Source organism: Scyliorhinus torazame, chromosome 20 (genome assembly GCF_047496885.1).
Source record: "Scyliorhinus torazame isolate Kashiwa2021f chromosome 20, sScyTor2.1, whole genome shotgun sequence".
In the NCBI taxonomy this organism is placed as follows: Eukaryota; Metazoa; Chordata; class Chondrichthyes; order Carcharhiniformes; family Scyliorhinidae; genus Scyliorhinus; species Scyliorhinus torazame.
In genome coordinates, this window is record NC_092726.1 from 72504276 (window position 1) to 72648454 (window position 144179).

The window sequence follows — 144179 nt, forward strand, 5'->3', positions numbered from 1 at the left end:
ACAACCCTATGAACCTGGGTGGCAACTTTCAGGGATCTATGTACATGGACACCTAGATCCCTCTGCTCATCCACACTTCCAAGAACTTTACCATTAGCCACATATTCCGCATTCCTGTTATTCCTTCCAAAGTGAATCACCTCACACTTCTCTACATTAAACTCCATTTGCCACCTCTCAGCCCAGCTCTGCAGCTTATCTATGTCCCTGTGTAACCTGCTACACCCATCCGCACTGTCGCCAACACCACCGACTTTTGTGTCGTCTGCAAATTTAAACACCCACCCTTCTGCGCCCTCCTCTAGGTCGTTGATAAAAATGACAAACAGATCTAAAAATCACTGAATCCACTTGCATAAATTATGGTTCAATGTTTTCAAATTGCTCAAGAGCCAAATTTATTCTGTGGCGATATTTTCCTTTTCAGACAGCACACAATTCGAGGAGGTGGGAGGTTGATCAGAGCCAGAGGTAACCCACACTGTCCACCAAAAAAGGGTTGATGAGGGAACGAGTCCACCGTGTGCCCCTAATAAACAGGTGGAGGGGGAGGAAATATGGGACACACATCACTGGCTGTGACCCGTAAAAATGGCGGAGCGGGGAATGCGGAACAGAGTTTGCCGAGAGTGACTGCAGTTAAACAGGGCTTGGGCGCGGGAATGAGGGTCAGAGATCACCGACCGTGTCCGCCGCTGATACTCAGGAGGTGGAAGAGGATGAGTGACAGAGTGCATCGACAGGGTTCCCAAGAAACAAGGGGTGAGGATGGTAAGGAGCAGCGATCAGCGACAGTGTCCCTGAAAAAATTGGGGTGGGGTGCAGATGCGCTGAGGAGGGGGTGGGGGGTGGGCGGAGAGCTAGCCGACATAAACGGTTCCCTGATAATCGGTGTGGGGAGGGTTGGGGAAATGATAAGCTGGGTTAACCAACAGTGTCCCCTGATAAGACCATACGACCATAAGACATAGGAGCGGGAGTCCGACCATTCGGCCCATCGAGTCCACTGCACCATTCAATCATGGCTGATTTCAACTCCATTTACACTCTCTCTCTCCATAGCCCTTAATTCCTCGAAAAATCAAGAATTTATCAACTTCTGTCTTAAAGACACTCAACGTCCCGGCCTCCACCGCCCTCTGTGGCAATGAATTCCACAGACCCACCACTCTCTGTTCTCTTCTCCTCATCTCTGTTCTGAAGTGACTCCCTTTTATTCTAAGGCTGTGACCCCGGCTCCTAGTCTCCCCTGCTAATGGAATCAACTTCCCTACGTCCACTCATTATCTTGTAAGTTTCTATTAGATCTCCCCTCAACCTCCTAAACTCTAATGAATATAATCCCTGGATCCTCAGACGTTCATCGTATGTTGGGCCTACCATTCCTGGGATCATCCGTGTGAATCTCCGCTGGACCCGCTCCAGTGCCAGTATGTCCTTCCTGAGGTCTGGGGCCCAAAAGTGCTCACAGTATTCTAAGTGGGGCCTAACTAATGCTTTATAAAGCTTCAGAAGTACATCCCTGCTTTTATATCCCATGCCTCTTGAGATAAATGAAAACATTGCATTTGCTTTCTTAATTACGGACTCAACCTGCAAGTTTACCTTTAAAGAATCCTGGACTAGGACTCCCAAGTCCCTTTGCACTTCAGCATTATGAATTTTGTCACCGTTTAGAAAATAGTCCATGCCTCTATTCTTTTTTCCAAAGTGCAAGACCTCGCACTTGCCCACGTTGAATTTCATCAGCCATTTCTTGGACCACTCTCCTAAACTGTCTAAATCTTTCTGCAGCCTCCCCACCTCCTCCGTACTACCTGCCCCTCCACCTATCTTTGTATCATCGGCAAACTTACCCAGAATGCCCCCAGTCCCGTCATCAAGATCGTTAATATATAAAGAGAACAGCTGTGGCCCCAACACTGAACCCTGCGGGACACCACTCGTCACCGGTTGCCATTCCGAAAAAGAACCTTTTATCCCAACTTTCTGCCTTCTGCCTGACAGCCAATCGTCAATCCATGTTAGTACCTTGCCTCGAATACCATGGGAGTGTGGTAAATGAGGGTCAGGGTTGAGCGAAAGTTTTCCCAAATAAACAGTGATGTGGGGGTGGGGTGGGGGCGTGGAATGTGCAATTGGGTTCACCATCTCTGATAAACCTATGTCGAAATATACATATAAACTAGAAGTCGGAATAGGCCGTCCGGCAGTATGAGCATGCGTGGCCGCTCTTCATGATCAGAGAATAGAATTAGAAGTTACAGCACAGAAGGACGCCATTCGGCCCATCGAGTCTTCACCGGCCCTTGGAATTAGCACCATACTTAAGGCCACATCCATAACCTAGTAACCCCACCTAACCGTTTTTGACACTAACGGCAATTTATCATGGCCAACCCACCTAACCTGCACATCTTTGGACTGTGGGATGAAACCGGAGCACCCGGAGGAAACACATGCAGACGCGTGGAGAACGTGCAGACTCCGCGTGGACATTGACCTGAGCCGGGAATCGAACCTTGGAGCCTGGAGCTGTGAAGCAACTGCGCTATACACTGTGCTACCGTGGCTGATCATGAAGTTCAATCCCCTGATCCCACCTCCCCCGAATGTCCCTTGGTCCCCTTAGTACCAAGAGGTTCATCGAAGACGTTCTCGAAAATGCACAACATTTTGGCTCCGACTACTTTCTGTGGTGGTGACATTAATAGACTCACTACTCCCTGGGTTAAGAGATTTCTCGTCACTTCAGTGCTAACAAATTTATTTGTGTGTGTTTGTGTGTGTGCGCATGTAATTGTGTTTGTGTCAGAATGTGTATATGTATGTGAATTTGTGCGTGTGTGCCAGTGTGTCTGTCTGTCAGTGTATGTGTCAGTGTGTATGCGCGCGTCAGTGTCTCTGCCTGTTTGTGTGTTCACGTATGTGTGTGCTTGTGTGTGTATACATGTGTGTGCGCATCCACGCGCATGTCAGTTTGACTATTTAGTAATGAATGGAGATAAAGAGATATAATGTTCGCCAACGTGCACGCACATCGGCAGCAGTAAACAGTAATGCAGACATATTATAATGCCTGAAGATCAAGGGCCCAATAGCCAAAGATGGATTTTTGGCAAATGTGTGTCTCCCATTTTAAAAAGAAGAGAACAGATGTCTTCCTAAATAGAAAAAATCTGGATACAGTGGAGGGTCAAAGAAACTTGTCGGTCTCGGAGGTGGAGGGAGGGAGGTAATGTATATTTATGTGCAGTGTAGATTTACCTGAATGTTACCAGTTCGGAAATTGGTAAATTCTGGTGAAAAAACACAAGCAAGTGCTGCTTTCCCTGGAGTTCCGAAGAGTCAAGAGGAGATTTGAGGGAAGCTTTCAGGCGAACAATGGAAACTGGTTCGGGTATGATTGAGCCCTCCCAATGTTCTCCAGTCTCACCATCCTCCAATATCACTTTTCATTAAATCCTGAGAATCCACACTTTTAATTGTTTCACCATCAGTGGTTCTACCGTCAACTGCATGGACTCTATTTCTGGAATTCCTTCCCTGAACCTTTCTGTGTTAATACCTCACTTTTCTCCATTAAGGCCTTCCTGACTGTCTGTCTGGACTTTGCACGTTCTCGCTGCGTCTGGATTTCCTCCGGGTGACCCAGTTTCCTCCCACAGTTCAAAGGTTAGGTAGATTTGCCATGCTAAATAAAATTTCCCCATCGTATCCAAATCCGTGCACGTTAGGTGGTTTGACCATACCAAAAATTATTGCGCCTCCATGTCCAAAGGTTTAGAGGTTAGGTGGGTTTGTGGGGAGAGTGCAGCGGAGTGGACTGAGGTATGATGTTCTCTCACAGGGTCAGTGTAGTACAATGGGCCAAAACACAATCTTCTGCATTGGAGGCATTCTATATTTCTTTGTTTGAAAAATATCCAGAAACTAACGACGTTTGACGAAACCTTTGGTGAATTTGCCCCAAGTTTCCCCAGTTGTTTGGATCTAAGTCAACACCATACACCAAAGTTCTCTAATGACCTCTGACACTTTTACAGTCTCGACATCCACCATTCCTTCTTAACTGTATTCAGTATCTTCACCTTTGAAGCTTTCAATTGCAGAAATCTTTGATTTTGTCAAAGCTTTGACAAAGGGACACCTGGACTCGAACGTCCGCTGTTTTCTCTCCCTACAGATGCTGCCAGACCTGCTGAGATTTTCCAACATTTTCTCTTTGGCTTGGGCAATGAGCTTAGTTTGCGAATTTATTCAGGGTTATGTGGCGCGAGTGGGACAGTCTGATTTGTCCGATGAGATTATTTGGAAATTTGTACAGGGTGATTTGGAGATGACCGTGCAATGGGATTCACTTTGGATTGGCGCAGGGCTATCGGGAGGGACCTGGGCATTGAGGTTAGTTTTGGGGACTGATGCAGGGCTATGGGGAGAGGGACATGCAGTGGGAGTGGTTCAGGGATTGATATCGGATGTTGGGGAGAGAGCTGTACAGTGGGGTAAGTTTGGGGAGTGACACTGGCATACGGGATACTTCAGGGCAGTGCGATTACTTTAGCGATTGGTATAGGGCTCTGGGGAGAGAGCGGGATAATGGGATCAGTTTGGGTACAGATGCAGCTAAATGGCTAGAGCGTCGGGTAGTGAGATAAATTTCTTGATTGATATATGACAACGTGGAGAGAGCGGGATAGTGTGAATTGCTTGGTGATATTATTTTGGAGATTCTCGCAGTATTATGCAGTGGGGGTGGTGTAGTGGAATTCATTGTGGAAAGGAAATGGTCTATGGGGCGGCAGCGGGATATTGAGATTTATTTCCGGATTGATACAGAGCTATGGTTCGAGTGTGAGGCAGGTGGATTAGCTTGGGAATGATACAGTTTTTGGGGGAGAGAGCGAGAGCGAGAGATTAGTTTGGCTATTAATACATGACCATGGGTAGAGAGCGGGCCAGTATTATTAATGTGTAATTGATACATGGTCATGGGGAGTGAGCGAGGCAGTGGGATTATTCTGGGCATCAATAGATGGTCATGGGGAGATAGCGGGGCAATGGAAATGGTTTGAAACTTATACATGGTTATGGGAGTGAGTGAGGCAGTGGGATTATTTTGGGGATTAATAGATGGTCATGGGGAGAGAGGGGGGCAGTGGAATTGGTTTGAAACTCACACATGGTTCTGGGGAGAGAGTGAGACAGTGGGATTATTTTGGGAATTAATAGATGGTCATGGGGAGAGAGCGGGGCAGTGGAATTGGTTTGAAACATATACATGGTTATGGGGAGAGAGTGAGGCAGTGGTATTTGTTTTGAATTAATACAGGGCGATGGGGAGAGAGTGAGGCAGTGGGATTGATATTGGGATTTATACATGGCTATGGGGGAGAGTGAGGCAATGGGATTAGTTTTGGGATTGATACAGGGTGATGGGAGGAGTGCAGCAGTGGGATTAGCTGTGGGATACATGGTTATGGGGAGAGAGTGAGGCAGTGGCATTAGCTTTGGGATTGATACAGGGTGATGGGAGGAGAGTGCAGCAGTGGGATTAGCTTTGGGATACATGGCCATGGGGAGAGAGTGAGGCAGTGAGATTTATTTGACTTTGATACATGGTTATGGGGATAGAGCAGGGCAGTGGGAATGTTTTGGGGATTGATATATGGTTATGCGGAGAGACTGGGGAAGATTTATACACGACTGTGGCGAGAGAGTGACCAGTAGGATTCGTTTAGGGAGTGATACAGGGCAACGGGCAGCAGGCCGTACGACGAAACAGTCGTTTGCACTGCTGCCTCACAGAGTGAGGGACCCGAGTTTGATTCTGACCTCGGGTGACTTTCTGAGTGGTGTTTGCACATTCTCCCATTATCTGCGTGGGTTGTTTCCGGTTGCTCCCCTTTCTTCGCTCAGTGCAAAGACGTGCAGTTTAGGTGGCTTGGCCCATAGTGGGTGTGCCGAATTGGCTTTAGGTAGGGTGGTCCTTTGCAAGGTCTACGTAGAATCGATGAGCTGAACGGGCTCCTTCTGCACTGGAGGGATTATATGAAATTTGTGAATTCTATGGGGGCAGTGGAATTAGTTTAGGAATCCATTCAGGGCAATGGGCAGCAAGACGGTCAGTGGGATTAGCCTGTGGATTGATAGAGGGCCAAGGGCAACAAGAGGATCAGAGGGATTAATTTGGGGATTCATACAGTGCCACGGGCACAAGAGGGACCGTGAAATTAGTTTTGCGATCTTTCAAGGGCTATGAGGAGAGAGAACAAAAAGGCCAAACCCAATAGCTTCTGGCAAGAACCGCCGTGCGTGCACCAACTCACGCCATCGTCCCCACACAAAGTCCCCTCGATTAGATTCCGATCTGTAACTCACTCCCGGTTATCTGCGATTCGGTATCTCAAACACCCAGAACCCCTCGATTAGATTACAGTGTGTAATTTACTCATGGGAAGTTATTTCTCTATTATATAATCCACCCTGGACCGCTTAATTGGATTTTAGTCTGCACATCTAGCCCGTCTGTTTGTTATGCTACATGTAAACCATCCCGAAATCTTTAATTCGATTCAATGCTGTAATTCATTCCCGGTATCTGCTGTTCTGTATATAAACTGCTCCGACCCCCTCGATTAGGTTCCAGTCTGTAACTTAGTACTGGGTATCTGTTATTCTATCTATAAATCACCCAGAACCAGTCGATGATCAGTCGATGATTAGTCACCTGTTAACACAGTTCATCCCAATAATCAGAGTGAACTTGAATTTATTTTTGGTCGAATAATCAATTATCTCATTTATTAATTGTGTGATTGAATTAAATCAGTGAATAGCTCATTATGTTGAAGTCCAACAAACATTACACGACCAATTATTATTTTCGCAACATTGATTGAAAATCCCAAATTAGTTTTCAGTCCATTAAACACAGCAAATAACTAAACGCATTTCATTGCACTTTTTACTGATTGCCAAAGAATTGGTCATTCCAATAATCACAAGCGGTTTCCAATTACTGTTCAGACCATAATCAAATGAAGATTGATAATCAGTGGAACAGAATCTGTAATTCCTGACCACACAACAATAATAGCATCAATTAAAAATGCATTTGTTCAGCTCACAATCCCAATCAATGGGATTCTCCCTCGGCAGCATCCTCCAATTCCGCCGGCAACGCGCCCATGTCGGCGGGTTTCTCGCTGGCGTGGGGTGGCCACAATGGGAAACATCATTGACCGGCTGCATGAACCAACATTCCTGTTGCGGCGGGGGCATGCAGCGCTGGTAACGGGACTCGCGGGACGGTGAACCGTGTACATGACATTGAAGCGAAATTCATTTTCCAAAAGAATTATCATGGCAAGATACTGATTACTTTCAATCCACTGATCACTAACGCTATGTATAAGTATTTTAACTTGTCACAATAATATGTATTGAGAAATAATTTCCATGTCTACAATACCAGCAATTATATCTCAGGTTTTTATTCCATTAATCATTGTTGTGCCATGACCGAATAGTGTGACAATTCTCTCTGCCTGTTTTACCAAAGAAAACTAAGCACTCCAGTGATGGAATCTAGGATGATATATATTACACCGTCATGATTTGCACAAAATTGATATAAAGCATAAAATTAGTTTTCAGTCCATTGAACACGGCAAATAACAAAGAACATTTAATTGCAGCTTTCAGTGCGATTATTAAAGGATTGTTTCTTCCAATACTCTTAGGTGTATTCTAAATATTGTTCAGACAATAATCACAATATCATTTTATTTCAAATAAAGTCTGTAAATCCTGACTTCACAATAATAATACAATAAATTGAACATGTGGGAGTAGGCAGTGCAGTGAATTTACCAGACTGATTCCAGGGATGGCGGGACTGTCATACGATGAGAAATTGACTAGGTTGGGATTGTTCTCCCTGGAGTTCAAAAGAATGAGGGGGATCGCATAGAGACTGATACAATTCTATCAGGACTAGACAGAGTAGATGCAGGGAAGATGTTACCAATGATGGGTGTGTCCAGAACCAGGGGTCGGTCTCAGGATTCAGGGTAAACCATTTCGGACAGAGATAAGGAGGCATTTCTTCACACAAACAGCGGTGAACCTGTGGAATTCATTACCACATGAAGTAGTTGATGCTAAAACTTTGAATATATTCAAGAGGCGGCTGGATGTAGCACTTGGGGAGAATGGGATCAAAGGCGATGGGGAGAAAGCAGGATTAGGCTATGGAGTTGGATTATCAGCCTTGATCGTGATGAATGGCGGAGCAGGCTCGAAGGGCCAAAAGATCTCCTCCTGCTCGTATCTTCTATGTATCTATGTGCATTTTGGCTCACAATTAACTAAACTGTGATTGTTGTTCAATCGAATCATCTTGACAAGAACCTGATTATTTTCAATCCAGTGATTACTGAATATATCTAGAAATGTTTGTACTTTTCGGAATAATATGCATTTAGAAATGTCTATGAATACCAGCAATTATCTTTCACGTTTTAAATCCATTCATTACTAGAATTATCGCTGCTATTTGGCGGAATACCTTGTGATCTCACTGCTTGTTTCTACTGAAGATGCCTCAGCTGTTTGAGTGATCGAAGCCGGGAAGCAATGGCCTGAAAAACAATTATATATTCTGTTACATATTTATTTAAATTATTGAGGCTATCTGACTGCCAGAACTGGATAACCACAAACTCCCGCTGGTGTTGTTCGGAATACTGGTCCTATTGGTTCCCTTCTGTATCCTCTCGGGTTTGTCCTCGGCAAAATACTGACAGTTTCACAATACGAAAATGATCAGTCACTACTGTTTTCATTAATTATTTATCAATTAAAGTATGTTTCCATGGTTTAATGGGCTGCCCAATGCTAGGGGTCCAATATGATGATTAAGATTGGAGCTGGCAGATTGTACGAGGATCAAACACTGCCCTGGCCTTGGTATTTTATTTCTCAGTATTACACAGCAGATTCATAGCTCTCCGTGACACAGACACTCTCCCAATCCTTGAGGATTCCTGATTTAAGAGCGGCTCGGTAGCACAGATATTAGCACTGTTGCTTCACAGCGTCAGGGTCCCAGGTTCGATTCCTGTCTTGCGTCACTGTCTATAACGGAGTCTGCATGTTCTCCACGTGTCTGTTTGGGCTTCCTCCTGGTGCACAAGTTTCCACCCACAAGTCCAGAAAGACACCCTTTTAGGTGAATTGGACATCTGAATTCTCCCTCAGAGTACTCGAACAGGCGCCGGAGTGGGCGACTAAGGGGCTTTTCACATTCATTGCAGTGTCAATGTAAACCTACACGTGACTTTAATAAAGATTATTATTACTTTTATTAATACAGATTATTATTATATTAATAGTTGAACACATGATGCCTTGTATTCAGCTGCCGAGCCCAGAAGGTGTGGGATTATCTCCTCCAGTCTCTCAGTCCCATTACCTCGTCTTCATTGTTCAAGACAAACACTTGAAACATATATTTTTGGTTACGATTTATGACTACTGGATGAGCAATACCTGATATAAATAGTTAGGTCAATGAATAAAGGACGAAGAAAAGTGCAACATAGATACAGGCCCTTCGGCCCTCTAGCCTGTGCTGGACATGCTGCCCACCTAACTTAAATCTTCCATACTTCCAGCGTCCGTTTCCCTGTATAGCCATGCTACTCTTATTTCTCAACGCGCCTTTGAAACGTCACTATCGTACGTGTTTCCACCGCCTCCTCCTGAAGTGCCTTCCAGGCACCAACTAACCTCTAGGTAAAAAAGCGTCCACGCACATCTCCTCTAAACTTTGCCCCCCACACTTAAATCTCTGGCGCTTCTTAATTTACTCTTTCAGGCTGGGAAAATGCCTCTGACTATCCATTCTGTCCCTGCCGCTCATAATTTTGTAGGTTTCTATCAGGTCGCCCCTCAACCTCCGAAGTATCAGTGATAACAAACCGAGTTCATCTTTTGTCTTTAAAAAAAATAATTTAGAGTACACAATTCATTTTATCCAATTAAGGGGCCATTTTGCGCACCTAATCTACCTACCCTGCACATCTTTGGGTTCTGAGGGCGAAACCCACGCAAACACAGACAGTGACCCAGTGCGGGATCGAACCTGGGACCTCGGCGCCGTGAGGCAGCAGTGCTAACCATTGTCATCCAACTGACGCTAATAGCTAACCTTCTCCATGCCAGACAATATCATTGGAAACTCTTCCATACCCTCTCTAAAGCCTCCACATCCCTCTGGTGGTGTGGAGACCAGAATTGAACCCACATTCTGAGTGTGGCCTAATCAAGGTGCTATACAACTGCAGCAGCTAATAAATTAACTAGGTAGGGAAGCAGCTGAACCTGAGGGCAGGGATTAATGTTTAGCATTTCATTTAACAGTAAAAATCAAGCGCCAGGGCCATATCGTAAATTATAACTGAATCTGATAACAATGTAAGCATTTATTTTGAATTAATTAACTAGTGCATAAATGTCACTCAGAGGGGTGCAGTGCTCGAACTGTGAGATGTGGCAGATTTGTGACTATTATAGCATTCCGGTCCACCACGCCTTTAGAAAGTGTAAGCAACGGCAGTTCCTCACAAACCGCGTGGTTCAGTTGAAGCAGCAGTCAGATGCACTAAGGAGCATGCAGGTGGCGGAACACGTCATAGATAGGAGTTACAGAGACGTGGTCACATCCAAGGAGCAGAGGAATTTGTGGAATGTCTAAGAGGTGTCTTTTTGGTGCAGCTTGTGATAGAACCTACTCGGGGACAGGCAATTCTGGATTCAGTGATTTGTAATGAGGCAGACTTGGTCAAGGAAGTCAAGGTGAATGAACCCTTAGAAAGCAGTGACAAAAATATGATAGAAAACATTCTTCAATTTGAGAGGGAGAAGATGGAATCAGACCTAACGGTATTACAATTAAATAAGGGTAAATACAAAGGCATGGGGGAGGGGATGGCCAGAGTTGCTTGGAAATGGAGCCTAACAAGGAAGACAGTGGACCGCAAATCGCAGGAGTTTTCGGGGGTTATTCGGGAGGCACAACAGAATTTCATCCCAAGGAGATGGAGACATGCTAAGTGAAGGACAAGGCATCCATGGCTGACGAGGGAAGTCAAGGACAGCAGTCAAGCCAAATAAAAAGAAGAAAAGGTGGCGAGGATTAGTGGGAAGCCAGAGGATTGGGAAAAGTTTAATAGCGAGCAGTGGACAACAGAAAAAGCAATAAGGCGGGAGAAGATGAAATATAAGGGCAACTAGCTATGAATAAAATAATGTCGGAATATATATTTTTCAATACATAAAAGGTAAGAGAGAGGCAAGAACATAGACGGGAGCACTGGAAAATGTGGTTGGAGAAGTAATAATAGGAAAGAAAGACATGGCAGAGGAGGTGAATATTTAATTTGAACCAGTCTTCACAGTGGAAGACACCAGTGGGATGCGAGTGCTCCAGGAAAATCAGGGAACAGAGGGGACTGCAGTGACCATCACTAAGGAGACGTTTCTGGGGACACTGAAAGGATGGACTACATGATTTCCTGAACAAATCCACATTATAAAATAGTCAAAGCCTGCATTCCTCCTTCCAAAGAGTGGGCAATGAAGTGGCATATGGAATACAATGTGGAAAAGCATATGTGGAAATCATAAAATAGATAGCTGAGGAGATTATGGAGGCAGTGGTGGTAATCTTTCAGGAATCACTGAAGTCAGAAAGGGTCCCAGAGGACTGGAAAGTCCCTAATGTAGCACTGCTGTTTAAGAAGGCAGGGAGGCAGAAGACGCAAAATTATGGGCTGGTTAGACTGACTTCGCGCATGAAATGAAAATCTCTTATTGTCACGAGTAGGCTTCAATGAAATTACTGTGAAAAGCCCCTAGTCGCCACATTCCGGCGCCTGTTCGGGGAGGCTGGTACGGTAATTGAACCATGCTGCTGGCCTACCTTGGTCTGCTTTCAAAGCCAGCGATTTAGCCCAGTGTGCTAAACCAGCCCCTTCATTAGTAACATTTTAGAGTCAATCATTGAATATGAGATCGCGGAGTACTTGGAAGTGCATGGTAAAATAGGACTGAGTCAGCACCGCTTCGTCAAGGGGAGATCATGTCTGACAAATGTGTTAGATTTCTTTGAGGAGCGAGCAAGGAAGTTAGACAAAGGGGAATTTATTTAGTTTTACAGAAGGCCTTGACAAGGTGCCTCATAGGAGACTGGAGAGCCCATGGTGTTAAGTGTAAGATCCTTGCATGAACAGAGGATTGGCCGACTGGCAGAAGACAGATAGTGCGGATAAAGGAGTCTTTTTCAATCTGGCAGCCGGTGACTACTGGTGTGCCTCAGGAGTCTGTGCTTAGATCCCACATTTTCACACAAACATTAATAACCTGGAAGAAGGAACATGAGGCACTGTTGCTACGTTTGTAGACGATACAAAGTTCAATAGTGGAACGATAGTATTGAGGAAGCTGGGACTGCAGAATGATTTGGCAAGCTCGGAGAGTGGGCAATGAAGTGGCAGATGGAATACAATGAGGAAAAGCATGAGGGTATGCACTTTGGAAGGAGGAATGCAGGCGTTGACTATTTTATAAATGTGGAAATGTTTAGGAAATCATATGCACAAAGGGACTTGGGAGTCCGTGTGTAAGATTCTCTTAAGGTGAACGTGAAAGTTCAATCGGCAGTGGTGAAGGCAAATGCAATGTTTGCATTCATGTCGAGAGGGCTACAGCACAAGGGTAGGGATGTACTTATGAGGTACTTATGCCCAACTCTCTCCATATAGCCCTGTGTCAATCCTCAAACTAATCCCACTGCCCCGCTCTCTCCCCATAGCCCTGTATCAATCCCAAACTAATCCCACTGCCCCACCCTCTCCTCATAGCCATGTATCAATCCACAAACAAATCCCACTGCCCAACTCTCCCCAATAGACCTGTATCAATCTACAAACTAATCCAACTGCTCGACCCACTCCCCCGAGCACTGTATCAATCCACAAACTAATCCCACTGCCCCGATCTCTCCACATAGTCGTGTGTCAATCTACAATCTAAACCCACTGCTCGACTCCCTCTCCATAGCGATGTATCACTCCACAAACTAGTCCCACTGCATGACTCGCTGCCCATTGACCTGTATCAATCCCCAAACTAAAGCCACTGCTCGACTCCCTCCCCATGGCCGTGTATCAATCCCCAAACTAATCCCACTGCCCTGCTCTCTCCCCATAGCCCTGTATCAATCCCAAACCAATTCCACTGTCCCACTCTCTCCCCATAACCCTGTATCAATCCCCAAACTAATCCCACTGCCCCGCTCCCTCTTCATTGACCTGTATCAATCCCCAAACTAATCGCACTGCTCGACTCCCTTCCCATAGCCCGGTATTAATCCACAAACTAATCCCACTGCCGCGCGCTCCCCCATAGCCCTGTATCAATCCCCAAACTAATCCCACTGCCCCGCTCCCTCTTCATTGACCTGTATCAATCCCCAAACTAATCGCACTGCTCGACTCCCTTCCCATAGCCCGGTATTAATCCACAAACTAATCCCACTGCCGCGCGCTCCCCCATAGTCCTGTATCAATCCCCAAACTAATCCCACTGCCCCGCTCCCTCTTCATTGACCTGTATCAATCCCCAAACTAATCGCACTGCTCGACTCCCTTCCCATAGCCCGGTATCAATCCACAAACTAATCCCACTGTCGTGCGCTCCCCCATAGCCCTGTATCAATCCCTAAACTAAATCCACTGCTCGGCTCACTCCCAAAAGCCATGCGTCAAGCCGCAAATTAAACCCACTGCTCGACTCCCTCCCCATCGTCCTGTATCAGTCCACAGACTAATCACGCTGCCCTACTCTCCCCCTCCATTGTCCTGTATGAATCTCCAGACTTTTCCCACTGCCCCACTCTCCCCCATAGCCCTGTGTCAAGCCCCAAACTAATCCCACTGCCTCACTCTCTCCCCATAGCCCTGTCTCTTTCCCCAAACTAATCCCCCTGCCCCACCCTCCCTGTAGCCCAGTGTCAATCCCCAAACTAATCCCACTCCCCCAGCCTCTCCCTGTTGCCCTGGACCATTCCACAAACTGATCCCACTTCTTCAGCCTCTCCCTATTGTCCTGAATCGTTCCATAAATAGATCCCACTGCCCCAGACTCTCCCTATTGAACTGGATCATTCCAGAAACAGGTCCCACTGCCCCAGCCTCTCCCCAATGTCCTGGATCATTCCACAAACAGGTCCCACTGCCCCAGACTCTCCCTATTGTACTGGACCATTCCACAAATAGATCCCACTGCCCCAGACTCTCCCTATTGTCCTGAATCGTTCCACAAACTGATCCCACTGCCCCAGCCTCTCTCTATTGAACTGGATCATTCCAGAAACAGGTCCCACTGCCCCAGCCTCTCCCTAATGTCCTGGATCATTCCACAAACAGGTCCCACTGCCCCAGACTCTCCCTATTGTACTGGATCATTCCACAAATAGATCCCACTGCCCCAGACTCTCCCTATTGTCCTGAATCGTTCCACAAACTGATCCCACTGCCCCAGCCTCTCTATATTGTCCTGGATCATTCCACAAACAGGTCCCACTGCCCCAGACTCTCCGTATTGAACTGGATCATTCCAGAAACAGGTCCCACTGCCCCAGCCTCTCCCTAATGTCCTGGATAATTCCACAAACAGATCCCACTGCCCCAGCGTCTCCCTAATGTCCTGGATCATTCCACAAACAGGTCCCACTCCCCAGACTCTCCCTATTGTACTGGATCATTCCACAAACAGGTCCCACTGCCCCAGACTCTCCCTATTGTACTGGTTAATTCCACAAACAGATCCCACTGCCCAGACTCTCCGTATTGTACTGGATCATTCAACAAACAGATCCCACCGCCCTAGCCTTTCCCTAATGTCCTGGTTAATTCCGCAAACAGATCCCACTGCCCCAGCCTCTCTCTATGGTCCTGGATCAGTCAACAAACAGATGTCACTGCCCGAGCCTCTCTCTATTGTACTGGATCATTCCACAAACATATCCGACTGCCCCAGACTCTCCCGATTGCCCTGGATAATTTCACAAACAGATCCCACTGCCCAGACTCTCTCTATGGTCCTGGATCATTCCACAAACATATCCCACTGCCCCAGCCTCTCCCTAATGTCCTGGATCATTCCACAAACAGATATCACTGCCCCAACCTATCCCTAATGTCGTGGAAAATTGCACGAACAGATCCCACTGCCCCAGCCTCTCCCTAATGCCCTGGATAATGCTACAAACAGATCCCACTGCCCCAGACTCTCCCTGTTGTTCTGGATCATTCCAGGAACAGATCCTACTTCCTATGGCTTCTCACTATGGCTCTGGATCATTCCACAAATAGATTGGACCTCAAAGGTAGTGATCTCAGGATAACTCCCGGTGCCACGTTACTGTCAGAGGAGAAATGACAGGATATATAGGGTGAATACGTGGCTGAAGAGATGGTGTCAGGAGGATGGTTTCAGATTCCTGGCGAATTGGGACCGGTTATGGTGGAGGTGGGACCTGCACAAACTGGACCGGTTAAACCTGGGCAGGTCTGGAATTGATGTCTGGTGAGTGTGTGTGTGTGTGGGGGGGGGGGGTACTTCCGAGACCGGTTGGGGACGGTTTAAACTAATATGCCAAGGGGGTGGGAACCCATGCAAGGAGACAGAGCGCACGAAGGCGCAAGGGCAAAAGCAAAAGGTAGAAAAATGAATAAGAAAAGTGATAGGTGGAGAAACAGAGGCCAAAATTCAAACAGGGCAGTGGAGAAAAATATTGGGAGCAAGAAAATCATTGTGAAAAAGACCAACTTTGAAGCTCTGTGCCTTAATGCACGGAGCATTTGGAATAAAGTGGATGAAGAATCGTGCAGAACTATATCAATGCGCATGATATAATTGGGACTACGGAGATATGGCTGTAGGGTGGACACGGGTGGGAACTGAATGTCCCGGAGTTCTCAGTATTTAGGGAGAACAGGTATAAAAGAAAAGGACCTGGCGTGGCACTGCTGGTTTAAGAGGAAATTAACACAATAGTGAGAAAGGATATAGCTCTGACAATGTGGAATCTGTATGAGCTGAGAAATACCAAGGGGCAAAAAACATTAGGGGGTGTCATATATAGTTGATTCGGAGACTAGTGTGCGGAATCAGAATAAAGGGAACTACGAGGATATGAGCCGTGAGTCGGCCTTGATGGATTGCGGAGAGTTACGTTAAAGGATGACAGTGGATAGACAATGGCAAACATTCAAGGAACGCATGGAGGAACTACAGCAACTGTTCATTCCTGTCTGGCACAAAAGGAAAGGGGGTAAGAGGGCCAATCCATGGGTTACAAAGGAAATTATAAATAGCATACGAGACAAGGAAGAAGCATACAGATCGGCCAAGAAAAATAATAGGGTTGAGGATTGGGAGCAGTTTAGAATTCAGCAAAGAAGGACGAAGGGATTGATTAAGAAGGGAAAGTACAATACAAAAGGAAGCTAGAAGGGACCATAAAGACTGGCGCTTAAGGTTTCGACAGATATGTGAAGAGAAAGAGATTGGTAAAATAAAATGTGGGCCCACTACAGACAGAAAAAGGGGAATGCATGATAAGGGACAAAGACATGGCTCAGCAATTGAATACATAATTTGGTTCTATATTCACAAATGAGGACACCAATCAGATCCCAGAAATGTTGGAGAATGAAAGGTTCAGTTAGAGGAAGAACTGAGGGAGATAAACATTAGTAGATAAATGGTGCTGGAAAACTGATGGAATTGAATGCGGATAAATCCCCAGGGCCTGAGAATCTGCATCCCGGAGTGCTTAAAGAGGTGGCTCTGGAAACAGTGGATCATTGGTGGTCATCTTCCGGGATTCTATAAACTCTGGAACTGTCCTGCAGATTGGAGGGTAGCTCACGTCTCTCCCACATTCAAAAAGGGAGGTAGAGAGAAAGCAGGGAAGTATAGACCAGTCAGCCTAACATCGGTAGTGGAGAAAATGCTTGAATCCATTATCAAGGACTTAATAGCGGAATATTTAGAAGACAGTGTCAAGATCAGTGAGACTCAGCATGGAGTTATGAAGGGAAAGTCATGCTTGATAAATCTGTTATAATTTTTGAAGAGGTCACCAGTACAGTTGACAAGGGCGAGCCAGTCGATGTGATATATTTGGACTTTCATAAGGCGGTTGACAATGTCCCACATGAGAGATTATTGTGCAAAATTCAAACGCATGGGATTGGAGGAAATGTATTGAGGTAGATAGAAAACTGATTGGCAGAGATGAGCAAAGACTAGGGGTTGATAGATCCTTTTCAAGTTGGCAGGCAGTAATCACAGGGATCGCTGCTGGGACCCCAGCAAGTCACAATATATATTAATGATTTGGATGAGGGAACAAAATGTAACACCTCAAGGTTTGCAGAGGATACCAAATTAGGTGGGAGGGTGAATTGTGACGAGGATGCAGGGATCCTACAGCAAGATCTGGAGGTTGGGCGAGTGGACAAACTAATGGCAGATGCAGTATAATTTGGATAAATGAGAGGTTATTCATTTTGGAAGTAAAAACAGAAAGGCACATTACTAGCTGAATGGTTGGGAGAGGGGAGTGTGCAGTGGGGCCTGGGTGTTCCTGCGCACCATTCGCTGAAGGCAAGTATGCTTGTGCAGCAGGCGTTAAAGAAGGCTAATGGTGGGCAGCACGGTGGCGCAGTGGTAGCACTGCAGTCTCATGGCGCCGAGGTCCCAGGTTCGATCTGGGTCACTGTACGTGTGGAGTTTGCACATTCTCCCCGTGTTTGCGGGGATGTCGCCCCCACAACCCAAAGATGTGCAGGTTAGGTGGATTGAACACACCAAATTGCCCCTTACCTGGAAAAATGAATTGGGTACTCCAAATTTAAAAAAAAGAAGGCTAATGGTATGTTGGCCTTCATTGCGAGAGGTTTCGAATATAGAAGCAGGGATGTGTTGCTGCAATTGTACAGGGCCTTGGTGAGGCCACACTTGGAGTATTGTATACAGTTTTGGTCTCCTTCTCTGAGGAATGATGTTTTTGCTCTTGAGGGAGTGCAGCGAAGGTTTACCAGATTAATTCCAAGGATTGCGGGATTGTCATGTGAGGAGAGTTTGACTAGGTTGGGATTGTTCTCGCTGGATTTCAGAAGAATGAGGGTGGATCTCATAGAGACTGATAAAACCTAACAGGACTAGACAGGGTAGATGCAGCGAAGATGTTACCAATGGTGGGTGTCTCCAGAACCAGGGGTCACAGCCTGAGGATTCAGGGTAAACCATTTCGGACAGACATAAGGATACATTTCTTCACACAAAGAGTGGTGAGCCTGTGGAATTCATTACCACAGGCAGCAATTGATGCTAAAACTTTGAATATATTCAAGTCGCGGCTGAATATAGCACTTGGAGAGAATGGGATCAAAGGCGATGGGGAGAAAGGAGGATTAGGCTGTTGAGTTGGATGATCAGCCTGATCGTGATAAATGGCGCAGCAGGCTCGAAGGGACAAATGTTCTCTTCCTGCTCCTATCTTCTATGTATTCTATATGTATATAAACACCCCGTCTGTACCTGCACCCTGCTTCCCCAAACAACATTCACTCACTCCTATATACGTCCACCTCCAACTGCTTAAATCCTTCTGTTCCGTCTATTCCCAACTCCATAGTCCACTGTCGTCCAGACGCTCCCCAGCACAATCTATCCAATCAGTCCTAGCATGGTCCTGTACAAATCCCCTCAACGCCTTGGCCTTCTGTTGTCACACCCCTTCCCCCCTACATACCTTCACACTGCACATCATCGTCGTCGGTTACCCTCCAGACCTATCCACACCCTCTGTCTCATATCTTCAAGTAATCTATTAGCCCCTCCAAATAATCAGCCATCCTGTCCACAAAATACTTGACCAAAGCTTTGCACTCCACCGCTCCTAATGTCACTCCCTGTCCACACCCACACTTGCACATTCTCCACACAACAATGCCTTAATCAGGTACCTTACGGCTACCAAACCTTTGAAACTCGAATATACGCAATTATAGCCAGGCCGTTTCATTGCCTTCATTATCCACTTTTCCACCTCTTCTGCCAACTCAATAACCACCTCCACACCTCCACTATCATTCCTCCACTCATCATGCAACATCCATCTCATTTTCGTCCCTTCACCGGACCATTTTCAAGCTCCGCAAGGAACCCGCAGCTTGGCCTACTCCCAATGACGTATCTCTACAGCAATTACTATTCGATATTGACCACCGCCGTTCCACTTCAACATATTGTTGCCCTCCCCCAGAAGCTATTACAATGAGGGTCTACAGCGTTAACCACGTGGGAGTTCAGCCTCCCCCATCTCACCTCCATCACGTGTTCATCCTGCAGCACAATGCAACTGATGATTCTCTTCTCTGCGGCAATGTTTCAATTCCATCGCTACTACCCGTCCGGCTTCTGGCATCTCGAACCATATTCTAAATCAGCCCACATAGACTGCAGCATGTCAGTTTGAACTGCTCCTCTGAACTGCCTCATTCGCTGTTTCTTTCTGTTATTAGAATAATACCTTGACTTCAAATATAATAACCATTATTGCAGATCGACCAAAAAAATGTTTGAAGTGTAAGCATGTTCTCAGGACAATCAATACAGGGGGCGGGATTCTCCGATCCCACGGCCGAGTGTCCACGCCATCGTAAACGCCATCGCATTTTACGTGAAGGGGTCGGTCCCACGTCTAATTCTGGCCCCGCTCCAGCTGCAGCACCCGGCGCGAACTGGGCACCGCATGATCCGCGCAGGCGCAGTTGCGCCGGCACCAACGAGGTCATGCACAGTGGCGCCCATGCGCAGTGGCCTCCTTCAACGCACCGGCCGCGAAGCATCATGGCACAGGGCTAGAGGAGCCGGAGCGCAGGAAAGGAGGCCCCCAGCCACAGAGGCCGGACCGCCGATCGGTGGGTTCTGATCGCGGGCCAGGCAACATCGGAGGTCCCCCCTGGTCCCCCCTGGGGTCGGAACCCCCTCCCCCGTGATGTGCCATCAATGAACACAAGACGAGTAGTGAACGTAACTGAAGCTATAATAGACTAAACAGAACACCTCCTGGCCTCTGATCCCGAACTGGGTCAGAGGCGGAGACCAGCCACCTTTATACCGAACCCGAGGGGAGGCGGAGCCATCGGGCAGTCGTTTACCACATTATATGTGATACAGTAGCCGTTTACCACAATACACATATTACACACTACAGTGGTTTACCACATTTACCCCCTGTTAAAAAGAAGAGTCCAGCGGGGGTGAAGTGGACTTAAAGACTAAGTCTGTCGGGGGCATTGACCTTACGCCGTGATCGCCTCAGTCCCGGCTATCGTGTGGGCACCGATGTCGAGACGTAGGCGTCCGGGAGCGTGTTGTCCTCTTCCTCACCCAGTAGTTGAGTCGATTGGAGAAGGGGGGAGGCGATGTATGGGCGGGGGTGGTGGTGATGGTCGCCGGTGGGCCTGCGGGTGCCAGATCTGGAAATAGCTGGGTGGAGGTGGAGGGAGTCGGTGTAGGGTCGGGGCTGGTGGTGATGGTCGCTGGGGAACCTGCAGGTGCCAAATCCCGGGGGGGCGGGGGGGGGGGGGGGAACTGTGTCCTGTCGCCCGTTATGATGTGTCACGTGGGCATATGGTGGGTTGGCCTGGAGTAGCAGGACCTTCTCGATGAGGTGATCTGATTCATGGCTCCTCGCATGCTTCCCGAGATGGACGGGCCCTGGGGCTGTCAGCCAGGACTGGAGCGCGACCCTGGAGGTGGAATTCGTGGGGAAGGCAAACATATGTTTGTGAGGGATCTCGTTGGTGGCAGTGCACAGGAGCGACCGGATGGAGTGGAGCGCATCGGGGAGGACCTCCTGCCAGCGGGAGACGAGGAGACTTCTAGACCGTAGGGCCAGGAGGACGGCCTCTCAGATCGCCACGTTCTCCCTCTCCACCTGTCTGTTGACCCGGGGTTGTAGCTGGTCGCCCTGCTAGAGGCGATGCCCTGGCTAAGCAGGAACTGACACAACTCGTCGCTCATGAAGGAGGAACCGGATCGCTATCGATGGATGTGGCGAACCGAAAATAGATGAAAAGACTGTGCAGGGCTTTGATGACGGTGGCAGCGGTCATGTCAGGGCACGTTATGGCGAAAGGGGAACCTGAGTACTCATCAATGACGTTGAGGAAGTACATGTTACGGTCAGTGGAGGGGCCCTTTGAAGTCGATGCTGAGGCGCTCAAAATGGCGAGAGGCCTTTACCAGGTGCGCTCTGCCTGACCGATAGAAGTGTAGTTTGCAGTCTGCGCAGACCTGGCAGCCCCTGGTCACGGTCCTGATCTCCTCGGTGGTGTAAGACAGGTTGCGAGCCTTGATAAAGTGAAAAAAACTGATGACCCCCCGTGTGACGGAGGTCACTGTGGAAGGTCCGAAGTCGGTCGACTTGTGCGCTGGCACATGTACCGTGGGATAGGGCATCTGGGGGCGCATTGAGCTTCACAGATCGAATCAAGATATCATAGTTGAAGGTGGAGAGCTCGATCCTCCACCGCAGAATCTTGTCGTTCTTGATTTTGCCCTGCTGTGTATTGTTAAACCTGAAGGCAACCGACCGTTGGTCAGTGAGGAAAGTGAATCGCCTTCCGGCCAGGTAATGTTTCCAATGTCGCAGAGCTTCTACAATGGCTTGGGCTTCCTTTTTGATGGAGGAGTGTCGAATTTCGGAGGCATGGAGGGTACGGGAGAAGAAAGCCACGGGCCTGCCCGCCTGGTTGAGGGTAGCGGCCAAATCAAAGTCAGACGCATCGCTCTCCACCTGGAACGGAATGGACTCATCCACAGCGTGCATCGCAGCTTTGGCAATATCTGCCTTGATGCGGTTGTAGACCAGGCGGGCCTCAGCCGTCAGGGGAATAATGGTGCATTTAATAAGTGGATTGGCCTTGTCCGCATAATTGGGGACCCACTGATCACAGTAAGAGAAGAACCGCAGGCATGCCTTCAGGGTCTTGTGGCAGTGGGGGAGGGGTAGTTCCAAGAGGGGGCGCATGCGGTCGGGGTCGGGCCCTAGGAATCCGGTTTCCACAACTTAGCCAAGGATGGCTAGGCGGTTTGTGCAGAAAATGCATTTTTCCTTATTATAGGTGCGGTTCAGGAGTTTAGCGGTGGATGATCTGAGGTCTCCAAGGGGTATGTACTACACGATGGAGTTATTAAGGGTCTCGGCAGACAGCAGCGACTGACGAGGAACCCCAATATGATAAATGATAAAAGTTTAAGAATTTTTGTAGCTTGATGCCACGGCGGGAAAATTATTACCAATGCAGCAAACAATATTGCATTGAAGAGCTGTAATCGTTATTAAAGAAGTAATGTAATGTAAATTGGTAGGGACTGTTATGTATGATATTGGGGATATGTGTGCCGTTCAAGGAACCTGAGCAGTGAATGTTTTAATAGAGGGGGATAGTGGTAGTTTAGTGTGTTTTCTTGATTTAACTACATAGAACATCACGAATAATATTGATGTTGTTAACGCGCCATATTTAGTATGTAGTGACGATTGGTTCCAAAGCCGAGAAGGGATGTGTCGATATTGTACTTTATTTTTAGTATTGGAATTGTGAAAACAGTTACAAATATGTAAAGTTGTAACACACGGTCTATTTGTGTGGTTAGGTAATGAGTAATGTGTTAAGATAAGACTTAATTTTTTTTTTAACTGTGTATTTAACAATAGGGAGATTTTTTTGGAAAAAATGACAGTTCGATGTGGTTTTGCGAATACTGTTGGCATATTGTATTGCAAATGTTGTAAGGGAAATTATAATAGACAAAAGGGATTTGAAGGAAGTTCGTCAGAAAGATATTCTCTCATGTACACCAGGGGTTGGCAGACATACATGGTTCAGGACAATGTTAGACATTAATGTGGGAGAAGTCAGGGGTAGAAGCAGGATTGGTTGAACCTGAAAATTAATGAAGCAAGGGTTGATACATGATATCATAATTTACCATTCCGATGAGAAACGGAAAGCAATTTTGATGACAGAAAAATGAGACACTTAACAGCCAGTGATGGACAAAATACTTTTTGGTTCCTGATGGACTGAGTTGTGTGCTTTTTCTAAGGGACATGAGGAGACTTCTACGGTGCTGCTACCCCAAGGAAATAAAATGCTTTGGAGGTAGTGGAACCCGGGTCTTGCTATTGTGTTACCTTCCTGAGCAACTGCGGCTATGGTTCACGGTAATTGGACTTGAGGAAAGAACGAAAAAAGACACTGGTCTGTGATATGGATACATTTACGAGGTGATTTCGGTGCACAATTTAAAATCACAAAACATACATACAAATGAGAAAGATCGGGGATAAATGTTAGTCAGTACAATTAGATGGGGGGCTAATTGATCAAATGATATAGTTATGTTTCAAATGTCAACACAGGGTGTTATTGAAAATATGGAAAGATGTGTCTTTGAAACATGGAAGTCTGGCAATATCTGGTCTGAGAGAAACATGAGAGGATACAGGGAAAGATCCCACAAAGGGTTAACAGCAGCTGCCAGGAGGATTGTAAAATGCAGATAGCCTTGGTCAAGCAGGCTGAGCAAACAAGACGAACAGGATTTTGAATGAAGCCAAAAACAATGGCTCACACCTTCATTGAAAGTAACTAACTTAGTAAGGATCTGGAAAGGAAAGGATGAGGTTCTAGGTGTGAAAATGTGCTAATACCAGGTAAATTAAAGAAAACTGGAGACTTATCAGTCTACGAGAAACTTAATATAAAGCCAAAATCAAAGTCAAAATTGAGCTGACACAATTGGAAAATAAAACTATAAACATTACAGGAATTAAAAGTAACACCTCTTGAAATCAAAGCATTTTGAACATCACAAAGGAAACAATGTAATCAGATCTATGAGATGAAGTCATGTCAAAACGAATACTTAGTTGGATTAAAAGGTTCAGATCAAAGGTCCTTTTTACAATCAAAGAAAATAAGAGTTACTTTACAATAACATCAAAAAACTTAATTGTTAGAAAGCAAATATAAACCTTTAGACAGGGCAGGAACTATCAGATTCAGATCCAGATCCAGATCCAGAAGCAGAACTCAGAGATAGAGAGAAGGAACAAGCAGCTCGTCACAGACAGCTCGGCCATGGGAAATGGACAGGGCAGAGCAGCCCAGCTAAAATAGCTGATACATCTAAAGAAGACCAGACTTTAAAGAAGATTGATTGTCAAGTTGGGCCTGAAGGTCCCTTCAACCAACCAGAAGGATCCAGAGGCAAGGTCTTTGTACTTTTCTGTAAAGACAGTGAGTGCATCTTTTAAAAAGAGAAAAAATATATTATAATAAAATAACTTAAAAGTTTTAACCTGAAATAGTGGTTATTCCAAAATCAGCTTTACTTACTTACCCAGGATCGATGGTACTAAGTGGTAAGTACATTAAATCTTCGGTGAAGGTATGGGTTATACCGGGGGATAACTTGAAAATATAGTTTGACCTGAATAGCACCCACTGAAGCTTGCATCGGAGTCGGGGAGTGTGAATCCCTGATCACCATTTAGAATGTCGGGCCTTTTTGGTACAGGGGGACTTCTAAGAATAGTGGTGAGTTTTCAATAGCAAATGTCACTGTCGGCCCTGATCCCATAACCTCTACCGGCAGCGAGTTCCAGGCACACACTATCTTCAGTGTAAACCACTTACCTCGTGCATCTCCTCTAATTGTTGTCCCTCGAACCTTTAACCTATGTCACACAGTAATTGACCCCTCTACCCTGGGAAAATGTCTCTGGCTATTCACTCTGTCTATGCCCCTCAAAATTTTGTAGACCTCTATCAGGTCGTCCCTCAACCTTCTTCATTCCAGTGAGAACAAACCAAGTTTATTCAATCGCTCCTCATAGCTAATGCCCTCCATACCAGGCAACATCCTGGTAAATCTCTTCTGGATCCTCGCTAAAGCCTCCACATCCTTCTGGTAGTGTGGCGACCAGAACTAAACGCTATACTGCAAATGTGTCCTAACTAAGTTTCTATACAGCTGCAACATGACTTGCCAATTTTGATACTCAATATATCGGCCAATGAAGGCAAGCATGCCACATGCCTTCTTGACTACAATCTCCGCCTGTGTTGTTCCTTTCAGTGACGTGTGGACCTGTCCACCTAGATCTCTCTGACTGTCAATGCTCTTGAGGGTTCTACCATTCACTGTATATTGCCAACCTCCATTAGACATTCCAAAATGCATTACCTCACATGTGTCTGGATTAAACGCCATCTGCCACCTTGCAGCCCAAGTCTCCAAACGATCTAAATCCTGCTGTATCCTCTGACAGTCCTCATCGCTATCTGCAATTACATCAACCTTTGTGTCATCCGCAAACCTACTGATCAGACCAGTTACATTTTCCTCCAAATCATTTATATATTCTCCGACCAGCAAAGGTCCCAGCACTGCGGAACACCACTAGTCACAGCCCTCCAATCAGAAACGCATCCTTCCATTGCTACTCTCTGCCTTCTACCACCTAGCCAGTTCTGTATCCACCTTGCCAGCTCACCTCTGATCCCCTGTCACTTCACCTTTTGTACAAGTGTGGCATGAGGGACCTTGTCAAAGGCAATTCTAAGGTCCATATAGACAACAACCACTGCCCTACCTTCATCAATCATCTTTGTGACCTCCTCGAAAATCTCTGCCAAGTTAGTGAGACACGACCTCCCTTCACAAAACCGTGCTGCCTTTCGCTAATATTAACACTTGCTTCCAAATGGGAGTAGATCCTGCTTGGAAGAAATCTCTCCAGTAACTTTCCTACCTCTGACGTAAGGCTCAACGGCCTGTAGTTCCCTGGATTATCCGTGATACCCTTCTTAAACAAAGGAACAACATTGGCTATTTTCCAGTCCTCCGGGACATCACCTGATGACAGTGAGGATCAATAGAATTCTGTCAAAGCCTCCGCAATTTCCTCTCTAGCCTCCTTCAGTATTCTGGCCTAGACCCCATCAGGTCCTGGGGACTTATCTACATTAATATTTTTCAAGCCGCCCAACACCTCGTCTTTTTGGATCTCAATGTGACCCAGGCTATCTACATACCCTTGTCCAGACTCAACATCCACCAATTCCTTCTATTTGATGATAACTGATGTAAAGTGATCATTTAGTACCTCGCCCATTTCCTCTGGCTCCACACATAGATTCTCTCCCCTCTCCTTCAGTGGGACAACCCTTTCCCTGGCTACTCTTTTGCTTTTTATGAACGTGCAAAAAGCCTTGGGATTTTCCTTAATCCTATTTACCAATGACTTTTCGTGACCCCTTTTAGTTCTCCTGACTCCTTGCTTAAGTTCCTTCCTACTTTCCTTATATTCCACGCAGGCTTCGTCTGTTCCCAGCCTTTTAGCTCTGACAAATGCCTCCTTTTTCTTTTTGACGAGGCCTACAATATCTGTCGTTAGCCAAGGGTCTCGAAATTTGCCGTATTTATCCTTCTTCCTCACATGCCGGTTCTGAATTCCTTTCAACTGACATTTGAAAGCCACCCACATGCCAGATGTTGATTTACCCTCAAACATCCGCCCACAATGTATGTTCTTCATTTCACACTGGGCTAAATCGCTGGCTTTGAAAGCAGACCAAGGTAGGCCAGCAGCACGGTTAAATTCCCGTAAAAGCCTCGCCGAAGAGGCGCCGGAATGTGGCGACTAAGGGGCTTTTCACAGTAACTTCATTTGAAGCCTACTTGTGACAATAAGTGGTTTTCATTTTCAATATTGTTATAATTAGCCTTCCCCCAATTTAGAACATTCACTCTAGGACCACTCTTATCCTTGTTCACCAACACTTTAAAACATAATGAATTGTGATCACTGTTCCCGAAATGCTCCCCTACTGAAACCTTTGCCACCTGGCCGGGTTCATTCCCTAATATCATGTCCAGTGCAGCCCCTTCCGTAGTTGCACTATCTAAATATTGTTTTATGAAGCCCTCCTGGATGCCCGTTAAAAACTCTGTTCCCTCCAAGCCCCTGGCACTAAGTGAGTCCCATTCAATATTGGGTAAGTTAAAGTCTTCCATCACCACAACCCTGTTGCTTCAACTACTTTCCAAAATATGTCTACCTATCTGCTCCTCTATCTGCCGCTCACTGTTGGGAGGCCTGTAGTAAACCCCCAACTAATGACTGCACCCTTCTTATTCCTGATTTCTACCCATATAGCCTCGCTGCCCTCTGAGGTGTCCTCCCGCAGTACAGCTGTCCTACCCTCCCTAACCAGTAGCGCAACTCCTCCGCCACTTTTACATCACCCTCCATCCCGTCTGAAACATCTAAAGCCTGGAATGTTAGCTGACAATCCCGTCCTTCCCTCAACCAGGTTTCTTTAATGACAACAACATCATCGTCCCAAGTACAAATCCAATCTTTATGTTCATCTGCCTACCTGTTGTACTTCTTGCATTACATCAGATGCACTTCAGGCCACCAGACCCGCTGTTCTCAGCAACATATCCCCGCCTGCTCTTCCTCAGAGCCATACTGGCCCTATTCCCTAATTCTCACTCCATGTTTGCACCTTCTGACCTATTGCTCTTGTACCCACTCACCCCTGCCGTACTAGTTTAAACCCTCCCGTGTGACACTAGCAAACCTCACGGCCAGGATATTTATTCATCTCCAGTTTAGATGCAACCCGTCCTTCTTATACGGGTCATGCCTGCCCCGGAAGAGCTCCCAGTCGCACAGGTAACTGAAACACCAGGTCCCTGACTATAGAGTCCACTATGACTATTGGTCTTCTGCGCTTTGACCCTCCCAGCTGAACATCAGAGCCAGCCGTGGTGCCACTGCTCTGGCTGCTGCTGTTTTCCACTGATAGGCTATTCCCCCGACAGTATCCAAAGGGGTATACATGTTCGAGAGGGTGGCAACCACAGGGTATTCCTGCACTGACTTCCTGCCCCTTCTGGTGGTCACCCATCTCTCTACCTGCGCATTGGGTGTTACCACATTTATATGACTGCAATCTATGACGCTTTCTGCCACCTGCATGCTCCGAAGTGCATCCAACTGCTGCTCGAACCGAACCATGCGGTCTGTGAGGAGCCTCAGTTGGGTGCACCTTCTGCAGATGAAGGCATCCGGGACGCTGGAAACCTCCCGGACCTGCCACATCTCACAGTCAGAGCATTGCACATTTCTAACTGACATTGCCTTAATTAATTCGTCAATTAATTTTAAAAATAAATGTAAAACGCTTTAGATGGAGGGGGGGGGGGGTCTTATTGACACTTACAGAATACTGCGAGGTCTGGATAGTGTGGACGTAATGTTTCCACATGTAGTAAATACTAGAAGCAGACGACACAATCTTAGACTAAAGGGACGATCCTTTAAAACAGAGACGGGGAGGAATTTCTTCAGCCAAAGGGTGGTCGACCTGTGGAACTCTTTGCCGTAGAAGGCTGTGGAGGCCACATCTTACTCGCCATGACAACGCTGGTACAAGGAATCCCAAAAATGTTTTATCCGCCGCTCACTACCAGAGGTGCTGGGACATTGTGTACCGTGGTAGGCAAAGCCCGCCCACGTAGAGCTCCTCCTCTGCGGCGGTATCAGCATATCTCAGCCGCAATTGCAAATTTATTTCCCATCCACTCGCGCGATACTGTGTGTTGACTCTCCAATGAACAGCAGTCCAGATGTGAGCTACAAGAACACAGTTATCCATTCGGGCTACAAGTGAGTCTTCACATATATATACATTTATTTGTGGGGGGTGGGAGGGGGTGGGGGGGGAGGGGGGGGTTCCTTCGTGGTACTGATCTCCGAACCCGAAAACACATCCCAATTCAACACGGATTTCTCAAGGAAACTGGTCTGGTGACAAACACCACCACCGCAGGAAATACAGCAAAGTAAAAACAAAATCAGCTATCAATATATATAGCAAATGCTACCTTGATTAACTCCGCTGAGTGCAGTACATATATCTGTTCTACCTGGGTGTCCCAATCTCAGAATGATCGCAGCAAACCCGGCCAACGGAGGCCGCGCCAACTGAAGACCACAACAACAGCCTCTGATAGCCCTGATGTTCAGAAAGGCCATCCTGCTTTGTGACAGACTGTGCTACGAAGAATTTCACACTCCTTCATTTGTATTGCAATATATTGAATCATTTGTCGTGTGGCTCTTTTTTGTACATATTCCCCCTCGTTTGTGTTGGGTTGTTTTGAATATCGTAAATTGGTGCAACATAATTATTGAATGATAACTTTACTGTTGCATGTAATATATTAATGACATTTGTTGCACTATTGTGGGTTAGGCAGAAGATTGTTTACCCAAGATGCGGATACTTGCTCGCTCGGTTTGGTTAGGTTTTTGTGTTCCGGTTCGCTGACGATCGCTGGATCAAGAGGAGGCACTGTGGTGACTTAACACGTGCTAGCATTGAGCCCGATTATAATTGGACATCCTAAATTAAAGAATTGGACACTGTAAATTAACTGCAGTCAATGTCAGTAAATGTCCTGTTGGGAATTCACTTTGTCAAGTTCGAATATACAGAACTCAGACAGACTACTTGGACATGTCTAGATCTGCCCTATCAACGGGCTTCAAAAGATCACCGCAGTCTCTTCATATTCAGAAGCGCACTGTCACTGAACGGATCAAGCCAGACTCTTGGGCTCCCAGAGTTTCTCCTACTACCTGATATGGCAACAGGTTATGTGCAAGAAAACACCACAGAGAAGTATACCTGGGGGCAGGGCACAGTGTCGTCTTAAGCAAACATCAAGAAACCTACTGGATGTTGGGAACCACATTGGGCGGGCGGGAGAGTTGTTCCGGGAAAAGGCGGGGAGGGAGGAGGCTGAAAATAGATGTGGAAGGTACAGCAGCAGCAAAAAGTAGACTGGCGAGATGAACTTGACCATACGAAGACTGACCAGAGAAGGAAGGAAGAAAGATATTGCTAGCGAGAACCACTTCCGTGATGACAGACCAGGGAGACTCAGGACTGAGTCCCACAAACCAACCAGACCATCTTTTCGGGTAATCTCACTGGATCTTGAATAATTCTTGCACGTATACTTGGGTTAATTTACGGGTTAACATTGTTTAATAAATATTGTTGTTCTTGTATTTGTGTTTATCCTTTGTTCTCCTCGATATCAGAAGACACCGAGGTAAAATGTGGATTAAAATACTGGTTGAAGTATCTGAGATTTACAGACACAGCAATGGCCCCAAGTTAAAATGAGTTCATGAGCAGGGACAAATGTTCTTCCTCTCGCAATGCCTCTCTCTTTTCTCACTCGCTCCACATGTGTCACCTGCTGATCTCGCCATCTCTCTCTCTCTCTCTCTCGGAATCTGTAAATAAAATCCAGAAACATCAGTCAGCTATTTTATGTGACCAAAGCACTGCGACATTAATGATAGCGTTGGCTCTTCACTAAGGTAATGTTTGTACGTTAAATATGACACAGATATGGAGACAGAAACGACAATGGCATGATAGGGAATCTTGCAGTTTCAAGGACGATTTGATTAAAGTTTACATGAGAACAATGGACCCTGTGAGGATAGTTGACGATGGATATGTGTTGCCGGTTGCAGAGTCTCAGTCAGGGATCTATTCCCTTTCTCATATTTTCTTTCTCTGCCTGTTCATCCGCTCACTGGGGCGTAATATTGTTGCAGGGTAAAAGGAAGCCCTTCGTCCCATGGCGCTTGTTCCAGCTCTCCGTATCAGCAATTCGAGTCCTGCCACTCCCCTGTCTTCCTCCATACTTCCGTTTCAGATAATGACTCCATTCACTCTTGAACATACATCCATCGCTCTGTTCAGGCCGTGCATTTCACACCTTGACAGGTCGCTGTGCGATAACGTTTTCTCTCATATTGCTTTAACTTATTTTTTGCAACCTTTTTAATACCGATGTCCTCTGGTTCTCCATCCTATTACGGGTGGTAACCAGTTTCTCCCTATCTCTGTCTGTGTGAGAGAGAGTGTATGTATGCGTCTGTGCCAATATCTGTTTGAATGGTGGAGCAGGCTCGAAGGGCCAAATGGCCCAGACCTTCGCCTCTGCTCCATTAGACATTTTCTTTTGAAAAATATTTTATTGATGTATTTATATATTTCCACATCAAACACAAACAGAACTCAACAAGCCAACAGAGCTGCAAATAACCAAGTTAACTAAATATGTGAAGTCTACTTGAGACAAAAAACGATTATTATTTTTATACCCCTCCCCCCCCCCGCCCCCCGCATTGCTGACATCTGAACTGATCTCAAAGAAGTCGATGAAAGGCTACCATCTCCGCCTAAACTCCTCAACAGGCCCTCTCAAGTTTAACTTAATCTATTCCTACCTGAGAGACTCTGTCAGGTCCCTCACCCACGCCCCCGGGTCAGGAGGCCCCTGTACCCTCCATTCCAATAAGTTCCGTCTCCCAGCAACCAGGGAGGCAAAGGCCAAGACATCGCCCACTCTCGCCTCCTGGACACCCGGGTCTTCTAACACTTCAAAGGTCGCAACTTCTGGATTCGGAACCACCTTCACCTTCAGGATTTCCGACCTAACGGCGGCAAATCCCCTGCTAGAATCCCCGAAGCTTCGGACAAGCCCAAAACATATAGGCAAGATTTGCGGGCCCATCCGCACAATGTCCACCCCTATCTTCCATCCCTTCAAAAAACTTGCTCATCCTGGCCACCGTCATGTGCGCCCTAATAAGGTAATGTTTGTACGTTAAATATGACACAGATAGGGAGACAGAAACGACAATGGCATGATAGGAAATAATCATAATCTGAATAAGGCTCAGGCTGGCGCACACCGAGGATGCATTCACCCCCCCCCCCCCCCAACTCCAAGCCCCATCCACCCGCTTCCCCAACTCTTCCACTTACGCTTCATTACCCCCACTGGGGCGCCCTCCCAATCCATCAACTCCTGATATATTTCCGGCACGTTACCTTCACTAGTCCTATTTGTGACACCATCTTGCCCTGAAGCCCCAGGGGCGACAGATGGGGAAAGGACGGTGCTTGCTTCTGAACAAAATCCCTCGCCTGTAAATACTGGAACCAATTCCCGGCGGCCAACTCAAATTCCTCCACCAACCCTTCCAAGCTCGATAAGTTGCCTTGAAAGAAAGGATTCCCACACCGCTCAATCCCCGTCCGTTACCACCTCGACCTCCCCCCCGGTCAAGTCCGCCCCCGAACCCTCCGGAGCAAGCCTCTAGGTCCCTCAGATCGGTGGCTAAATCGAGGCCCCCTACAGCATCAGGTGTCCGCACACAGCAGGCTCGCAACCACGACCAGGCCTGCGGAGTACCTGGCCGGCGAGAACAGTAAAGGCGCCATTAACAGTGCCCCCAACTCGAGCCCATAAATGAGGCTGCCTCAATCCACTTCCAAACCGACTCTTCCCCCACTACCGAACCATGGCTGTATTCGCCGCCCAATGATAATAAATTACTATGGAAGAGTTAACTCACCACCGCCCCCCTCCGGCCGACCCTACTCCCGCAGCACCGTCTTCACCGCGGGGCTTTACCCGCCCAAACAAACACCGAAATCAGTGCATTCACCCGCCTGAATAAAGCCTTAGTAATGAAGATTGGGAGGTCCTGAAACACAAATAAAAACCTCGCGATAACCGTCATCTGTACCTACAGCAGCGGTCCCGCGAGCGACAGCGGGAGCACATTCCGTCTTACAAAATCCCCCATCATTTGCTCCACCAGCAGAGCCAGATTGAGCTTGTGCAGCTGCTCCCAACCCGCGCCACCTCAATACTCAGATAACGAAAGCTCGCCCCCACCAATCTAAATGGCAACTCCCCCAGCCACTTCTCCTGCCCACTCGCTGGAATTCCAAAATCCTCGCTCTTCCCCATATTCAATATATATCCCGAGCACCGGCCGAATTCCTCCCATATACCTACAATCCCCCAATACCTGCCAAAGTCTTTGATATGTAGAGCAGTAAATCGCCCGCCTCCAACGAGATCTAATGCCCCCCCCCCGCCCCCCTGCACTAACCCCTGCCAGTCCATTGACGCTCTGAGCGCCATTTCCGATTGCTCTGCAGCCAAGGCAAATAGCCGAGGGTAGAGTGGGCATCACTGCCTCGTTCCCCGGATTAGCCTGAAATATGCCAAACTCTCCTGGTATCTTCGGACACTGCCTGCTGCCCCCCGGTACAACAGCCAGACCCAGTCCATAAACCACTGCCCAAACCCAAAGCGCCCCAACTCCTCCCACAAATTATCCCACTCCACCCGATTGAAGACCTTCACTGAATCCATGTCGACCACCAATTTCACACTTCTTCCATCTGCGGTCATCATTATATCATTCAGCAGGCGCCTGATGTAGGCCGGCAAATGCCTTTCCTTAATAAACCCCGTCTGGTCCTCCCGATTCACCACTGGCACACAGTCCTCAATCCATGAGGCAAAAATCTTGGCCAGCAACTTATCATCCACATTTAATAGCGAAATTGGCCTGTCGGACCCATACTGCTCCAGATCCTTATCCTTCTTTAAAATTACGGAGATCGAGGACTGTGATAACGTCGGGGGATCAGCCCCTGCTCACTCGCCTCATTAAACGCCCTGACCAGCATGGGTCCCAAATCATCCGTTTTATAAAATTCCACCGAGAACCCATCCGGGCCCTAGGCCTTTCCTGCCCACATCGGCCCCATACCCTCAAGCACCACCACCACCACCTCCACCAGCCCAATGAGGGCTCACAATCCCTCCACCATGTCCTCCTCCACGCTAGAGAACTCCATTACCTCTAAAAAAAACGCCTCACTCCCTCCACCCCGACCGAGGGTTCCAACTCATACAGTCGCTTAAAAAATCCTCAAATACCCCATGCATCCCCACCGAGTCCAGGATCATGGCCCCTCCTCCGCAGATTCTTCACTTATCCGATCTCCTTAGCTGCTTCCGGCTTCTAAAATTGTTGGGCCAACATCCTACTTGTCTTTCCTCCGTATTGACAGACCGCCCCTCAGCTCTCTTCAATTGCCCAACTGCCTTTCCCATGGGTATCAGTCCAAACTCCATCTGGAGTTGCTATTGCTCTATCAGCAATCCCGCCCCGGGGCTTCCGAAAATCCCCTATCCACCCGCATGATCTCATCCACCAACCTCACTATCTCTGCCCGCCCCATCTGATCTATGTGCGCCCGTACAGAGATAAACTCCACCCCCCCCCCGCCCCCCTCCAATACTGCCTTCAGTGTCTCCCATAGTGTGGCAGCCAAAATCTCACTCGTGTCGTTCAGCTCCACGTATCGCTGGAAACCCGCTCACAAAACTCCTCATCTGCCAACAGCCCCACATTAAACTCCAGTGCGGCGCCCCCCCCCCCCCACCGATTCACCGACAAATCCATCCAATGGGCGCATGATCTCCCGAGTACTCCGCAGCAACCAACCTCGCCAACAACGTCTTGTCCAACAGAAAATAGTCGATCCGTGAGTACACCCTATTCACGTGGGAGAGAAACAGGAATTCCTTTGCCCTCGGTCGACCTATCCTACTCGGACCCCCCCCCCCCCCCCAATACACCCTGCCAGATGCTCCATAAATCCACTCAGTTCCCACAGCAACGCCGACACCCTCCCCGACTTCGAGATCGACCTACCCATTTTCGGTAAGAGAACTGTGTAAAAATCCCCCCTCCCGATTTTCAACCGGTGCGAGTCCACTGCCCCAGCCTCTCCCTATTGTCCTCGATAATTCCACAAACAGATCCCACTGCCCCAGCCTCTTCCTATTGTCCTCGATAATTCCACAAACAGATCCCACTGCCCCAGCCTCTCCCTATTGTCCTCGATAATTCCACAAACAGATCCCACTGCCCCAGCCTCTCCCTATTGTCCTCGATAATTCCACAAACAGATCCCACTGCCCCAGCCTCTTCCTATTGTCCTCGATAATTCCACAAACAGATCCCACTGCCCCAGCCTCTCCCTATTGTCCTCGATTATTCCACAAACAGATCCCACTGCCCCAGCCTCTCCCTATTGTCCCGGATAATCCGACAAACAGATCCCACTGCCCCAGCCTCTCCCTATTGTCCTGGATCATTCCACAAACAGATCCCACTGCCGCCGCCTCTCTCTATTGTCCTGGATCATTCCACAAACTGATCCCACTGCCCCAGCCTCTCTCTATTGTCCTGGATCATTCCACAAACAGATCCCACTGCCCAGCCTCTCCCTATTGTCCTGGATAATTCCACAAACAGATACCACTGCCCCAGCCTCTCTCTATTGTCCCGGATCATTCCACAATCAGATCCCCCTGCCCCAGCCTGTCCCTATTGTTCTGGATCATTCCACAAACAGATCCCACTGCATCAACCTCTCCCTATTGTCCTGGATTATTCCACAACCAGATCCCACTGCCCCAGGCTCTCGCTAATGTCCTGGATCATTCCACAAACAGATCTTACTGCCCCAGCCTCTCTCTATTGTCCTGGATCATTCCACAAACATATCCCACTGCCCCAGCCTCTCCTTATTGTCCTGGATCATTCCACAAACAGATCTCACTGCCCCCGACTCTCCCTATTGTCCTGGATCATTCCACACATAGGTCCCACTGCCCCAGCCTCTCCCTATTGTCCTGGATCATTCCACAAACAGATCCAACTGCCCCAGCCTCTCACTATTGTCCTGGATCATTCCACAAAAAGGTCCCACTGCCCCAGCCTCTCCCTATTGCCCTGGATCATTCCACAAACAGATCCCACTGCCCCAGCCTCCCTCTATTGTCCTGGATCATTCCACAAACAGATCCCACTGCCCCAGCCTCTGTCTATTGTCCTGGATCATTCCACAAACAGATCCCACTGCCCCAGCCTCTCCCTAATATCCTGGATCATTCCAAAAACGGATCCCACTGTCTCAGTCTCTCCCTATTGTCCTGGATCATTCCACAAACAGATCCCACTGCCCCAGCCTCTCCCTATTGTCCTGGATCATTCCACAAACAGATCCCACTGCCCCTGCCTCTCCCTATTGTCCTGGATCATTCCACAAACAGATCCCACTGCCCCAGCCTCTCTCTATTGTCCTGGATAATTCCACAAACAGATCCCACAGCCCCAGCCTCTCCCTAATATCCTGGATCATTCCAAAAACGGATCCCACTGTCCCAGCTTCTCCCTATTGTCCTGGATCATTCCACAAACAGATCCCACTGCCCCAGCCTCTCTCTATTGTCCTGGATCATTCAACAAACAGATCCCACTGCCCCAGCCTCTCCCTAATGTCCAGGATCATTCCACAAACAGATCCCACTGCCCCAGCCTCTCCCTGTTGTCCTGGATCATTCCACTAACAGGTCCCACTGCCCCAGCCTCTCCCTATTGTCCTGGATAATTCCACAAAAAGATCCCACTGCCCCAGCCTCTCCCTATTGTCCTGGATCATTCATCAAACAGATCCCACTGCCCCAGCCTCTCTATATGGTCCTGGATCATTCCACAAACAGATCCCACTGCCCCAGCCTCTCCCTATTGTTCTGGATCATTCCACAAACAGATCCCACTGCCCCAGACTCTCCCTATTGTCCTGGATCATTCCACAAACAGATCCCACTGCCCCAGCCTCTCTCTATTGTCCTGGATAATTCCACAAACAGATCCCACTGCCCCAGCCTCTCTCTATTGTCCTGGATCATTCCACAAACATATCCCACTGCCCCAGCCTTTCCCTATTGTCCTGGATCATTCCACAAACAGATCCCACTGCCCCATTCTCTCCCTATTGTCCTGGATCATTCCACAAACAGATCCCACTGCCCCAGCCTCTCCCTATTGTCCTGGATCATTCCACAAACAGATCCCACTGCCCCAGCCTCTCTCTATTGACCTGGATAATTCCACAAACAGATCCCACTGCCCCAGCCTCTCCCTATGGTCCTGGATCATTCCACAAACAGATCCCACTGCCCCAGCCTCTCTCTATTGTCCTGGATCATTCCACAAACAGATCCCACTGCCGGAGACTCTCCCTATTGTCCTGGCTCATTCCACAAACAGATCCCACTGACCCAGCCTCTCCCTATTGTTCTGGATCATTCCACAAACAGATCCCACTGCCCCAGCCTCTCCCTATTGTCCTCGATAATTCCACAAACAGATCCCACTGCCCCAGCCTCTCCCTATTGTCCTGGATCATTCCACAAACAGATCCCACTGCCCCAGCCTCTCCCTATTGTCCTGGATCATTCCACAAACAGATCCCACTGCCCCAGACTCTCTCTATTGTCCTGGATAATTCCACAAACAGATCCCACTGCCCCAGCCTCTCCCTATGGTCCTGGCTCATTCCACAAACAGATCCCACTGCCCCAGCCTCTCCCTACTGTTCTGGATCATTCCAGAAAAAGTTCCCACTGCCCCAGCCTCTCCCTAATGTCCCGGATCATTCCACAATCAGATCCCACTGCCCCAGCCTCTCACTATTGTTCTGGATCATTCCACAAACAGATCCCACTGCATCAGCCTCTCCCTATTGTCCTGGATTATTCCACAAACAGATACCACTGCCCCAGACTCTCGCTAATGTCCTGGATCATTCCACAAACAGATCTTACTGCCCCAGCCTCTCTCTATTGTCCTGGATCATTCCAAAAACATATCCCACTGCCTCAGCCTCTCCTTATTGTCCTGGATCATTCCACAAACAGATCTCACTGCCCCAGACTCTCCCTATTGTCCTAGATCATTCCACAAATAGGTCCCACTGCCCCAGCCTCTCCCTATTGTCCTGGATCATTCCACAAACAGATCCCACTGCCCCAGCCTCTCCCTATTGTCCTGGATCATTCCACAAACAGATCTCACTGCCCCAGCCTCTCACTATTGTCCTGGATCATTCCACAAATAGGTCCCACTGCCCCAGCCTCTCCCTATTGTCCTGGATCATTCCACAAACAGATCCCACTGCCCTAGCCTCTCCCTATTGCCCTGGATCATTCCACAAACAGATCCCACTGCCTCAGCCTCTCTCTATTGTCCTGGATCATTCCACAAACAGATCCCACTGCCCCAGCCTCCCTCTATTGTTCTGGATCATTCCACAAACAGATCCAACTGCCCCAGACTCTCCCTATTGTCCTGGATCATTCCACAAACAGATCCCACTGCCCCAGCGTCTCTCTATTGTCCTGGATAATTCCACAAACAGATCCCACTGCCCCAGCCTCTCTCTATTGTCCTGGATCATTCCACAAACATATCCCACTGCCCCAGCCTCTCCCTATTGTGCTGGATCATTCCACAAACAGATCCCACTGCCCCAGCCTCTCCCTATTGTCCTGGATCATTCCACAAACTGATCCCACTGCCCCAGCCTCTCCCTATTGTCCTGGATCATTCCACAAACAGATCCCACTGCCCCAGCCTCTCCCTAATGTCCTGGATCATTCCACAAACAGATCCCACTGCCCGAGCCTCTCCCTGTTGTCCTGGATCATTCCACTAACAGGTCCCACTGCCCCAGCCTCTCCCTATTGTCCTGGATAATTCCACAAAAAGATCCCACTGCCCCAGCCTCTCCCTATTGTCCTGGATCATTCATCAAACAGATCCCACTGCCCCAGCCTCTCTATATGGTCCTGGATCATTACACAAACAGATCCCACTGCCCCAGCCTCTCCCTATTGTTCTGGATCATTCCACAAACAGATCCCACTGCCCCAGACTCTCCCTATTGTCCTGGATCATTCCGCAAACAGATCCCACTGCCCCAGCCTCTCTCTATTGTCCTGGATAATTCCACAAACAGATCCCACTGCCCCAGCCTCTCTCTATTGTCCTGGATCATTCCACAAACATATCCCACTGCCCCAGCCTTTCCCTATTGTCCTGGATCATTCCACAAACAGATCCCACTGCCCCAGCCTCTCCCTATTGTCCTGGATCATTCCACAAACAGATCCCACTGCCCCAGCCTCTCTCTATTGTCCTGGATCATTCCACAAACAGATCCCACTGCCCTAGCCTCTCTCTATTGACCTGGATAATTCCACAAACAGATCCCACTGCCCCAGCCTCTCCCTATGGTCCTGGATCATTCCACAAACAGATCCCACTGCCCCAGCCTCTCTCTATTGTCCTGGATCATTCCACAAACAGATCCCACTGCCGGAGACTCTCCGTATTGTCCTGGCTCATTCCACAAACAGATCCCACTGACCCAGCCTCTCCCTATTGTTCTGGATCATTCCACAAACAGATCCCACTGCCCCAGCCTCTCCCTATTGTCCCCGATAATTCCACAAACAGATCCCACTGCCCCAGCCTCTCCCTATTGCCTGGATCATTCCACAAACAGATCCCACTGCCCCAGCCTCTCCCTATTGTCCTGGATCATTCCACAAACAGATCCCACTGCATCAGCCTCTCCCTATTGTCCTGGATTATTCCACAAACAGATCCCACTGCCCCAGACTCTCGCTAATGTCCTGGATCATTCCACAAACAGATCTTACTGCCCCAGCCACTCTCTATTGTCCTGGATCATTCCAAAAACATATCCCACTGCCTCAGCCTCTCCTTATTGTCCTGGATCATTCCACAAACAGATCTCACTGCCCCAGACTCTCCCTATTGTCCTAGATCATTCCACAAATAGGTCCCACTGCCCCAGCCTCTCCCTATTGTCCTGGATCATTCCACAAACAGATCCCACTGCCCCAGCCTCTCCCTATTGTCCTGGATCATTCCACAAACAGATCTCACTGCCCCAGCCTCTCACTATTGTCCTGGATCATTCCACAAATAGGTCCCACTGCCCCAGCCTCTCCCTATTGTCCTGGATCATTCCACAAACAGATCCCACTGCCCTAGCCTCTCCCTATTGCCCTGGATCATTCCACAAACAGATCCCACTGCCTCAGCCTCCCTCTATTGTCCTGGATCATTCCACAAACAGATCCCACTGCCCCAGCCTCTGTCTATTGTCCTGGATCATTCCACAAACAGATCCCACTGCCCCAGCCTCTCCCTAATATCCTGGATCATTCCAAAAACGGATCCCACTGTCCCAGTCTCTCCCTATTGTCCTGGATCATGCCACAAACAGATCCCACTGCCCCAGCCTCTCCCTAATATCCTGGATCATTCCAAAAACGGATCCCACTGCCCCAGCCTCTCCCTATTGTCCTGGATCATTCCACAAACAGATCCCACTGCCCCAGCCTCTCACTATTGCCCTGGATCATTCCACAAACAGATCCCACTGCCCCTGCCTCTCCATATTGTCCTGGATCTTTCCACAAACAGATCCCACTGTCCCAGCTTCTCCCTATTGTCCTGGATTATTCCACAAACAGATCCCACTGCCCCAGCTTCTCCCTATTGTCCTGGATTATTCCACAAACAGATCCCACTGCCCCAGCCTCTCTCTATTGTCCTGGATCATTCCACAAACAGATCCCACTGCCCAGCCGCTCCCTAATGTCCTGGATCATTCCACAAACAGATCCCACTGCCCCAGCCTCTCCCTGTTGTCCTGGATCATTCCACTAACAGGTCCCACTGCCCCAGCCTCTCCCTATTGTCCTGGATAATTCCACAAAAAGATCCCTCTGCCCCTTCCTCTCCCTATTGTCATGGATCATTCCTCAAACAGATCCCACTGCCCCAGCCTCTCTATATGGTCCTGGATCATTCCACAAACAGATCCCACTGCCCCAGCCTCTCCCTATTGTTCTGGATCATTCCACAAACAGATCCCACTGCCCCAGCCTCTCTCTATTGTTCTGGATCATTCCACAAACAGATCCCACTGCCCCAGACTCTCCCTATTGTCCTGGATCATTCCACAAACAGATCCCACTGCCCCAGCCTCTCTCTATTGTCCTGGATAATTCCACAAACAGATCCCACTGCCCCAGCCTCTCTCTATTGTCATGGATCATTCCACAAACATATCCCACTGCCCCAGCCTCTCCCTATTGTCCTGGATCATTCCACAAACAGATCCCACTGCCCCAGCCTCTCCCTATTGTCCTGGATCATTCCACAAACTGATCCCACTGCCCCAGCCTCTCCCTATTGTCCTGGATCATTCCACAAACAGATCCCACTGCCCCAGCCTCTCCCTAATGTCCTGGATCATTCCACAAACAGATCCCACTGCCCCAGCCTCTCCCTGTTGTCCTGGATCATTCCACTAACAGGTCCCACTGCCCCAGCCTCTCCCTATTGTCCTGGATAATTCCACAAAAAGATCCCACTGCCCCAGCCTCTCCCTATTGTCCTGGATCATTCATCAAACAGATCCCACTGCCCCAGCCTCTCTATATGGTCCTGGATCATTACACAAACAGATCCCACTGCCCCAGCCTCTCCCTATTGTTCTGGATCATTCCACAAACAGATCCCACTGCCCCAGACTCTCCCTATTGTCCTGGATCATTCCGCAAACAGATCCCACTGCCCCAGCCTCTCTCTATTGTCCTGGATAATTCCACAAACAGATCCCACTGCCCCAGCCTCTCTCTATTGTCCTGGATCATTCCACAAACATATCCCACTGCCCCAGCCTTTCCCTATTGTCCTGGATCATTCCACAAACAGATCCCACTGCCCCAGCCTCTCCCTATTGTCCTGGATCATTCCACAAACAGATCCCACTGCCCCAGCCTCTCTCTATTGTCCTGGATCATTCCACAAACAGATCCCACTGCCCTAGCCTCTCTCTATTGACCTGGATAATTCCACAAACAGATCCCACTGCCCCAGCCTCTCCCTATGGTCCTGGATCATTCCACAAACAGATCCCACTGCCCCAGCCTCTCTCTATTGTCCTGGATCATTCCACAAACAGATCCCACTGCCGGAGACTCTCCGTATTGTCCTGGCTCATTCCACAAACAGATCCCACTGACCCAGCCTCTCCCTATTGTTCTGGATCATTCCACAAACAGATCCCACTGCCCCAGCCTCTCCCTATTGTCCCCGATAATTCCACAAACAGATCCCACTGCCCCAGCCTCTCCCTATTGCCTGGATCATTCCACAAACAGATCCCACTGCCCCAGCCTCTCCCTATTGTCCTGGATCATTCCACAAACAGATCCCACTGCCCCAGCCTATCTCGATTGTCCTGGATAATTCCACAAACAGATCCCACTGCCCCAGCCTCTCCCTACTGTTCTGGATCATTCCAGAAAAAGTTCACACTGCCCCAGCCTCTCTCTATTGTCCTGGATCATTCCACAAATAGGTCCCACTGCCCCAGCCTCTCCCTATTGTCCTGGATCATTCCACAAACAGATCTCACTGCCCCAGCCTCTCACTATTGTCCTGGATCATTCCACAAATAGGTCCCACTGCCCCAGCCTCTCCCTATTGTCCTGGATCATTCCACAAACAGATCCCACTGCCCTAGCCTCTCCCTATTGCCCTGGATCATTCCACAAACAGATCCCACTGCCTCAGCCTCCCTCTATTGTCCTGGATCATTCCACAAACAGATCCCACTGCCCCAGCCTCTGTCTATTGTCCTGGATCATTCCACAAACAGATCCCACTGCCCCAGCCTCTCCCTAATATCCTGGATCATTCCAAAAACGGATCCCACTGTCCCAGTCTCTCCCTATTGTCCTGGATCATGCCACAAACAGATCCCACTGCCCCAGCCTCTCCCTAATATCCTGGATCATTCCAAAAACGGATCCCACTGCCCCAGCCTCTCCCTATTGTCCTGGATCATTCCACAAACAGATCCCACTGCCCCAGCCTCTCACTATTGTCCTGGATCATTCCACAAACAGATCCCACTGCCCCTGCCTCTCCCTATTGTCCTGGATCTTTCCACAAACAGATCCCACTGTCCCAGCTTCTCCCTATTGTCCTGGATTATTCCACAAACAGATCCCACTGCCCCAGCTTCTCCCTATTGTCCTGGATTATTCCACAAACAGATCCCACTGCCCCAGCCTCTCTCTATTGTCCTGGATCATTCCACAAACAGATCCCACTGCCCAGCCGCTCCCTAATGTCCTGGATCATTCCACAAACAGATCCCACTGCCCCAGCCTCTCCTTGTTGTCCTGGATCATTCCACTAACAGGTCCCACTGCCCCAGCCTCTCCCTATTGTCCTGGATAATTCCACAAAAAGATCCCACTGCCCCTTCCTCTCCCTATTTTCCTGGATCATTCCTCAAACAGATCCCACTGCCCCAGCCTCTCTATATGGTCCTGGATAATTCCACAAACAGATCGCACTGCCCCAGCCTCTCCCTATTGTTCTGGATCATTCCACAAACAGATCCCACTGCCCCAGCCTCTCTCTATTGTTCTGGATCATTCCACAAACAGATCCCACTGCCCCAGACTCTCCCTATTGTCCTGGATCATTCCACAAACAGATCCCACTGCCCCAGCCTCTCTCTATTGTCCTGGATAATTCCACAAACAGATCCCACTGCCCCAGCCTCTCTCTATTGTCCTGGATCATTCCACAAACATATCCCACTGCCCCAGCCTCTCCCTATTGTCCTGGATCATTCCACAAACAGATCCCACTGCCCCAGCCTCTCCCTATTGTCCTGGATCATTCCACAAACTGATCCCACTGCCCCAGCCTCTCCCTATTGTCCTGGATCATTCCACAAACAGATCCCACTGCCCCAGCCTCTCCCTAATGTCCTGGATCATTCCACAAACAGATCCCACTGCCCCAACCTCTCCCTGTTGTCCTGGATCATTCCACTAACAGGTCCCACTGCCCCAGCCTCTCCCTATTGTCCTGGATAATTCCACAAAAAGATCCCAATGCCCCAGCCTCTCCCTATTGTCCTGGATCATTCATCAAACAGATCCCACTGCCCCAGCCTCTCTATATGGTCCTGGATCATTACACAAACAGATCCCACTGCCCCAGCCTCTCCCTATTGTTCTGGATCATTCCACAAACAGATCCCACTGCCCCAGACTCTCCCTATTGTCCTGGATCATTCCGCAAACAGATCCCACTGCCCCAGCCTCTCTCTATTGTCCTGGATAATTCCACAAACAGATCCCACTGCCCCAGCCTCTCTCTATTGTCCTGGATCATTCCACAAACATATCCCACTGCCCCAGCCTCTCTCTATTGTCCTGGATCATTCCAAAAACACATCCCACTGCCCCAGCCTCTCCTTATTGTCCTGGATCATTCCACAAACAGATCTCACTGCACCAGACTCTCCCTATTGTCCTGGATCATTCCACAAAAAGGTCCCACTGCCCTAGCCTCTCCCGATTGCCCTGGATCATTCCACAAACAGATCCCACTGCCTCAGCCTCCCTCTATTGTCCTGGATCATTCTACAAACAGATCCCACTGCCCCAGCCTCTGTCTATTTTCCTGGATCATTCCACAAACAGATCCCACTGCCCCAGCCTCTCCCTAATATCCTGGATCATTCCAAAAACGGATCCCACTGTCCCAGTCTCTCCCTATTGTCCTGGATCATTCCACAAACAGATCCCACTGCCCCAGCCTCTCCCTATTGTCCCCGATAATTCCACAAACAGATCCCACTGCCCCAGCCTCTCCCTATTGCCTGGATCATTCCACAAACAGATCCCACTGCCCCAGCCTCTCCCTATTGTCCTGGATCATTCCACAAACAGATCCCACTGCCCCAGCCTATCTCGATTGTCCTGGATAATTCCACAAACAGATCCCACTGCCCCAGCCTCTCCCTATGGTCCTGGCTCATTCCACAAACAGATCCCACTGCCCCAGCCTCTCCCTACTGTTCTGGATCATTCCAGAAAAAGTTCACACTGCCCCAGCCTCTCTCTATTGTCCTGGATCATTCCACAAACAGATCCCACTGCCGCAGACTCTCCCTATTGTCCTGGATCATTCCATAAACAGATCCCACTGACCCAGCCTCTCCCTAATGTCCCGGATCATTCCACAATCAGATCCCACTGCCCCAGCCTCTCCCTATTGTTCTGGATCATTCCACAAACAGATCCCACTGCATCAGCCTCTCCCTATTGTCCTGGATTATTCCACAAACAGATCCCACTGCCCCAGACTCTCGCTAATGTCCTGGATCATTCCACAAACAGATCTTACTGCCCCAGCCTCTCTCTATTGTCCTGGATCATTCCAAATACACATCCCACTGCCCCAGCCTCTCCTTATTGTCCTGGATCATTCCACAAACAGATCTCACTGCACCAGACTCTCCCTATTGTCCTGGATCATTCCACAAAAAGGTCCCACTGCCCTAGCCTCTCCCTATTGCCCTGGATCATTCCACAAACAGATCCCACTGCCTCAGCCTCCCTCTATTGTCCTGGATCATTCTACAAACAGATCCCACTGCCCCAGCCTCTGTCTATTTTCCTGGATCATTCCACAAACAGATCCCACTGCCCCAGCCTCTCCCTAATATCCTGGATCATTCCAAAAACGGATCCCACTGTCCCAGTCTCTCCCTATTGTCCTGGATCATCCCACAAACAGATCCCACTGCCCCAGCCTCTCCCTATTGTCCTGGATCATTCCACAAACAGATCCCACTGCCCCTGCCTCTCCCTATTGTCCTGGATCTTTCCACAAACAGATCTCACTGCCCCAGACTCTCCCTATTGTCCTGGATCATCCCACAAACAGACCCCACTGCCCCAGCCTCTCCCTATTGTCCTGGATCTTTCCACAAACAGATCCCACTGCCCAAGACTCTCCCTAATCTCCTGGATCATTCCAAAAACGGATCCCACTGTCCCAGCTTCTGCCTATTGTCCTGGATCATTCCACAAACAGATCCCACTGCCCCAGCCTCTCTCTATTGTCCTGGATAATTCCACAAACAGATCCCACTGCCCCAGCCTCTCCCTATGGTCCTGGCTCATTCCACAAACAGATCCCACTGCCGCAGACTCTCCCTATTGTCCTGGATCATTCCACAACAGATCCCACTGCCCCAGCCTCTCCCTATTGTCCTCGATAATTCCATAAACAGATCCCACTGCCCCAGCCTCTCCCTATTGTCCTGGATCATTCCACAAACAGATCCCACTGCCCCAGCCTCTCTCTATTGTCCTGGATAATTCCACAAACAGATCCCACTGCCCCAGCCTCTCCCTATGATCCTGGATCATTCCACAAACAGATCCCACTGCCCCAGCCTCTCCCTATTGTTCTGGATCATTCCAGAAACAGTTCCCACTGCTCCAGCCTCTCTCTATTGTCCTGGATCATTCCACAAACAGATCCCACTGACCCAGCCTCTCCCTAATGTCCTGGATCATTCCACAACAGATCCCACTGCCCCAGCCTCTCCCTATTGTCCTCGATAATTCCACAAACAGATCCCACTGCCCCAGCCTCTCCCTATTGTCTTGGATCATTCCACAAACAGATCCCACTGCCCCAGCCTCTCTCTATTGTCCTGGATAATTCCACAAACAGATCCCACTGCCCCAGCCTCTCCCTATGGTCCTGGATCATTCCACAAACAGATCCCACTGCCCCAGCCTGTCCCTATTGTTCTGGGTCATTCCAGAAACAGTTCCCACTGCCCCAGCCTCTCTCTATTGTCCTGGATCATTCCACAAACAGATCCCACTGCCGGAGACTCTCCCTATTGTCCTGGATCATTCCACAAACAGATCCCTCTGACCCAGCCTCTCCCTATTGTTCTGGATCATTCCACAAACAGATCCCACTGCCCCAGCCTCTCCCGATTGTCCTCGATAATTCCACAAACAGATCCCACTGCCCCAGCCTCTCCCTATTGTCCTGGATCATTCCACAAACAGATCCCACTGCCCCAGCCTCTCCCTATTGTCCTGGATCATTCCACAAACAGATCCCACTGCCCCAGCCTCTCCCTATGGTCCTGGCTCATTCCACAAACAGATCCCACTGCCCCAGCCTCTCCCTACTGTTCTGGATCATTCCAGAAAAAGTTCACACTGCCCCAGCCTCTCTCTATTGTCCTGGATCATTCCACAAATAGGTCCCACTGCCCCAGCCTCTCCCTATTGTCCTGGATCATTCCACAAACAGATCTCACTGCCCCAGCCTCTCACTATTGTCCTGGATCATTCCACAAATAGGTCCCACTGCCCCAGCCTCTCCCTATTGTCCTGGATCATTCCACAAACAGATCCCACTGCCCTAGCCTCTCCCTATTGCCCTGGATCATTCCACAAACAGATCCCACTGCCTCAGCCTCCCTCTATTGTCCTGGATCATTCCACAAACAGATCCCACTGCCCCAGCCTCTGTCTATTGTCCTGGATCATTCCACAAACAGATCCCACTGCCCCAGCCTCTCCCTAATATCCTGGATCATTCCAAAAACGGATCCCACTGTCCCAGTCTCTCCCTATTGTCCTGGATCATGCCACAAACAGATCCCACTGCCCCAGCCTCTCCCTAATATCCTGGATCATTCCAAAAACGGATCCCACTGCCCCAGCCTCTCCCTATTGTCCTGGATCATTCCACAAACAGATCCCACTGCCCCAGCCTCTCACTATTGTCCTGGATCATTCCACAAACAGATCCCACTGCCCCTGCCTCTCCCTATTGTCCTGGATCTTTCCACAAACAGATCCCACTGTCCCAGCTTCTCCCTATTGTCCTGGATTATTCCACAAACAGATCCCACTGCCCCAGCTTCTCCCTATTGTCCTGGATTATTCCACAAACAGATCCCACTGCCCCAGCCTCTCTCTATTGTCCTGGATCATTCCACAAACAGATCCCACTGCCCAGCCGCTCCCTAATGTCCTGGATCATTCCACAAACAGATCCCACTGCCCCAGCCTCTCCTTGTTGTCCTGGATCATTCCACTAACAGGTCCCACTGCCCCAGCCTCTCCCTATTGTCCTGGATAATTCCACAAAAAGATCCCACTGCCCCTTCCTCTCCCTATTTTCCTGGATCATTCCTCAAACAGATCCCACTGCCCCAGCCTCTCTATATGGTCCTGGATAATTCCACAAACAGATCGCACTGCCCCAGCCTCTCCCTATTGTTCTGGATCATTCCACAAACAGATCCCACTGCCCCAGCCTCTCTCTATTGTTCTGGATCATTCCACAAACAGATCCCACTGCCCCAGACTCTCCCTATTGTCCTGGATCATTCCACAAACAGATCCCACTGCCCCAGCCTCTCTCTATTGTCCTGGATAATTCCACAAACAGATCCCACTGCCCCAGCCTCTCTCTATTGTCCTGGATCATTCCACAAACATATCCCACTGCCCCAGCCTCTCCCTATTGTCCTGGATCATTCCACAAACAGATCCCACTGCCCCAGCCTCTCCCTATTGTCCTGGATCATTCCACAAACTGATCCCACTGCCCCAGCCTCTCCCTATTGTCCTGGATCATTCCACAAACAGATCCCACTGCCCCAGCCTCTCCCTAATGTCCTGGATCATTCCACAAACAGATCCCACTGCCCCAACCTCTCCCTGTTGTCCTGGATCATTCCACTAACAGGTCCCACTGCCCCAGCCTCTCCCTATTGTCCTGGATAATTCCACAAAAAGATCCCAATGCCCCAGCCTCTCCCTATTGTCCTGGATCATTCATCAAACAGATCCCACTGCCCCAGCCTCTCTATATGGTCCTGGATCATTACACAAACAGATCCCACTGCCCCAGCCTCTCCCTATTGTTCTGGATCATTCCACAAACAGATCCCACTGCCCCAGACTCTCCCTATTGTCCTGGATCATTCCGCAAACAGATCCCACTGCCCCAGCCTCTCTCTATTGTCCTGGATAATTCCACAAACAGATCCCACTGCCCCAGCCTCTCTCTGTTGTCCTGGATCATTCCACAAACATATCCCACTGCCCCAGCCTCTCTCTATTGTCCTGGATCATTCCAAAAACACATCCCACTGCCCCAGCCTCTCCTTATTGTCCTGGATCATTCCACAAACAGATCTCACTGCACCAGACTCTCCCTATTGTCCTGGATCATTCCACAAAAAGGTCCCACTGCCCTAGCCTCTCCCTATTGCCCTGGATCATTCCACAAACAGATCCCACTGCCTCAGCCTCCCTCTATTGTCCTGGATCATTCTACAAACAGATCCCACTGCCCCAGCCTCTGTCTATTTTCCTGGATCATTCCACAAACAGATCCCACTGCCCCAGCCTCTCCCTAATATCCTGGATCATTCCAAAAACGGATCCCACTGTCCCAGTCTCTCCCTATTGTCCTGGATCATTCCACAAACAGATCCCACTGCCCCAGCCTCTCCCTATTGTCCCCGATAATTCCACAAACAGATCCCACTGCCCCAGCCTCTCCCTATTGCCTGGATCATTCCACAAACAGATCCCACTGCCCCAGCCTCTCCCTATTGTCCTGGATCATTCCACAAACAGATCCCACTGCCCCAGCCTATCTCGATTGTCCTGGATAATTCCACAAACAGATCCCACTGCCCCAGCCTCTCCCTATGGTCCTGGCTCATTCCACAAACAGATCCCACTGCCCCAGCCTCTCCCTACTGTTCTGGATCATTCCAGAAAAAGTTCACACTGCCCCAGCCTCTCTCTATTGTCCTGGATCATTCCACAAACAGATCCCACTGCCGCAGACTCTCCCTATTGTCCTGGATCATTCCATAAACAGATCCCACTGACCCAGCCTCTCCCTAATGTCCCGGATCATTCCACAATCAGATCCCACTGCCCCAGCCTCTCCCTATTGTTCTGGATCATTCCACAAACAGATCCCACTGCATCAGCCTCTCCCTATTGTCCTGGATTATTCCACAAACAGATCCCACTGCCCCAGACTCTCGCTAATGTCCTGGATCATTCCACAAACAGATCTTACTGCCCCAGCCTCTCTCTATTGTCCTGGATCATTCCAAAAACACATCCCACTGCCCCAGCCTCTCGTTATTGTCCTGGATCATTCCACAAACAGATCTCACTGCACCAGACTCTCCCTATTGTCCTGGATCATTCCACAAAAAGGTCCCACTGCCCTAGCCTCTCCCTATTGCCCTGGATCATTCCACAAACAGATCCCACTGCCTCAGCCTCCCTCTATTGTCCTGGATCATTCTACAAACAGATCCCACTGCCCCAGCCTCTGTCTATTTTCCTGGATCATTCCACAAACAGATCCCACTGCCCCAGCCTCTCCCTAATATCCTGGATCATTCCAAAAACGGATCCCACTGTCCCAGTCTCTCCCTATTGTCCTGGATCATCCCACAAACAGATCCCACTGCCCCAGCCTCTCCCTATTGTCCTGGATCATTCCACAAACAGATCCCACTGCCCCTGCCTCTCCCTATTGTCCTGGATCTTTCCACAAACAGATCTCACTGCCCCAGACTCTCCCTATTGTCCTGGATCATCCCACAAACAGACCCCACTGCCCCAGCCTCTCCCTATTGTCCTGGATCTTTCCACAAACAGATCCCACTGCCCAAGACTCTCCCTAATCTCCTGGATCATTCCAAAAACGGATCCCACTGTCCCAGCTTCTGCCTATTGTCCTGGATCATTCCACAAACAGATCCCACTGCCCCAGCCTCTCTCTATTGTCCTGGATAATTCCACAAACAGATCCCACTGCCCCAGCCTCTCCCTATGGTCCTGGCTCATTCCACAAACAGATCCCACTGCCGCAGACTCTCCCTATTGTCCTGGATCATTCCACAACAGATCCCACTGCCCCAGCCTCTCCCTATTGTCCTCGATAATTCCATAAACAGATCCCACTGCCCCAGCCTCTCCCTATTGTCCTGGATCATTCCACAAACAGATCCCACTGCCCCAGCCTCTCTCTATTGTCCTGGATAATTCCACAAACAGATCCCACTGCCCCAGCCTCTCCCTATGATCCTGGATCATTCCACAAACAGATCCCACTGCCCCAGCCTCTCCCTATTGTTCTGGATCATTCCAGAAACAGTTCCCACTGCTCCAGCCTCTCTCTATTGTCCTGGATCATTCCACAAACAGATCCCACTGACCCAGCCTCTCCCTAATGTCCTGGATCATTCCACAACAGATCCCACTGCCCCAGCCTCTCCCTATTGTCCTCGATAATTCCACAAACAGATCCCACTGCCCCAGCCTCTCCCTATTGTCTTGGATCATTCCACAAACAGATCCCACTGCCCCAGCCTCTCTCTATTGTCCTGGATAATTCCACAAACAGATCCCACTGCCCCAGCCTCTCCCTATGGTCCTGGATCATTCCACAAACAGATCCCACTGCCCCAGCCTGTCCCTATTGTTCTGGGTCATTCCAGAAACAGTTCCCACTGCCCCAGCCTCTCTCTATTGTCCTGGATCATTCCACAAACCGATCCCACTGCCGGAGACTCTCCCTATTGTCCTGGATCATTCCACAAACAGATCCCTCTGACCCAGCCTCTCCCTATTGTTCTGGATCATTCCACAAACAGATCCCACTGCCCCAGCCTCTCCCGATTGTCCTCGATAATTCCACAAACAGATCCCACTGCCCCAGCCTCTCCCTATTGTCCTGGATCATTCCACAAACAGATCCCACTGCCCCAGCCTCTCCCTATTGTCCTGGATCATTCCACAAACAGATCCCACTGCCCCAGCCTCTCTCTATTGTCCTGGATAATTCCACAAACAGATCCCACTGCCCCAGCCTCTCCCTATGGTCCTGGCTCATTCCACAAACAGATCCCACTGCCCCAGCCTCTCCCTACTGTTCTGGATCATTCCAGAAAAAGTTCCCACTGCCCCAGCCTCTCTCTATACTCCTGGATCATTCCACAAACAGATCCCACTGCCGCAGACTCTCCCTATTGTCCTGGATCATTCCATAAACAGATCCCACTGACCCAGCCTCTCCCTAATGTCCTGGATCATTCCACAACAGATCCCACTGCCCCAGCCTCTCCCTATTCTCCTCGATAATTCCACAAACAGATCCCACTGCCCCAGCCTCTCCCTATTGTCCTGGATCATTCCACAAACAGGTCCCACTGCCCCAGACTCTCCCTATTGTCCTCGATCATTCCACAAACAGATCCTACTGCCCCAGCATCTCCCTATTGTCCTGGAACATTCCACAAACAGATCCCACTGCCCCAGCCTCTCCCTGTTGTTCTGGATCATTCCAGAAACAGTTCCCACTGCCCCAGCCTCTCCCTATTGTACTGGATCACTCCACAAACAGATCCCACTGCCCCAGACTCTCCCTATTGTCCTGGATAATTCCACAAACAGATCTCACTGCCCCGGATTCTCCCTATTGTCCTGGATAATTCCACAAACAGATCCCACTGCCCCGGATTCTCCCTATTTTTCTGCATCATTCCACAAACAGATCCTACTGCCCCAGCCTCTCCCTATTGTCCTGGATCATTCCACAAACAGATCTCATTGCCCCAGCCTCTCCCTATTGTCCTGGATCATTCCACAAACAGATCCCACTGCCCCAGCCTCTCCCTATTTTCCTGGATCATTCCACAAACAGATCCCACTGCCCCAGCCTCTCACTGTTTCCCTGTATCATTCCACAAACAGACCCCACTGCCCCAGCCTCTCCCTAATGTCCTGGATTATTCAACAAACAGATCCCACTGCCCCAGCCTCTCACTATTGTCCGGGATCATTCCACAAACAGATCCCACTGCCCCAGCCTCTCCCTATTGTCCTGGATCATTCCTCAAACAGATCCCACTGCCCCAGCCTCTCTCTATGGTCCTGGATCATTCCTCAAACAGATCCCACTGCCCCAGCCTCTCCCTATTGTCCTGGATCATTCCACAAACAGATCCCACTGCGCCAGCCTCTCCCTATTGTCCTGGATCATTCCACAAACAGATCCCACTGCCCCAGCCTCTCCCTATTGTCCTGGATCATTCCACACACAGATTCCACTGCCCCAGCCTCTCCCTATGGTGCTGGATCTTTCCACAAACATATCCCACTGCCCCAGCCTCTCCCTATTGTTCTGGATCATTCCAGAAACAGTTCCCACTGCCCCAGCCTCTCCCTATTGTTATGGATCATTCCACAAACAGATCCCACTGCCCCAGCCTCCCCCTATTGTCCTCGATAATTCCACAAACAGATCCCACTGCCCCGGCCTCTCCCTATTGTCCTGGATCATTCCACAAACAGTTCCCACTGCCCCAGCCTCTCTCTATTGTCCTGCATAATTCCACAAACAGATCCCACTGCCCCAGCCTCTCCCGATGGTCCTGGCTCATTCCACAAACAGATCCCACTGCCCCAGCCTCTCCCTATTGTTCTGGATCATCCCAGAAACAGTTCCCACTGCCCCAGCCTCTCTCTATTGTCCTGGATCATTCCACAAACAGATCCCACTGCCCCAGCCTCTCCCTATTGTTCTGGATCATTCCAGAAACAGTTCCCACTGCCCCAGACTCTCCCTATTGTACTGGATCACTCCACAAACAGATCCCACTGCCCCAGACTCTCCCTATTGTCCTGGATAATTCTACAAACAGATCTCACTGCCCCGGATTCTCCCTATTGTCCTGGATAATTCCACAAACAGATCCCACTGCCCCGGATTCTCCCTATTGTTCTGGATCATTCCACAAACAGATCCCACTGCCCCAGCCTCTCTCTATTGTCCTGGATCATTCCACAAACAGATCCCACTGCCCCAGCCTCTCCCTACTGTTCTGGATCATTCCAGAAAAAGTTCCCACTGCCCCAGCCTCTCTCTATACTCCTGGATCATTCCACAAACAGATCCCACTGCCGCAGACTCTCCCTATTGTCCTGGATCATTCCATAAACAGATCCCACTGACCCACCCTCTCCCTAATGTCCTGGATCATTCCACAACAGATCCCACTGCCCCAGCCTCTCCCTATTGTCCTCGATAATTCCACAAACAGATCCCACTGCCCCAGCCTCTCCCTATTGTCCTGGATCATTCCACAAACAGATCCCACTGCCCCAGACTCTCCCTATTGTCCTCGATCATTCCACAAACAGATCCTACTGCCCCAGCATCTCCCTATTGTCCTGGATCATTCCACAAACAGATCCCACTGCCCCAGCCTCTCCCTATTGTTCTGGATCATTCCAGAAACAGTTCCCACTGCCCCAGCCTCTCCCTATTGTACTGGATCACTCCACAAACAGATCCCACTGCCCCAGACTCTCCCTATTGTCCTGCATAATTCCACAAACAGATCTCACTGCCCCGGATTCTCCCTATTGTCCTGGATAATTCCACAAACAGATCCCACTGCCCCGGATTCTCCCTATTTTTCTGCATCATTCCACAAACAGATCCCACTGCCCCAGCCTCTCCCTATTGTCCTGGATCATTCCACAAACAGATCTCATTGCCCCAGCCTCTCCCTATTGTCCTGGATCATTCCACAAACAGATCCCACTGCCCCAGCCTCTCCCTATTTTCCTGGATCATTCCACAAACAGATCCCACTGCCCCAGCCTCTCACTGTTTCCCTGTATCATTCCACAAACAGATCCCACTGCCCCAGCCTCTCCCTGTTGTCCTGGATCATTCCACTAACAGGTCCCACTGCCCCAGCCTCTCCCTATTGTCCTGGATAATTCCACAAAAGGATCCCACTGCCCCAGCCTCTCCCTATTGTCCTGGATCATTCATCAAACAGATCCCACTGCCCCAGCCTCTCTATATGGTCCTGGATCATTACACAAACAGATCCCACTGCCCCAGCCTCTCCCTATTGTTCTGGATCATTCCACAAACAGATCCCACTGCCCCAGACTCTCCCTATTGTCCTGGATCATTCCGCAAACAGATCCCACTGCCCCAGCCTCTCTCTATTGTCCTGGATAATTCCACAAACAGATCCCACTGCCCCAGCCTCTCTCTATTGTCCTGGATCATTCCACAAACATATCCCACTGCCCCAGCCTTTCCCTATTGTCCTGGATCATTCCACAAACAGATCCCACTGCCCCAGCCTCTCCCTATTGTCCTGGATCATTCCACAAACAGATCCCACTGCCCCAGCCTCTCTCTATTGTCCTGGATCATTCCACAAACAGATCCCACTGCCCTAGCCTCTCTCTATTGACCTGGATAATTCCACAAACAGATCCCACTGCCCCAGCCTCTCCCTATGGTCCTGGATCATTCCACAAACAGATCCCACTGCCCCAGCCTCTCTCTATTGTCCTGGATCATTCCACAAACAGATCCCACTGCCGGAGACTCTCCGTATTGTCCTGGCTCATTCCACAAACAGATCCCACTGACCCAGCCTCTCCCTATTGTTCTGGATCATTCCACAAACAGATCCCACTGCCCCAGCCTCTCCCTATTGTCCCCGATAATTCCACAAACAGATCCCACTGCCCCAGCCTCTCCCTATTGCCTGGATCATTCCACAAACAGATCCCACTGCCCCAGCCTCTCCCTATTGTCCTGGATCATTCCACAAACAGATCCCACTGCCCCAGCTTATCTCGATTGTCCTGGATAATTCCACAAACAGATCCCACTGCCCCAGCCTCTCCCTATGGTCCTGGCTCATTCCACAAACAGATCCCACTGCCCCAGCCTCTCCCTACTGTTCTGGATCATTCCAGAAAAAGTTCACACTGCCCCAGCCTCTCTCTATTGTCCTGGATCATTCCACAAACAGATCCCACTGCCGCAGACTCTCCCTATTGTCCTGGATCATTCCATAAACAGATCCCACTGACCCAGCCTCTCCCTAATGTCCCGGATCATTCCACAATCAGATCCCACTGCCCCAGCCTCTCCCTATTGTTCTGGATCATTCCACAAACAGATCCCACTGCATCAGCCTCTCCCTATTGTCCTGGATTATTCCACAAACAGATCCCACTGCCCCAGACTCTCGCTAATGTCCTGGATCATTCCACAAACAGATCTTACTGCCCCAGCCTCTCTCTATTGTCCTGGATCATTCCAAAAACACATCCCACTGCCCCAGCCTCTCCTTATTGTCCTGGATCATTCCACAAACAGATCTCACTGCCCCAGACTCTCCCTATTGTCCTGGATCATTCCACAAATAGGTCCCACTGCCCCAGCCTCTCCCTATTGTCCTGGATCATTCCACAAACAGATCCCACTGCCCCAGCTCTCACTATTGTCCTGGATCATTCCACAAAAAGGTCCCACTGCCCTAGCCTCTCCCTATTGCCCTGGATCATTCCACAAACAGATCCCACTGCCTCAGCCTCCCTCTATTGTCCTGGATCATTCCACAAACAGATCCCACTGCCCCAGCCTCTCCCTAATATCCTGGATCATTCCAAAAACGGATCCCACTGTCCCAGTCTCTCCCTAATATCCTGGATCATCCCACAAACAGATCCCACTGCCCCAGCCTCTCCCTATTGTCCTGGATCATTCCACAAACAGATCCCACTGCCCCTGCCTCTCCCTATTGTCCTGGATCTTTCCACAAACAGATCCCACTGCCCCAGCCTCTCCCTAATCTCCTGGATCATTCCAAAAACGGATCCCACTGTCCCAGCTTCTGCCTATTGTCCTGGATCATTCCACAAACAGATCCCACTGCCCCAGCCTCTCTCTATTGTCCTGGATCATTCCACAAACAGATCTTACTGCCCCAGCCTCTCTCTATTGTCCTGGATCATTCCAAAAACACATCCCACTGCCCCAGCCTCTCCTTATTGTCCTGGATCATTCCACAAACAGATCTCACTGCCCCAGACTCTCCCTATTGTCCTGGATCATTCCACAAAAAGGTCCCACTGCCCTAGCCTCTCCCTATTGCCCTGGATCATTCCACAAACAGATCCCACTGCCTCAGCCTCCCTCTATTGTCCTGGATCATTCTACAAACAGATCCCACTGCCCCAGCCTCTGTCTATTTTCCTGGATCATTCCACAAACAGGTCCCACTGCCCCAGCCTCTCCCTAATATCCTGGATCATTCCAAAAACGGATCCCACTGTCCCAGTCTCTCCCTATTGTCCTGGATCATCCCACAAACAGATCCCACTGCCCCAGCCTCTCCCTATTGTCCTGGATCATTCCACAAACAGATCCCACTGCCCCTGCCTCTCCCTATTGTCCTGGATCTTTCCACAAACAGATCCCACTGCCCCAGCCTCTCCCTAATCTCCTGGATCATTCCAAAAACGGATCCCACTGTCCCAGCTTCTGCCTATTGTCCTGGATCATTCCACAAACAGATCCCACTGCCCCAGCCTCTCTCTATTGTCCTGGATCATTCCACAAACAGATCTTACTGCCCCAGCCTCTCTCTATTGTCCTGGATCATTCCAAAAACACATCCCACTGCCCCAGCCTCTCCTTATTGTCCTGGATCATTCCACAAACAGATCTCACTGCCCCAGACTCTCCCTATTGTCCTGGATCATTCCACAAAAAGGTCCCACTGCCCTAGCCTCTCCCTATTGCCCTGGATCATTCCACAAACAGATCCCACTGCCTCAGCCTCCCTCTATTGTCCTGGATCATTCTACAAACAGATCCCACTGCCCCAGCCTCTGTCTATTTTCCTGGATCATTCCACAAACAGGTCCCACTGCCCCAGCCTCTCCCTAATATCCTGGATCATTCCAAAAACGGATCCCACTGTCCCAGTCTCTCCCTATTGTCCTGGATCATCCCACAAACAGATCCCACTGCCCCAGCCTCTCCCTATTGTCCTGGATCATTCCACAAACAGATCCCACTGCCCCTGCCTCTCCCTATTGTCCTGGATCTTTCCACAAACAGATCTCACTGCCCCAGACTCTCCCTATTGTCCTGGATCATCCCACAAACAGACCCCACTGCCCCAGCCTCTCCCTATTGTCCTGGATCTTTCCACAAACAGATCCCACTGCCCCAGACTCTCCCTAATCTCCTGGATCATTCCAAAAACGGATCCCACTGTCCCAGCTTCTGCCTATTGTCCTGGATCATTCCACAAACAGATCCCACTGCCCCAGCCTCTCTCTATTGTCCTGGATAATTCCACAAACAGATCCCACTGCCCCAGCCTCTCCCTATGGTCCTGGCTCATTCCACAAACAGATCCCACTGCCGCAGACTCTCCCTATTGTCCTGGATCATTCCACAACAGATCCCACTGCCCCAGCCTCTCCCTATTGTCCTCGATAATTCCATAAACAGATCCCACTGCCCCAGCCTCTCCCTATTGACCTGGATCATTCCACAAACAGATCCCACTGCCCCAGCCTCTCTCTATTGTCCTGGATAATTCCACAAACAGATCCCACTGCCCCAGCCTCTCCCTATGGTCCTGGATCATTCCACAAACAGATCCCACTGCCCCAGCCTCTCCCTATTGTTCTGGATCATTCCAGAAACAGTTCCCACTGCTCCAGCCTCTCTCTATTGTCCTGGATCATTCCACAAACAGATCCCACTGACCCAGCCTCTCCCTAATGTCCTGGATCATTCCACAACAGATCCCACTGCCCCAGCCTCTCCCTATTGTCCTCGATAATTCCACAAACAGATCCCACTGCCCCAGCCTCTCCCCATTGTCTTGGATCATTCCACAAACAGATCCCACTGCCCCAGCCTCTCTCTATTGTCCTGGATAATTCCACAAACAGATCCCACTGCCCCAGCCTCTCCCTATGGTCCTGGATCATTCCACAAACAGATCCCACTGCCCCAGCCTGTCCCTATTGTTCTGGATCATTCCAGAAACAGTTCCCACTGCCCCAGCCTCTCTCTATTGTCCTGGATCATTCCACAAACAGATCCCACTGCCGGAGACTCTCCCTATTGTCCTGGATCATTCCACAAACAGATCCCTCTGACCCAGCCTCTCCCTATTGTTCTGGATCATTCCACAAACAGATCCCACTGCCCCAGCCTCTCCCGATTGTCCTCGATAATTCCACAAACAGATCCCACTGCCCCAGCCTCTCCCTATTGTCCTGGATCATTCCACAAACAGATCCCACTGCCCCAGCCTCTCCCTATTGTCCTGGATCATTCCACAAACAGATCCCACTGCCCCAGCCTCTCTCTATTGTCCTGGATAATTCCACAAACAGATCCCACTGCCCCAGCCTCTCCCTATGGTCCTGGCTCATTCCACAAACAGATCCCACTGCCCCAGCCTCTCCCTACTGTTCTGGATCATTCCAGAAAAAGTTCCCACTGCCCCAGCCTCTCTCTATACTCCTGGATCATTCCACAAACAGATCCCACTGCCGCAGACTCTCCCTATTGTCCTGGATCATTCCATAAACAGATCCCACTGACCCAGCCTCTCCCTAATGTCCTGGATCATTCCACAACAGATCCCACTGCCCCAGCCTCTCCCTATTGTCCTCGATAATTCCACAAACAGATCCCACTGCCCCAGCCTCTCCCTATTGTCCTGGATCATTCCACAAACAGATCCCACTGCCCCAGACTCTCCCTGTTGTCCTCGATCATTCCACAAACAGATCCTACTGCCCCAGCATCTCCCTATTGTCCTGGATCATTCCACAAACAGATCCCACTGCCCCAGCCTCTCCCTGTTGTTCTGGATCATTCCAGAAACAGTTCCCACTGCCCCAGCCTCTCCCTATTGTACTGGATCACTCCACAAACAGATCCCACTGCCCCAGACTCTCCCTATTGTCCTGGATAATTCCACAAACAGATCTCACTGCCCCGGATTCTCCCTATTGTCCTGGATAATTCCACAAACAGATCCCACTGCCCCGGATTCTCCCTATTTTTCTGCATCATTCCACAAACAGATCCCACTGCCCCAGCCTCTCCCTATTGTCCTGGATCATTCCACAAACAGATCTCATTGCCCCAGCCTCTCCCTATTGTCCTGGATCATTCCACAAACAGATCCCACTGCCCCAGCCTCTCCCTATTTTCCTGGATCATTCCACAAACAGATCCCACTGCCCCAGCCTCTCACTGTTTCCCTGTATCATTCCACAAACAGACCCCACTGCCCCAGCCTCTCCCTAATGTCCTGGATTATTCAACAAACAGATCCCACTGCCCCAGCCTCTCACTATTGTCCGGGATCATTCCACAAACAGATCCCACTGCCCCAGCCTCTCCCTATTGTCCGGGATCATTCCTCAAACAGATCCCACTGCCCCAGCCTCTCTCTATGGTCCTGGATCATTCCTCAAACAGATCCCACTGCCCCAGCCTCTCCCTATTGTCCTGGATCATTCCACAAACAGATCCCACTGCGCCAGCCTCTCCCTATTGTCCTGGATCATTCCACAAACAGATCCCACTGCCCCAGCCTCTCCCTATTGTCCTGGATCATTCCACACACAGATTCCACTGCCCCAGCCTCTCCCTATGGTCCTGGATCTTTCCACAAACATATCCCACTGCCCCAGCCTCTCCCTATTGTTCTGGATCATTCCAGAAACAGTTCCCACTGCCCCAGCCTCTCCCTATTGTTATGGATCATTCCACAAACAGATCCCACTGCCCCAGCCTCCCCCTATTGTCCTCGATAATTCCACAAACAGATCCCACTGCCCCGGCCTCTCCCTATTGTCCTGGATCATTCCACAAACAGTTCCCACTGCCCCAGCCTCTCTCTATTGTCCTGCATAATTCCACAAACAGATCCCACTGCCCCAGCCTCTCCCGATGGTCCTGGCTCATTCCACAAACAGATCCCACTGCCCCAGCCTCTCCCTATTGTTCTGGATCATCCCAGAAACAGTTCCCACTGCCCCAGCCTCTCTCTATTGTCCTGGATCATTCCACAAACAGATCCCACTGCCCCAGCCTCTCCCTATTGTTCTGGATCATTCCAGAAACAGTTCCCACTGCCCCAGACTCTCCCTATTGTACTGGATCACTCCACAAACAGATCCCACTGCCCCAGACTCTCCCTATTGTCCTGGATAATTCTACAAACAGATCTCACTGCCCCGGATTCTCCCTATTGTCCTGGATAATTCCACAAACAGATCCCACTGCCCCGGATTCTCCCTATTGTTCTGGATCATTCCACAAACAGATCCCACTGCCCCAGCCTCTCTCTATTGTCCTGGATCATTCCACAAACAGATCCCACTGCCCCAGCCTCTCCCTACTGTTCTGGATCATTCCAGAAAAAGTTCCCACTGCCCCAGCCTCTCTCTATACTCCTGGATCATTCCACAAACAGATCCCACTGCCGCAGACTCTCCCTATTGTCCTGGATCATTCCATAAACAGATCCCACTGACCCACCCTCTCCCTAATGTCCTGGATCATTCCACAACAGATCCCACTGCCCCAGCCTCTCCCTATTGTCCTCGATAATTCCACAAACAGATCCCACTGCCCCAGCCTCTCCCTATTGTCCTGGATCATTCCACAAACAGATCCCACTGCCCCAGACTCTCCCTATTGTCCTCGATCATTCCACAAACAGATCCTACTGCCCCAGCATCTCCCTATTGTCCTGGATCATTCCACAAACAGATCCCACTGCCCCATCCTCTCCCTATTGTTCTGGATCATTCCAGAAACAGTTCCCACTGCCCCAGCCTCTCCCTATTGTACTGGATCACTCCACAAACAGATCCCACTGCCCCTGACTCTCCCTATTGTCCTGGATAATTCCACAAACAGATCTCACTGCCCCGGATTCTCCCTATTGTCCTGGATAATTCCACAAACAGATCCCACTGCCCCGGATTCTCCCTATTTTTCTGCATCATTCCACAAACAGATCCCACTGCCCCAGCCTCTCCCTATTGTCCTGGATCATTCCACAAACAGATCTCATTGCCCCAGCCTCTCCCTATTGTCCTGGATCATTCCACAAACAGATCCCACTGCCCCAGCCTCTCCCTATTTTCCTGGATCATTCCACAAACAGATCCCACTGCCCCAGCCTCTCACTGTTTCCCTGTATCATTCCACAAACAGATCCCACTGCCCCAGCCTCTCCCTGTTGTCCTGGATCATTCCACTAACAGGTCCCACTGCCCCAGCCTCTCCCTATTGTCCTGGATAATTCCACAAAAAGATCCCACTGCCCCAGCCTCTCCCTATTGTCCTGGATCATTCATCAAACAGATCCCACTGCCCCAGCCTCTCTATATGGTCCTGGATCATTACACAAACAGATCCCACTGCCCCAGCCTCTCCCTATTGTTCTGGATCATTCCACAAACAGATCCCACTGCCCCAGACTCTCCCTATTGTCCTGGATCATTCCGCAAACAGATCCCACTGCCCCAGCCTCTCTCTATTGTCCTGGATAATTCCACAAACAGATCCCACTGCCCCAGCCTCTCTCTATTGTCCTGGATCATTCCACAAACATATCCCACTGCCCCAGCCTTTCCCTATTGTCCTGGATCATTCCACAAACAGATCCCACTGCCCCAGCCTCTCCCTATTGTCCTGGATCATTCCACAAACAGATCCCACTGCCCCAGCCTCTCTCTATTGTCCTGGATCATTCCACAAACAGATCCCACTGCCCTAGCCTCTCTCTATTGACCTGGATAATTCCACAAACAGATCCCACTGCCCCAGCCTCTCCCTATGGTCCTGGATCATTCCACAAACAGATCCCACTGCCCCAGCCTCTCTCTATTGTCCTGGATCATTCCACAAACAGATCCCACTGCCGGAGACTCTCCGTATTGTCCTGGCTCATTCCACAAACAGATCCCACTGACCCAGCCTCTCCCTATTGTTCTGGATCATTCCACAAACAGATCCCACTGCCCCAGCCTCTCCCTATTGTCCCCGATAATTCCACAAACAGATCCCACTGACCCAGCCTCTCCCTATTGTTCTGGATCATTCCACAAACAGATCCCACTGCCCCAGCCTCTCCCTATTGTCCCCGATAATTCCACAAACAGATCCCACTGCCCCAGCCTCTCCCTATTGCCTGGATTATTCCACAAACAGATCCCACTGCCCCAGCCTCTCCCTATTGTCCTGGATCATTCCACAAACAGATCCCACTGCCCCAGCCTATCTCGATTGTCCTGGATAATTCCACAAACAGATCCCACTGCCCCAGCCTCTCCCTATGGTCCTGGCTCATTCCACAAACAGATCCCACTGCCCCAGCCTCTCCCTACTGTTCTGGATCATTCCAGAAAAAGTTCACACTGCCCCAGCCTCTCTCTATTGTCCTGGATCATTCCACAAACAGATCCCACTGCCGCAGACTCTCCCTATTGTCCTGGATCATTCCATAAACAGATCCCACTGACCCAGCCTCTCCCTAATGTCCCGGATCATTCCACAATCAGATCCCACTGCCCCAGCCTCTCCCTATTGTTCTGGATCATTCCACAAACAGATCCCACTGCATCAGCCTCTCCCTATTGTCCTGGATTATTCCACAAACAGATCCCACTGCCCCAGACTCTCGCTAATGTCCTGGATCATTCCACAAACAGATCTTACTGCCCCAGCCTCTCTCTATTGTCCTGGATCATTCCAAAAACACATCCCACTGCCCCAGCCTCTCCTTATTGTCCTGGATCATTCCACAAACAGATCTCACTGCCCCAGACTCTCCCTATTGTCCTGGATCATTCCACAAATAGGTCCCACTGCCCCAGCCTCTCCCTATTGTCCTGGATCATTCCACAAACAGATCCCACTGCCCCAGCTCTCACTATTGTCCTGGATCATTCCACAAAAAGGTCCCACTGCCCTAGCCTCTCCCTATTGCCCTGGATCATTCCACAAACAGATCCCACTGCCTCAGCCTCCCTCTATTGTCCTGGATCATTCCACAAACAGATCCCACTGCCCCAGCCTCTCCCTAATATCCTGGATCATTCCAAAAACGGATCCCACTGTCCCAGTCTCTCCCTATTGTCCTGGATCATCCCACAAACAGATCCCACTGCCCCAGCCTCTCCCTATTGTCCTGGATCATTCCACAAACAGATCCCACTGCCCCTGCCTCTCCCTATTGTCCTGGATCTTTCCACAAACAGATCCCACTGCCCCAGCCTCTCCCTAATCTCCTGGATCATTCCAAAAACGGATCCCACTGTCCCAGCTTCTGCCTATTGTCCTGGATCATTCCACAAACAGATCCCACTGCCCCAGCCTCTCTCTATTGTCCTGGATAATTCCACAAACAGATCCCACTGCCCCAGCCTCTCCCTATGGTCCTGGCTCATTCCACAAACAGATCCCACTGCCGCAGACTCTCCCTATTGTCCTGGATCATTCCACAACAGATCCCACTGCCCCAGCCTCTCCCTATTGTCCTCGATAATTCCACAAACAGATCCCACTGCCCCAGCCTCTCCCTATTGTCCTGGATCATTCCACAAACAGATCCCACTGCCCCAGCCTCTCTCTATTGTCCTGGATAATTCCACAAACAGATCCCACTGCCCCAGCCTCTCCCTATGGTCCTGGATCATTCCACAAACAGATCCCACTGCCCCAGCCTCTCCCTATTGTTCTGGATCATTCCAGAAACAGTTTCCACTGCTCCAGCCTCTCTCTATTGTCCTGGATCATTCCACAAACAGATCCCACTGACCCAGCCTCTCCCTAATGTCCTGGATCATTCCACAACAGATCCCACTGCCCCAGCCTCTCCCTATTGTCCTCGATAATTCCACAAACAGATCCCACTGCCCCAGCCTCTCCCTATTGTCTTGGATCATTCCACAAACAGATCCCACTGCCCCAGCCTCTCCCTATGGTCCTGGATCATTCCACAAACAGATCCCACTGCCCCAGCCTGTCCTTATTGTTCTGGATCATTCCAGAAACAGTTCCCACTGCCCCAGCCTCTCTCTATTGTCCTGGATCATTCCACAAACAGATCCCACTGCCGGAGACTCTCCCTATTGTCCTGGATCATTCGACAAACAGATCCCTCTGACCCAGCCTCTCCCTATTGTTCTGGATCATTCCACAAACAGATCCCACTGCCCCAGCCTCTCCCGATTGTCCTCGATAATTCCACAAACAGATCCCACTGCCCCAGCCTCTCCCTATTGTCCTGGATCATTCCACAAACAGATCCCACTGCCCCAGCCTCTCCCTATTGTCCTGGATCATTCCACAAACAGATCCCACTGCCCCAGCCTCTCTCTATTGTCCTGGATAATTCCACAAACAGATCCCACTGCCCCAGCCTCTCCCCATGGTCCTGGCTCATTCCACAAACAGATCCCACTGCCCCAGCCTCTCCCTACTGTTCTGGATCATTCCAGAAAAAGTTCCCACTGCCCCAGCCTCTCTCTATACTCCTGGATCATTCCACAAACAGATCCCAGTGCCGCAGACTCTCCCTATTGTCCTGGATCATTCCATAAACAGATCCCACTGACCCAGCCTCTCCCTAATGTCCTGGATCATTCCACAACAGATCCCACTGCCCCAGCCTCTCCCTATTGTCCTCGATAATTCCACAAACAGATCCCACTGCCCCAGCCTCTCCCTATTGTCCTGGATCATTCCACAAACAGATCCCACTGCCCCAGACTCTCCCTATTGTCCTCGATCATTCCACAAACAGATCCTACTGCCCCAGCATCTCCCTATTGTCCTGGATCATTCCACAAACAGATCCCACTGCCCCAGCCTCTCCCTGTTGTTCTGGATCATTCCAGAAACAGTTCCCACTGCCCCAGCCTCTCCCTATTGCACTGGATCACTCCACAAACAGATCCCACTGCCCCAGACTCTCCCTATTGTCCTGGATAATTCCACAAACAGATCTCACTGCCCCGGATTCTCCCTATTGTCCTGGATAATTCCACAAACAGATCCCACTGCCCCGGATTCTCCCTATTTTTCTGCATCATTCCACAAACAGATCCCACTGCCCCAGCCTCTCCCTATTGTCCTGGATCATTCCACAAACAGATCTCATTGCCCCAGCCTCTCCCTATTGTCCTGGATCATTCCACAAACAGATCCCACTGCCCCAGCCTCTCCCTATTTTCCTGGATCATTCCACAAACAGATCCCACTGCCCCAGCCTCTCACTGTTTCCCTGTATCATTCCACAAACAGACCCCACTGCCCCAGCCTCTCCCTAATGTCCTGGATTATTCAACAAACAGATCCCACTGCCCCAGCCTCTCACTATTGTCCGGGATCATTCCACAAACAGATCCCACTGCCCCAGCCTCTCCCTATTGTCCTGGATCATTCCTCAAACAGATCCCACTGCCCCAGCCTCTCTCTATGGTCCTGGATCATTCCTCAAACAGATCCCACTGCCCCAGCCTCTCCCTATTGTCCTGGATCATTCCACAAACAGATCCCACTGCGCCAGCCTCTCCCTATTGTCCTGGATCATTCCACAAACAGATCCCACTGCCCCAGCCTCTCCCTATTGTACTGGATCATTCCACACACAGATCCCACTGCCCCAGCCTCTCCCTATGGTCCTGGATCTTTCCACAAACATATCCCAATGCCCCAGCCTCTCCCTATTGTTCTGGATCATTCCAGAAACAGTTCCCACTGCCCCAGCCTCTCCCTATTGTTATGGATCATTCCACAAACAGATCCCGCTGCCCCAGCCTCCCCCTATTGTCCTCGATAATTCCACAAACAGATCCCACTGCCCCGGCCTCTCCCTATTGTCCTGGATCATTCCACAAACAGTTCCCACTGCCCCAGCCTCTCTCTATTGTTCTGGATCATTCCAGAAACAGTTCCCACTGCCCCAGCCTCTCCCTATTGCACTGGATCACTCCACAAACAGATCCCACTGCCCCAGACTCTCCCTATTGTCCTGGATAATTCCACAAACAGATCTCACTGCCCCGGATTCTCCCTATTGTCCTGGATAATTCCACAAACAGATCCCACTGCCCCGGATTCTCCCTATTTTTCTGCATCATTCCACAAACAGATCCCACTGCCCCAGCCTCTCCCTATTGTCCTGGATCATTCCACAAACAGATCTCATTGCCCCAGCCTCTCCCTATTGTCCTGGATCATTCCACAAACAGATCCCACTGCCCCAGCCTCTCCCTATTTTCCTGGATCATTCCACAAACAGATCCCACTGCCCCAGCCTCTCACTGTTTCCCTGTATCATTCCACAAACAGACCCCACTGCCCCAGCCTCTCCCTAATGTCCTGGATTATTCAACAAACAGATCCCACTGCCCCAGCCTCTCACTATTGTCCGGGATCATTCCACAAACAGATCCCACTGCCCCAGCCTCTCCCTATTGTCCTGGATCATTCCTCAAACAGATCCCACTGCCCCAGCCTCTCTCTATGGTCCTGGATCATTCCTCAAACAGATCCCACTGCCCCAGCCTCTCCCTATTGTCCTGGATCATTCCACAAACAGATCCCACTGCGCCAGCCTCTCCCTATTGTCCTGGATCATTCCACAAACAGATCCCACTGCCCCAGCCTCTCCCTATTGTACTGGATCATTCCACACACAGATCCCACTGCCCCAGCCTCTCCCTATGGTCCTGGATCTTTCCACAAACATATCCCAATGCCCCAGCCTCTCCCTATTGTTCTGGATCATTCCAGAAACAGTTCCCACTGCCCCAGCCTCTCCCTATTGTTATGGATCATTCCACAAACAGATCCCACTGCCCCAGCCTCCCCCTATAGTCCTCGATAATTCCACAAACAGATCCCACTGCCCCGGCCTCTCCCTATTGTCCTGGATCATTCCACAAACAGTTCCCACTGCCCCAGCCTCTCTCTATTGTCCTGGATAATTCCACAAACAGATCCCACTGCCCCAGCCTCTCCCGATGGTCCTGGCTCATTCCACAAACAGATCCCACTGCCCCAGCCTCTCCCTATTGTTCTGGATCATCCCAGAAACAGTTCCCACTGCCCCAGCCTCTCTCTATTGTCCTGGATCATTCCACAAACAGATCCCACTGCCCCAGCCTCTCCCTATTGTTCTGGATCATTCCAGAAACAGATCCCACTGCCCCAGCCTCTCCCTATTGTACTGGATCACTCCACAAACAGATCCCACTGCCCCAGACTCTCCCTATTGTCCTGGATAATTCTACAAACAGATCTCACTGCCCCGGATTCTCCCTATTGTCCTGGATAATTCCACAAACAGATCCCACTGCCCCGGATTCTCCCCATTGTTCTGGATCATTCCACAAACAGATCCCACTGCCCCAGCCTCTCTCTATTGTCCTGGATCATTCCACAAACAGATCCCACTGCCCCAGCCTCTCCCTACTGTTCTGGATCATTCCAGAAAAAGTTCCCACTGCCCCAGCCTCTCTCTATACTCCTGGATCATTCCACAAACAGATCCCACTGCCGCAGCATCTCCCTATTGTCCTGGATCATTCCACAAACAGATCCCACTGCCCCAGCCTCTCCCTGTTGTTCTGGATCATTCCAGAAACAGTTCCCACTGCCCCAGCCTCTCCCTATTGTACTGGATCACTCCACAAACAGATCCCACTGCCCCAGACTCTCCCTATTGTCCTGGATAATTCCACAAACAGATCTCACTGCCCCGGATTCTCCCTATTGTCCTGGATAATTCCACAAACAGATCCCACTGCCCCGGATTCTCCCTATTTTTCTGCATCATTCCACAAACAGATCCCACTGCCCCAGCCTCTCCCTATTGTCCTGGATCATTCCACAAACAGATCTCATTGCCCCAGCCTCTCCCTATTGTCCTGGATCATTCCACAAACAGATCCCACTGCCCCAGCCTCTCCCTATTTTCCTGGATCATTCCACAAACAGATCCCACTGCCCCAGCCTCTCACTGTTTCCCTGTATCATTCCACAAACAGACCCCACTGCCCCAGCCTCTCCCTAATGTCCTGGATTATTCAACAAACAGATCCCACTGCCCCAGCCTCTCACTATTGTCCGGGATCATTCCACAAACAGATCCCACTGCCCCAGCCTCTCCCTATTGTCCTGGATCATTCCTCAAACAGATCCCACTGCCCCAGCCTCTCTCTATGGTCCTGGATCATTCCTCAAACAGATCCCACTGCCCCAGCCTCTCCCTATTGTCCTGGATCATTCCACAAACAGATCCCACTGCGCCAGCCTCTCCCTATTGCCCTGGATCATTCCACAAACAGATCCCACTGCCCCAGCCTCTCCCTATTGTCCTGGATCATTCCACACACAGATCCCACTGCCCCAGCCTCTCCCTATGGTCCTGGATCTTTCCACAAACATATCCCAATGCCCCAGCCTCTCCCTATTGTTCTGGATCATTCCAGAAACAGTTCCCACTGCCCCAGCCTCTCCCTATTGTTATGGATCATTCCACAAACAGATCCCACTGCCCCAGCCTCCCCCTATTGTCCTCGATAATTCCACAAACAGATCCCACTGCCCCGGCCTCTCCCTATTGTCCTGGATCATTCCACAAACAGTTCCCACTGCCCCAGCCTCTCTCTATTGTCCTGGATAATTCCACAAACAGATCCCACTGCCCCAGCCTCTCCCGATGGTCCTGGCTCATTCCACAAACAGATCCCACTGCCCCAGCCTCTCCCTATTGTTCTGGATCATCCCAGAAACAGTTCCCACTGCCCCAGCCTCTCTCTGTTGTCCTGGATCATTCCACAAACAGATCCCACTGCCCCAGCCTCTCCCTATTGTTCTGGATCATTCCAGAAACAGATCCCACTGCCCCAGCCTCTCCCTATTGTACTGGATCACTCCACAAACAGATCCCACTGCCCCAGACTCTCCCTATTGTCCTGGATAATTCTACAAACAGATCTCACTGCCCCGGATTCTCCCTATTGTCCTGGATAATTCCACAAACAGATCCCACTGCCCCGGATTCTCCCCATTGTTCTGGATCATTCCACAAACAGATCCCACTGCCCCAGCCTCTCTCTATTGTCCTGGATCATTCCACAAACAGATCCCACTGCCCCAGCCTCTCCCTACTGTTCTGGATCATTCCAGAAAAAGTTCCCACTGCCCCAGCCTCTCTCTATACTCCTGGATCATTCCACAAACAGATCCCACTGCCGCAGACTCTCCCTATTGTCCTGGATCATTCCATAAACAGATCCCACTGACCCACCCTCTCCCTAATGTCCTGGATCATTCCACAACAGATCCCACTGCCCCAGCCTCTCCCTATTGTCCTCGATAATTCCACAAACAGATCCCACTGCCCCAGCCTCTCCCTATTGTCCTGGATCATTCCACAAACAGATCCCACTGCCCCAGACTCTCCCTATTGTCCTTGATCATTCCACAAACAGATCCTACTGCCCCAGCATCTCCCTATTGTCCTGGATCATTCCACAAACAGATCCCACTGCCCCAGCCTCTCCCTATTGTTCTGGATCATTCCAGAAACAGTTCCCACTGCCCCAGCCTCTCCCTATTGTACTGGATCACTCCACAAACAGATCCCACTGCCCCAGACTCTCCCTATTGTCCTGGATAATTCCACAAACAGATCTCACTGCCCCGGATTCTCCCTATTGTCCTGGATAATTCCACAAACAGATCCCACTGCCCCGGATTCTCCCTATTTTTCTGCATCATTCCACAAACAGATCCCACTGCCCCAGCCTCTCCCTATTGTCCTGGATCATTCCACAAACAGATCTCATTGCCCCAGCCTCTCCCTATTGTCCTGGATCATTCCACAAACAGATCCCACTTCCCCAGCCTCTCCCTATTTTCCTGGATCATTCCACAAACAGATCCCACTGCCCCAGCCTCTCACTGTTTCCCTGTATCATTCCACAAACAGACCCCACTGTCCCAGCCTCTCCCTAATGTCCTGGATTATTCAACAAACAGATCCCACTGCCCCAGCCTCTCACTATTGTCCGGGATCATTCCACAAACAGATCCCACTGCCCCAGCCTCTCCCTATTGTTCTGGATCATTCCACAAACAGATCCCACTGCATCAGCCTCTCCCTATTGTCCTGGATTATTCCACAAACAGATCCCACTGCCCCAGACTCTCGCTAATGTCCTGGATCATTCCACAAACAGATCTTACTGCCCCAGCCTCTCTCTATTGTCCTGGATCATTCCAAAAACACATCCCACTGCCCCAGCCTCTCCTTATTGTCCTGGATCATTCCACAAACAGATCTCACTGCCCCAGACTCTCCCTATTGTCCTGGATCATTCCACAAATAGGTCCCACTGCCCCAGCCTCTCCCTATTGTCCTGGATCATTCCACAAACAGATCCCACTGCCCCAGCCTCTCACTATTGTCCTGGATCATTCCACAAAAAGGTCCCACTGCCCTAGCCTCTCCCTATTGCCCTGGATCATTCCACAAACAGATCCCACTGCCCCAGCCTCTCACTATTGTCCTGGATCATTCCACAAAAAGGTCCCACTGCCCTAGCCTCTCCCTATTGCCCTGGATCATTCCACAAACAGATCCCACTGCCTCAGCCTCCCTCTATTGCCCTGGATCATTCCACAAACTGATCCCACTGCCCCAGTCTCTCCCTATTGTCCTGGATCATGCCACAAACAGATCCCACTGCCCCAGCCTCTCCCTATTGTCCTGGATCATTCCACAAACATATCCCACTGCCCCTGCCTCTCCCTATTGTCCTGGATCTTTCCACAAACAGATCCCACTGCCCCAGACTCTCCCTAATCTCCTGGATCATTCCAAAAACGGATCCCACTGTCCCAGCTTCTCCCTATTGTCCTGGATCATTCCACAAACAGATCCCACTGCCCCAGCCTCTCTCTATTGTCCTGGATAATTCCACAAACAGATCCCACTGCCCCAGCCTCTCCCTATGGTCCTGGCTCATTCCACAAACAGATCCCACTGCCCCAGCCTCTCCCTATTGTCCTGGTTCATTCCAGAAAAAGTTACCACTGCCCCAGCCTCTCTCTATTCTCCTGGATCATTCCACAAACAGATCCCACTGCCGCAGACTCTCCCTATTGTCCTGGATCATTCCACAACAGATCCCACTGCCCCAGCCTCTCCCTATTGTCCTCGATAATTCCACAAACAGATCCCACTGCCCCAGCCTCTCCCTATTGTCCTGGATCATTCCACAAACAGGTCCCACTGCCCCAGCCTCTCTCTATTGTCCTGGATAATTCCACAAACAGATCCCACTGCCCCAGCCTCTCCCTATTGTTCTGGATCATCCCAGAAACAGTTCCCACTGCCCCAGCCTCTCTCTATTGTCCTGGATCATTCCACAAACAGATCCCACTGCCCCAGCCTCTCCCTATTTTTCTGGTTCATTCCAGAAACAGTTCCCACTGCCCCAGCCTCTCCCTATTGTACTGGATCACTCCACAAACAGATCCCACTGCCCCAGACTCTCCCTATTGTCCTGGATAATTCTACAAACAGATCTCACTGCCCCGGATTCTCCCTATTGTCCTGGATAATTCCACAAACAGATCCCACTGCCCCGGATTCTCCCTATTGTTCTGGATCATTCCACAAACAGATCCCACTGCCCCAGCCTCTCTCTATTGTCCTGGATCATTCCACAAACAGATCCCACTGCCCCAGCCTCTCCCTACTGTTCTGGATCATTCCAGAAAAAGTTCCCACTGCCCCAGCCTCTCTCTATACTCCTGGATCATTCCACAAACAGATCCCACTGCCGCAGACTCTCCCTATTGTCCTGGATCATTCCATAAACAGATCCCACTGACCCACCCTCTCCCTAATGTCCTGGATCATTCCACAACAGATCCCACTGCCCCAGCCTCTCCCTATTGTCCTCGATAATTCCACAAACAGATCCCACTGCCCCAGCCTCTCCCTATTGTCCTGGATCATTCCACAAACAGATCCCACTGCCCCAGACTCTCCCTATTGTCCTCGATCATTCCACAAACAGATCCTACTGCCCCAGCATCTCCCTATTGTCCTGGATCATTCCACAAACAGATCCCACTGCCCCAGCCTCTCCCTATTGTTCTGGATCATTCCAGAAACAGTTCCCACTGCCCCAGCCTCTCCCTATTGTACTGGATCACTCCACAAACAGATCCCACTGCCCCAGACTCTCCCTATTGTCCTGGATAATTCCACAAACAGATCTCACTGCCCCGGATTCTCCCTATTGTCCTGGATAATTCCACAAACAGATCCCACTGCCCCGGATTCTCCCTATTTTTCTGCATCATTCCACAAACAGATCCCACTGCCCCAGCCTCTCCCTATTGTCCTGGATCATTCAACAAACATATCTCATTGCCCCAGCCTTTCCCTATTGTCCTGGATAATTCCACAAACAGATCCCACTTCCCCAGCCTCTCCCTATTTTCCTGGATCATTCCACAAACAGATCCCACTGCCCCAGCCTCTCACTGTTTCCCTGTATCATTCCACAAACAGACCCCACTGTCCCAGCCTCTCCCTAATGTCCTGGATTATTCAACAAACAGATCCCACTGCCCCAGCCTCTCACTATTGTCCGGGATCATTCCACAAACAGATCCCACTGCCCCAGCCTCTCCCTATTGTTCTGGATCATTCCACAAACAGATCCCACTGCATCAGCCTCTCCCTATTGTCCTGGATTATTCCACAAACAGATCCCACTGCCCCAGACTCTCGCTAATGTCCTGGATCATTCCACAAACAGATCTTACTGCCCCAGCCTCTCTCTATTGTCCTGGATCATTCCAAAAACACATCCCACTGCCCCAGCCTCTCCTTATTGTCCTGGATCATTCCACAAACAGATCTCACTGCCCCAGACTCTCCCTATTGTCCTGGATCATTCCACAAATAGGTCCCACTGCCCCAGCCTCTCCCTATTGTCCTGGATCATTCCACAAACAGATCCCACTGCCCCTGCCTCTCCCTATTGTCCTGGATCTTTCCACAAACAGATCCCACTGCCCCAGCCTCTCTCTATTGTCCTGGATAATTCCACAAACAGATCCCACTGCCCCAGCCTCTCCCTATGGTCCTGGCTCATTCCACAAACAGATCCCACTGCCCCAGCCTCTCTCTATTGTCCTGGATCATTCAACAAACAGATCCCACTGCCCCAGCCTCTCCCTATTGTCCTGGTTCATTCCAGAAAAAGTTACCACTGCCCCAGCCTCTCTCTATTCTCCTGGATCATTCCACAAACAGATCCCACTGCCGCAGACTCTCCCTATTGTCCTGGATCATTCCACAACAGATCCCACTGCCCCAGCCTCTCCCTATTGTCCTCGATAATTCCACAAACAGATCCCACTGCCCCAGCCTCTCCCTATTGTCCTGGATCATTCCACAAACAGATGCCACTGCCCCAGCCTCTCTCTATTGTCCTGGATAATTCCACAAACAGATCCCACTGCCCCAGCCTCTCCCTATGGTCCTGGATCATTCCACAAACAGATCCCACTGCCCCAGCCTCTCCCTATTGATCTGGATCATTCCAGAAACAGTTCCCACTGCCCCAGCCTCTCTCTATTGTCCTGGATCATTCCACAAACAGATCCCACTGACCCAGCCTCTCCCTAATGTCCTGGATCATTCCACAACAGATCCCACTGCCCCAGCCTCTCCCTATTGTCCTCGATAATTCCACAAACAGATCCCACTGCCCCAGCCTCTCCCTATTGTCCTGGATCATTCCACAAACAGATCCCACTGCCCCAGCCTCTCTCTATTGTCCTGGATAATTCCACAAACAGATCCCACTGCCCCAGCCTCTCCCTATGGTCCTGGATCATTCCACAAACAGATCCCACTGCCCCAGCCTCTCCCTATTGTTCTGGATCATTCCAGAAACAGTTCCCACTGCCCCAGCCTCTCTCTATTGTCCTGGATCATTCCACAAACAGATCCCACTGCCGGAGACTCTCCCTATTGTCCTGGATCATTCCACAAACAGATCCCTCTGACCCAGCCTCTCCCTATTGTTCTGGATCATTCCACAAACAGATCCCACTGCCCCAGCCTCTCCCGATTGTCCTCGATAATTCCACAAACAGATCCCACTGCCCCAGCCTCTCCCTATTGTCCTGGATCATTCCACAAACAGATCCCACTGCCCCAGCCTCTCCCTATTGTCCTGGATCATTCCACAAGCAGATCCCACTGCCCCAGCCTCTCTCTATTGTCCTGGATAATTCCACAAACAGATCCCACTGCCCCAGCCTCTCCCTATGGTCCTGGCTCATTCCACAAACAGATCCCACTGCCCCAGCCTCTCCCTACTGTTCTGGATCATTCCAGAAAAAGTTCCCACTGCCCCAGCCTCTCTCTATGCTCCTGGATCATTCCACAAACAGATCCCACTGCCGCAGACTCTCCCTATTGTCCTGGATCATTCCATAAACAGATCCCACTGACCCAGCCTCTCCCTAATGTCCTGGATCATTCCACAACAGATCCCACTGCCCCAGCCTCTCCCTATTGTCCTCGATAATTCCACAAACAGATCCCACTGCCCCAGCCTCTCCCTATTGTCCTGGATCATTCCACAAACAGATCCCACTGCCCCAGACTCTTCCTATTGTCCTCGATCATTCCACAAACAGATCCTACTGCCCCAGCATCTCCCTATTGTCCTGGATCATTCCACAAACAGATCCCACTGCCCCAGCCTCTCCCTATTGTTCTGGATCATTCCAGAAACAGTTCCCACTGCCCCAGCCTCTCCCTATTGTACTGGATCACTCCACAAACAGATCCCACTGCCCCAGACTCTCCCTATTGTCCTGGATAATTCCACAAACAGATCTCACTGCCCCGGATTCTCCCTATTGTCCTGGATAATTCCACAAACAGATCCCACTGCCCCGGATTCTCCTTATTTTTCTGCATCATTCCACAAACAGATCCCACTGCCCCAGCCTCTCCCTATTGTCCTGGATCATTCCACAAACAGATCTCATTGCCCCAGCCTCTCCCTATTGTCCTGGATCATTCCACAAACAGATCCCACTGCCCCAGCCTCTCCCTATTTTCCTGGATCATTCCACAAACAGATCCCACTGCCCCAGCCTCTCACTGTTTCCCTGTATCATTCCACAAACAGACCCCACTGCCCCAGCCTCTCCCTAATGTCCTGGATTATTCAACAAACAGATCCCACTGCCCCAGCCTCTCACTATTGTCCGGGATCATTCCACAAACAGATCCCACTGCCCCAGCCTCTCCCTATTGTCCTGGATCATTCCTCAAACAGATCCCACTGCCCCAGCCTCTCTCTATGGTCCTGGATCATTCCTCAAACAGATCCCACTGCCCCAGCCTCTCCCTATTGTCCTGGATCATTCCACAAACAGATCCCACTGCGCCAGCCTCTCCCTATTGTCCTGGATCATTCCACAAACAGATCCCACTGCCCCAGCCTCTCCCTATTGTCCTGGATCATTCCACACACAGATCCCACTGCCCCAGCCTCTCCCTATGGTCCTGGATCTTTCCACAAACATATCCCACTGCCCCAGCCTCTCCCTATTGTTCTGGATCATTCCAGAAACAGTTCCCACTGCCCCAGCCTCTCCCTATTGTTATGGATCATTCCACAAACAGATCCCACTGCCCCAGCCTCTCTCTATTGTCCTGGATAATTCCACAAACAGATCCCACTGCCCCAGCCTCTCCCGATGGTCCTGGCTCATTCCACAAACAGATCCCACTGCCCCAGCCTCTCCCTATTGTTCTGGATCATCCCAGAAACAGTTCCAACTGCCCCAGCCTCTCTCTATTGTCCTGGATCATTCCACAAACAGATCCCACTGCCCCAGCCTCTCCCTATTGTTCTGGATCATTCCAGAAACAGTTCCCACTGCCCCAGCCTCTCCCTATTGTACTGGATCACTCCACAAACAGATCCCACTGCCCCAGACTCTCCCTATTGTCCTGGATAATTCCACAAACAGATCTCACTGCCCCGGATTCTCCCTATTGTCCTGGATAATTCCACAAACAGATCCCACTGCCCCGGATTCTCCCTATTGTTCTGGATCATTCCACAAACAGATCCCACTGCCCCAGCCTCTCCCTATTGTCCTCGATAATTCCACAAACAGCTCCCACTGCCCCAGCCTCTCCCTATTGTCCTGGATCATTCCACAAACAGATCCCACTGCCCCAGACTCTCCCTATTGTCCTCGATCATTCCACAAACAGATCCTACTGCCCCAGCATCTCCCTATTGTCCTGGATCATTCCACAAACAGATCCCACTGCCCCAGCCTCTCCCTATTGTTCTGGATCATTCCAGAAACAGTTCCCACTGCCCCAGCCTCTCCCTATTGTACTGGATCACTCCACAAACATATCCCACTGCCCCAGACTCTCCCTATTGTCCTGGATAATTCCACAAACAGATCTCACTGCCCCGGATTCTCCCTATTGTCCTGGATAATTCCACAAACAGATCCCACTGCCCCGGATTCTCCCTATTTTTCTGCATCATTCCACAAACAGATCCCACTGCCCCAGCCTCTCCCTATTGTCCTGGATCATTCCACAAACAGATCTCATTGCCCCAGCCTCTCCCTATTGTCCTGGATCATTCCACAAACAGATCCCACAGCCCCAGCCTCTCCCTATTTTCCTGGATCATTCCACAAACAGATCCCACTGCCCCAGCCTCTCACTGTTTCCCTGTATCATTCCACAAACAGACCCCACTGCCCCAGCCTCTCCCTAATGTCCTGGATTATTCAACAAACAGATCCCACTGCCCCAGCCTCTCACTATTGTCCGGGATCATTCCACAAACAGATCCCACTGCCCCAGCCTCTCCCTATTGTCCTGGATCATTCCTCAAACAGATCCCACTGCCCCAGCCTCTCTCTATGGTCCTGGATCATTCCTCAAACAGATCCCACTGCCCCAGCCTCTCCCTATTGTCCTGGATCATTCCACAAACAGATCCCACTGCGCCAGCCTCTCCCTATTGTCCTGGATCATTCCACAAACAGATCCCACTGCCCCAGCCTCTCCCTATTGTCCTGGATCATTCCACACACAGATCCCACTGCCCCAGCCTCTCCCTATGGTCCTGGATCTTTCCACAAACATATCCCACTGCCCCAGCCTCTCCCTATTGTTCTGGATCATTCCAGAAACAGTTCCCACTGCCCCAGCCTCTCCCTATTGTTATGGATCATTCCACAAACAGATCCCACTGCCCCAGCCTCCCCCTATTTTCCTCGATAATTCCACAAACAGATCCCACTGCCCCGGCCTCTCCCTATTGTCCTGGATCATTCCACAAACAGTTCCCACTGCCCCAGCCTCTCTCTATTGTCCTGGATAATTCCACAAACAGATCCCACTGCCCCAGCCTCTCCCGATGGTCCTGGCTCATTCCACAAACAGATCCCACTGCCCCAGCCTCTCCCTATTGTTCTGGATCATCCCAGAAACAGTTCCAACTGCCCCAGCCTCTCTCTATTGTCCTGGATCATTCCACAAACAGATCCCACTGCCCCAGCCTCTCCCTATTATTCTGGATCATTCCAGAAACAGTTCCCTCTGCCCCAGCCTCTCCCTATTGTACTGGATCACTCCACAAACAGATCCCACTGCCCCAGACTCTCCCTATTGTCCTGGATAATTCCACAAACAGATCTCACTGCCCCGGATTCTCCCTATTGTCCTGGATAATTCCACAAACAGATCCCACTGCCCCGGATTCTCCCTATTGTTCTGGATCATTCCACAAACAGATCCCACTGCCCCAGCCTCTCTCTATTGTCCTGGATCATTCCACAAACAGATCCCACTGCCCCAGCCTCTCCCTACTGTTCTGGATCATTCCAGAAAAAGTTCCCACTGCCCCAGCCTCTCTCTATACTCCTGGATCATTCCACAAACAGATCCCACTGCCGCAGACTCTCCCTATTGTCCTGGATCATTCCATAAACAGATCCCACTGACCCACCCTCTCCCTAATGTCCTGGATCATTCCACAACAGATCCCACTGCCCCAGCCTCTCCCTATTGTCCTCGATAATTCCACAAACAGATCCCACTGCCCCAGCCTCTCCCTATTGTCCTGGATCATTCCACAAACAGATCCCACTGCCCCAGACTCTCCCTATTGTCCTCGATCATTCCACAAACAGATCCTTCTGCCCCAGCATCTCCCTATTGTCCTGGATCATTTCACAAACAGATCCCACTGCCCCGGATTCTCCCTATTGTTCTGGATCATTCCAGGAACAGTTCCCACTGCCCCAGCCTCTCCCTATTGTACTGGATCACTCCACAAACAGATCCCACTGCCCCAGCCTCTCCCTATTGTCCTGGATCTTTCCACAAACAGATCCCACTGCCCCAGCCTCTCTCTATTGTCCTGGATAATTCCACAAACAGATCCCACTGCCCCAGCCTCTCCCTATTGTCCTGGTTCATTCCAGAAAAAGTTACCACTGCCCCAGCCTCTCTCTATTCTCCTGGATCATTCCACAAACAGATCCCACTGCCGCAGACTCTCCCTATTGTCCTGGATCATTCCACAACAGATCCCACTGCCCCAGCCTCTCCCTATTGTCCTCGATAATTCCACAAACAGATCCCACTGCCCCAGCCTCTCCCTATTGTCCTGGATCATTCCACAAACAGATGCCACTGCCCCAGCCTCTCTCTATTGTCCTGGATAATTCCACAAACAGATCCCACTGCCCCAGCCTCTCCCTATGGTCCTGGATCATTCCACAAACAGATCCCACTGCCCCAGCCTCTCCCTATTGATCTGGATCATTCCAGAAACAGTTCCCACTGCCCCAGCCTCTCTCTATTGTCCTGGATCATTCCACAAACAGATCCCACTGACCCAGCCTCTCCCTAATGTCCTGGATCATTCCACAACAGATCCCACTGCCCCAGCCTCTCCCTATTGTCCTCGATAATTCCACAAACAGATCCCACTGCCCCAGCCTCTCCCTATTGTCCTGGATCATTCCACAAACAGATCCCACTGCCCCAGCCTCTCTCTATTGTCCTGGATAATTCCACAAACAGATCCCACTGCCCCAGCCTCTCCCTATGGTCCTGGATAATTCCACAAACAGATCCCACTGCCCCAGCCTCTCCCTATGGTCCTGGATCATTCCACAAACAGATCCCACTGCCCCAGCCTCTCCCTATTGATCTGGATCATTCCAGAAACAGTTCCCACTGCCCCAGCCTCTCTCTATTGTCCTGGATCATTCCACAAACAGATCCCACTGACCCAGCCTCTCCCTAATGTCCTGGATCATTCCACAACAGATCCCACTGCCCCAGCCTCTCCCTATTGTCCTCGATAATTCCACAAACAGATCCCACTGCCCCAGCCTCTCCCTATTGTCCTGGATCATTCCACAAACAGATCCCACTGCCCCAGCCTCTCTCTATTGTCCTGGATAATTCCACAAACAGATCCCACTGCCCCAGCCTCTCCCTATGGTCCTGGATCATTCCACAAACAGATCCCACTGCCCCAGCCTCTCCCTATTGTCCTGGATCATTCCACAAGCAGATCCCACTGCCCCAGCCTCTCTCTATTGTCCTGGATAATTCCACAAACAGATCCCACTGCCCCAGCCTCTCCCTATGGTCCTGGCTCATTCCACAAACAGATCCCACTGCCCCAGCCTCTCCCTACTGTTCTGGATCATTCCAGAAAAAGTTCCCACTGCCCCAGCCTCTCTCTATGCTCCTGGATCATTCCACAAACAGATCCCACTGCCGCAGACTCTCCCTATTGTCCTGGATCATTCCATAAACAGATCCCACTGACCCAGCCTCTCCCTAATGTCCTGGATCATTCCACAACAGATCCCACTGCCCCAGCCTCTCCCTATTGTCCTCGATAATTCCACAAACAGATCCCACTGCCCCAGCCTCTCCCTATTGTCCTGGATCATTCCACAAACAGATCCCACTGCCCCAGACTCTTCCTATTGTCCTCGATCATTCCACAAACAGATCCTACTGCCCCAGCATCTCCCTATTGTCCTGGATCATTCCACAAACAGATCCCACTGCCCCAGCCTCTCCCTATTGTTCTGGATCATTCCAGAAACAGTTCCCACTGCCCCAGCCTCTCCCTATTGTACTGGATCACTCCACAAACAGATCCCACTGCCCCAGACTCTCCCTATTGTCCTGGATAATTCCACAAACAGATCTCACTGCCCCGGATTCTCCCTATTGTCCTGGATAATTCCACAAACAGATCCCACTGCCCCGGATTCTACTTATTTTTCTGCATCATTCCACAAACAGATCCCACTGCCCCAGCCTCTCCCTATTGTCCTGGATCATTCCACAAACAGATCTCATTGCCCCAGCCTCTCCCTATTGTCCTGGATCATTCCACAAACAGATCCCACTGCCCCAGCCTCTCCCTATTTTCCTGGATCATTCCACAAACAGATCCCACTGCCCCAGCCTCTCACTGTTTCCCTGTATCATTCCACAAACAGACCCCACTGCCCCAGCCTCTCCCTAATGTCCTGGATTATTCAACAAACAGATCCCACTGCCCCAGCCTCTCACTATTGTCCGGGATCATTCCACAAACAGATCCCACTGCCCCAGCCTCTCCCTATTGTCCTGGATCATTCCTCAAACAGATCCCACTGCCCCAGCCTCTCTCTATGGTCCTGGATCATTCCTCAAACAGATCCCACTGCCCCAGCCTCTCCCTATTGTCCTGGATCATTCCACAAACAGATCCCACTGCGCCAGCCTCTCCCTATTGTCCTGGATCATTCCACAAACAGATCCCACTGCCCCAGCCTCTCCCTATTGTCCTGGATCATTCCACACACAGATCCCACTGCCCCAGCCTCTCCCTATGGTCCTGGATCTTTCCACAAACATATCCCACTGCCCCAGCCTCTCCCTATTGTTCTGGATCATTCCAGAAACAGTTCCCACTGCCCCAGCCTCTCCCTATTGTTATGGATCATTCCACAAACAGATCCCACTGCCCCAGCCTCTCTCTATTGTCCTGGATAATTCCACAAACAGATCCCACTGCCCCAGCCTCTCCCGATGGTCCTGGCTCATTCCACAAACAGATCCCACTGCCCCAGCCTCTCCCTATTGTTCTGGATCATCCCAGAAACAGTTCCAACTGCCCCAGCCTCTCTCTATTGTCCTGGATCATTCCACAAACAGATCCCACTGCCCCAGCCTCTCCCTATTGTTCTGGATCATTCCAGAAACAGTTCCCACTGCCCCAGCCTCTCCCTATTGTACTGGATCACTCCACAAACAGATCCCACTGCCCCAGACTCTCCCTATTGTCCTGGATAATTCCACAAACAGATCTCACTGACCCGGATTCTCCCTATTGTCCTGGATAATTCCACAAACAGATCCCACTGCCCCGGATTCTCCCTATTGTTCTGGATCATTCCACAAACAGATCCCACTGCCCCAGCCTCTCCCTATTGTCCTCGATAATTCCACAAACAGCTCCCACTGCCCCAGCCTCTCCCTATTGTCCTGGATCATTCCACAAACAGATCCCACTGCCCCAGACTCTCCCTATTGTCCTCGATCATTCCACAAACAGATCCTACTGCCCCAGCATCTCCCTATTGTCCTGGATCATTCCACAAACAGATCCCACTGCCCCAGCCTCTCCCTATTGTTCTGGATCATTCCAGAAACAGTTCCCACTGCCCCAGCCTCTCCCTATTGTACTGGATCACTCCACAAACATATCCCACTGCCCCAGACTCTCCCTATTGTCCTGGATAATTCCACAAACAGATCTCACTGCCCCGGATTCTCCCTATTGTCCTGGATAATTCCACAAACAGATCCCACTGCCCCGGATTCTCCCTATTTTTCTGCATCATTCCACAAACAGATCCCACTGCCCCAGCCTCTCCCTATTGTCCTGGATCATTCCACAAACAGATCTCATTGCCCCAGCCTCTCCCTATTGTCCTGGATCATTCCACAAACAGATCCCACTGCCCCAGCCTCTCCCTATTTTCCTGGATCATTCCACAAACAGATCCCACTGCCCCAGCCTCTCACTGTTTCCCTGTATCATTCCACAAACAGACCCCACTGCCCCAGCCTCTCCCTAATGTCCTGGATTATTCAACAAACAGATCCCACTGCCCCAGCCTCTCACTATTGTCCGGGATCATTCCACAAACAGATCCCACTGCCCCAGCCTCTCCCTATTGTCCTGGATCATTCCTCAAACAGATCCCACTGCCCCAGCCTCTCTCTATGGTCCTGGATCATTCCTCAAACAGATCCCACTGCCCCAGCCTCTCCCTATTGTCCTGGATCATTCCACAAACAGATCCCACTGCGCCAGCCTCTCCCTATTGTCCTGGATCATTCCACAAACAGATCCCACTGCCCCAGCCTCTCCCTATTGTCCTGGATCATTCCACACACAGATCCCACTGCCCCAGCCTCTCCCTATGGTCCTGGATCTTTCCACAAACATATCCCACTGCCCCAGCCTCTCCCTATTGTTCTGGATCATTCCAGAAACAGTTCCCACTGCCCCAGCCTCTCCCTATTGTTATGGATCATTCCACAAACAGATCCCACTGCCCCAGCCTCCCCCTATTGTCCTCGATAATTCCACAAACAGATCCCACTGCCCCGGCCTCTCCCTATTGTCCTGGATCATTCCACAAACAGTTCCCACTGCCCCAGCCTCTCTCTATTGTCCTGGATAATTCCACAAACAGATCCCACTGCCCCAGCCTCTCCCGATGGTCCTGGCTCATTCCACAAACAGATCCCACTGCCCCAGCCTCTCCCTATTGTTCTGGATCATCCCAGAAACAGTTCCAACTGCCCCAGCCTCTCTCTATTGTCCTGGATCATTCCACAAACAGATCCCACTGCCCCAGCCTCACCCTATTGTTCTGGATCATTCCAGAAACAGTTCCCTCTGCCCCAGCCTCTCCCTATTGTACTGGATCACTCCACAAACAGATCCCACTGCCCCAGACTCTCCCTATTGTCCTGGATAATTCCACAAACAGATCTCACTGCCCCGGATTCTCCCTATTGTCCTGGATAATTCCACAAACAGATCCCACTGCCCCGGATTCTCCCTATTGTTCTGGATCATTCCACAAACAGATCCCACTGCCCCAGCCTCTCTCTATTGTCCTGGATCATTCCACAAACAGATCCCACTGCCCCAGCCTCTCCCTACTGTTCTGGATCATTCCAGAAAAAGTTCCCACTGCCCCAGCCTCTCTCTATACTCCTGGATCATTCCACAAACAGATCCCACTGCCGCAGACTCTCCCTATTGTCCTGGATCATTCCATAAACAGATCCCACTGACCCACCCTCTCCCTAATGTCCTGGATCATTCCACAACAGATCCCACTGCCCCAGCCTCTCCCTATTGTCCTCGATAATTCCACAAACAGATCCCACTGCCCCAGCCTCTCCCTATTGTCCTGGATCATTCCACAAACAGATCCCACTGCCCCAGACTCTCCTTATTGTCCTCGATCATTCCACAAACAGATCCTTCTGCCCCAGCATCTCCCTATTGTCCTGGATCATTCCACAAACAGATCCCACTGCCCCGGATTCTCCCTATTGTTCTGGATCATTCCAGGAACAGTTCCCACTGCCCCAGCCTCTCCCTATTGTACTGGATCACTCCACAAACAGATCCCACTGCCCCAGACTCTCCCTATTGTCCTGGATAATTCCACAAACAGATCTCACTGCCCCGGATTCTCCCTATTGTCCTGGATAATTCCACAAACAGATCCCACTGCCCCGGATTCTCCCTGTTTTTCTGCATCATTCCACAAACAGATCCCACTGCCCCAGCCTCTCCCTATTGTCCTGGATCATTCCACAAACAGATCTCATTGCCCCAGCCTCTCCCTATTGTCCTGGATCATTCCACAAACAGATCCCACTGCCCCATCCTCTCCCTATTTTCCTGGATCATTCCACAAACAGATCCCACTGCCCCAGCCTCTCACTGTTTCCCTGTATCATTCCACAAACAGACCCCACTGTCCCAGCCTCTCCCTAATGTCCTGGATTATTCAACAAACAGATCCCACTGCCCCAGCCTCTCACTATTGTCCGGGATCATTCCACAAACAGATCCCACTGCCCCAGACTCTCCCTATTGTCCTGGATCATTCCTCAAACAGATCCCACTGCCCCAGCCTCTCTCTATGGTCCTGGATCATTCCTCAAACAGATCCCACTGCCCCAGCCTCTCCCTATTGTCCTGGATCATTCCACAAACAGATCCCACTGCGCCAGCCTCTCCCTATTGTCCTGGATCATTCCACAAACAGATCCCACTGCCCCAGCCTCTCCCTATTGTCCTGGATCATTCCACACACAGATCCCACTGCCCCAGCCTCTCCCTATGGTCCTGGATCTTTCCACAAACATATCCAACTGCCCCAGCCTCTCCCTATTGTTCTGGATCATTCCCGAAACAGTTCCCACTGCCCCAGCCTCTCCCTATTGTTATGGATCATTCAACAAACAGATCCCACTGCCCCAGCCTCCCCCTATTGTCCTCGATAATTCCACAAACAGATCCCACTGCCCCGGCCTCTCCCTATTGTCCTGGATCATTCCACAAACAGTTCCCACTGCCCCAGCCTCTCTCTATTGTCCTGGATAATTCCACAAACAGATCCCACTGCCCCAGCCTCTCCCTATTGTCCTCGATAATTCCACAAACAGATCCCACTGCCCCAGCCTCTCCCTATTGTCCTGGATCATTCCACAAACAGATCCCACTGCCCCAGACTCAACCTATTGTCCTCGATCATTCCACAAACAGATCCTACTGCCCCAGCATCTCCCTATTGTCCTGGATCATTCCACAAACAGATCCCACTGCCCCAGCCTCTCCCTATTGTTCTGGATCATTCCAGGAACAGTTCCCACTGCCCCAGCCTCTCCCTATTGTACTGGATCACTCCACAAACAGATCCCACTGCCCCAGACTCTCCCTATTGTCCTGGATAATTCCACAAACAGATCTCACTGCCCCGGATTCTCCCTATTGTCCTGGATAATTCCACAAACAGATCCCTCTGCCCCGGATTCTCCCTATTTTTCTGCATCATTCCACAAACAGATCCCACTGCCCCAGCCTCTCCCTATTGTCCTGGATCATTCCACAAACAGATCTCATTGCCCCAGCCTCTCCCTATTGTCCTGGATCATTCCACAAACAGATCCCACTGCCCCAGCCTCTCCCTATTTTCCTGGATCATTCCACAAACAGATCCCACTGCCCCAGCCTCTCACTGTTTCCCTGTATCATTCCACAAACAGACCCCACTGTCCCAGCCTCTCCCTAATGTCCTGGATTATTCAACAAACAGATCCCACTGCCCCAGCCTCTCACTATTGTCCGGGATCATTCCACAAACAGATCCCACTGCCCCAGACTCTCCCTATTGTCCTGGATCATTCCTCAAACAGATCCCACTGCCCCAGCCTCTCTCTATGGTCCTGGATCATTCCTCAAACAGATCCCACTGCCCCAGCCTCTCCCTATTGTCCTGGATCATTCCACAAACAGATCCCACTGCGCCAGCCTCTCCCTATTGTCCTGGATCATTCCACAAACAGATCCCACTGCCCCAGCCTCTCCCTATTGTCCTGGATCATTCCACACACAGATCCCACTGCCCCAGCCTCTCCCTATGGTCCTGGATCTTTCCACAAACATATCCAACTGCCCCAGCCTCTCCCTATTGTTCTGGATCATTCCCGAAACAGTTCCCACTGCCCCAGCCTCTCCCTATTGTTATGGATCATTCCACAAACAGATCCCACTGCCCCAGCCTCCCCCTATTGTCCTCGATAATTCCACAAACAGATCCCACTGCCCCGGCCTCTCCCTATTGTCCTGGATCATTCCACAAACAGTTCCCACTGCCCCAGCCTCTCTCTATTGTCCTGGATAATTCCACAAACAGATCCCACTGCCCCAGCCTCTCTCTATTGTCCTGGATCATTCCACAAACAGTTCCCACTGCCCCAGCCTCTCCCTATTGTTCTGGATCATTCCAGAAACAGTTCCCACTGCCCCAGCCTCTCCCTATTGTACTGGATCACTCCACAAACAGATCCCACTGCCCCAGACTCTCCCTATTGTCCTGGATAATTCCACAAACAGATCTCACTGCCCCGGATTCTCCCTATTGTCCTGGATAATTCCACAAACAGATCCCACTGCCCCGGATTCTCCCTATTGTTCTGGATCATTCCACAAACAGATCCCACTGCCCCAGCCTCTCTCTATTGTCCTGGATCATTTCACAAACAGATCTCACTGTCCCAGCCTCTCCCTATTGTCCGGGATCATTCCACAAACAGATCCCACTGCCCCAGCCTCTCCCTATTGTCCTGGATCATTCCTCAAACAGACCCCACTGCAACCAGCCTCTCTCTATGGTCCTGGATCATTCCACAAACATATCCCACTGCCCCAACCTCTCTCTATTGTCCTGGATAATTCCACAAACAGATCCCACTGCCTCAGCCTCTCTCTATTGTCCTGGATCATTCCACAAACAGATCCCACTGCCCCAGCCTCTCCCTAATGTCCTGGATCATTCCACAAACAGATCCCACTGCCCCAGCCTCTCTCTATTGTCCTGGATCATTCCACAAACAGATCCCACTGCTCCAGCCTCTCCCTATTGTCCTGGATCATTCCACAAACAGATCCCACTGCGCCAGCCTCTCCCTATTGTCCTGGATCATTCCACAAACAGATCACACTGCCCCAGCCTCTCCCTATTGTCCTGGATTATTCCACAAACAGATCCCACTGCCCCAGCCTCTCTCTATTGTCCTGGATCATTCCACAAACAGATCCCACTGCTCCAGCCTCTCCCTATTGTCCTGGATCATTCCACAAACAGATCCCACTGCGCCAGCCTCTCCCTATTGTCCTGGATCATTCCACAAACAGATCCCACTGCCCCAGCCTCCTCCTATTGTCCTGGATCATTCCACAAACAGATCCCACTGCCTCAGCCTCTCTCTATTGTCCTGGATAATTCCACAAACAGATCCCACTGCCCCAGCCTCTCCCTATGGTCCTGGATCTTTCCACAAACAGATCCCACTGCCCCAGCCTCTCCCTATTGTTCTGGATCATTCCAGAAAAAGTTCCCACTGCCCCAGCCTATCCACATTGTTATGGATCATTCCACAAACAGATCCCACTGCCCCAGCCTCCCCCTATTGTCCTCGATAATACCACAAACAGATCCCACTGCCCCAGCCTCTCCCTATTGTCCTGGATCATTCCACAAACAGATCCCACTGCCCCAGCCTCTCTCTATTGTCCTGGATAATTCCACAAACAGATCCCACTGCCCCAGCCTCTCCAGATGGTCCTGGCTCATTCCACAAACAGATCCCACTGCCCCAGCCTCTCCCTATTGTTCTGGATCATTCCAGAAACAGTTCCCACTGCCCCAGCCTCTCTCTATTGTCCTGGATCATTCCACAAACAGATCCCACTGCCGCAGACTCTCCCTATTGTCCTGGATCATTCCACAAACAGTTCCCACTGACCCAGCCTCTCCCTATTGTCCTGGATCATTCCACAACAGATCCCACTGCCCCAGCCTCTCCCTATTGTCCTCGATAATTCCACAAACAGATCCCACTGCCTCAGCCTCTCCCTATTGGCCTGGATCATTCCACAAACAGATCCCACTGCCCCGGACTCTCCCTATTGTCCTGGATCATTCCACAAACAGACCCCACTGCCCCAGACTCTCCCTATTGTCCTGGATCATTCCACAAACAGATCACACTGCCCCAGCATCTCCCTATTGTCCTGGATCATTCCACAAACAGATCCCACTGCCTCAGCCTCTCTCTATTGTCCTGGATCATTCCACAAACAGATCCCACTGCCCCAGCCTCTCCCTAATGTCCTGGATCATTCCACAAACAGATCCCACTGCCCCAGCCTCTCTCTATTGTCGTGGATCATTCCACAAAAAGATCCCACTGCTCCAGCCTCTCCCTATTGTCCTGGATCATTCCACAAACAGATCCCACTGCGCCAGCCTCTCCCTATTGTCCTGGATCATTCCACAAACAGATCCCACTGCCCCAGCCTCTCCCTATTGTCCTGGATCATTCCACAAACAGATCCCACTGCCCCAGCCTCTCTCTATTGTCCTGGATCATTCCACAAACAGATCCCACTGCTCCAGCCTCTCCCTATTGTCCTGGATCATTCCACAAACAGATCCCACTGCGCCAGCCTCTCCCTATTGTCCTGGATCATTCCACAAACAGATCCCACTGCCCCAGCCTCCACCTATTGTCCTGGATCATTCCACAAACAGATCCCACTGCCTCAGCCTCTCTCTATTGTCCTGGATAATTCCACAAACAGATCCAACTGACCCAGCCTCTCCCTATGGTCCTGGATCTTTCCACAAACAGATCCCACTGCCCCAGCCTCTCCCTATTGTTCTGGATCATTCCACAAACAGATCCCACTGCCCCCGCCTCCCCCTATTGTCCTCGATAATACCACAAACAGATCCCACTGCCCCAGCCTCTCCCTATTGTCCTGGATCATTCCACAAACAGATCCCACTGCCCCAGCCTCTCTCTATTGTCCTGGATAATTCCACAAACAGATCCCACTGCCCCAGCCTCTCCAGATGGTCCTGGCTCATTCCACAAACAGATCCCACTGCCCCAGCCTCTCCCTATTGTTCTGGATCATTCCAGAAACAGTTCCCACTGCCCCAGCCTCTCTCTATTGTCCTGGATCATTCCACAAACAGATCCCACTGCCGCAGACTCTCCCTATTGTCCTGGATCATTCCACAAACAGTTCCCACTGACCCAGCCTCTCCCTATTGTCTTGGATCATTCCACAACAGATCCCACTGCCCCAGCCACTCCCTATTGTCCTCGATAATTCCACAAACAGATCCCACTGCCTCAGCCTCTCCCTATTGTCCTGGATCATTCCACAAACAGATCCCACTGCCCCAGACTCTCCCTATTGTCCTGGATCATTCCACAAACAGACCCCACTGCCCCAGACTCTCCCTATTGTCCTGGATCATTCCACAAACAGATCACACTGCCCCAGCATCTCGCTATTGTCCTGGATCATTCCACAAACAGATCCCACTGCCTCAGCCTCTCCCTATTGGTCTGGATCATTCCAGAAGCAGTTCCCACTGCCCCAGCCTCTCCCTATTGTACTGGATCATTCCACAAACAGATCCCACTGCCCCAGACTCTCCCCATTGTCCTGGATAATTCCACAAACAGATCTCACTGCTCCGGATTCTCCCTATTGTCGTGGATAATTCCACAAACAGATCCCACTGCCCCGGATTCTCCCTATTGTTCTGGATCATTCCACAAACAGATCCCACTGCCCCAGCCTCTATCTATTGTCCTGGATCATTCCACAAACAGATCTCACTGCCCCAGCCTCTCCCTATTGTCCTGGATCATTCCACAAACAGATCCCACTGCCCCAGCCTCTCCCTATTGTCCTGGATCATTCCACAAACAGTTCCCACTGCCCCAGCCTCTCCCTGTTTCCCTGTATCAATCCACAGACAGATCCCACTGTCCCAGACTCTCCCTATTATCCTGGATCATTCCACAAACAGATCCCACTTCCCCAGCCTCTCCCTATTGTCCTGGATCATTCCACAAACAGAGCCCACTGCCCCAGCCTCTCTCTATTGTCCTGGATCATTCCACAAACAGATCCCACTGTCCCAGCCTCTCTCTATTGTACTGCTTAATTCCACAAACAGATCCCACTGCTCCAGCCTCTCTCTATTGTCCTGGATCATTCCACAAACAGATCCCACTGCCCCAGCCTCTCTCTATTGTCCTGGAACATTCCACAAACCGATTCCACTGCCCCAGCCTCTCTCTATTGTCGTGGATCATTCCACAAACAGATCCCACTGCCCCAGACTCTACCTATTGTCCTGGATCATTCCACAAACAGATCCCACTCCCCAGCCTCTCTCTATTGTCCTGGATCATTCCACAAACAGATCCCACTGCCCCAGCCTCTCTCTATTGTCGTGGATCATTCCACAAAAAGATCCCACTGCTCCAGCCTCTCCCTATTGTCCTGGATCATTCCACAAACAGATCCCACTGCGCCAGCCTCTCCCTATTGTCCTGGATCATTCCACAAACAGATCCCACTGCCCCAGCCTCTCCCTATTGTCCTGGATCATTCCACAAACAGATCCCACTGCCCCAGCCTCTCTCTATTGTCCTGGATCATTCCACAAACAGATCCCACTGCTCCAGCCTCTCCCTATTGTCCTGGATCATTCCACAAACAGATCCCACTGCGCCAGCCTCTCCCTATTGTCCTGGAACATTCCACAAACAGATCCCACTGCCCCAGCCTCCACCTATTGTCCTGGATCATTCCACAAACAGATCCCACTGCCTCAGCCTCTCTCTATTGTCCTGGATAATTCCACAAACAGATCCCACTGACCCAGCCTCTCCCTATGGTCCTGGATCTTTCCACAAACAGATCCCACTGCCCCAGCCTCTCCCTATTGTTCTGGATCATTCCACAAACAGATCCCACTGCCCCCGCCTCCCCCTATTGTCCTCGATAATACCACAAACAGATCCCACTGCCCCAGCCTCTCCCTATTGTCCTGGATCATTCCACAAACAGATCCCACTGCCCCAGCCTCTCTCTATTGTCCTGGATAATTCCACAAACAGATCCCACTGCCCCAGCCTCTCCAGATGGTCCTGGCTCATTCCACAAACAGATCCCACTGCCCCAGCCTCTCCCTATTGTTCTGGATCATTCCAGAAACAGTTCCCACTGCCCCAGCCTCTCTCTATTGTCCTGGATCATTCCACAAACAGATCCCACTGCCGCAGACTCTCCCTATTGTCCTGGATCATTCCACAAACAGTTCCCACTGACCCAGCCTCTCCCTATTGTCTTGGATCATTCCACAACAGATCCCACTGCCCCAGCCACTCCCTATTGTCCTCGATAATTCCACAAACAGATCCCACTGCCTCAGCCTCTCCCTATTGTCCTGGATCATTCCACAAACAGATCCCACTGCCCCAGACTCTCCCTATTGTCCTGGATCATTCCACAAACAGACCCCACTGCCCCAGACTCTCCCTATTGTCCTGGATCATTCCACAAACAGATCACACTGCCCCAGCATCTCGCTATTGTCCTGGATCATTCCACAAACAGATCCCACTGCCTCAGCCTCTCCCTATTGGTCTGGATCATTCCAGAAGCAGTTCCCACTGCCCCAGCCTCTCCCTATTGTACTGGATCATTCCACAAACAGATCCCACTGCCCCAGACTCTCCCCATTGTCCTGGATAATTCCACAAACAGATCTCACTGCTCCGGATTCTCCCTATTGTCGTGGATAATTCCACAAACAGATCCCACTGCCCCGGATTCTCCCTATTGTTCTGGATCATTCCACAAACAGATCCCACTGCCCCAGCCTCTATCTATTGTCCTGGATCATTCCACAAACAGATCTCACTGCCCCAGCCTCTCCCTATTGTCCTGGATCATTCCACAAACAGATCCCACTGCCCCAGCCTCTCCCTATTGTCCTGGATCATTCCACAAACAGTTCCCACTGCCCCAGCCTCTCCCTGTTTCCCTGTATCAATCCACAGACAGATCCCACTGTCCCAGACTCTCCCTATTATCCTGGATCATTCCACAAACAGATCCCACTTCCCCAGCCTCTCCCTATTGTCCTGGATCATTCCACAAACAGAGCCCACTGCCCCAGCCTCTCTCTATTGTCCTGGATCATTCCACAAACAGATCCCACTGTCCCAGCCTCTCTCTATTGTACTGCTTAATTCCACAAACAGATCCCACTGCTCCAGCCTCTCTCTATTGTCCTGGATCATTCCACAAACAGATCCCACTGCCCCAGCCTCTCTCTATTGTCCTGGAACATTCCACAAACCGATTCCACTGCCCCAGCCTCTCTCTATTGTCGTGGATCATTCCACAAACAGATCCCACTGCCCCAGACTCTACCTATTGTCCTGGATCATTCCACAAACAGATCCCACTCCCCAGCCTCTCTCTATTGTCCTGGATCATTCCACAAACAGATCCCACTGCCCCAGCCTCTCTCCATTGTCCTGGAACATTCCACAAACAGATCCCACAGCCCCAGCCTCTCTCTATTGTCCTGGATAATTCCACAAACAGATCCCACTGCCCCAGCCTCTCCCGATGGTCCTGGCTCATTCCACAAACAGATCCCACTGCCCCAGCCTCTCCCTATTGTTCTGGATCATTCCAGAAACAGTTCCCACTGCCCCAGCCTCTCTCTATTGTCCTGGATCATTCCACAAACATATCCCACTGCCGCAGACTCTCCCTATTGTCCTGGATCATTCCACAAACAGATCCCACTGCCCCAGACTCTCCCTATTTTCCTGGATCATTCCACCAACAGACCCCACTGCCCCAGACTCTCCCTATTGTCCTGGATCATTCCACAAACAGATCCCACTGCCCCAGCATCTCCCTATTGTCCTGGATCATTCCACAAACAGATCCCACTGCCTCAGCCTCTCCCTATTGGTCTGGATCATTCCAGAAACAGTTCCCACTGCCCCAGCCTCTCCCTATTGTACTGGATCATTCCACAAACAGATCCCACTGCCCCAGACTCTCCCTATTGTCCTGGATAATTCCACAAACAGATCCCACTGCCCCAGCCTCTCCCGATGGTCCTGGCTCATTCCACAAACAGTTCCCACTGCCCCAGCCTCTCCCTATTGTCCTGGCTCATTCCACAAACAGATCCCACTGCCCCAGCCTCTACCTATTGTTCTGGATCATTCCAGAAACAGTTCCCACTGCCCCAGCCTCTCTCTATTGTCCTGGATCATTCCACAAACAGATCCCACTGCCGCAGACTCTCCCTATTGTCCTGGATCATTCCACAAACAGTTCCCACTGACCCAGCCTCTCCCTATTGTCCTGGATCATTCCACAACAGATCCCACTGCCCCAGCCTCTCCCTATTGTCCTCGATAATTCCACAAACAGATCCCACTGCCTCAGCCTCTCTCTATTGTCCTGGATCATTCCACAAACAGATCCCACTGCCCCAGACTCTCCCTATTGTCCTGGATCATTCCACAAACAGACCCCACTGCCCCAGACTTTCCCTATTGTCCTGGATCATTCCACAAACAGATCCCACTGCCCCAGCATCTCCCTATTGTCCTGGATCATTCCACAAACAGATCCCACTGCCTCAGCCTCTCCCTATTGGTCTGGATCATTCCAGAAACAGTTCCCACTGCCCCAGCCTCTCCCTATTGTACCGGATCATTCCACAAACAGATCCCACTGCCCCAGACTCTCCCTATTGTCCTGGATAATTCCACAAACAGATCTCACTGCTCCGGATTCTCCCTATTGTCCTGGATAATTCCACAAACAGATCCCACTGCCCCGGATTCTCCCTATTGTTCTGGATCATTCCACAAACAGCTCCCACTGCCGCAGACTCTCCCTATTGTCCTGGATCATTCCACAAACAGTTCCCACTGACCCAGCCTCTCCCTATTGTCCTGGATCATTCCACAACAGATCCCACTGCCCCAGCCTCTCCCTATTGTCCTCGATAATTCCACAAACAGATCCCACTGCCTCAGCCTCTCCCTATTGTCCTGGATCATTCCACAAACAGATCCCACTGCCCCAGACTCTCCCTATTGTCCTGGATCATTCCACAAACAGACCCCACTGCCCCAGACTCTCCCTATTGTCCTGGATCATTCCACAAACAGATCCCACTGCCCCGGATTCTCCCTATTGTTCTGGATCATTCCACAAACAGCTCCCACTGCCGCAGGCTCTCCCTATTGTCCTGGATAATTCCACAAACAGATCCCACTGCCCCGGATTCTTCCTATTGTTCTGGATCATTCCACAAACAGATCCCAATGCCCCAGCCTCTCTCTATTGTCCTGGATCATTCCACAAACAGATCTCACTGCCCCAGCCTCTCCCTATTGTCCTGGATCATTCCACAAACAGATCCCACTGCCCCAGCCTCTCCCTATTGTCCTGGATCATTCCACAAACAGTTCCCACTGCCCCAGCCTCTCCCTGTTTCCCTGTATCAATCCACAAACAGATCCCACTGTCCCAGACTCTCCCTATTATCCTGGATCATTCCACAAACAGATCCCACTGCCCCAGCCTCTCCCTATAGTCCTGGATCATTCTACAAACAGATCCCACTGCCCCAGCCTCTCTCTATTGTCCTGGATCATTCCACAAACAGATCCCACGGTCCCAGCCTCTCTCTATTGTACTGGATAATTCCAGAAACAGATCCCACTGCCCCAGCCTCTCTCTATTGTCCTGGATCATTCCACAAACAGATCCCACTGCCCCAGCCTCTCCCTATTGTCCTGGAACATTCCACAAACCGATCCCACTGCCCCAGCCTCTCTCTATTGTCCTGGAACATTCCACAAACAGATCCCACTGCCCCAGCCTCTCTCTATTGTCGTGGATCATTCCACAAACAGATCCCACTGCCCCAGCCTCTCTCTATTGTCCTGGATCATTCCACAAACAGATCCCACTGCCCCAGCCTCTCTCTATTGTCCTGGAACATTCCACAAACCGATTCCACTGCCCCAGCCTCTCTCTATTGTCGTGGATCATTCCACAAACAGATCCCACTGCCCCAGCCTCTCTCTATTGTCCTGGAACATTCCACAAACAGATCCCACTGCCCCAACCTCTCTCTATTGTCCTGGATCATTCCACAAACAGATCCCACTGCCCCAGCCTCTCTCTATTGTCCTGGAACATTCCACAAAAAGATCCCACTGCCCCAGCCTCTCTCTTTTGTCGTGGATCATTCCACAAATAGATCCCACTGCCCCAGACTCTCCCTATTGTCCTGGATCATTCCACAAACAGATCCCACTGCCCCAGCCTCTCTCTATTGTGCTGGATCATTCCAGAAACAGATCCCACTGCCCCAGATTCTCCCTATTGTTCTGGATCATTCCACAAACAGATCCCACTGCCTATGGCTTCTCCCTAATCCTTCCACAAACGGATCCCACTGCGCCAGCCTCTCCCTATTGTCCTGTATCATTACAGAAACAGATCCCACTGCCCCAGATTCTCCCTATTGTTCTGGATCATTCCACAAACAGATCCCACTGCCCCAGATTCTCCCTATTGTTCTGGATTATTCCACAGACAGATCCCACTGACCCAGCTTCTCCCTGTGGCTCTGGATCATTCCACAAATAGATTGGACCTCAAAGGTAGTGATCTCAGGATATCTCCCGGTGCCACGTGCTAGTCAGAGTAGAAATGACAGGATATATAGGGCGAATTCGTGGCTGAAGAGATGGTGTCAGGAGGAGGATTCCACGTTCCTGGCGAATAGGGACCGGTTCTGGTCGAGGTGGGACCTGGAAAATCGGACCGGTTAATCCTGGGCAGGTCTGAAATTGACGTCTGGTGAGTGTGGGGGGGGGGGGCGGTATTTCCTAGACCGGTTGGGGATGGTTTAAACTAATATGTCAGGGGGATGGGGACCTAAGAAAGGAGACAGAGAACGAAGGAGCAAGGTCAAAAGTAAAAGGTAGAAAAGTAAATGAGAAAAGAGATAGGTGGAGAAACCAAGGCCAAATTTCAAACAGGGCAGTGGAGTAAAATATTGGGAGCAAGACAAACATTGTGAAAAAGACCAACTTTGAAGTTCTGTGCCTTAATGCACGGAACATTTGCAATAAAGTGGATGAACAATCGTGCAGATCGATATAAATGCGCATGATATAATTGGGACTATGGAGACATGGCTGCAGGGTGAACATGGATGGGAACTGAATTCCCCAGGGTTAGAACATAGAACATAGAACATTACAGCGCAGTACAGGCGCTTCGGCCCTCGATGTTGCGCTGACCTGTGAAACCACTCTAAAGCCCATCTACACTATTCCTTTATCGTCCATATGTCTATCCAATGACCATTTGAATGTCCTTAGTGTTGGAGAGTCCACTATTATTGCAGGCAGGGCACTCCACGCCCTTACTACTCTCTGAGTAAAGAACCCACCTCTGACAACTGTCTTATATCCATCTCCCCTCAATTGAAAGGTATGTCCCCTCGTGCTAGACATCACCATCCGAGGAAAAAGGCTCTCACTGTCCACCCTATCCAATCCTCTGATCATCTTGAATGCCTCAATGAAGTCACCTCTTAACCTTCTTCTCTCTAACGAAAACAGCCTCAAGTCCCTCAGCTTTTCCTCATAAGATCTTCCCTCCATACCAGGCAACATTCTGGTAAATCTCCTCTGCACCCTTTCCAATGCTTCCACATCCTTCCTATTATGCGGCGACCAGAATTGCACGCAATACTCCAAATGCGACCGCATCAGAGCGTTGTATAGTTGCAACATGACCTCATAGCTCCAAAACTCAATACCTCTACCAATAACAGCTAACACACCGTACGCCTTCTTAACATCTCTCTCAACCTGGGTGGCAACTTTCAGGGATCTATGTGCATGGACACCGAAATCTCTCTGCTCATCCTCCGTGTCAAGAATCATACCATTAGCCCAGTACTCTGTCTTCCTGTTATTCCTTCCAAAATTAATCACCTCACACTTTTCTGCATTAAACTCCATTTGCCACCTCTCAGCCCAGCGCTGCATCTTATCTATGTCCCTCTGTAACTTGTAACATCCTTCCGCACTGTCCACAACACCACCGACATTAGTGCCATCTGCAAATTTACTCACCCATCCTTCTAAGCCCTCCTCCAGGTCATTCATAAAAACGACAAACAGTACTGGTCCCAAAACAGATCCTTGTGGTACACCACTAGTAACTGGACTCCAGTTTGAACGTTTCCCATCAACCACCACGCTTTGTCTTCTTCCAGCTAGCCAATTTCTGATCCAAACTGCTAAATCACCCTGAATCCCATGCCTCCGTATTTTCTGCAGTAGCCTACCATGGGGAACCTTATCAAATGCTTTACTGAAATCCATATACACCACATCAACTGCTTTACCCTCATCCACCTGTTTGGTCACCTTCTCAAAGAACTCTATAAGATTTGTGAGGCACGACCTACCCTTCACAAAACTGTGTTGACTATCTCTAATCAAATTATTCCTTCCAGATGATTTACATCCTATTCCTTAGAAACCTTTCCAAGGTTTTTCCCACAACAGAAGTAAGGCTCACTGGTCTATACTTACCAGGGTTATCTCTACTCCCCCTTCTTGAACAAGGGGACAACATTTGCTATCCTCCAGTGTTCTGGCACTATTCCTGTAGACAAAGGTGACTCAAAGATCAAGGCCAAAGGCTCAGCAATCTCCTCCCTTGCTTCCCAGAGAATCCTGGGATAATTCCCATCCGGCCAGGTGACTTATCTATTTCCAATCTTTCCAGAATTGCTAACACCGCCTCCTTATGAACCTCAAGCCCTTCTAGTCTAGTAGCCTGAATCTCAGTATTCTCCTCGACAACATTGTCTTTTTCCTGTGTGAATACTGACGAAAAATATTCATTTAGCACCTCTCCTATCTCCTCGGACTCCAAGCACAACATCCCACTACTGTCCTTGACAGGCCCTATTCTTACCCTAGTCATTCTTTTATTCCTGACATATCTATAGAAAGCTTTAGGGTTATCCTTGATCCTACCGCCAAAGAATTCTCATGTCCCCTCCTGGCTCTTCTTAGCTCTCTCTTTAGGTCCTTCCTAGCTAACGTGGTTCTCAGTATTTCGGAAGAACAGGTAGAAAAGAAAATAACCTGGTGTGGCACTGCTGGTCTAAGAGGAAACTAACATCATAATGAGAAAGGATATAGCTCTGGCAATGTGGAATCTGTATGAGCTGAGACATACCAAGGGACAAAAAACAGTAGTGCGTGTCATATATAGTTGATTCTGAGACTACTGTGCTGAATCATAATAAAGGGAACTATGAGGATATGAGCCGTGAGTCGGCCTTGGTGGATTGAGGAGAGTTACGTTAAAGGGTGAGAGTGGATAGACAATAGCAAACATTCAAGAAACGCCTGGAGGAACGACAGCAACTGTTCATTCCTGTCTGGCACAAAAGGAAAGAGGGTAAGAGGGCCAATCCATGCCTTACAAAGGAAATTAGAAATAGCATACGATACAAGGAAGAAGCATACAGATCGGCCAAGAAAAATAATAGGGCTGAAGATGGGGAGAAGTTTAGAATTCAGCAAAGAAGGTCGAAGGGATTGATTAAGAAGGGAAAGTACAATAGGAAAGGAAGCTAGAAGAGAACATAAAGACTGGCTCTTAAGGTTTCGACAGATATGTGACGAGAAAGAGATTGGTAAAATGAAACGTAGGCCCACTGCAGACAGAAACAGGGGAATGCATAATAAGGGAAAAAGAAATGGCTCAGCAATTGAATACATAATTTGGTTCTATATTCACAAATGAGGACACAAATCATTTCCCCGAAATGTTGGAGAATGAAAGGTTTAGTAAGAGGAAGAACTGAGGGAGATAAACATTAGTAGATAAATGGTGCTGGAAAACTGATGGAATTGAATGCGGATAAATCCCCAGGGCCTGAGAATCTGCATCCCGGAGTGCTTAAAGAGGTGGCTCTGGAAACAGTGGATGTATTGGTGGTCATGTTCCGGGATTCTATAAACTCTGGAACTGTCCTGCAGATTGGAGGGTAGTTCACGTCTCTCCGACATTCAAAAAGGGAGGTAGAGAGAAAGCAGGGAATTATAGATCAGTCAGACTAACATCTGTAGTGGAGAAAATGCTTGAATCCATTATCAAGGACTTAATAGCGGAATATTTAGAAAACAGTGGCAGGATCAGTGAGAGTCAGCGTGGAGTTATGAAGGGAAAGTCATGCTTAATAAATCTGTTATAATTGTTGAAGAGGTAACCAGAACAGTTGACAAGGGGGAGCCAGTCGATGTGATATATTTGGACTTTCACAAGGCGTTTCACAATGTCCCGCATAAGAGATTATTGTGCAAAAGTAAAGCGCATGGGATTGGAGGAAATGTATTGAAGTAGATAGAAAACTGATTGGCAGAGATGAAACAAATAGTAGGGATTGATGGGTCCTTTTCAAGTTGGCAGACAGTAACCAGTGGGGTACCACAGGGATCGGCGCTGGGACCCCAGCTATTCACAATATATATTAATGATTTGGATGAGGGAACAAAATGTAACATCTCAAAGTTTGCAGAGGATACAAATTAGGTGAATTGTGACGAGGATGCAGGGATCCTACAGCAAGTTCTGGAGGTTGGGCGAGTGGGCAAACTGATTACAGTACGAAGTCTTACAACACCAGGTTAAAGTCCAACAGGTTTATTTCGATGTCACTAGCTTTCGGAGCGCTGCTCCTTCCTCATGTGAATGAAGAGGATACCTCTTCATTCACCTGAGGAAGGAGCAGCGCTCCGAAAGCTAGTGACATCGAAATAAACCTGTTGGACTTTAACCTGGTGTTGTAAGACTTCGTACTGTGCTCACCCCAGTCCAACGCCGGCATCTCCACATCAGGGCAAACTAATGGCAGATGCAGTATAATTTGGATAAGTGTGAGGTTATTCATTTTGGAACAAAAACAGTAAGGCAGATTACTACCTGAATGGTTGGGAGAGGGGAGTGTGCAGTGGGACCTGGGTGTTCCTGCGCACCTGTCGCTGAAGGCAAGTATGCTTGTGCAGCAGGCGTTAAAGAAGGCTCATGGTGGGCAGCACGGTGGTGCAGTGGTAGCACTGCTGCCTCACGGCGCCGAGGTCCCAGGTTCGATCCTGGCTCTGGGTCACTGTCCGCGTGGAGTTTGCACAGACTCCCCGTGTTTGCGTGGATTTCGCCCCCACAACCCAAAGATGTGCAATGTAGGTGGATTGAACACACCCAATTGCCCCTTAGCTGGAAAAATGAATTGGGTCCTCTAAATTTAAAAAAAAGATGGCTAAAGGTATGTTGGTCTTCATTGCGAGAGGTTTCGAATACAGAAGCAGGGATGTGTTGCTGCAATTGTACAGGGCCTTGGTGAGGCCACACTTGGAGTATTGTGTGCAGTTTGGTCTCCTTCTCTGAGGAAGGATGTTTTTGCTCTCGAGGGAATGCAGCCAATGTTTACCAGTTTAATTCCAGGGATTGCGGGATTGTCATGTGAGGAGAGTTTGACTAGGTTGGGATTGTTCTCGCTGGAGTTCAGAAGAATGAGGGGGGATCTCATAGAGACTGATAAAATCTAACAGGACTAGACAGGGTAGATGCAGCGAAGATGTTACCAATGGTGTGTGTCCAGAACTAGGGGTCACAGTCTGGGGATTCAGGGTAAACCATTTCGGACAGATATAAGAAGACATTTCTTCACACAAAGAGTGGCGAGCCTGTGGAATTCATTACCACAGGCAGTAGCTGATGCTAAAACTTTGAATATATTCAAGAAGCGGCTGGATATCACTTGGGGAGAATGGGATCAAAGGCTATGGGGAGAAAGCAGGATTAGGCTATTGAGTTGGATAATCAGCCATGATCGTGATAAATGGTGCAGCAGGCTCGAAGGGCCAAAGGTTCTCTTCCTGCTGCTATCTTCTATGTATTCGATATGTATCTAAACACCCCGTCTGTGCCTGCACCCTGCTTCCCAAAACAACATTCACTCTCTCCTATCTACGTCCACCTCCAACTGCTTTAATCCTTCTGTTCCGTCTATTCCCAACTCCATAGTCCACTGTCGTCCAGAGACTCCCCAGCGCAATCTATCCAATCAGTCCTAGCACGGTCCTGTACAAAACTCCTCGGCGTCTTGACCTTCTGTTGTCACACCCCTTCCCCCCTACATATCTTCACACTGCACACCATTATCGTCGGTTACCCTCCATACCTATCCACACCCTCTGTCTCATATCTTCAAGTAATCTATTAGCCCCTCCAAATAATCAGCCATCCTGTCCACAAAATACTTGACCAAAGCTTTCCACTCCACCGCTCCTAATATCACTCCCCTGTCCACACCCACACTTGCACATTCTCCACACAACAATGCCTTAATCCGTTCCCTTACGGCTACCAAACCTTTGAAACTCGAATATACGCAATTTAAGCCACGCCGTTTCATTGCCTTCATTATCCACTTTTTCACCTCTTCTGCCTACTCAATAACCACCTCCACACCTCCACTATCATTCCTCCACTCATCATGCAACATCCATCTCATTTTCTTCCCTTCACCGGACCATTTTCACGCTCTCCAAGGAACCCGCAGCTTGGCCTACTCCCAATGACGTATCTCTCCAGCAATTACTATTCGATATTGACCACCGCCGTTCCACTTCAACATATTGTTGCCGTCCCCCAGAAGCTATTACAATGAGGGTCTACAGCGTAAACCACGTGGGAGTTCAGCACCCTCCCCCATTTCACCTCCATCACGTGTTCATCCTGCAGCACAATGCAACTGATGATTCTCTTCTCTGCGGCAATGTTTCAATTCCATCTCTACTACCCGTCCGGCTTCTGGCATCTCGAACCATATTCTAAATCAGCCCACATAGACTGCAGCATGTCAGTTTGAACTGCTCCTCTGAACTGCCTCATTCGCTGTTTCTTTCTGTTATTAGAATAACACCTTGACTTCAAATATAAAGACCATTGTTGCAGATCGACAAAAACATGTTTGAAGTGTAAGCATGTTCTCAGGACAATCAATACAGGGGGCTGGAGTCTCTAATCCCACGGCCGTGTCCACCCATCGTAAACGCCATCGCATTTTACGTGAAGGGGTCGCTCCCACGTCTAATTCTGGCCCCAACAAGGTGTTGGAGCGGTTCGCGCCGCTCCAGCTGCAGATCCCGGCGCGAACTGGGGCTGGTTTAGCACACTGGGCTAAATCGCTGCTTTTGAAAGCAGACCAAGGAAAGGCCAGGAGAAAGGTTCGATTTCCGTACCAGTCTCCCCGAACAGGCGCCGGAATGTGGCGACTAGGGGCTTTTCACAGTAACTTCATTGAAGCCTACTCGTGACAATAAACGATTTTCATTTCATTTCATTTCATTTTCGAACTGGGCACCACAGGATCCGCGCATGCGCAGTTTCGTCGGCACCAACGAGGACATGCACAGTGGCTCCAGAGCCAAATAGCGCACGCGCAGAGGCCTCCTTCAATGCGCCGGCTGCGATGCAACTTGGCACAGGGACAGGGGCCGGCGCGCAGGAAAGGAGGCCCCCAGCCACAGAGGCCCACCCGCCAATCGGTGGGTCCCGATCGCGGGCCAGGCAACATCGGAGGTCCCCCCTGGTTCCCCCTGGGGTCCGAGCCCCCTCCCCCATGATGCGCCATCAATGAACACAAGACGAGTAGTGGACGTAACTGACGCTTTAATAGACTATACAGAAAGCCTCCTGGCCTCTGATGCCGAACTGGGTCAGAGGCGGAGACCAGCCACACTGATACCGAGCCAGAGGGGAGGCGGAGCCAGTCACCTATATACCGAGCCAGAGGGGAGGCGGAGCCAGCCACCTTTATACCGAGCGCGAGGTGAGGCGGAGCCATCGGGCAGTGGTTTACCACATTATATGTAATAAAGTAGACGTTTACCACAATACACATATTATACACTACAGTTGTTTACCACATTCACCCCCTGTTAAAAAGAAGAGTCCAGCGGGGGTGAAATGGACTTTTAGATTAATTCTGTCGGGGGCCTTGACCTTCTGCCGTGATCGCCTCAGTCCCGGCTGTGGTGTGGGCACCGGTGTCGAGACGTACACCGGGAGCGTGTTGTCCTCTTCCTCACCCAGTAGTTGAGTCGATGGAGGGGGGGGGGGGTTGTATGGGCGGGGGTGGTGGTGATGCTCGCCGGTGGGCCTGCGGGTGCCAGTCCTTGAGGTAGGTGGGTAGAGATGGGGGTATACGGTGTAGGGTCGGGGGTGGTGGGGGTGGTCGCTGGGGAACCTGCAGGTGCCAAATCCCGGAGGGAAACTGTGTCCTGTCGCCCGTCATGATGTGCCACGTAGGCATATTGTGGGTTGGCCTGGAGGAGCAGGACCTTCTCGACGAGGGGATCTGAGTTATGGCTCCTTGCATGCTTCCGGAGAAGGACGGGCCCTTGGACTGTCAGCCAGGACGGGAGCGCGACCCTGGAGGTGGACTTCGTGGGGAAGGCAAACATATGTTTGTGATGGGTCTCGTTGGTGGCAGTGCACAGGAGCGACCAGATGGAGTGGAGCGCATCGGGGAGGACCTCCTGCCAGCGGGAGACGAGGAGACTTCTAGACCATAGGGCCAGGAGGACGGCCTCTCAGACCGTCGCGTTCTCCCTCTCCACCTGCCTGTTGCCCCGAGGGTTGTAGCTGGTCGCCCTGCTAGAGGCGATGCCCTGGCTAAGCAGGAACTGACGCAACTCGCCGCTCGTGAAGGAGGAACCCGGATCGCTATGGATGGAGGTGGGGAACCCAAACACGAGGAAAATACTATGCAGGGCCTTGATGATGGTGGCAGCGGTCATGTCAGGGCACGTTATGGCGAAAGGGAAACCTGAGTACTCATCAACGACGTTGAGGAAGCACATGTTACGGCCAGTGGAGGGGCCCTTTGAAGTCGATACTGAGGCCTTCAAAAAGTGGCGAGAGGCCTTTACCCGGTGCGCCCTGCCTGGCCGATAGAAGTGTGGTTTGCACTCCGCGCAGACCTGGCAGCCCCTGGTCACGGTCCTGATCTCCCCGATGGAGAAAGGCAGGTTGCATGCCTTGATAAAGTAAAAAACACGGGTGAACCCCGTGTGATAGAGGTCATTGTGGAGGGCCCGAAGTCGGTCTACTTGTGCGCTGGCACATGTACCGTGGGATAGGGCATCTGGGGGCACATTGATCTTCCCGGGTCGATACAAGATATCGTAGTTGTAGGTGGAGAGCTCGATCCTCCGCCACAGAATCTTGTCGTCCTTGATTTTGCCCTGCTGTGTATTGTTAAACCTGAAGGCAACCGACCGTTGGTCAGTGAGGAGAGTGAATCGCCTGCCGGCCAGGTAATGCCTCCAATATCGCAGAGCTTCTACAATGGCTTGGGCTTCCTTTTTGATGGAGGAGTGTCGAATTTCGGAGGCATGGAGGGTACGGGAGAAGAAAGCCACGGGCCTGCCCGCCTGGTTGAGGGTAGCGGCCAGAGCAAATTCAGACGCATCGCTCTCCACCTGGAACGGAATGGACTCATCCACAGCATGCATTGCGGCTTTGGCAATATCTGCCTTGATGCGGTTGAAGACCAGGCGGGCCTCAGCCGTCACGGGAATAATGGTGCATTTAATATGTGGACGGGCCTTGTCCGCATAATTGGGGATACACTGATCATAGTAAGAGAAGAACCCCAGGCATGTCTTCAAGTCATGTGGCCGTGGGGGAGGGGGAGTTCCAGGAGCGGGTGCATGCGGTCGGGGTCGGGCCCTAGGAATCCGTTTTCCACAACTTAGCCAAGGATGGCTAGGCGGGTTGTGCGGAAAACGCATTTTCCTTATTATAGGTGAGTTTCAGGAGTTTAGCGGTGTGGAGGAAGTGCCGAAGGTTTTCGTCATGGTCCTGCTGGTCATGGCTGCAGATGGTGACATTATCTAATTACGGGAACGTGGCCCGCAGCCCGCACTGGTCAACCATTCGGTCCATTTCTCATTGGATAACCGAGACCCCATTGGTGACGCCGAAGGGAACCCTGAGGAAGTGGTAGAGGCGGTCATCGGCCTCGGTCTCAAAGGCAGTCATTCGGGCGGATGGGGAGCTGGTTCTATGTTGACATCAAGTCAACTGTGGAGACGACTCGATACTGCACAATCTGGTTGACCATGCCAGATATGCGAGAGGGTACGCATCGAGCTGTGTGTACTGATTGATGGTCTGACTGTAGTCGCTGACCATCTGGTGCTTCTCCCCAGTCTTGACGACCACCACTTGGGCTTTGCAGGGGCTGGTACTAGCCTCAATGATCTTCTCTCGTAGGAGTCGCTGGACCTCTGATCCGATAAAGGCCCCGTCCCGGGCACTGTATCGTCAGCTCCTAGTAGTGATGGGCTTACAGTCCGGGGTGAGGTTAGCAAAGAGCGAGGGTGGGCGACCTTAAGGGTCGCGAGGCTACAGACGGTGAGGGGGGGCACGGGTCTATCGAACTTTAAAGTAAGGCGTTGGAGGTGGCACTGGAAGGCGAGCCCCAGAAATAGTGCAGAGCAGAGATGGGGAACGGCGTAGAGTTTAAAGTGAGTGAACTGTACGCCTTGTACAGTAAAGGTCGCGACACAGTACCCCTGATTTCTACTGAATGTGATCCAGAAGCCAGGGAGATTTTGTGTTAGTGGGTAAAATTGGGAGGGAGCAGTGCCTTACCGTATCTGGGTGTATGAAGCTGTATGTGCTCCGGGAGTCGGAAAGGCAGACCGTCTCGTGCCCGTTGATCCGGACGGTCATTGTACATTTTGTGAGGTGATGAGGCCGGGACTGGTCGAGCGTGATGGTGGCGAGCTTCCGAAGGTGATGGGTAGGCGTGTCGGAGGTAGAGGCCGCCAGTGTACTACCGGGTGAGCAGGGCACCTGGGAGGCTGCGGAGTAGTCCCAAGATGGTGGCCCCCATGAGTCGCGCATAGTGGGTGGCATCGGAGATGGCGTCAAAGATGGCGGCCCCCTAGTTCACGCATGGCGGGTGGAGTACAAGATAGCGGCAAAGAAGTCGGCCTCCATGGGTCCCGCGTGGCGGGCGAAATCGAAAATGGCGCGAAGATGGCAGCGCCCACGGGTCGCACACGGCGGGTGGCGCGGCAGCTGGGGGCAGCTCCGATGGGCAGCTGGCAGCGCTGCTTAGCCCAGGTGTTTTAGGGCGAGCTCGGACCTGGAAGGCTTTCGCAAAGTGGCCATTCCTCCCACACCCGTTGCAAGCCGCGTTCCGTGCAGGGCAGCGTTGTCTGGGATGCTTACCCTAGCCGCAAAAATAGCACTTCGGGCTTCCGGCGTTGGCAGGCTGCTGTGCAGCAGATGATTGGGCCGCACTCGAGTCGGATGATGGCGGCGTCCACGGGGTCCACGGGGGTGCCGTGTGGTCGGAGGTGTAGGCCTCCATGTTCTGGAAGGCGACATCCAGCGAGTTTGAGAGCTGCACTGTCTCTGGGAGGCCGAGTGTACAATCTAGCAATCGCTGGCGGATGTAATTCGATTTCACATCTGGGACATAGCCGTCCCTGATCAGCAGCTCCGTGTGGTAGCCGATACCGCCTGGCAAGCACAGTTCCGGCCGAGTACCCGCAAGGCAGCAGGAATTCGGCTAGTGATTCCACAGGGCGTTGTCTCCTCGTGGCAAGAAAGTGCCTCGCATAAACCTCGTTTACAGACTTTACATATTGTCCCTTCAGCAGCATTATCGCCTCCGTGTACGAGGGGAGTCCCTGATGAGAAGGAAAACTTGCACTGCGGAAAATCACGCCGGCGTTGGGGCGGCGTGGCCCGTTCGCGGGGATTCTCTGGCCTGGCGTCGGGCTGTGAGAATCCCGCCACATACATTTTTCGTTTAAAATTGTCTAACATTTATTGAATTATTACAGGTACTGAATAATGAGTATGTGTTAAGTAACCTCATAAATAATTGAAGAGGATTACGGGAAAATGGGCCATAAACTGGGATAAATTAGTAAAATGGTTCGGTGGAAATAAGCATCAATATCCAATTGGACCCATTTGATTTTTACATTTTTTTCACTGTTGTGAAGTAATTTGACAAATGAACAAATTGCAGTATTTGAGTGGGCCTCGCGTATTGGATGTATTTTCTTCACTCATTGGATTCCAGATATTGGTCAATTGAATGCTGGTTAATTTTTAAAACAAATAGATTATTTTAAAACATTAGTTAAAATTATTTGACCTTCTGCTGATTGGATTTTGTAATGTTGGATGATAATTGTCATGTACTTGAAATGGGACAAGGAGAATGGGAGTCCCGTTTTCAGTAATGTTTCCCCCAAAATTTCGCTAATTTCCCTATCAGTGTAAAGGGATATTTGATCGCACTGAGCAGCAGGTTTCTGAACTTTCTCTGGGTGATTGTGTAAATAGCTGTGTTGGTGCAGGAGCTCAGAAGCTGCAGCATAATCCCAGCCTGTTCAAAATGAGGATAGGTAGTAAATAGGGATCTGCTCTTGAAGGCCGACGTAATTCTAACGTGGATGAAATATATAACTGTTGTCATCCAGAGCAGGATAAAACTACTGGATATTGCAAAGAGTAACACAATGGATCGTCTCCGGTTCATCAGCTCAGGATCCTTTTCATCCCTGTCGCTGCTGTGCTGCCGGAGACTCATTCGGCCGCGACTGGCTATTAAAATGCGTCTGACGGTGACAATATTAAAGAACAAAATCAGAAAGAATGGAATCATTGGGGTTAGCAGCTGCTCAATCCAAGAATATGCTATCCAAATCGGATCAAAGAAAACATTTGTGGACAAAAGGCATCCACGTGGCATCGAGCTGGAATAGGAGGAATACAGGAAGGACCGGGGAATGTTCTTCAAGCAGAGCAGCGAGCTCACAGTGGTGATAACAACAACAGCAGTTTTCTCGGTGCAGTATTTGGTTTTCAGCTTCTGACAGCAAATGGCCACCAGGCGATCAAAGGTAAAAGAGACCGTCAACCAAACAGAAATGTCGATTGCGGCGGGAGACATGAAGAGAACGAATCTGCACACGGGAGTGTAGAGCAGGAAAGTGTAATCCCAATATATTTCAGCAATGCGATGTAAGATTACATTCCAGACAATAACCATGAGATCGGCTGCCGCCATCGCTACCAGATAGCGGGCGATGCATTTGGAGAGGCCACAGTTTTTGAAAGACAGGATTGCGATTGTAACGATGTTCACTGTGAGAAGGAGAATAGAATCCAGTTAGAATAATAATGTCACAAGCAGGCGCACATGAACTCTGCGATGCGGTTACTGTGGAAGTCGCCACATGCTTCGGTACACAGAGAGAACATTCAGAAAGTCAAATTCACATTTAACAGACACAAATTTCGGGACTTTCGGGAGGAAACCGGGGCACCCGGAGGAAACCCACGTAGACACGGGGGGAACGTGCACACTACACGCAGACAGTGATCCAAGCCGGGAATCGAACCTGGGACTCTGGAGCTGTGAAGCAACAGTCTTGAATACTGTGCTACCGCCAGGTTATAGTCCGGGAAGGTGATGATGCGAAAAGAACGGAGCGGTAGTATCGTGGTTTGCACTGTTGCTTCACCGCGCCAGGGTCCCAGGTTCGACTCCGGCTTGGGTCACTGTCTGTGCTGAGTCTGCACGCTCTCCCCGTGTGTCCCTGGGTTTCCTCCGGGTGCTCCGGTTTCTTCCCACAGTCCAAAGATGTACAGGTTAGGTGGATTGGCCATGATAAATTGCCCTTCTTGTCCAAAAAGGGTTAGGTGGGGCTACTGGGTTACGGAGATAGGTTTAAATGGGGTGCTCTTTCCAAAGGTCGGTGCAGACTCGATGTGCTGAACGGCCTCCTTATGCACTGTAAACTTTATGATTCTATGATATAATTCTGTGATTCTCTCACTGGTCAACACTCAATATAGAGAATCTGCTGCAATCAGGTTCAGTTGAAGTTCCATGTCCTGATAACCCCGCCCCCCCAACCCCCGGCGTTCTGCGTTAATCTCCTGAATACCCAGTGCTTGATTTTGACGTACATTGTGGATTATCACCTCTCAGCTGTAATGCTGTGTTTGAGACATCAGATGGCGTTGAATTAGCTGTTTCAATGGATACATTAAATCTGGTTAGAAAGCCGAGTTGCAAAGCCGATAATGTCCACGGTTAGTGGTTTGAGGGGACAGAAAATAAGAATGATGAACAGACCGCCAGAGAACAAACCAATGATTAAAATGAGCAGTCTGATCTACCGCTCTGGAAAGATGATAGGAAACGGAGCGGAAAGGAGCAGAAAGAAAACACTGCGCTACATTTGAAAGGCAGTTCATCATTAAACATGCAGCTGGTCGGAGGTAAGAGAGTCCAAAGGGGCGGAAAAGGGTGTTGCAGAATATCTGACAAATATAAATAATCTGAGAAAACATATCAAAATGAAAATGTCTGTGAATAAAACAAAGTATCCGCACTGTAATGCAGTGGGACAGAGGACGCATTCAGAGATAATCTACAATGAGTTTTCCAGATCAGATAGTTATTCTAATGTTCAAACTGAAAAACGTTAAAAAATCATCACCATGTTTAGCTCAAAATTGAAGGTCAACGCAATACATTTGGCCGGTTTTAAAATTATACAGAAACAAGTTCAAAATGTCAAGATCTAAAAGTAATTTACCAGGAACGCCGACCGTTGCGAGTACAGGATAGTACACAGCTGCTGACTCGGAAGATTCTGTCCAACGCATTTTCTGTGTCAAGGACTCGTGCTGGTGTTGGTGAAGATCTGTCCCCTGGTGTTTGACACAGTAAAGGGTCATGAACGGTGTATTTATATTAAACTGGATGATCAGTGATGCGAGGTCTGTACATCCCTAATGATGTTTTTCACAGATTGCTCAACAAAGAAGTCACTGAGAGCAGCTGCGCTCTCACTGCAAGTCTCATTGGGGATTACATCACAATCTTAGGATCAGGCACGAAGCTCGAAGATGCCGACTAAAGTTAACTATACAATGTGGCTTATTTCAAAACCGCGGCGAGCAACACTGTTTTTGCATTTGAATACTGGGCACGTGTTGCCCATTCCCTCGCATCATCCCCTCACTCACAATGTCGCGCTCACAGTCCTTATTCTTATTAAATATTCCTCTCCTTTCTTTCTTTCAATTTCCCCAGATTATCTTTTTCTGGACGTTCCCCATTCACGTTTCCAAAATTATTTTCTCTCTTATTCTGTCTCCCTTTTATAGCAAATCAATTTCACTTTGCCCCATCTTCAATTTACCTCCGCTCTTTGCGTCACTGTTATTTGTTTGTGGCTCTAATTCTCACATCTCGTATATGCTGTGCCCTGCTCACGCTGCAATAACTTGGAGGACAAGTGGTGAGGATGGAACAGAGTTACAGAGGGATATAGACAGATTGGGTGAATGATCAAAGGCTTGACAGATGGAATATCATGTAGGGAAATGTGATGTTATACATTGCTGGGAAGAATGAAGGTCCTGTGTAGTATTCAAATGCAGAAAGACAGCAGAAATATGCAGCACCGAGGAGTTTGATGAGAGGTGGGGGTCCTCATGAATCAGACATTAAAAGCCAGCATGCAAGTTGAGCAGGTAATGGGTGCGTAAAATGGAACGTTGCTCTTTGTTTCGCAGACAGGTGAGCACATAAACAGGGAAGTCTTGTTACACCTGGTCAAAGCACTGAATAGAGCACAACAGGATTAGTGGTTCCAGCTGACGGCACTGGATTCAGTGATGTGTCAGGCAGAGCAAGGCCAGAAAGAAACGTTCAAACACTTGTTGGAATGTGACATTGTTGTTTCTGTTTTTCTTTGTGCCTGGGGAATATCTACATAGGTCAGTGAAAATGCTAACTTCGAAAACGTTGTTTCAAGTGGTATAGGAGGGCTGATATTTTGGCTCAATTGAAATTCGCCGGAGTGGGAGGACTAAAACAATGTCAAGGATGCATTGATTTGGTCAGGAGGTGCAACATAATGGAGATAGGAACATCGGAAATAGATCTACAGGTTTAATTACTGGATTGGTTATGAGTGTAATTAAATGATTTCCTCCCAGTTTAATGAATATGAAATTTCAGCGAAGAGGAAGATTCAGACTCTCCAAATAATTCTATGCAACCTCATAACCTTTCACCGCTGTTTGTCTATGTGATACATTTAATGATTGTCTTACGTCTGTTTCCATTCATACCGAACGTTCAATGGAGTTAGTTTCTACCAATATAGTAAACGTCTCCCTGAACCCCCGCGCCAAATCAATATTATAAGACCGTAGGTCCATTAGACAGAGGAACATAATTAGTCCATTCGCCGAATGAGTCTGCTCCGCCATTCAGTCATGGTTGTTATGTTCTTCCGTGCCTTGAACTCCTTCTTAAACCTATCTATCTCTGTCTTAAAGACACTCAGTGATTTGGCCTCCACAACTTTCTGCGGCAAAGAGTTCCACAGATTCAGCACCCGCTGGCTGAAGACGTTTCTTCTCATCGCAGTTTTATAGTGTCGTCCCTTTAGTCTGATACTGTGTCCTCGGGTTCTAGTTTTTCCTACCGCTGGAAACATCCTCTCAACGACCAATCTATCCAGGCTGCTCAGTGTTCTGTAAGTTTGAAAAAGGTCCCCCTCATCCTTCTCAACTCCTACGAGTGCAGATCCAGAGGCCCCAACTGCTCCAAACGGCAGGCTCTCCATTCCAGCGATCATCCTTGTGAACCTCCTCTGGACTGTTTCCAAGACGAACACATCCTGCCTTAGATACTAGGCCCCAAACTGCTCACAATAATTCTAATGGGGTCTGGTCATAACCTGAGACAGGCACAACGTACATCACTGCTCTTGCATTCTATCCTCTCAACAGTAATGCTACCATTGCATTTGCCTTCCTAACTACCGACTGAACCTGCACGTTAATTTTCAGGTAATCTTCGGCTCGGACTTGTGCTTCTCGTTTTCTCACCATTTCTACATTTAGAAAATACTCTCTGCAGGCATTCGTCCTACCAAAGTGCATGACCTCACACGTTTCCCCATTGTATTCAATCAGCTACTTCTTTGCCCAGCTCCTATCCTGCCCAAGATTTCTGTCGTCCCCTGTTTCCTCAGTAGTACCTGTGCCTCCGCATACCTTTGTATGATAATCAATTTCATATTGATTATCTTCCTTAAATGTTGTTCCATCTTCAACGTTTCATGGAAAACATTCAAAGTCTCTGACTTATTGCCAGGCAAAGTACTTTCATAATGGACCTGTGGTATTAACTGAAAGATATTTATGTTGGTCATACATCGTGGTGTCTACAATTGGAAACGACGCTGAAATGGTTGAATAGCAGGCTATGTATAAATACTTCTCGAAATGTAAATTGTGTTGTTGCCGAATATATATCACGCTTTTATGTGAAACAACAGTTTAAATTGGCAACTTTAGCATTATGATGCCTCTTTTGAGTCTGTCAAACAAAATTCATCACGTTATACTCCCACTCATTAAATATTACCTGACCTCCCTGCGTCTACCCCGCCCCGTGGAGTCTATTCCGATCTTCCTCCTCTTTACATTTATACATTTTACATTTGCAAATTCTAGTCGAACTGAGAGTTGAATAACAAGAGATGAGGGTAGAGTGATGGGCATAAGAGAGGTGGGGAGAAGAAAGGAAGTATATTGAGAGGAAAGGAACGTACACGAGATGAATAGATTGATATGGGAGGAGATTGAAATAGTGCAACATGTCGGGAAGCACACAGAGTGGATTGTTGGCAACTGAAGAGTGGCTGGGAGGTAAAGTAAGGAGTGGAAAACCGAGGGGTGGAAAAAAAGGTGCGGAGAATGAAGGCGGAAAAGGAGATGAGAGATGAGGGGAACAGAACAGAATTGTGAAGTAGTGAAAGTAGTGGAGGGTAATTTAAGTTGTAGAGAGGGAAGTTAGTGTACAAAATATGGAGTATTATTTTTGCAATTAAAGCGGGAATAAGACCATAAGACCATAAGTAAAAGGAGCAGAATTAGGCCACTCGGCCCATCGAGTTTGTTCCGCCATCCAATCATGTCTGTTACTTTCTCATCTCCATTCTCCGGCCTTCTCCCCATAACCCCTGATCCCCTTATTAATCAAAAAACTATCTATCTCTGTCTTAAAGACACTCAGTGATTTGGCCTCCGCAGCCTTCTGCGACAAAGAGTTCCACAGATTCACCACCGTCTGGCTGAACAAATTCCTCCTCATCTCTGTTTTAAAGGATCGTCCCTTTAGACTGAGATAGTGTCCTCTGGTTCTAGTTTTTCCTACAATTGGAAACATCCTCCCCACGTCCACTCTATCCAGGCCTCGCAGTATCTTGTAAGTGTCAATAAGATCTCCTCTCATCCTTCTAAACTCCAACGAGTACAGACACAGAGTCCTCAAACGTCCCTCATTCGACATGTACCCCAATCCACGGATCATTCTTGTGAACCACCCCTGGACCCTTTCCAAGGCCAGCACATCCATGCTTAGATAGTAAAACTGCTCACAATATTCCAAATGGGGTCTGACCAGAGCCTTATACAGCCTCAGAAGCCTCAGAAGCACAACCCTGGTCTTGTATTCTTGCGCTTTGACATGAATGCTAACATTACATTTGCCTTCTTAACTGCCCACTGGACCTGAACGTTAAACTTAAGAGAACCGTGAACAAGGTCCCTTTGTGCTTCTGATTTCCGAAGCATTTCCCCATTTAGAAAATAGTCTATGCCTAACTTCCTCCTACCAAAGTGTATAACTTCACACTTTTCCACATGAAGTCCCCTTGCTTCCTCTATACTACCCGTCCCTCTAAAGATCTTTGTTTCATCTGCAACAGTGCCTTCAGTACCTTCTTCCAAATCATTAATCTATACTGTACAAATTTGGGGCCACCAGTCATAATCAGGGGTTATCAGCAGATTAGGAAAGACGCAACATTCATCTCATTCAAGGACAGTTTTTCTGTTTTGAAAACGCTGGAAGCGACGTTTAATCCGGGGAATGCACCAGAAACAAGGTCATTGCGCTGTGAGAAGTCCAATGAGCGTTTCTACTGCCGTATCTCTGAGTCCAGGATGGCATTTGGCCTGACTGATGCCAGTGTCATGAATATCGGCAAACCCTTGCAGGGCATTCTGAAGTTGGAGTGGGGACAGACAGAGGTCGTGGGTACCATTGGTACCAACGACAGAGATAGAAAAATGGACGAGGTCCTGCGTCAATAATTTACAGTTATCCGAGCAGATTGAAAAGAATGACGTCGGAGGTTAATATCTCCAGATCCTTGACAGCGAGGATTGGATGAAGGGGGGTATAACAGATGAATGCTACAGAGATGGTGTGGGCGAATAGGCTTTATTTTCGCGGCCAGTGATTCCGTTCCTGGGTCCGGCGCAACCAATAAATCTCGGATGAGTTGCACTTGAATGGGAATGGAATCTATAACTTTCCGGTGGGTTTGCTAAGGCTGTTCGAGGGTGTGGCAACTGGATTGGCGAGGGGAATGGGTCTCAGTGTGCAGGTTCAGTAGGGGATCACATCCAGATACATACAGAAGTAAAAACAAGTCAGTCTGGATGGGAGAGCAAAGATAATCCTGCTAGGGCACAAGGGAATCCAAAAATGTACAGGTTAGTTTGACAGGCTATGATCAATGCGCAGGGTATTGATTTACACATGGCAGTAATCTCACTGGAACGAAGGAGGTTGAGGGGAGACCTGATAGAGGTCTACAACATTATGAGGGGCATAGACAGAGTGGATAGTCAGAGACATTTTCCCAGGGTAGAGGGGTGAATTACTAGGGGGCATAGGTTTAAGGTGCGAGGGGCAAGGTTTAGAGTAGATGTACGAGGCAATTCTTTTTACACAGAGGGTAGTGGGTGCCTGGAACTCGCTGCCAGAGGAGGTGGTGGAAGCAGGGACGACAGTGACGTTTAAGGGGCATCTTGACAAATACAGGAATAGAATGGGAATAGAGGGATACGGAACCCGGAAGTGTAGAAGATTTTAGATGATACGGGCAGTATGGTCTTCGCAGGCGTGGAGGGCCGAAGGGCCTGTTCCTGGGATGTTATTTTCTTTCTTCTTGTTCTTGTTCTTTGTATATCGGGATTCACTTTCACATCAGAGTATAATTCCCCTTTGAATTCTTCCTATCGAACCGGTCATCGCCGCACACACAGGCAAGGGATTCCCCATCCTCACCACTCGCTGTGTGAGAAAGTCCTAGTTTATATCGTCATTGCTTCATTTACTCAATCCTTTCATCTAGAGCTGCTCATCCTCAATCCTTTCACCAATGTGAACGCTTCTCCCCATCTCAGGTTGAGAGGGTTGTTCAGAAGGCGTACGGTGTGTTAGCTTTTATTGATAGAGGGACTGTGCAGTGTAGGTTAACAAGGGCTGCCCCACCCACTCACATAACTGGTTGGCAGTTAAGTGTCAGTCACTTTAGTCTACTTTGATCTAAAAGCAGGTGGGGGAGGGGAGTCAATTCAGAACAGTTTAAAAAGAGCCACTTGTAAACTCACTCCCAGTGAGTTCTCCCAGTGAGCAAGCAGAAGACAGAGCCAGGAGTGAGACAGCAAAGAGTGAGTTTGGGAATTTGAATCGAGGTGGGAATTCGAAGCTGGGTGGGGAGGAAGTGCTTTTTGTGACTGGTAAGTAGTGTTTCTGTTTTTCTGTTTCTTTTCATTGGTATATTTATTCATTTTTTTCTTCGTTGTTTATTTATTTATTTACATTTTTTTGGGGGGGCGGGGGAATTGAAATTGTTGAAGTTAACCGAAGGTTTAAGACATGGCAGGAGATCTCAGACCCGTGTCATGCTCCTCGTGTGCGATGTGGGAGCTCAGGGACACGTCCACTGTCCCTGGCTCCTTCACGTGCAAGATGTGTGTCCAGTTGCAGCTCCTGTTAGACCGCTTGACGGCTCTGGAGCTGCGGATGGACTCACTTTGTAGCGTCGGCGATGCTGAGGATGTCGCGGATAGCACGTTTAGCGAGTTGGTCACACCGCAGGTGAAAGGTACTGAGGGAGATAGTAAATGGGTGACCAAAAGACAGAGCAAGAGTAGGAAGGCCGTGCAGGTGTCCTCTGCGGTCATCTCCCTGCAAAACAGATATACCGCTTTGGATACTGTTGGGGGAGATGGCTCACCAGGGGAAGGCAGCAGCATCCAGGTTCATGGCACCGTGGCTGGCTCTGCTGCGCAGCTGGGCAGGAAGAAGTATGGTAGGGCTATAGTGATAGGGGACTCAATCGTAAGAGGAATAGACAGGTGGTTCTGCGGCCGCAATCGAGACTCCAGGATGGTATGTTGCCTCGTTGGTGCAAGGGTCAATGATGTCTCGGAGCGGCTGCAGGACATTCTGGGGGGGGGGGGGGGTGAGGGTGAACAGCTAGCTGTCGTGGTGCACATAGGCACCAACGATATAGGTAAAAAACGGGACGAGGTCCTACAAGCTGAATTTAGGGAGCTAGGAGATAAACTAAAAAGTAGGACCTCAAAGGTAGTAATCTCAGGTTTGCTACCAGTGCCACGAGCTAGTCAGAGTAGGAATGTCAGGATAGAGAGGATGAATACGTGGCTTGAGAGATGGTGCAAGAGGGAGGGATTCAAATTCCTGGGACATTGGAACCGGTTCTGGGGAGGTGGGACCAGTACAAACCGGACTGTCTGCACCTGGGCAGGACTGGAACCGATGTCCTGGGGGGGGGTGGGGGGGGGGGGGGCGGGGGGAGAGGGGGGGGGGGTTGCTAGAGCTGTTGGGGAGAGTTTAAACTAATGTGGCAGGGGAATGGGAACCGATGCAGGAAGTTTGAAGGTAGTAAAACAGGGACATAAATAAAAGGCAGTAAGGGGGAAAGTGTAAGGCAGAGAAGCCATAGTCAAAAATCAAAAAGGGCGACAGTACAAGGTACAGTGACTGAGGGGAGCTCAGTGAATAGGACCAGGAATACTAAAAGAAATAAAACTGGAAGTGAAAACATTAATGGTAAGCGACGCGGCAGGTTGTTACAGGAAGATATGGGTTCGACAAGAAGGAAAATTAGGAAAAAGGTTAAGAGCAAATATAACTTAGGAGAGGTTACTGATCGAGGTGTTAAGATTCAGAAGAGGTAAAAAAAAGCCAACATAAGTGTACTTTACCTGAATGCTCGTAGTATTCGGAATAAGGTAAATGAGTTGATGGCACAAATCATCGTGAATCACTATGATTTTGTGGCCATTACTGAAACATGGTTAAAGGATGGTCACGATTGGGTGTTTAATATCCGAGGGTATCAAACTTTTCGCAAGGACGGAGTGAATGGTAAGGGAGGTGGTGTAGCTCTGTTATTTAAGGATGACTTCCGGGCAACAGTTAGGGATGACATCGGTGCTATGGAGGATAAGGTTGAATCCATTTGGGTGGAAATCAGGAATAGTAAGGCGAAAAAGTCACTGATAGGAGTAATCTATTCGCCACCAAATAGTAACATTATGGTGGGGCAGGCAATAAACAAAGAAATAACAGATGCATGTAGAAATGGTACAGCAGTTATCATGGGGGATTTTAATCTACATGTTGATTGGTTTAACCAGGTCGGTCCAGGCAGCCTTGAGGAGGAGTTTATAGAATGTATTCGCGATAGTTGCCTAGATCAGTATGTAATGGAACCTACGAGGGAACAAGTGTTCCTAGATCTGGTCCTGTGTAATGAGACAGGATTGATTCAGGATCTCATAAGAGGAAACTCTGCAAATAATAATATACTACAAAGGGATCACTGTAAATACTGGTATGCGAGCCAGGGACGACTGTAAATAATGACATACTATCCAGAGACCACTGTAAATATTGAAATTTCACCCTGGGACCGTTGTAAATAATGATGTATTACACAGGAACCACTGCAAGTAATGACATACTGCCCAGGGACACTGAAAATAATGATATACCATCCAGGGACCGATGTTAATAATGAAATGCCAGCCTGGGACCGTTCATAATAATGATATACTACCCAAGGACCATTGATAATAATGATGTACTGCACAGGGACCAAAGTAAATAATGAAATTTAACGCTGGGACCATTGTAATTAATGACGTACTGGACAGGGACCACTGAAAGAAATCACATACTACCCAGGGACGACTGTAAATAATGATATACTACCACTGAACCACTGTAAATAATGATATTCTACACAGGGACCGCTGTTTGTAATGATACACCACTCAGAAACCACTGTACATAATGATATACTCTACAGGGACCAATGTAAATAATGATTAACTACACAGGGACAACAGTAAATAATAAAATTTCACCCTGGGACCGTAGTACATAATGATGTACTACGCAGTGACCACGCTAATTAATTATATACTATCCAGGGAGCAATGTAAATGATGTTATACTATCCAGGGACAACTGTAAGTAATGATATACTACCTAGGGACCAATGTAAATAATGACAAACTAGCCAGCGACCACTTTGAATAAAGATATACTACCCAGGGACCACTGTAAATAATCAAATTCCACCCTGGGGCTGTTGTAAATAATGATGTACAACACAGGGACCACTGTAAATAATGACATACTGCCCAGGGACCAGTGTAAATAATGATATACTGCACAGGGACCACAGTAAATAATGATAGACTGCAAGGGACCGCTGTAAAGAGTGATATTATGCCAGGGACAACTGTTAATACTAACACACTAACTAGAGACCACTGTAAATAAAAATATACTACCTAGGGACCACTGTAAATAATGATATACAACTCAAGGACCACAGTAAATAATGGCATACTACCCAGGGACCACTGTAAGTAATGAAATTCCACACTGGGATCGTTGTAAATAATTATGTGCTACACAGGGACCACTGGAAAAATGACATACTGCCCAGGGACCAGTGTATATAATGATATTCTGCACAGGGACCACAGTAAATAATGATATACTGCAAGGGACCGCTGTAAACAGTTGTATTATGCCAGGGACCACTGTTAATAAAATCATACTACACAGGGACCACGGTAAATAATGGCATATTACCCAGGGACCACTGTACGTAATGACATTCCACACTGGGATTGATGTAAATAATTATGTACTACACAGGGACCACATTAAAAAAATACTACCCTACCCAGGGACCACTGTAAATAATGACATAGTGTCCAGGGACAACTATGAAAAATGATATACTACCGAGGGACCACTGTCAATGATATACTACACAGGTACCACTGGAAATAATGACATACTATGCAGAAAACACTGTAAATCATGATATACAACCAGGGCCACTGTAAATAATGATATACAATACAGGGACTACTGTGAATAATGAAAATCCACCCTGAATCAGTTGTAAATAATGATGTATTACACAGGAATCACTGTAGGTAATGACATACTGCCCAGGGACAACTGTAAATACTGATATACTACCAAGGGACCACTGTAAATGATGATGTACTGTAGAGGAAACTCTGCAAATAATAAAATAGTACCAAGGGACCAATGTAAATACTGGTATGCGAACCAGGGACGACTGTAAATAATGACGTACTATCCAGCGACCACTGTAAATAAAGATATACTACCCAGGGACGACTGTAAATGATGAGAGACTCTCCAGGGACCACTGTAAATATTGAAATGTCACCCTGGGACCGTTGTAAATAATGATGTATTACACAGGAACCACTGTAAGTAATGACATACTGCCCATGGACACTGTAAATAATGATATACCATCAAGGGACCGATGTTAATAATGAAATGCCACCCTGGGTCCGTTCATAATAATGATATACTACCCAAGGACCATTGATAATAATGATGTACTGCACAGGGGCCAATGTAAATAATGAAATTTAACGCTGGGACCATTGTAAATAATGAGGTACTGGACAGGGACCATTGAAAATAATCACAGGCTACCCAGGGACCGCTGAAAATAATGATATTCTACCCAGGGACCACTGTAAATGACATACTGACCAGCGACCACTGTAAATAATGATATCCTACACAGGGACCTCTGTAAATAATGATATTCTAACCAGGGAACTCTGCAAATAATAACATACTACCAAGGGAGCACTGTAAACACTGATATGCGAGCCAGGGACGACTGTAAATAATGACATACCGCCCAGAAACCACTTTAAAGAATAGTATACGACCCAGAGACCACTGTAAATAATGACATACTACCCAGTGACATATGTAAATAATGATATACTATCCAGGGACTACTGTGAATAACTTAATTCCTCCCTGCCACCGTTGTAAATAATGATGTACTACACAGGGACCACTGTAAATAATGACGTAGTGCACAGGGACCACTGTAAATATAGATACACTTCCCAGGGACGATTGTAAATGATGACACACTACTCAGGGACCACTGTAAGTAATGATATACTATCCAGGGACCACTAAAAATATTGAAATTCCACCAAAGGACCGTGGTAAATAATGATGTACTACACAGATACCACTGTAAATAATGATATACTGCCCAGGGACCACTGTAAATAATGAAATTCCACATTGGGACCGTTGTAAATAATATTTTATTGCACAGGGACCACTGAAAATAATGACATACTGCCCAGGAACCACTGTAAATATTGACAAACTACCCAGGGATCGATGTAAATAAGGATATATTCCCCAGGGTCCACTGTAGATAATACCATACTACCAAGGGACCACTGTAAATATTGATATTCCACACTGGGACCGTTGTAAATAATGATGGACTACACAGGGACCACTGCAAATGACATGCTGCCCAGCGACCACTGTAAATAATGATATCCTACCCAGTGACACGAAAATAATGATATACTACCCAGGGAACAACTGTATATAATGACATACTATCCAGAGACCACTGTAAATAAAGATATACTACCCAGGGACGACTATAAATGATGACGTACTACACAGGGAGAACTGTAAATGATGATATACTATCCAGGGACCACTGTAAATATTGAAATTTCACCCTGGGACCGTTGTAAATAATGATGAACTACACAGGAACCACTGTAAATATTGACATACTGCCCAGGGACAACTGCAAATCATGCTATACTTCCCACTGACTCTGTAAATAAGTATATACTATGCAGGGACCTCTGTTGATAATGACATTCCAACATGGGACCGTTCAAAATAATGATATACTACCCAAGGACCATTGATAATAATGATATAGTACACAGGGACCACTGTAAATAATGGAATTCCACACTGGGACCGTTGCAAATAATGAGGTACTGCACAGGGACCACTGAAAATAATCACATACTACCCAGGGACCGTAAATAATGATATACTACTCCGGAACCACTGTAAATAATGATATCCTACACAGGGACCGCTGTTTGTAATGATACACCACTCAGGAACCTCTGTACATAATGATATACTCAACAGGGACCAATGTAAATAATGATTAACTACACAGGGACAACTGTAAATAATATAATTTCTCCCTGGGACCGTAGTAAATAATGATGGACTACACAGGGACCACTGCAAATGACATGCTGCCCAGCGACCACTGTAAATAATGATATCCTACCCAGTGACACGAAAATAATGATATACTACCCAGGGAACAACTGTATATAATGACATACTATCCAGAGACCACTGTAAATAAAGATATACTACCCAGGGACGACTATAAATGATGACGTACTACACAGGGACAACTGTAAATGATGATATACTATCCAGGGACCACTGTAAATATTGAAATTTCACCCTGGGACCGTTGTAAATAATGATGAACTACACAGGAACCACTGTAAATATTGACATACTGCCCAGGGACAACTGCAAATCATGCTATACTTCCCACTGACTCTGTAAACAAGTATATACTATGCAGGGACCTCTGTTGATAATGACATTCCAACATGGGACCGTTCAATATAATGATATACTACCCAAGGACCATTGATAATAATGATATAGTACACAGGGACCACTGTAAATAATGGAACTCCACACTGGGACCGTTGCAAATAATGAGGTACTGCACAGGGACCGCTGAAAATAATCACATACTACCCAGGGACCGTAAATAATGATATACTACTCCGGAACCACTGTAAATAATGATATCCTACACAGGGACCGCTGTTTGTAATGATACACCACTCAGGAACCACTGTACATAATGATATACTCAACAGGGACCAATGTAAATAATGATTAACTACACAGGGACAACTGCAAATAATATAATTTCTCCCTGGGACCGTAGTAAATAATGATGTACTACGCAGTGACCACGCTAAATAATTATAAGGGCAATTATGATGCCATTCGACGTGACTTGGGGGCGGGGGGGGGGCGGGGGGGATAAGGTGGAGAAGTAGGCTGCAAGTGTTGGGCACACTGGATCAGTGGAGCTTGTTCAAGGATCAGCTACTCCGTGTTCTTGATAAGTATGTACCGGTCAGGCAGGGAGGAAGGCGTCGAGCGAGGGAACCGTGGTTTACCAAAGAAGTGGAATATCTTGTTAAGAGGAAGAAGGAGGCCTATGTGAAGATGAGGTTTGAAGTTTCAGTTGGGGCGATGGATAGTTACAAGGTAGCGAGGAAGGATCTAAAGAGAGAGCCAAGACGAGCAAGGAGGGGACATGAGAAGTATTTGGCAGGTAGGATCAGGGAAAACCCAAAAGCTTTCTATAGGTATGTCAGGAATAAGCGAATGACTAGGGAAAGAGTAGGACCAGTCAAGGACAGGGATGGGAAGTTGTGTGTGGAGTCTGAAGAGATAGGCGAGATACTAAATGAATATTTTTCATCAGTATTCACTCAGGAAAAAGATAATGTTGTGGAGGAGAATGCTGAGCCCTAGGCTAATAGAATAGATGACATTGAGGTACGTAGGGAAGAGGTGTTGGCAATTCTGGACAGGCAGAAAATAGATAAGTCCCCGGGACCTGATGGGATTTATCCTAGGATTCTCTGGGAGGCCAGGGAAGAGATTGCTGGGCCTTTGGCTTTGATTTTTATGTCATCGTTGGCTACAGGAATAGTGCCAGAGGACTGGAGGTTAGCAAATGTGGTCCCTTTGTTCAAAAAGGGGAGTAGAGACAACCCCGGCAACTATAGACCGGTGAGCCTCACGTCTGTTGTGGGTAATGTCTTGGAGGGGATTATAAGAGAGAAGATTTATAATCATCTAGATAGGAATAATATGATCAGGGATAGTCAGCATGGCTTTGTGAAGGGTAGGTCATGCCTCACAAACCTTATTGAGTTATTTGAGAAGGTGACTGAACAGGTAGACGAGGGTAGAGCAGTTGATGTGGTGTATGTGGATTTCAGCGTTCATAATGATGTACTACACAGGGAAATAATGTAAATAATGACATACCGCCCAAGGACAAATGTGAATAATGAAAAACTGCCAATGGGCCACTGGAAATAATGATATTCTACACAGGGACCACTGGAAATAATCAAATTCCACCCTGGGGCCGTTGTAAATAATGATGTACAACACAGGGATCACTGTAAATAATGATGTACAACACAGGGACCACTGTAAATAATCAAATTCCACCCTGAGGCTGTTGTAAATAATGATGTACAACACAAGGACTACTGTAAATAATGATGTACAACACAGGGACCACTGTAAATAATGAAATTCCAGCCGTGGACCGTTGTAAATAATGATGTACTACACAGGAACCACTGTAAGTAATGACATACTGCCCAGGGACCACTGCAAATCATGCTATACTTCCCGCTGACTCTGTAAATAATTATATACTATGCAGGAACGTCTGTTAATAATGACATTCCACCATGGGACCGTTCAAAATAATTATATACTACCCAAGGACAATTGATAATAATGATATAGTACACAGGGACACTGTAAATAATGGAATTCCACCCTGGGACCGTTGCAAATAATGAGGTACTGCACAGGGACCACTGAAAATAATCACATACTACCCAGGGACGACTGTACATAATGATATACTACACAGCGACCGCTGTTTGTAATGCTGCACCACTCAGGAACCACTGGACATAATGATATACTCTGCAGGGACCAATGTTAATTATGATTAACTACACAGGGACAACTGTAAATAATAACATTTCACCCTGGGACCGTAGTAAATAATGATGTACTACTCAGTGACCACGCAAAATAATTATATACTATCCAGGGACCAATGTAAATGGTGTTATACTATCCAGGGCCAACTGTAAGTAATGATATACTACCTAGGGACCAATGTAAATAATGACAAACTAGCCAGGGACCACTTTCAATAAAGATATACTACCCAGTGACGACTGTAAATAATCAAATTCCACCATGAGGCTGTTGTAAATAATGATGTACAACACAGGGAACGTGTAAATAATGATGTACAACACAGGGAACGTGTAAATAATGAGGTACTGCACAGGGACCACTGAAAATAATCACATACTACCCAGGGACGACTGTACATAATGATATACTACACAGCGACCGCTGTTTGTAATGCTGCACCACTCAGGAACCACTGGACATAATGATATACTCTGCAGGGACCAATGTTAATTATGATTAACTACACAGGGACAACTGTAAATAATAACATTTCACCCTGGGACCGTAGTAAATAATGATGTACTACTCAGTGACCACGCAAAATAATTATATACTATCCAGGGACCAATGTAAATGGTGTTATACTATCCAGGGCCAACTGTAAGTAATGATATACTACCTAGGGACCAATGTAAATAATGACAAACTAGCCAGGGACCACTTTCAATAAAGATATACTACCCAGTGACGACTGTAAATAATCAAATTCCACCATGAGGCTGTTGTAAATAATGATGTACAACACAGGGAACGTGTAAATAATGATGTACAACACAGGGAACGTGTAAATAATGATGTACAACACAGGGACGACTGTAAATAATGAAATTCTAGCTTGGGACCGTTGTAAATAATGATGCACGACACAGGGACCACTGTAAATAACGACATATTGACCAGGGACCACCGTAAATTCCACCTTGCGATCGTTGTAATTAATGATACACCACACAGTGACCACTTTAATAATGATATTATATCCAGGGACCACTGTAAATAATGTTATCGTATCCAGGGACCACTGTAAATAAAGATATACTACACAGGCACCATTGTGAGTATGTATATACTACTCAGGGAACACTGTAATTAATGCGATACAATCGAGGGACCACTGTAATTAATGGTATTCCACTCCGGGACCGTTGTAAATAATGATGTACTACACAGGAAAATAATGTAAACTATGACATATAGCCCAGGGACAAATGTGAATAATGATAAACTGCCAAAGGGCCACTGGAAATAATGATATTCTAGCTTGGGACCGTTGTAAATAATGATGCACGACACAGGGACCACTGTAAATAACGACATATTGACCAGGGACCACCGTAAATTCCACCTTGCGATCGTTGTAATTAATGATACACCACACAGTGACCACTTTAATAATGATATTATATCCAGGGACCACTGTAAATAATGTTATCGTATCCAGGGACCACTGTAAATAATGATATACTATCCGGGGACCATTGTCAATAATGATATTATCCCCAGGGACCACTGTCAATAATGATATACTATCCAGGGATCACTGCAAGTAATGAAATTCCTCCCTGGGACCGTTGTAAACAATGATGTACAACACAGGGACCACTGTAAATAAAGAAATTCCAGCCTGTAACCGTTGTAAATAATGATGTGCTATTCAGAGACACTGTAAAATAGATATACTATCCAATGGCCACTGTTAATAATGATATACTACCTGGGGGCCACTGTAAATAATGATATACTATCCAGGAACGACTGTACATAATGATATGCCGCACTGGGATCAGTGTAAATAATGGTATACTATCCAGGCACCAATGTAAATAATGATTTACTACCCAGGGACAACTGTGAATAATGATTTACTACCCAGGAACCACTAGAAAGAATGATATACTACCCCGGGAGCACAGTAAATAATGATATACTCTACAGTGACCAATGGAAATAGTGATTAACTACACAGGGACAACTGCAAATAATAAAATTTCACCCTGGGACCGTAGTAAATAATGATGTACTACGAAGTGACCACGTTAAACAATGATATACTATCCAGGGACCACTGTAAATAATGATATACTATCCAGGGACAACTGTAAATAATGATATACTACCTAGGGACCAATGTAAATAATGACAAACTAGCCAGGGACCACTTTGAATAAAGATATAATACACAGGGACCACTGTAAATAATGAAATTCCAGCCTGGGACAGTTGTAAATAATGATGCACGACACACGACCACTGTAAATAACGACATATTCCCCAGGGACCATTGTAAAGAGTGAGATCCTATACAGGGACCACTGTAAATAATAAAATTCCAGCCTGGGACCGTTGTAAATAATGATGCACGACACTGGGACCACTGTAAATAACGACATATTAGCCAGGGACCATTGTAAAGAATGAGATACCACACAGGGACCACTGTAAATAATAAAATACCACCTTGCGACCGTTGTAATTAATGATGCACCACACAGTGATCACTTTAATAATGGTATTCTATCCAGGGACCACTGTAAATAATGTGCTCCTCTCCAGGGAACACTATAAATAAGGATATACTACCCAGGGACCACTGTAAATATGTATATGCTACTCAGGGAGCACTGTAAATAATGAGCTACTATCCAGGGACCACTGTAATTAATGACATTCCACTCCGGGACCGTTGTAAATAATGATGTACTACACAGGGAAGTAATGTAAATAATGACATACTGCCCAGGGACGACTGAGAATAATGATGAACTACCCATGGACCATTGTCAATAATGATATTATACCCAGGGAACACTGTAAATATTGATATACTATCCAGGGATCACTGTAAGTAATGCCATTCCTCCCTGGGACCGTTGTAAACAACGATTTACTACACAGTGACTACTGCAAATAATCACATCCTGTCCAGGGACCACTGCAAATAATGATGTTCTATCCAGGGACAACTGTAAATAATGATAAACTATCCAGGGACCACTGTAAATAATAAATTCCAACCTGCGACTGTTGTAAATAATGATGTACTACACAGGGACCACTGTAAAAAAGAAATTCCAGACTGGGACCGTTGTAAGTAATGATGTACTATCCAGAGACCACTGTAAATACTGATATACTATCAAGGAGCCACTGTAAGTAATGATATTCTACCCAGAGACCACTGTAAATAATGATATACTACCCAGGGAGCACAGTAAATAATGATATAATATCCAGGGACCAATGTAAATAATGATTTCCCACCCAGGGACAACTTTTAATAATGATATACTATCCAGGGACGACTGCAAACCATGAAATTCCATCCAGGGAACGTTGTAAGTAATGATGTACTACACAGGGACCTCCTTAAATAATGATATACATTCCAGGGAACTGCAATTAATGAAATACCACCCTGGAAGCACTGTTAATAATGATATACTATCAGCAACCACTGTAAATAATGACATGCTACCCTGGGACCACTGTAAATAATGATCTTCTACCCAGAGACCACTGTGATTAATGATATATTTCCCAGGGACCACTGTAAATAATGAAATACTATACAGGAACCACTGTAAATAATGATCTACTACCCAGGGCCCACTGTAAATAATGAAATACTTCACAGCGACCACTGCAAATAAATGATACTCTACTGTAAATAATGATATACTACCCAAGGGCTACTGTACATTATGATATACTGCCAGGGACCATTGTAAATAATGAACTTCCACCCTGGGACCGTTGTAAATCGTGACGTACTACAAAGGATCCACTGTAAACAATGATGTACTAACTAGGGCCCACTGTAAATAATGTTATACTATCCATGGCCCACTGTAAATAATTTTCTACTACCTAGGGGACTCTGCAAATAATGATATACTACCCAGCAACCACTGTAAATAATGCGATATTATCCAGGCACCACTGTAAATAATTAAATACTACACAGGAACCACTGTAAATAATGGAATCCTGCCCAGGGACCATTATAAATAATGATATACTACCCAGGGACTATTGTAAATAATGAAATGCAATGCAGGAACCAATTAAATAACAAAACACTACACAGGGACCACTGTAAGTAATGATATCCTGCACAGGGGCCACTGTAAATAATGATATACTGCACAGGGACCACTTTACATGTTGATATACTGCACAGGGAACACTGTGAATGATGTTACCTAGCCAAGGTCACTATAAATAATGATATACTTCCCAGGGACTACTCTAAATAATGACATACTACCCGAAGCCACTGTAATAATGATCTTCTACCCAGGGACCACTGTAAATTAGGAAATTCTTCCCTGGGACTACTGTAAAAAATGGGGAGAGTTTCAAGAATACGCAAATCCATTCTACAACGAAGTGGTCACATTGGAGGCCTGTCCCTGATATACAGTGGTTCTTGTATAGTATTTCATTTTTTTACAGTAGTCACTTGGTATTATATCATTTTATACAGTTGTCCCAGGGTAGCATATCTTGTCAATTTGGAGGAGCAGAGAGATCTTGGGGTCTATGTTCATACATCTTTGAAAGTTGCCACTCAAGTGGATAGAGCTGTGAAGAAGGCCTATGGTGTGCTAGAGTTCATCAACAGAGGGATTGAATTTAAGAGCCGTGAGGTGATGATGCAGCTGTACAAAACTTTCGTAAGGCCACATTTGGAGTACTGTGTACAGTTCTGGTCGCCTCATTTTAGGAAGGATGTGGAAGCTTTGGAAAAGGTGCAAAGGAGATTTACCAGGATGTTACCTGGAATGGAGAGGAGGTCTTACGAGGAAAGGTTGAGGGTGCGAGGCCTTTTCTCATTAGAACGGAGAAGGATGAGGGGCGACTTGATAGAGGTTTATAAGATGATCAGGGGAATAGATAGAGTAGACAGTCAGAGACTTTTTCCCCGGGTGGAACAAACCATTACAAGGGGACATAAATTTAAGGTGAATGGTTTAAGATATAAGGGGGATGTCAGAGATAGATTCTTTACCGAGAGAGTAGTGGGGGCACTGCCTGTGGAAGTAGTTGAGTCGGAAACATTAGAGACGTTCAAGCAGCTATTGGATAGATTCATGGATTACGGTAGAATGATATAGTGTAGATTAATTTGTTCTTAAGGGCAGCACGGTAGCATTGTGGATAGCACAATTGCCTCACAGCTCCAGGGTCCCAGGTTCGATTCCGGCTTGGGTCACTGTCTGTGCGGAGTCTGCACGTCCTCCCCGTGTGTGCGTGGGTTTCCTCCGGGTGCTCCAGTTTCCTCCCACAGTCCAAAGATGTGCAGGTTAGGTAGACCAAATGGGCCAAATGGCCTCCTTCTGCACTTAAATGCTCTGGTAATCTATGATTAATCTAGGACAAAAGTTCGGCACAACATCGTGTGCAAAAGGGCCTGTTCTGTGCTGTATTTTTCTATGTTCTATTTAGTGGTCCCTGGGTAGTATATCATTTTCTACAGTGGTTCCTGTTGTATTCTGTTGTATCACTGGGCAGCCAGCGCAGAGAGGGTGAAGGGATGTTTTAAGGAGCTGGAGGTGGACTGGGTCTGAATGGAGGAGGCCTCCTGCACGGGTAACTCACTCTGAGCGCTGGATACAAGTCCACTCCCGGCCAGCCCAAACACACACTCCATGCCAGGCCACTCCCTACCAGCCCATACACACATTCCAAGCCAGGCCAATCCCAGCCAGCCCACAGACATACTCCAGGCCACTCCCCGCCAGCCCACACACACACTCCCGGCCACTCCCGGCCAGACCACACGCACTCTCCATGCCACTCCCGGCCAGCCCACAAACACACTCCAGGCCACTCCCTGCCAGCACACACACACACACACTCCAGGCCACTCCCGGCCAGCCCACACACACACTCCAGGCCAGGCCAGCCCACACACACACTCCAGGCCACTCCCGGCCAGCCCACAAACACACTCCCGGCCACTCCCGGCCAGACCACACACGCACTCCAGGCCAGGCCAGCCCACACACACACTCCAGGCCACTCCCGGCCAGCCCACACACGCACTCCAGGCCAGGCCACTCCCGGCCAGCGCACACACACACTCCAGGCCACTCCCGGCCAGCCCACACACACACTCCAGGCCACTCCCGGCCAGCCCACACACGCACTCCAGGCCACTCCCGGCCAGCCCACACACACACTCCAGGCCACTCCCGGCCAGCCCACACACACACTCCAGGCCACTCCCGGCCAGCCCACACACGCACTCCAGGCCAGGCCACTCCCGGCCAGCCCACACACACACTCCAGGCCACTCCCGGCCAGCCCACACACGCACTCCAGGCCAGGCCAGCCCACACACACACTCCAGGCCACTCCCGGCCAGCCCACACACACACTCAGGAGCCCAGTGTTAGGAGCCACCTTAATGACGTGGAAACAATTCATGTGTCGGGCGCCGGAATGTGGCGACTCGGGGCTTTTCACAGTAAATTCATTGAAGCCGACTTGTGAAAATAAGTGATAATTATTATTGAACTGGGCGAGAGGCCCGCGGGCCCTCCTCTCGGCACAGTACAGGTTCGGGCCGGAAGCGATGGACGGTACATTTTAGATGTGCGGGGGGAGACAGAGGGATGCTGACGGTTGAGGACATGTCCGCACCCGACAGGCTGTCGATTCTGGGAATCTCACAGGGAAGCTCCAACTCTCGAGGAAACAACCTCAGATTGCTGCAGCTGTGTAACTTCCCCCACAAGGAGATGAAAACCTTCCCCCAGAAACACACACATTCCTGGACACGGTGGGAGGACTGGATTGGTTAGGGGACGGCAAATGTGGCCACATACACAGGAGACAGATGGAAAACGTCAGGACTCCACTGGAGGGGACCAGACAAAAGTGGGGGGAGGGACTGGACAGAGAGAGGGAGAGACTCTGGATCGAGGCGCAGCACAGAGTCAACTCCACCTCGTCCTGCGCCGGGCTCAGTCTGATGCAGCTCAAGGTGGTGCACAGAGCGACCTCACCAAGACGCGTCTGAGCGGCTTCTTCCCGGAGCTGGTGGACAATGCGAGTGGTTCCCGGGGGGGGGGGTGGGGAGGGCGGCCAACCACACCCGCATGTTCTGGTCCTGCCCCAGACTCAGGGAATTCTGCACGGCCACCTTCGAGGCTGTGTCCAAGTTGGTGGGTGTCGGGATGGAGCTATACCCGTCTCTGGTGGACTTGGGGGTGTCAGAGCAGCCGGGGCTCTGGTCAGGGAGAGAGGGAGACGCCCTGGCCTTCGGGGAGTCAGAGCAGAGAGAGCTTTGGACAGGGAGTGAGGGAGACGCCCTGGCCTTCGGGGTGTCAGAGCAGCAGGAGCTCTGGTCGGGGAGAGAGGGAGGACGCCCTGGCCTTCGGGATGTCAGAGCAGAGAGAGCTCTGGTCAGGTAGAGATAAGGACGCCCTGGCCTTCGGGGTGTCAGAGCAGCCGGAGCTCTGGTCAGGGAGAGAGGGGGACGCCCTGGCCTTCGGGGTGTCAGGGCAGAGCGAGCTATGGTCAGGGAGAGAGGGGGATGCCCTGGCCTTCGGGGTGTCAGAGCAGCCGGAGCTCTGGTCAGGGAGAGAGGGAGACGCACTGGCCTTCGGGGTGTCAGAGCAGCCGGAGCTCTGGTCAGGGAGAGAGGGGGACGCCCTGGCCTTCGATGTGTCAGAGCAGAAAGAGCTCTGGTCAGGGAGAGAGGGAGACGCCCTGGCCTTCGGGGTGTCAGAGCAGCCGGAGCTCTGGTCAGGGAGAGAGGGGGACGACCTGGCCTTCGCTGTGTCAGAGCAGAGAGAGCTCCGGTCAGGGAGAGAGGGAGACGACCTGCCCTTCGGGATGTCAGAGCAGCCGGAGCTCTGGTCAGGGAGAGAGGGGGACGCCCTGGCCTTCGGGGTGTCAAAGCAGCCGGAGCTTTGGTCAGGGAGAGAGGGGGACGCACTGGCCTTCAGGGTGTCAGAGCAGCCGGAGCTTTGGTCAGGGAGAGAGGGGGACGCTCTGGCCGACGGTGTGTCAGAGCAGAAAGAGCTCCGGTCAGGGAGAGAGGGGGAAGCCCTGGCCTTCGGGGTGTCAGAGCAGCCGGAGCTCTGGTCAGGGAGAGAGGGAGACGTCATGGCCTTCGGGGTGTCAGAGCAGAGAGAGTCTGGTCAGGGAGAGAGGGAGACGCCCTGGCCTTCGGGGTGTCAGAGCAGAGAGAGTCTGGTCAGGGAGAGAGGGGAGCGCCCTGGCCTTCGGGGTGTCAGAACAGAGAGAGCTCCGGTCAGGGAAATAGGGAGTCTTAGCCTCACTGATCGCCAGTCGGAGACTCCTGCCGGGGGGTGGGGAGGAAGTCGGCAGCGCCACCCCGGGACTCGGAATGACTATCGGATCTCGCCGAGTTCCTGAGGTTAGGGAAAATAACATTAGTAAGAGGTTTTGAGCAGGGATGCCACAGCACATGAAGCAAATTCACAAGCCTATCTCCAGACCTGTTTGCAGCCACCAGCCAGCCGGGGTGGGGGCTGGAGGAAGGCCATTTCTTGGAGGGAGCACAGACCTCCCCTACACGGGGAGAAACCGGGGTAACAAGCAGACCCACCCTCCCTGGACCCTACACAGGGACAAACCGGGGTAAAAAGCAGACCCACCCTCCCTGGACCCTACACAGGGACAAACCGGGGTAACAAGCAGACCCACCCTCCCTGGACCCTACACGGGGACAAACCGGGGTAACAAGCAGACCCACCCTCCCTGGACCCTACACGGGGAGAAACCGGGGTAACAAGCAGACCCACCCTCCCTGGACCCTACACGGGGACAAACCGGGGTAACAAGCAGACCCACCGTCCCTGGACCCTACACAGGGACAAACCGGGATAACAAGCAGACCCACCCTCCCTGGACCCTACACAGGGACAAACCGGGGTAACAAGCAGACCCACCCTCCCTGGACCCTACACGGGGACAAACCGGGGTAACAAGCAGACCCACCCTCCCTGGACCCTACAGAGGGACAAACCGGGGTAACAAGCAGACCCACCCTCCCTGGACCCTACACGGGGACAAACCGGGGTAACAAGCAGACCCACCCTCCCTGGACCCCACACAGGGACAAACCGGGGTAACAAGCAGACCCATCCTCCCTGGACCCTACACGGGGACAAACCGGGGTAACAAGCAGACCCACCCTCCCTGGACCCTACACGGGGAGAAACCGGGGTAACAAGCAGACCCATCCTCCCTGGACCCTACACAGGGACAAACCGAGGTAACAATCAGACCCATCCTCCCTGGACCCTACACGGGGAGAAACCGGGGTAACAAGCAGACCCATCCTCCCTGGACCCTACACAGGGACAAACCGGGGTAACAAGCAGACCCACCCTCCCTGGACCCTGCACAGAAAGAAACCGGGGTAACAAGCAGACCCGCCCTCCCTGGACCCTACACGGGGAGAAACCGGGGTAACAAGCAGACCCACCCTCCCTGGACCCTACACGGGGAGAAACCGGGGTAACAAGCAGACCCACCCTCCCTGGACCCTACACGGCGACAAACCGGGGTAACAAGCAGACCCACCCTCCCTGGACCCTACACGGGGACAAACCGGGGTAACAAGCAGACCCGCCCTCCCTGGAATACCTGTGAACCAAGAGAAGAATGGGAACTCCTCACCACCCCTCCCCCACTATCAGAAAGAAATGGACAAAGGCAGCAGGGTGGCGCAGTGGTTAGCACTGCTGCCTGAGGGCGCCGAGGTTCCAGGCTCAATCCCGGCTCTGGGTCACTGCCCGTGTGAAGTTTGCACACTCTGCCCGTGTTAGCGTGGGTTTCGCTTCCACAACCCGAGGATGTGCAGGTTGGTTGGGTTGGAGAAATGAATACGGTTCTCTACATTTATTTATTTTTAAAGAAAGAAGTTTGCAGACAAACAAGGGGAGGAACGCTGAGCGCCAAGACACAGGAGGGGGAAACTGGGGACAGCCACTATCGCCAAGCGGCAGGGGCCCCAGTGGAACCCAATAAACCTGGGTCAACAAATAAACAGCAATGTAAAACTCTCAGTAATATCCGGCATCAGAGACCAGTCACGGCCATGGTGACAGCGGGGGCTCAGGGCAGAAGGTTGTGAGATATGTAGCTTTCTTTTTGGTCGTTGTTTAAGATTCAATGTGAGAAACTCTTTTTCTTTTCTATTGTGTTCCTTGAAACATCAATAAAAACATTTTGTTTGTAAATTGCGCCGACCTGAATCTCTTGTGTAAAGCTCCATCTGATATTGGAAGGTGAGAATTGTACTGACCTGTGTGAATCCATTCCCCAGAGCCATTCAGAGAAAACCAGCGCCTAAAAATGCTACAACCGCAACACGCAGATTCATCTCGAACCCTCCCCTTTAATTCCAATTATTCTGATTCCTCCCCAACCTCTTCACCGTGTGGCTGCCTGATGTGTGTCTGGGTGGAGGGTGGGACGGGGTTTTCCTCAAATAGGGAGATTATTTCCTTTCAGACGCTGATAAATAGTTTATTAATATTTTACCTATAAATCTGGTGTCAGTAACTCAGTGGAGCAGTCAATGGTTAAAACCCTTTGGAAAACACGCAAATGATTGGTTGATTCACTCCTGTTGGGACTCCGGGGTCTGTGGGACCGGAACTGGCCGCACACTCGCCCAGGATGTCACAACAATATTCGCTCCAGTTCAGAATAATGAGAGGGGCTGGACCATAGAAACCTATGAAAAAGGTGAATGTAGGAATGATGTTCTGGATGGCACAGGGACCCGGAACTAGGGGCACAGTCTGAGGATACGGACAGGCCATTTAAACTGATAGAAGGAGCCATTTCCTCACACAGAGAGCTGCGAGCCTGTGGAATTCTCCGCCACAGAAAGTAGTTGAAGCTGAAACATTGCATATTTTCAAGGGGCAGTTGGTTATGGGACTTGGGGCTAACGGGATCCAAGGATAGGGAGGAAAGCAGGAGCATGTTAGTGAGTCGGATGATCAGCGATGTACACAATGCATGTGAAGCAGACTGAAAGGGCCGAATGGCCTGCTCCTGCTCCCATGCTCCATGTTTCTATATAACAATCCCCTGTCAATAATGTCGCAACACCCACTGGACTTAGCGGTGGGAATGATTGTCTTTCCCACGACCCTTGCAGAGTGCGAGCTCCCTCGTTAATGTGACAGGGGGAACTCAATCTCTGTTGTCTGCAAGGTCAGCAGTTCGGCAGCGGCCTGTTGGTTTGCGCCATTGTCACGGGTACCGAGAAGCAGTGAAAAGGATTGTTCGACGTGTAACTCAGGCAGATCATTCCGTCCATGAAAAGAAAATACAAAGTGGGGCAAACACAAGGTGCACAATGCAAATACATAGACACAGGCCTCGGCTGAAGCATACAGAGTGCAGTACAGCTCAGGAGAGAAGATGCCTGAAGAGATCAGATCAGTCTATAAGCCCATCAGTCCATAAGAGGGTCGTTTAAGAACAAAGAAGAAGAATAAAGAAAAATTACAGCACAGGAACAGGCCCTTCCACCCTCCAGGCCTGCGCCGATCCAAATTATTTATTCAAACCTGTCGCCTATTTTCAAAGGATCTGTATCCCTCTGCTCCCTGCCCATTCATGTATCTGTCTAAATGACGCTTAAATGGCGCTATCGTTCCCGCCTCTACCACCTCCGCCAGCAATGCGTTACAGGCACCAACCACCCTCTGCTTAAAGAACTTTCCACGCATATCTCCTTTAAACTTTTCCCTCTAGTTTAGGAGACTTGTAACAGCGGGAAGAAGCTGTTTTTGAGTCTGTTAGTGCGTGTTCTCAGACTTTTGTATCTCCTCCCCAATGGAAGAATTTGGAAGAATGAGTAAGCCGGGTGGTAGGGGTCTTTGATTATACTGCACGCTTTCCCCAGGCAGCGGGAGGTGTAGATGGAGTTAATGGATGGGAGGCGGGTTTGTGTGATGGACTGGGCGGTGTTCACGACTCTCCCAAGTTTTTGCGGTCCTGGGCCGAGCAGTTGCCATACCAGGCTGTGATGCAGCCCGATAGGATGCTTTCTATGGTGCATCTGTAAAAGTTGGAAAGAGTTCATGTGGACATGCCGAATTTCCTTAGTTTCCTGAGTAAGTATAGGCGCTGTTGTTCTTTCTTGGACATTGCGTCGACGTGGGTGGACCAGAGCAGATTGTTGCTGATTTCACAGCTAGGAGTTTGAAACTGTCAACCATCTCCACCTCGGCCCCGTTGATGCTGACAGGGGTGTGTACAGTACTGTGCTTCCTGAATTTAATGATCAGCTCTTTAGTTTTGCTGGTGTTGAGGGATAGGTTGTTGTCGCTGCACCACTCCACTAGATTCTCTATAGCCCTCCTGTTTTCTGACTCATCGTTGTTCGAGATCCGGCCCACTATGGTCGTGTCGTCAGCAAACTTTCAGATGTAGTTGGAGCCAAATTTTGCCTCGCATTCGTGTATGAGTATGGGAGTAGAGTAGGGGGCTAAGTACACAGCCTTGCGTGCCCCGGTATTGAGAACTGTTGTGGAGGAGGTGTTGTTGTAAATTCTTACTGAGTGCGGTCTGTGGGTCAGAAAGTCGAGGATCCAGTTGCAGAGAGAAGAGCGAAGTCCGAGGTTTTGGAGATTTCATATGAGCTTGGCTGGGATTATGGTGTTGAATGCGGAGCTGTAGTTAATGAACAGGAGTCTGATGTAGGAGTCCCTGTTGTCAAGATGCTCCAGGGATGAGTGTCGGGCCATGGAGATGGCGTCTGCTGTGGACCGGCTGCGGTGATGGGCGAATTGCAGTGGATGTAGGCATTTTGGGAGTATGGAGTTCATGTGTCTCATGACCAACCTGTCGAAGCGCTTCATTACGTTCGATGTCAGGGCCAGTGGACAATTGTCCTCGAGGCACGTTACCCGGCTCTCCTTTGAAACCGGCATGATGGTGGTCTTCTTGAAGCAGCTGGGGATCTCGGAGCGGAGTATGCAGCGGGTGAAGATGTCCTTGAACTAATCTGCCAGCTGGTCCGCGCAGGATCTGAGTGCACGACCAGGGACCCCGTCCGGGCCCGTCGCCTTCCGAGGGTTCACTTCTAAGTTCGCCGATCTGATTTAGGAAGGTGGAACGTTGTGTTTGGTGTGACCGGGGCTGCTGGGACAGTCGGCAGCGCTTTGATGGTGTCCTGCACGAACCGAGCATAGAATGCATTGAGCTCATCAGGGAGGAGGCCGCTGCTGCTGGACATTCTGTTCAGCTTCGCTTTGTAGCCCGGTATGATGATTATCCTGCTCCATTGTGAAATTTACTGTTGAAACTGCTCCCAGCCTATCTTCAGACAGTGTATTCCAGATTATAACAACTCTGTATTAAATGTCCTGTCAATATGCTCACGCCGTCTTTGATGAATTATTGTAAATCTTGTTACTGGTGCTGGTTCCAGTGGAACCCTTTCTGCTCACTCTCTCTGAACTCCTTCCTAATTTGGAGTCCTCTGTGAAATTGCTCTTTACCTTAAACTGATCTACAAATTACAATTCCAGTTCACTAATCCCCATATTTAACTGAAATCCTCCATCCCTGACAACACTCCATTAAATATCCAGCACGGTAGCTTGGTGGTTAGCACTGTTGCTTCACAGCCCCAGGATTCCAGGGTTCCAGTTCGATTCCCGGCTTGGGTCTCTGTCTGTGCGGAGTCTGCACGTTCTCCACGTGTCTGCGTGTGTTTCCTCCGGGTGCTCCGGTTTCCGCCCACAGTCCAAATATGTGAAATGTAGGTGGATTGGCCATGCTAAATTGCCCTTAGTGTCCAAAATTGCCCTTAGTGTTGGGTGGGGTTACTGGGTTATGGGGATGGGTGGAGGTGTGGTCCTTGGGTCGGGTGATCTTTCCAAGAGCCAGTGTAGACTCGATGGGCCGAATGGCCTCCTTCTGCACTGTAAATTCTATGAAATCCTTTGCTTTGTCTCCAAGACCCTCACATCCTTTTGTATATTTAGCGGCAGAACAAGATGCAATTCATCAGCTATGGTCCTCACTATAAACCTAGTTATAACTCTACAGGCTATTGGCAAAGTATTAGAAAGTGGGATTCAAATACTCAGGTGGTTGTTTTTGACCTGCCCAGTCCAGATGGGCCGAATGACCTCTCTGTGCTCTGGACCTCGATGACTCTATGATCCTAACATCCTTCTTTTAGGAGTCTCCGCCTCTATTGATCAAGTTAAATATCTTCTGAGGTTTTTCCAATCTTATCACAATGACCTTCCAGTGCAAAGTGTGGACATGTCCCCGCTCCCTTCCTGTACACTTTTTAAACTTGTCCCGTTTAGTTTATATTTCCTGTCCTCAGCCCTCCTCCCTAATGCATCACCCACACGACAGTGATTTAAATTTACTTTCCCCGTGACTCTCCCTTTCACAGATCTGGGAATATGCTGCTGAAGATTGCTGCTACCCTGCTCACTGTGTCATTGCTGAGTGACTGTCATTTGTGAATGTTGAAATTATTTCCATTGAAGCCTATTTCAGTGAATTGTATCTTGAAGAGCAATTGTCCTCATGTGGACCCCGAGTGAACATCAATGTCTCCTCCCCTCCTATCTGAATAACTATCATTCACCGCTTCTCTCTGCTTTCTGTTTCTTAGCCAGTATTAAATTCTCACTGTCACCGACCCTTTAATCCACGGCTTTGAGACTCGATAACAACTCTAATAAATGACATTTGACCACAATATGTCCCAGTATATAAATTCATATCAGTTCCCTCATTAATCCTCCAGTTATTTTGAAATATAACTGCAATAACAACATGCAATGTGATTTCCCACGAATATCGCAGTGTTTCTGGTCGCCTAACACCATTTCCTCACGAAGGAGCAATATTCCTGTTGTCCAGTCTGACCCTCTGGAAATGTCCTGGTGACTAACATTATCCTGACTGCTCTGTCACTCCAGGGTTCATCCCTCTCTCTCCTTTTTATAAACAGGATGGGACAGTGAAAATGCCCCAGTCCGCTGGAACCACTCAGATATCAATGAGGATTGAGTATCAGGGTCAGTGTGTCCACTATTTCCACACTCCGTCCCTCAGTCACTGTCACACAGCCGATCCAGACCCGGCTAATCTTCTATTTCATTGTGATAGAAAAAGTATTGGATTGAAAGGGGTTAACTGAGCGTGTTTGTTTAGTGACTGTGATGAATGTCAGTCTCTATGGATCGATCCGTGTCACTGGAGGGGTTGTCTCTGCTATTAATAAGCGATTCCTTTCATTGTGTTATCCCAAACTGTCAGCGGGAGCGTCAATTCCAACACTGCCAGAGATCAGCGGCTCCAGAGAGAGCGAGATGAGGGAGCAGAATCTGGGAGCTATCCACAGGAACGATACAGCAATGGATCAGAATCTGGGAACTATCCACAGGAACGTTGCAGCAATGGATCAGAATCTGGGAACTACCCACAGGAACGTTACAGCAATGGATCAAAATCTGGGAACTATCCACAGGAACGTTCCAGCAATGGACAGGAGTTTATCCTGGGCTATTTACGATATGTATTCCCTGTATCCACCATACCGGATCCGCGCCGTAATGTTCATAATTCAAGTGGGTTACTATCCCCTCCTGGCTGTTGTCGGTGTCCCTGGTAAGTCTCCCTGTCCAGCTATTTATTGAATAAACCACTTTGAGTGTAATTTTGCTCTGGTCATTTGCATCTTGGAAAGATTGAATCCACGTCCTTCAGTTCAGAAGTTTGTAAGTTCACCAGGTCCAGGAGCAGAATGAGGCTATTTGGCCCCTCGCGTCTGCTCCGTCATTCGGTCTTGGCTGATCTCATCTTCGGCTTACCGCCGCCGTGCTGCCCATTATCCAAAATTCTCAACCCATTCCCAATTCAAAATCTATATAACTGCTCCTTAAATTTACTCATTGCCCCAGCATGCACCGCACTCTGGATAGCGAATTCCACAGGTTCACATCCCATTGGGAGAAGTAGTTTCTCCTCAGCTCTGTTTCACATTTGCTGCCTGTTATCCTGAGATTCTGACCTCTCGTTCTAGAACGCCACACATGAGAAAACATCCGCTCCACTTCCACTTCACCCACACCTTTTATCATCTTACAAACCACAATTTCACCTCTACTCCTTCTTAACAACTCTCTTCATAAGACAAAGCCCTCATCTCTGCGATCACTCTAGTCAACATCCATTGAACTGCCTCTAAAGGCACTCCATCTTTCCTCAAATCAGGGGCCAGATCTGTGCAATGCTCCAGGTGCGGTCTGACCAACATCTGGAATAGTGGGAATAACACTTCCTTACCTTGAGCTCTGTGCCTTTAGCTATAAATATCAACATCGATTCCAGTCACTGAGGTCATTCCCTATCCAGTGGCTCCACTCGCTCTCTGGTTAATATCGGAGGCTGTTCACAATACCTGCTCTCCCTTTGACAGTAAAGTTAGTATAGCCAGACGCACTCTCCATTCCCAATCCTGCTCACTTGCCATCGCCACCCCTGCTTCATCTCAGCTGCAGAATAAATCATCATCTGCGTCTTTGTTAAATTCACACTCGACTAATCCAATGATATTCTGTCACACAATTTCTGAAACAAATCTTCATGAAGCGCAGCTCATCTCCAACCCTTCTGCCATATCCTCACCCGCACCCAATCCCAGTCGCCTGTCATCCCTGTGCTCACTGATGTTGATTGGTTCCCAGTCTGGGTCCTAAGCCTCACCCAATCCCAGTCACCTATCATCCCTGTGCTCACTGCTGTAGATTGGTTCCCAGTCTGGGTCCTAACCCTCACCCAATCCCAGTCACCTATCATCCCTGTGCTCACTGATGTAGATTGGTTCCCAGTCTGGGTCCTAACCCTCACCCAATCCCAGTCCCCTATCATCCCTGTGCTCACTGCTGTAGATTGGTTCCCAGTCTGGGTCCTAACCCTCACCCAATCCCAGTCACCTATCATCCCTGTGCTCACTGATGTAGATTGGTTCCCAGTCTGGGTCCTAAGCCTCACCCAATCCCAGTCTCCTATCATCCCTGTGCTCACTGCTGTAGATTGGTTCCCAGTCTGGGTCCTAACCCTCACCCAATCCCAGTCACCTATCATCCCTGTGCTCACTGCTGTAGATTGGTTCCCAGCCTGGGTCCTAACCCTCAGCCAATCCCAGTCTCCTATCATCACTGTGCTCAATGATGTAGATTGGTTCCCAGTCTGGGTCCTAACCCTCACCCAATCCCAGTCACCTATCATCCCTGTGCTCATTGCTGTAGATTGGTTCCCAGTCTGGGTCCTAACCCTCACCCAATCCCAGTCACCTATCATCCCTGTGCTCATTGCTGTAGATTGGTTCCCAGTCTGGGTCCTAACCCTCACCCAATCCCAGTCACCTATCATCCCTGTGCTCACTGATGTAGATTGGTTCCCAGTCTGGGTCCTAAGCCTCACCCAATCCCAGTCTCCTATCATCCCTGTGCTCACTGCTGTAGATTGGTTCCCAGCCTGGGTCCTAACCCTCACCTAATCACAGTCACCTATCATCCCTGTGCTCACTGATGTAGATTGGTTCCCAGTCTGGGTCCTAAGCCTCACCCAATCCCAGTCTCCTATCATCCCTGTGCTCACTGCTGTAGATTGGTTCCCAGCCTGGGTCCTAACCCTCACACAATCCCAGTCACCTGTCATCCCTGTGCTCACTGCTGTAGATTGGTTCCCAGCCTGGGTCCTAACCCTCACCTAATCACAGTCACCTATCATCCCTGTGCTCACTGCTGTAGATTGGTTCCCAGCCTGGGTCCTAACCCTCACCCAATCCCAGTCACCTATCATCCCTGTGCTCACTGATGTAGATTGGTTCCCAGCCTGGGTCCTAACCCTCACCCAATCCCAGTCACCTATCATCCCTGTGCTCACTGATGTAGATTGGTTCCCAGTCTGGGTCCTAACCCTCACCCAATCCCAGTCACCTATCATCCCTGTGCTCACTGCTGTAGATTGGTTCCCAGCCTGGGTCCTAACCCTCACCCAATCCCAGTCTCCTATCATCCCTGTGCTCACTGATGTAGATTGGTTCCCAGTCTGGGTCCTAACCCTCACCCAATCCCAGTCACCTATCATCCCTGTGCTCACTGCTGTAGATTGGTTCCCAGCCTGGGTCCTAACCCTCACCCAATCCCAGTCTCCTATCATCACTGTGCTCAATGATGTAGATTGGTTCCCAGTCTGGGTCCTAACCATCACCCAATCCCAGTCACCTATCATCCCTGTGCTCACTGATGTAGATTGGTTCCCAGTCTGGGTCCTAACCCTCACCCAATCCCAGTCACCTGTCATCCGTGTGCTCACTGCTGTAGATTGGTTGCCAGTCTGGGTACTAACCCGCACCCAATCCCAGTCCCCTATCATCCCTGTGCTCGCTGAGGTAGATTGGTTCCCAGTCTGGAAGCATCTCGCTATCTGAATTCTCATTCAGTCATTGAAATTCTCCACAGTCTCACTCATCAAATTAGACACTACCCATGTCCAATGACAATGAATGTGGAAATGAGTTATTTTTCATTACTTGTACAATTCAATTATTGGGAGGTGAGTGGAGATGCTGAGGATAGGTCTCTGCAGGTTGTGTTATTGGGAGGTGAGTGAAGACGCTGAGGATGGGTTTCTGCAGGTTGTGTTATTGGAAGGTAAGTGGAGATGCGGAGGATGGGTTTCTGCAGGTTGTGTTATTGGAAGGTTAGTGGAGATGTTGAGGATGGCTTTCTGCAGGTTGTGTTGGTGGAAGATTAGTGGAGATACTGAGGATGGGTTTCTGCAGGTTGTGTTGTTGGAAGATTAGTGAAAATGCTGAGGATGGGTTTCTGCAGGTTGTGTTAATGGGAGGTGAGTGGAGATGCTGAGGATGGGTTTCTGCAGGTTGTGTTATTGGGAGCTGAGTGAAGATGCTGAGGATAGTTTTCTGCAGGTTGTGATATTGGGAGGTGAGTGAAGATGCTGAGGATGGGCTTCAGTATGTTATGTTACTGGGAGGTTAGTGAAGATGCTGAGGATGGGGTCCTAACCCTCACCCAATCCCAGTCACCTGTCATCCCTGTGCTCACTGATGTAGATTGGTTCCCAGTCT